Source organism: Notolabrus celidotus, chromosome 17 (genome assembly GCF_009762535.1).
Source record: "Notolabrus celidotus isolate fNotCel1 chromosome 17, fNotCel1.pri, whole genome shotgun sequence".
NCBI classification, from domain to species: Eukaryota; Metazoa; Chordata; class Actinopteri; order Labriformes; family Labridae; genus Notolabrus; species Notolabrus celidotus.
Window position 1 is genome coordinate 17,846,621 of NC_048288.1, and position 119,997 is coordinate 17,966,617.

Below are 119,997 nucleotides of genomic sequence, written 5' to 3' on the forward strand. Positions count from 1 at the left end.
TTTAAAACATCACAGGAAGGGCCAGAAACAGCTGTTAAATTGCTTCCTTCAAAGCCAGCAGACTCCCCTAATAAAAACAGTAATTCTACTTTGCCAGACACAGTAGTGGCTAATACACTGCTGCCTTGATCTTTTGGTTTGTTGGTGGTAGTGTTGTATGAATTTTGTCTTTTTCAAGTGTCAGATGTAAGTAACTGAGTTAAGAATATCTATTATTCCATGTGATCATAGACTGTATAATGAAAAATATGATATATACTGCTACTGAACTGATGTTTATATCACGACTACCAACAGCAGCTTTAATGTCTGTATTCACAAATTGCGGACTCAAAATGTACTTTAATTTCTGTAACTATTGTTGGGACAAGTCCCAGCTCGGTTACTATAACATAACCACAACATATATCAATATTTAAGTGACTTTGAAGTGGGCTGCATGAGCTGCCCTTAAAACACAACTGTATAACTGACCAGTGCTTACTCTGTTCCTGTTCAGAGATGAAACAAGCTTCCAGTTTATCCTTTTCCACACAACATACAGCCGAGGAGGTTTATTGAAACAGCTAGCCACCCTGAGGTGCAAGTGGGAGAAGTTACACATATCCAAAAAAAACCTTTTGCATTTTGATTTTCTTTTTAAATGAACCCAAAATGACTGAAAGAAAAGTTGTAGCGGTAGAAAAACAACTCCCATATTTTCCAAGGTGAAATGACAATTTTTTGTCACTGGAGTCTGGTGTGTGTGGAGAGCTAATTAATGTTTGTGGTCATGAAAATCTTCAAGAAAAAGGTCATTCTCTGTAGGGACTGTTACTGTAATATCAGACATGGTTAATCACAAATTAACTGTCTGATTTTGCCCCTGTTAACTTCAAAGCTACATTGTTAAATTCAGGCTTCTACAGAGAGTTATTTCAGCTATCAGCTGCTACATCAAATATGTCACTTCATCCCAGTGCTTCCCCCACCCTCCCATAAATTACTTAAAGCCGTTTTAGCCTGTTTCATTCTCATCACCAAAGCAATAAAGCAATTCTAGAATTTAAACTTATTGGTCAGACCCAAAATGATCAGAAACTTGGTCCATAGTCAAAAATAATTAACAAAACAGTAGATTATTTTTTGAATTGATTGACTAGCACAAGCAGCATGATCCACTTGAATACAAATAGATGCTTGGGCTTGTTCAATATGTCATTAAGATTTGCATATTTCTTCTCTGCCAGTGTGGGGATTATAACAGAGGTAGGATTATATGGTGTAACCTGGGCTAGGGGTTAGGTCATGTAGAGCTCTACAAATGGATAAGAGTGTTGGCGGTTGCCCAGAAGTGAGAAAGGAGATTAAAGCAATCTGCTTAACTATTCACAAGGTCTGGATTCTCGCTGTGTTTGCAACAACAAGGCATGTCTGTGGGATATGTGGTGTTATGCTTCATTTATTGAACGTCAATATACACTCCAAGTCTTCCTTTGAGGTAAGTGATTTGTTGTGCTTCACTATAGCATGTATTGAGATCAGAAAAAGTGACATGTTTATTATGGCAGCTATCAAATGGCACAACAGTTTGTACAGGGCTGGATTTAAGTACGTGTTTTTTCCCAGAGTTTCATGTGTGGTATTTAGTTCCTTTACATTGCGTTCGCCATAATAGTAAAGAGAGTGAAAAGACTGGAAAATTCTGATGATTGCGCTGACCATGTGAAGTGTCTTGAGCTCAGTAAGCTTGTTACAGGACTAATGCTAACCTTAGTCACCACTTGCGGGGTGAATGAATGGACACCTTTATCCTGAAGCTACACAGGATTTTATTCACAAAATGTAGCTTTCTAATTGCAAAGTGTTTTAAGTCATCAATACATAGTTTCTAAAATGTAATGTGGCTTCATTAAGCTAATTAAGAGCATTTTTTACTGGTTGGATACAGGTTTGCCGACTGGTGCCAGCCCCTGCGGGGGTGAAGAGGAGGAGTCATGGGGGCAGGAAGACAGGTCAAACTCCTATTATGGAAAAACTGGACCATACGCAGGAGGCAGAGGGTAAAAAAATCATGCATCAATAGCACACAACATGCATCTTGTTTAGAGTGGCCGTTTGCAAAGAATGACACTTAATGGTATTTTAGCAGACGACACTGTCATTAATTGTATTTTGTTTGTGCACTGATATGACCAATGGTTATAACTTCTATGTTACTTTTTAAAGACTTTTTTTTAATGTCCCTTAACTAAAAAAGTTAGAAATTGACACAAGCAATGGCTGATTTTGACCATGAACATATCTTACAGACATGCAGAATATTCTGGTTAGAATTACATTTTTCACAACATTTTGAAAGGCGATCATTAATGTCAGATTGTGTCTATATCTGTCTGCAAGGTTATCGTCTCATTTGTGCATGTTGTTGAGTATTTTGACACTAGAAATATTTAGATCGATGGAACAAACACTTAAAATACTCTCTGCTTCTATTGAGTCAACATCATGGACATTGAAGCTTGTTATCCCAAGCAGTTGTAACAAAAACTGTTTGCACCAAAGAAATGTTTTCTGTTATTCCTGAGTTGGACTAATGTGGAGTTAAAACTGCACCAAACTTATCATGTGTGATTAAAAATAGCCTTTCTGAAAACATCTGAATGAAAAAAATCAGTCTTTGTTACAGCACTGCCTATTGATATGTTTAATATGTTTATTTGGTTGTTGTAGAATTTGAACTGTGTGCTCTCTCCTCATGTTGGGTCCAAAACACAAGACAACTCAGATCCATTTTGACTGCTTTGGGTTTGAAAAAGACCCAATGACTGCAGCACAGTCTCAGCCACTCCTCACCTAACTTGCACCACACCCTAACATGCACCAGACCCCTGCTTTTTCTACACAGTGATATGCACAAAGGTGCAAGGGCCCGCAAAGTGCTGCTTGCATCCCTAGTTTTGTCTTAGTGTATCAAGTTTCTTACTTGAAAGTGCTCTGAAGTTTTCCATTTCTGTTCACTAATTGAAAGAAAAAACAAATCTCTATGGAGATTTCTCAATGAATGAAGTTTTGGTTGTTATCTGTGACTAGGTGCGTTTTTTCATGGAGATCATGTGGCCTGTGATACTCTTCATGGGACTAGTGTGGCTTAGAAGAGTGAATCCATTGTACCGCCAACATGAATGTAAGTTAACAACACTGTACATGAAAATATCAGAAATATTAATTTCCAAAGAAAGTGGAATTTGATGTCCTGCGTGATCTGTGGCGTCCTTACTCTCAGTGTTCGTAATCACCCTCAGGTCACTTCCCCAACAAGGCCATGCCCTCTGCAGGGATCTTACCATGGATCCAAGGGATCTTCTGTAACGCCAACAACCCTTGTTTTCAGTACCCCACAAGAGGTGAATCGCCAGGTCTGGTGTCCAACTACAACAACTCCATGTAAGCATCACCTGTTGAGTTGGAAAGGGGAAGATAAATCCTCTGGGGATATATTTGATCTGAAGTTAAAGGATAGAGTTATGTAACTAAGTGAATAGAGAATATATTTTCATATTTCTGTATTCTGTTTTTTTCTATTCTTGTGCACACAACCATTTATGAATATATAGGCTGATTAGTTGCACAATTTCTGTTTCATCTTTCCTGTAGTTTCGCTCAGTTCTACTCAGATGCTCAGGAGCTTCTATTCAACGACCCAGCCTTTCGGCAGCTTGGTTGCTACTGGAAAGAGCTGAACGCCATGACTAACTTTGTGGACTCCCTACGAACCCATCCTGAACGTTTCTCAGGTCAGTGCTCTCGTCATCAATCAACACATTGCAGCAAGTGTGCAGAAGGCAAGGGTTAACTCTGGGTTAACAGCACAAGATTGAAAGTTCACATACTGAAGGGGCCATAAGAACGTATGCTGCTCTTTAGCAGGTCATGTTCCAAATGAAGGATTACAATTACAGTACCTCTCTCTTTTCACTCAGGTCTCTTGATCCCTTAGTGTTTTTTTTTCGCTGATGACTTTTTGTTCTTCTTCTTCCTGATATTACCTTAAGATTTATTTTGCTGCTTTTTTGTACCTTTTTTAGTAGAGATAAGATAGTGGATAGGGTCAGGGAGAGAGAGTGGGAAATTACATGTGGGGAAAGAGAGTACGAGTTGAATTGGAAGCCAGGTCATCTGCATCGAGGTTAACAGCCTCTATACATGGCGCGCATGGACATAAAACACTGGGCAACCAGCACCCTGAGCTAACTTAGCTGTTATTACTCACATTAAACTGAACGTTTCCACTGATGGTGAAGGAAGACAGAAGTGAACAGGACTGAGTTTTTCTGCCTCATCACTGTCAGAGTCTGTGACATTTCCTTTTCCATCAGTCAGTCCTTAAACACAGCTGTATCCTGTACTGTGTTCTTTTAAGTGTTTGCTTTTCTGTTAAGTTTGTAGCGTTCTCTGTTATAGCACATAGATTTTTTTCTTTTCACCTCTCCAGTGTTGTCTCCGCTGTTTCCATATCTTTCCTTTTCCCGCACCATAAACAAACCAATGTCAAATTTAGCCACACTTATTTTCATAGGGTAATATAATCACAATGAATCCTCCAGGGTCAGTGATTAGAGCAATTGTAAGAGCTGCGTCCTGTTCTTCAACATTCTGCCATTCATGACTCACCGACCAATGCAATGCAGAACTATTTCACCAGAATTTAGTTTTTAACACAGTTGGGTGCTAAAATTATGTAATGGAATACACATTATTATAATCAGATCTAATGATACCCTATGATAAGGCAGTGATTATACTACACATTCACATAGTTGGTCATTTATGCCAGCTATCCAGTTGCTTAAATCTGGATTATGTTTGACTTCTTTATATTTTTCTAATGTTACAGTTTGTCCTGAGTTTTTAGTATATGCTGCTCTCATGCCGTTAGACTTGTCGATGTCAATGACTGCAGAAATGCTGCAAATTTACTGTTGACTTTCTATTTTTTTTTTTTACCCTTTCATTTTTATTAAAAATGTATGACAAAACAAAATAACAGACAAAGACAATAAAGGAACAGGTAAAGGTTGGTGTGAGCCTCTTTAGAAACAGAGTAGGGAGTTTGGATTACACAGGTGAAAGGGCACATCCCAAATAGCTTAAAGTCTTTTTTTTCCAGGAAGTTTTCAAGGTTGCAGTCTGATGGAATTTGACGTTTCTTCCATGCGATGTATTTATTTGACAACAGCAATCCAGACAATCCTTTGATGGTGGGCTTGCATGCAGCCACTTTCGAGTGATGGCTTTTTTGCTAGCAACCAAGAGCACTTAATAAAAGTACTGATAACAGATGGGTAATTTCATGAGAAGAAAAACAATGCTATGACAATGACATGAGCATGAGCATGGCCATTGTCTGAGAATGGCAAAGTCCATATGTTAACAGCTCTTCTCAAACACCTTCAAGGGAAAGTAAACCAAATGCATACACGGATATGACAAGTTTAACCTGCACTGCAAGGAGCACACCTTAACTTGAGAAAGGTCAACAGTATACAGGTCAGAATGTGTTGTTAGCATCACGTGTAGCTTCAGCTTTAAAGTTCAACTTCATTGTCAAAGTAATATTTCTTTCCAGAGTCACTTCGGTATGCTGCACATGGTGAAAATGCATACAGAATTGAAAAGGATACATGGATACAGAGCTTATCCATTCATTTCCTCCAACATGTAGTCAGAACTGCCTGCAACTTGCAGTCAGAAAGTATTTTTACGTATGCTTCCAGCAGAATTCACAGAGGGATCTTGAATTGGTAGTCTTGGCCTGACTTTCCCAGATATCGCTCCAGTCATCCTCAGATCTCCCCCGGCCTGATTCCCCTCTCCTGTTTCTGTTTGATTTGGACAGTTAAGTAATTACAGTCGACTTTCTGACTCATGAGTTTTGAGGGTGGAGTGAGCGCAGAGAGCGACTGCTTTTGTTAGGTGTTTTTGAAGCGGCATGGTGTGTTGAATCTGTTTGGGCTGCAGGTCACAGGTTTGTTATGTTACTGTGGTTGGATGTACCAGATGTAAGGGGCAGAATGAAATAATAGGTTTGAGTGGCGAGTTTAGTTATTGTTTGACAAATAGCACTAAGCATAAAGGTTAGGCAAGGCACACATTGAATCTTTTCTGTGTCGAGTCGCAGCCTGAAGCTGGCTCAGACCTCTTGACTCCCCCGCAGGGTGCCCATATGCCCAACATTTAATTGTAGATCCAATATCAGGCTCATTCCATAACGCCATACCTTGTCAGAAAATACCCAATTTAAAATATGACATTAAACAAACATAAGCATGGAAATATAAAATATTTTAAAATATAAGATCAAGAAAGAAAGAAAGAAAGAAAGTAAATTTAGTTACAAAACTTAGTTAAAACTCAGTTTGTTCAGAGAAATTAAACAGATATACAGAAATAAAAAATAAAGGTTAAGAAGAATGGTTTATTCACAGTTTTACAGACCCATTATTTTTTGCCATCATATTTTGTTATTTCAACCTCATGCAAGACTTTTGAAGAACATGTAGTGGTTGCTCTGAAATATTTTAATTAATGACAGTTATGAATGATAAGTAAAAGTTATCAATAATACATTTGATCTTACATTTCAAACTTTGACCGTGGTCTGGTGTGAACCCATGTCTCAGTCTGTATCACCCCTCACTCCTCCATCAGTCCGTCTGTGTTGTACACAGTGTAACAGGATTACATGACAGGGGTTTAAGAAGGCCCGTAAGTTAATCTGCTTACTTTCACCACCACTGTGTTGTTTATTTTGTGGGAAAGCAATTCACGTGTTCCTTGTCCATACTGGGCACTCCATAAGGGACACACAGAGGAACACTGATCCCATCTCTGGAGAGTCCACGCAAACATTTCTCTGTTAATATATACGTTGCATGTTCATGCACGGTGTATATATAGCATGTTTCCCTGCTGGTAAAATAAACCTCTGTGATGGGAGAGGGATGAGGCTGAAAGCATTCCAGCCTGGGAGCGATTACGTCTGGTTGCTCTCTGTGCTGCCGCTCTCATGGAGAACGATGTCGACGGACAAACAGAGCTCACAGAGATACAGATCCACATTCCACTAAAGTTCCCATGAGCCCCCCGGGGGAGAAAATTGAATCATGTTGAGAAGTGAGTTATGTAACTGATGAAACTGACTCATCACGAGTGGTCTCATTAATCAGGAAATGTTTGAGTGGAGATTTCATGTACAAGGCCTTTGATTATGAACAGGTTTGTGTTTGTGTGTGTGTGTGTGTGTGTGTGTGTGTGTGTGTGTGTGTGTGTGAGTGTAGTACTTGTGTATATATACCCCATAATTACACACCCTAATGAAGGCTTGCTGGCAGGTGAAGGCAACTAAACTGGTCAGACTAAACTTCACACATGAATTCAAAAATATAAACATGTGTAAATATTAACACATATACACGTCTAACAGAAAACCAACCCAGTGTGTGTTTGTTTCAAAAAGATTTTAAGTAAACTTCTTCCTTCTTCCCCACCCCCCCTTTTCTCCCTTTGCCTCTTTTTTGTGTCCTGCTCTCTCTGCTTTTGGTTCTTCTTCTTCTTCTTAATCTCCATTTGCTTCTTTTGTAAAATCTTCTTCTGCCTTTTTTTATTCTCCCTTTCCTTCTTTATTCTCTATAAATTCTTCCTCATTTCTTTTTTACACTTTCTTCATCTGCCCTTTCTGCTTCTGTTCCTTAGTTTTTCTAGTCACATCCTCTTCCTTCCTGTGCTTTTCCTGTTCTATTTTTACTCCTTCTTCTCTTGCCAATCTTCATTTTCTTCCTTTTTTTGTTTCTAATTCCTATACCATTGTCTTACATTTTTCGTCTTCTACTCCTCTCTCTTCTGTCTCCCTCATCTTAACTTTCTATCTTCTCTTCTCTCTCTCTCTCTCTCTCTCTCTCTCTCTCTCTCTCTCTCTCACTCTTTACTCTTCACCTTCAACTTCTCCTTCTCTGTCTTTTGCTTCTTCTATCCTCTCTTTCTTCTCCTGCTTCTTCCCGTTCCTCTAAAACCAATAGTTCCAGCCCCTCCCTCTCATCCTTTGGGTTTTGTGGTTTCTGTATGCTTTCTTGTGGGTGTATGAGAACTTCATCAATCTAGCAGAGTACGTTTAGGGTTGAACCAGGATTTAAGCCACAGCAGCACTTTGTTTGTCAGACAAAAACTGGTTCAGGCTCAGACAGGCTGCTGGGATGATGAGACTATAAGGTGTTTCTTCATCCTAAATTCCTCTCCTTGTAATGGATTTGTTACAGCTTGCCCAGAATGTGTACCGATAGGTTAATCCTGATTTGATCATTGTTTCCAGTATCTACTGCCTTACTCAATCAAATACATCATTGATCTTTTGGGATCTCATGGAAAGCATCATTGTAAATACAACACATAACTGGTCAGACTGAAACAAGTAGAAAAGAAATCACACAAGTCAGCTTAATAACAGTTTAAAAGCCAATTATCAAGAGACAGGTAGACTCAAAATGTCCAGAAATAAAAGATTTGCCTTGGTAGACAGCACAAAGTCGTTTAACACAGAGAAACATAGACATATTGTTTTTTTGTTTTTTTTGGAGCAGTGAAGAAAACAGTTTTTTGGTATGTTATCATATTATGGTGCTCCCTTGTCATTCTTGGTCACCTAAGCTGTCTCTCCCTCTCTCCCTCTCTCCCTTCCTGTCTCTGTCTCTCTTTGTCTCTCTGTAGGTCGAGGAATAAAGGTGGAGTCGATCCTAAAAGATGATGAGATGTTGACAGCGTTCCTGCTGAGAGACATTCCTCTGACAGCTCCTGTGGTGAATCAACTCATCAATGCCCAAATAAGGCCTGAGCAGGTACAAACAAACATGAACGGCTTTTTAACAAAGGCAGTGTGTCCCCATTCAAATTAAATCAATTGGTATTTCTTAAACGTTGCCATTATACTCATTTGTATAACACCATACATACTTCTTAAGTGTCTTAAATAATACATTATTCTGATTTCAAGAAACTTCAGTACATTTTTACTTGTTGCTGAATGATACTTCAGGACATTGTATAATTAGAAATGATCCAGACTCTGCTTCAGCTGGGAATAACGACAGATTATTAGGGCCACATTTTGGAAGAAGAAAGCCAGCTACCTGCACTTAAAAGAGAAACGTTGAGTATCTTGAGAAGTAATACTCAAGTCTAGGTTTCATAAATAACTCAATCTTTTAGCATATTAGTCCCACATTGTCTTAAGTATCAGGACTCTGTAAAGATTATCCAAAGAGAGCAGGCCAACAGGCGACTTGTGCAACCTCTGTCCTTAAACGAATAACAACAACAACACAAGATAATCACTGTTTCTCATTTAAGTGAAGTTTGGAGTGCTTCTAATTCTAAAAACAGATTTACTGTAGTGTGGCAGTACAACTTTATTCTCATACATTTTAACTTAATACTGTTAAATTTGCAACTTTGTTCTTGTACATTTATACCTTTTACCATATCATTTTTAATATTACAGTTTTATTCATGTAGTATTAGGAGACTTTAATCTTGTAAATTTAAGATATTTTAACATTATGACCTTAGTCTCATAATATTACGACTTTGTTCTCAAAATTGTGTGACTTTATTCTCATACTATTAACGTTTTTTTCTATTATAAGTACATTTTTAAAGCTCTATTTTGCAATATTCTTTATTCTGGTAAACGTACAACTTTTTTGCTTTCAACTTCTTTCTTGTAATATTAAAACTTCAGTCTGGAAAAATTACAAGACTGTATTTTGATTTCTAAATTTACGTCTTTCTTCCTAACAACTATTCTCTTAATTTTATGGCTTTGTTCTCATAATATTGCAACTTAACCCTCCTGTAATGTTAATTTCTCTGGAACAGCAATGATGGTCCTGGGTCAATTTGACCCGGGACATATTCAATAATCCAAAAGTGTCAGTACCCCAAAAAATCCCAATACATGATTTTTTTAACCTTATTTTTAACTCCATTACTAATCATTTAAATCAAGATTTAGCCCATTGGTGTTCTTCAATTCTCATAGATCATGGTTCAATGAGGACAACTCACTCATTTTTCATTAAAATTAATGTTAAAACTTTTTTTAATGTACATTGGAAAGACCTAAATATAAATACAATAGTTGTGATGTTGATAAATTAACACGACACCTCTTCTGTCACATGCTGCCCAGATTTGTATGCTGCATTTAGCTGGTTTGGAAGGCATATATTACCTAAAATAGACTTTAAAAAGAGTCAAATTGACCCGTAACATATCAGGAGGGTTCATGTGGCCCTAATCCTCTGTAATAATATCAACACAAATTTTCAGGTGCTGTGTCTGGGACACAACCAATGCAGAGAGAAAGTTGTTATCATGCGCCAGACACAATCAAGCCGTTGTCTTTCCCATTAGGTATAGATGTTCACAACAATTCTTCTGTTAGAGAATAGGATGTATTCAACAAGCAGAGACATGTTTGTCCTCTGTTGTGTCTCTGGGAACTTCTTTTCGTGTGTGACGTGTTGACTTCAGGTATGTTGGATAAATCTGCTGCACTGGTGTCAGTATGAGCAGTTGAACCAGGCTGGAAAACAGATGTAATAAATCTCCCTTTGGCAGTTAACACACTGTAAACACACACATAAATCCATGCATGCCAAGTTATCCAGACACAAGTGGCTCCCTAACAGGCCCTCCCCTCTCTGCTGTAGTTTCGAGTGTGCACTGAATCATTGATGCACCTGTGTGTCTAGCCAGCAGGCAGGTCAAATGTTTAAGCACAGTTACTGCAGGGTTAGATGAGGTCTCTGGGGATGGGCTTCATGTTTGAGTTTCTCTCCTCCATGTAAGTCTTTGTAGGACCTTTAAGTACCAGTGAGTCATCAACTTTGAGAGCGCTTCTCGTGACATACAACAAACACTGCTGATTCGCAATTTTTTTTTATCAGGGGAACTTTCATTATGTCTACATTTAGTCCATTCATCACGCTACCATGGTCTCTTTTCATCCCTAATGACTACTGCTTCAAAGTTCAAGTACATCAACGCTACTCTAACAAGACATCTACCTGACAAGCTTGTTAAATTTGACAAAAAATAAACATAACTTATTGAACTACCATGTGATTTTGATGTAGTTCAACTAGATTTTCAAGTACCAGGTAAATTCCATGTTTTTCAGCTCTCTCTCCAACACTTTGACTCTTTATCTCCATCAACATTTTAGAAATATTAAACCCTAAAAAACAACAGCTTTGAATTCACATAAAAATCGTCCAATTCTTGAGTTCCTTTCGATGGCACGCTGACTTGTGAGAGGAAAATTTGTCCTCCTTTCCTTCGGCCTACTGTTGCTAAAGAGATGGAGAAGGTTTTCCTAATTAGAAGATCTGCGGTCCGATCATTAGCTCCTCCAGTCCGCACGTCAAGTTGTTCTTTGCCAAGATACTGATCCCAAAATTGCCCTGAAGCTAGGTCACCAGGTGTGAGTGTGTGTGAATTAGATTAGGTCCCAAAGAGATCCTAAAGAGTAGGATCTGTTCCAATGCAGTCTAATCTATGAATGTGTGTTTGGATGGGTGCAGAGTGATTAGAATAGTCAAAAAACTAGTAAGTGTAATCAATTAAGCATTTCATCCCCTCATGGTGCCCTAAATGCCTGTGTTTGCTCTTCGTATTTTTCTCTTGAGATGCAGCATTGTGCAACATTTTTGCAGAAAGCCCTGACGTGTTGAACTAAATCTGTCGTCATATTGGACTTGCTCCCTCCCTTGGGTAAAGTGTCTTTGCTACATGTTGCACTTCGCTGTGTTTTTTAACTTTGGATCGCTTACTATGGTCTGCCATGATTTTCTTCTCACAACTTTGTTGACGCACTGCATCATTCATAAATGATGTTGATATTACATCAGCAGAACATGTCCTGACAGATAAGCACAACTTCTGTGGACTGAAAAATTCTCACTGACAGATATATGTTGCTGTTAGGAACCAAAAAGGCCTAATTGAATCCATGAAATTTAGAAATGGTATTATGCTGGTGTTATTCCTTGGTACCCAATCCTACCCACAACCCAAGCATGAAGATAGATGGAGATAGATGGGCAGCGTGAGCCAGTACCTCACTGGGGTTATTGAGTGGGCACAACCTTTCTTTGGTGTTTTATCAAGTTAGGCCGAGGACACCTCCAGGAGGCTCATCAGATAGCTCCGGTGTCCCCTCTATGCTCGCACTCTCCCTCCACCATACTCTAAAATCACAATAGACAAGAAAAGAGAAAAAAACAGAAGGGTCTGGAGAGAGATGTTCTATAAACTACGGAGTTGATCATGCTACAAACTGTTTACATTCTACTTCTGCTAGACAAAGCCTAACTTTCCATCCTTGCTGCTCAGCTGCTAAGTCTGCATATCCAAGTTTTTTCCTTTTATACACCTGCTCCACTGAGTTCTCCCGGGGCACTGTCAGTTCTATGAAATGAACCTCTCGCTGTTTTGTTGATCATAAAGCTACCAAGCCTTAAGTTGGTGCAGACTGTCGCCTGTGGGACAACATGTTTTTATCACAAATCTAACTGTATCTTCCAAAAGTTTGTGCCTATTAGAAGGCCTGAATAGTGACTGCTTAAAAATCTGTCCTCTGCTATTTGAAGTGCTTGGGATAATCTTTCAATGTTTAAACAGAGAGCAAAAATACTGACAGGTCAACAGAAGGTATCACAGTGCAATGATACCAGGATATATCTTAAGACCTATACACTCTTCCTTTTTTCCCCCCAGTTTGCCTTTGGGGTCCCGGACCTGCATTTAAAGGATATCGCCTGCAGCCTGACCCTGCTGGAGCGATTCCTCATCTTCCCAAGCCGCCGGGGGCTCTACGCTGTTCGCAATGCCATGTGCATCCTCCCTGCTCAACGGCTGCAGATCATTGAGGACAAGTTCTACGCCAATGTCGACTTCTTCAAGCTCTTCCGGCTGGTCAGTTTTGGCTGGGATTAAGAGCACTTACACGGATGTTGGTTTTATAGGATTAGGAAGCTGTTTTTGTCAAAGATACAAGTGTAAATAACAACAAAGGTAAACATAGCAACTATCTTAACTAAATACAACCTTCAATCGCCATCCCCTGTAGGGTGTGGAAGAGGTCCTTGACGTAATGCTTTAACCTACACGCGAACTAGTTTCCGTATTCAAAGGGGAACTCTTTAACCTTCCTCTTAACCTTCCTTGTTCTTTCTTATTTTGGGGTCTAGATGACTGAAAGGTCAATTATTTTTACATTTGATCCACTAGTTTGCCTTAGCTGACAGCGGTGCAGTGTTGTAGTAGCTGCAACGTAATGGTCAATGTGCTTAATCTTAAATCTGCCACTGAAGCTGCTCATTTAGTCACTGACAGGCTCAGACTGTTATTCTAAGTGTCTGATAACATTACAGAGAGGAGCCCTACTGAGACGGACCTTTTTGTTAAAGAAGAAGAAGAGACTGTCTCTCTGTATCCACCAGGCCTCATTGAAAAAAGGTTTAATTTTACATCATAGAACAGAGGAGTTTTTGGTTTTCTGCTGCATAAGTTTGTCAGTTTGTTTGTGTTATTGTGTGACTTTAATCTTTTACAGATAAGAATAATATTTGTGTGGAGCAGCATAATGACTGTTTTTGGTTCAAATCAGCGTCCTGTTCATTAACCCTCCTGTTATGTTAGTTTCTCTGGAACAGCAATGATATTCCTGGGTCAATTTGACCCGGGGCATATTCAATTATCCAAAAGTGTCAGAACCCCAAAAAATCCCAATACACATTTTATTAAATCTAATTTTTAACTCCATTACTAAATCAAGATTTAGTCCATTGGTGTTCTTTAATTCTCAGATCATGGCTCAATGAGGATAACTCACTCGTTTTTTAAGATACATTGGAAAGCCCCAAATATGAATACAATAGTTTTACGTGACATAGATTTTTGTTCATTTTATTTTAATTTTTTGATTAAAGAAAATAAAAAATTATGAAGTGATGTTGATAAATTAACACGACACCTCTTCTGTCACATGCTGCCCAGATTTTTATGCTGCAATTGGCTGGTTTGGAAGGCATATATTGCCCAGGTTCAATTTGGCCGGCAACATAATAGGAGGGTTAATGAAAAAACCTCTCTGAAATATATCCAGACTCTAAGGAAAAAATCTGAGCTTCTCAGTGTCAAAAACAACAACTTTTGTAGGAAAAACTTTGGTTGGGTGCATTTTCCTTCAAAAGCCATTACAGCCTGTTCACTGCTGCCAGCTCAAGAAGTCTACCAGAACACCTAGATGTCATTAAGACCTTAAAATTTAAAATGTGGTTATTAAATGCTCTCTCATTCTCCATTGAGCTATTATTTCATCCTCCACATTAACCCTCTGCTAAGGTAGATACAGTTAGACTTTTCTCTGCCACCATTGTGGAAAATGCTTCTAGAAACATCATATTTGAGAATGAGCTGCTTTTTTTTTTTCATAATTTGGTAGGGTCCTAATTTATTTGATGAATAAGAGAGGACAGTATGGAGCTGTGGTTGGATTAGTACCATTTGGGACTTTGCCAACTTAATTATCTTATCTACAAAGAACTTCAATGGCTGTGCACAGAAGGCTGAGCCAACAGCTGGCAGAAGGTCTTTAGGTTAAGCTTGCATTAGACACAATAGTATTTGGCAGGATATTACTATTGTAAGACAGTAATAATCACAGTAGGACACTGATAAATGCATTAGAGTGATCTATCAGTGAATTTATTCAGATATTTGAATCGTTACAGTGTGTTTTATTGGAAAGTGAAGCCACCTGTTAGTGCTTTTAAATGGTAACATTTATTAGTCCACCATTTACTGTTGGGTTATTATACTTTCCTTCAGCAGCTCATGTCTGACTTCACATTAGCCGTTTGTTCTCAGGTCACATCTGGATCAAAACTGAACAAGCTCACACAGGTCTGTCACTCAGCAGGTTTACAGCCAGGAGAAACAGATGAACAGATGTTCGTATTTTCATAAGAGCTCTGACTCATCGTGAAGGACGGATGTTTCACAGGGACATGCAAGTGTCGTTCAACCTGAATCAAGTCAGAATCAAACTGCCAAAACGACTAAATCATTCACTGTGATTGTTGAGGAGCAGATGAACCACAGATGAACCTGCCGGCCGAGGTTTAAAAATATTCATCAAAAATAAAGAATACTTAGTTATCAGAAGGTGGAAATTATATCTGAACAGCAAACATCTCTGAATGATTTTGACACACAGTTAAGAGCCAGACACAGGGTAGAGAGAGTGGGCCAAGGTTGGCAGTTGTTCCCGGCTGCTGCTCGGAGGAATGTAGCATCTGTAAGGGATGTATGATTTCACCACTGATCTAAATCAGCGCCCCAGTCTGGACTGATTTCACCACCAGTTGATAGGTTTGTAAAGATACACATATCACACCAAACCTTTTCGGTGCAGCGATTTCAGTTCGGTGCAGATGTGTACTGCAGAATTAAAGGTAATTCAAATCCAAGGTCCCAACACAAACCAGAAAACTGTTGTGAATCACACATAGGCTATTGAGACATTCATTTCAGTATGTCTGTGAAGGTTCTCAGTCATTCAGGTCATGGAAATCCAAAGCTTAATCTGTAAGGCAACTGGACTGGTAGAAATTCTTGAAGACATTTCACCTCTCCTCCAAAAGGCTTCTTCAGTTTTGACCAGACTGGGGAAGAGCTAGAAAATATAAGCCTCTAACAGTCGTGGGTGTGTCCAGGAGTCACAAAAGGGTCCTAAGTAGGGTCATTAGTCTAGTTCCTGGCAGTTGTTCTCCTATCACCTGACAGTCGTTCAATACCTCCTACGTTAGAGTGATGGGTCAGCTGTGAAATATTCATTTCAGTACAGAGACTTTCTGAACAAATAACCTCAAAATAGTTAAAATTATTTTTTACCCGTCAGTTACTCGTCCTTTTGGGAATCAGACATCCAGAGAGGTAACACACTGCAACAATAGTCCACTTTTGCCTCATCCTCCTCCAGGCACAGTGAGATAGACTGATCTGAATGTAATGTCAGTGGAAACTCTCTGTTTGAGCTATAAAAGCTCAGATAACATGGCTTTCATTGTCATTCCCTGTGGTCTGTCGGTCCATGCTTCCTTTTTTATATAAATGACATTTTGGTCGCCTGGCTGTCTTTTATCACCACAGACACTGACATGGCTTAGAATATTATATATCTTATTTTTACTAGGTTAAGAAAGTTGTGGATACGACTGTTGTAAGCTCTTTCTTCATTCTTTGCTGAATGAAGCTAGTGGAAGCTGAGAAAAGACATTCCTCTGATGGCTTATGGCTCATCGGGATGTGCTAAATGTTGTTTTAACTGTAAAAATACTGCAAACAGTTCTAAAGAAAACGTGTGATGCAGTTTTGGCTTTTCACCCAGGAGGGGTTTTCTATCTTCACTAACTGATCTGTGATATGCTGAATCCATATATCTGAAGAGGAAGGATGTCTTCTCTGGAAGTTCTTGGCCTTGGCCTCGTGTGCTTCCTGAACCTTTAGCCTATTGTGTGGTGAGCTGCCTGGAGGATCTCTGTGCACAACAGCAGATCCCTCAGAGACAACAATACCAGCAGATTCTAAGGAAAGATATTACTCATGAATGATGAACCCAGTTCTCTGAAAATGTTAGTCAGTGCTTCGTATTGACTGAAACCATAAGGAGAAGGGGAACTTACTAAGATGATGCTAAGGTGTATGTCATTTCATTTATATTGTTAGTGTTGGTAAAAATTAGATGTTAGTTTTTTTCTTTTATTTAACAGCACAAAGAAATTTTGTTTGTATCTCACAGTAACAACTCTCCTTCAACTACTGTGGCAATGAAGAGCAAAACAAATTTACAAAAGATGAAACACTTTTACAAAGTCGGAGAAACATTGACATTCTGTAAAGCAGGGGTTGCTGGTTCAATTCCTGGCCAGTTGACCATCTCCTGCATGTCTTCCCCCATGGCTGTTTTTTAAAATGTAAAAATGTTTTCCAAAATGTAAATTTGTCTCCAACTTTGTAAAAGTGTTTCATCTTTTGTAAATTTGTTCGGTCCTGCAGGGCCACCGTATTCAACACTATATGACATAACAGTTTGATATGATGTGACATACAACATAATTAAACACAATAGGATACAGCATGATATCATATGCTGTGATTCCATAAGATATAATGTAATTCGATATAATGTGATACTATCTGACGCAGTGCGATATAGTACGATGTGTGATTTGCAACCAAAATAATACCATATGAAAGGATATAGCATAATATACATGCAGAACAATACAATATAACATGATGCAATATGACATGTGATACAATTTCATATAAAATAATTTCAAATGATAAAGTATGTTTTCATTATGTTTCATATGATTTTGTGCAATACAATACAACATAGTTTAGAATAGTGTATTTTAATACAAGGTATATATGTCATAATATATGATATGATATGATTTGATATCATACAATAAGGTGTGTTACAGTACAATACAATAAGGTACGATATGGCATGGTACATAAGGAAAGGATATGACGTGATACAATATGATTTATGTCACAATATAATAAAATCATGATATCACGAAGCAAACAGTATAATGTGAACCAAATGAAATACTGCATGATGACAGATCTGGAAAGTTTGCACCAAGCCAAAGTTATAAAAATATGCGTTTTCATTTTGAGATGATGTATTTGTGTTTCTTTCCAGCTTCCTCTCGGGCAGGACAAACAGTCTGAGGGCATCGACATCCGCATGTTGGTCCAGGTCGTCTCTGCAGCCTCAGAAAAACTGAGAGAGGTAAGGCTCATGGCTGAGCTTAGCTTCGGTCCAGTTCCATTCAAAAGTTCACTGCCTGCTAATTTTAGTCACCAGGAAACAGTTGCTTCCTCTTGCCTGAGGTTCTACGCAAACACAGACAGTGGGGGATATCATGTAGTGCGTATGAGGAAGGCTAAATCCAGAACAGACCTTGTTAGCCTCAAAAACAGATACATCATCATTATGGGAGAATCCCAATGAAAACAAAACACTGAGGCTGCAGGAACAGGTGAAGCCTGGAGACATGGAAAAGGTGGTGACTGAATGATCTGTTTGTGGTGGCAGTTTTAACCTCGTCATAGCCAGATAGGTTATATGCAATACCTAAGGTTGAGTCTATTTATGTCTAACTTATGTAACAGTGCAGTGTCAGATTTGTGATTGTGAAACTGTATCCTAGTAATTTGTGGTCTACCTATGCTTGAAACATCAAGTGTACGTGGGTGCCGGATATTACTCTTTAATGTGTTTGTTGTGGATGTTTCCATGGGACATTTGGAGTAGCTGACAGTCTGGCATCCTGTTGGCAAGACTCTTGTCTCTTTGTCTACAATGGACAGTCTGATGTGGAGACAGACGACAGGAAGATACTCATTCAGTAATTTGCCTTTCATATCAAAGGAGGAGGATTTCAAAGAAAACCAAACAAATTGAAAAACTGTCAACAAACAGTTGCAGGTAGAACAAAAATAAATCTCTTGGAAGCTGAAAACCACATATCTTAATCATGTCATCTCAAAAGTTAAAGGTGCATTCTAGTTTTTTTTGGCCTAGGCAAGATGCTAAAAATGGATACAATTTAAAGAATAGTACGTTTTGTTTACTACATATTTTTGTGAAAGTAACTTTTTTATCATAATGAACTACAGTTACAATTTTAGACACAGGCTGCCAGATTACAGTTCTTAAACAGTCAACACAGACAAATCAGAAGTCATGCTCATAGGTCCACTCCACACTCATCACAGATTCTCTCCTCACTTCAGCTTGGTTTTCCTGTCACCCCCCACTGCAAGAATCTTGGCATCACCTTTGATAAAAACCTTAACTTCAACCAACATATCAAAACCACAGTCCAGTCTTGTTTCTATCAGCTGCGCAAAATCTCTGAGATCAGGCCCTTCCTTTCACACCATAACCTAGAAATTGTCATCCATGCATTCATTACTTCCCGATTAGATTATTGTAACTCACTCTACACCTACCTAAGCAAACACAACCTCTCAAAACTCCAGTTAGTCCAAAACGCTGCTGCCAGACTCCTCACACACACCATGAAAAGGGAACACATCACACCAATTTTAGCCTCTCTTCCCTGGTTGCCTGTGAGTTTTAGAATTGATTTTAAGATTTTAACTCTCACTTTTAAAGCCTTAAATGGACTGGCCCCTGAGTACCTAAGTGAATGCCTTAAAATGTTTATCCCCAACTGCTGCCTGAGATCTTCCGGCAGGTCCCACTTGAAACTTTAGCAGTTTCTGTCTAGAAACATAAAGCATCATCTACTCGTAGACTTTAAAATGTGGACGTAGTCTGAAAAAGTTTCTGAAGAGGTGTTATGGAGCCCAATGATGGCTGTCTACATTTTGGAAACAATGAATCAACCTGAGTTTCGATCCGCCTAGAAAAAGGCGACAAGGTGGACCCGTCCATCAACTCAGCCATGCCCCTGATTATGCAGATGTATGTATAACTTGTAGCCTTTATTTTATCTTAACAGACATGCAATTTTTGGTGGTGAGGCTAAGATAATATAGTTATTATCAGCCCCTTTTTGACTTCTTAACTGTTTCAGATATTACGTTTCATAGTTTTCACCGGACAAGGACAGTGTTTCTTCTCTAAACAGACATATTTTCCCATCAATGTTCTTGCACATTTGTTCCTGCTTATTGTTTTAAACAACAAACAGGAAGAGATTCCTGCCCATCTAACCTCTGTGCTCTAACTTTCAGACGTCAGTATATGATTTTTATGTCAAGAAGCCAAGACACCAAATGCAACTCTATGAATCACCATCACTCATGTTGCTTCTTATCCTTAACATGAAACAGTCATAATGTCAGATCTTAAAGCTCCCCTCCCCTCATCACAGTTGTACCAGAGGAACAGCTCCAGGGAGCTTCTTCAGGTGGTGACTCCACTCCTCCAGAACAATCTGGCCTTCAAGCAGGTAATGGCTGCTGCCTCTAGCCTCATGTGTGGATACTCTGAGGGTGCTTTCTCCAGAGTCACCTCCTTTAACTGGTACGAGGACAATAACTACAAAGCGTTCCTTGGCATCAGCGGTGGGAGGACACAGGACCAGTACACCTACGACAACAGCACCAGTGAGTTGATGTTCTAGAGATTCTATAATATTAATTCCAGTCTGACGTTTTCGCCTGCATGTGGTATGAGGACTACCTTTCCCTGCAGCTCCATTCTGCAATGATCTGATGAGAGAGCTGGAGTCAAACCCTGCCACCAGGATCGTGTGGAACTCGGTGAAACCCATGCTGATGGGACAGATCCTCTACGCCCCTGATTCACCGGCTGCGAGGCAGATCATAATAAATGTAAGCAGCATTTATGCAAGCATGATGTGCTTCTGTGGTTTATTACATCAAAGACAGTGGAAACTTTTTACCCTTTTATCACTGTTACAGTGAACCATACGATCCTGCACAGATGCAACTTTTAAGCCTTTAAATTATAATTTTTCTACTTTGTTGCAGATTTTTTTTTGGTGCTATTCCAAGTTTTTTGTAGACAAGATTTGATGAATTCTCCTTTTATTCAATCATCTCTAATAAATAGCGGGAAAGCTGTGAAGTTTTCCTGGATCATTGAATAAAGAGAAATTTAGCATCTACAGCAACATTTTGGTCGACAGAGTAAGCAATGATTAAAAATGAATTAAAAAAAACATCTTTAGAGGATTTCTAAGACTCAAGGTCAATCACTTTTTTTATTTCTTTGGCACAAGTTCTGCAAGGAACAAAACACTTCAGCTAAAGAGAGGATCAGCTTTCCTGGCGACATGTCCAGCCCTTTGTGAGTAGACGTAGATACGTGCTGGTCAAAGCCCCTCAGGGTGGGGGGCAGCAGTCATGGATGGTTTGGTAGCAATGGAGGAACACATGCTGATCGGCTGTGGTGACTACCACACAGTCTACTGGCGCCATGGCTTTCTCAGTGTTATGTAAGCAGTAGGATTCGGTCCTTTAAGATGTACGAACACACAAAGACACACACACACACACACACACACACACACACACACACACACACACACACACACACACACACACACACACACACACAGACACTGGTGCTTCCTGGTTCTTGACCTTTAATGCCCTCTTTGTTTTCCTCTTCCTCAGATTGGGATCTTAATTGCACTAAGAGCGTAATGACCAAGGGGTTAATCTGTTACTTTAAAAGACCAAAAACATGACCTCCTCAGCCTCTTTGTTTTCTCCTCCTTCCCTCTGTCATGCATCACTTTGTTTTTGGAGGAGACATGTTATACTCCTGTACAGATATTACCTGCATCCTGCCATCAAAACGTTATCCTTGATATTTCTTTATGTACAGTTTAAAATATTAAACATTTTCTATGTGGTTGCATGGGTCCATGTGGTGCAATGGGAAAGCTCACAGTAAAGGGGGAATTCAGTATTTCAAACCTGGGCCCTCATTCTTTATTTCACAATTTTTGGGGACTAAATGACTAAAGTGTACAATAAGTTTTTTTTCCAGCTAACAGCTGAGAAACAGGCTTTAATGACTGACATGGATACTTGCCCAAAGTGTAACCACCCAAAGCTGCTGTGTTTCGCCCCTGACAGATTCAGGTTTTTATTCTAAGAGTCAAAACGGACAAACTTTGATGTCAAAGAATAAGATCCTTTTTTCAATCCATGTAACAGTCTGCAACACTCTCTTCAAGCTCAAACTCAACATTGACCAAAACAGAAATTTAAACTTTTCAAACAAAGTCAAAAACTGCTACATTATATATATTTTAAAATTGATTCTGGTACATTCAAATAAAGGAATGTAAACTCTGTTTCTTAATTCAAAAATAGGACCATACATTGACAAAAATGCATATTTATATTTTGATACTTTTACTGATGTTCTTGGAAACTTCGTTAGCTTTGACTTGACAACAGATATGAGAAGTTAAATATTGGTGATACTGGTGAACCTTTCAGCAAGCTACATTCATTTTTTTTTACCCAACTGCAAAGAAGCAACAATTGTACTTATGAATAAGGTCATGAGTGACCTCTGTGTTGCAAAATTTGTAGGTAGATGCTGAGATAGGCACAAAATACACAAGGTCAGCAAGGGCCCTCAACTGACCCCTGCAAGAATTCTCCTTATAGAATCCCCCCTCCCTCCACCTCCTCCTCCTCCACCTCCTCCTGCCTGCTGTTTTAAACTGCCCTGGGGAATGAGGAAGCGCTCACTTGTGGGAACCTGACTGGGATTCACTGGGCCGGCCGAATGCATTCGGCCAGTTGTCACCAACGGCCCCCATTGTCACCCCGGCTCCATTGTCCCCATTGTCGCCCGAAATCAGACACACACAAGAGGAAGGCGTTTAATTGGGTGTACTCTTGAGGGCTTTCATCCCCCACTGCACATGACTGATTACTGAAATAGCCAGCCTTTGGTATTTGCCACACAAAGCACTGTACCCCCACACAACCAGGCTTTTTAACGATAAGCGTGCGGTAAATATTTGACAAATTTGGCACTGGGAGCATTTGTTACACAGTTTCTGATTATCTGACTGAGCCTGCGGGAATTCTGTGTGCGAGAATGTGTGTGTTGTCTTTGCAAAGCCTGTTTTCACAGAGAGTTTGATGTGGGAATGGTATGTAGCAGGAGATTAGGGGATCTGTGACAGTGTGTGAATTTCACTGTCTGAATGTTGTGTAAACATGTGCACGTGTACACAGAGTACAGTTTCCCCTGCCCTCTCTTGCACACATTTTTAATTGCATGTTTGCCAATATTGTCCCCCATGTTTCTGATCTTGTTTGTTTCTGGGTGTAGTTATGTGTCATTTACAGGGATTTACACTCTCATAGCAACCAGAGTAAAGACACCAAGACAAACACTGAGCAAGCAAACACAGAGGCGCATAACAACTACACATGAAAATATGCAGAGTTAAAAAACTTGTAAAAACCTCAACATAAGTACATGTTATAGCATAAATAGATGAACAAATGTAGACAAGCACATAGGCAGCTTCTTGTATGAGTGTAGATTGTTGTTTCATTCCTGCCCATCAACAAATGTATTTATGTCAATCAAGTCAACTGTGCCTCTCATTGGAAGACTCGTAATCTCAATATCTTCGAAATTGCCACTTTATAAAAAAAATTCACCCCCCTCACAGTGAGAGCCGATCGAGAAATGAGCTATCCAGACTACACTTGTCTTTTGTACCAGGCTGTGAACATGTTTATTTCTGCTGTAAAGATCGTCTTTTTCCCATTCATGTGTATGTGACTTCCGGTACTTCCAGCCTCAAGCAGATCCTTGATGAACTGCAGTTTTTAGCATTTCCGCATTGGACTCATATTTTCAGACCAGAGGTTGCCGCTTGGTTTGAACACAAACAGCCAAAGTTTCACTCCATCTTTCTCTGAAATTTTCCCACTAGCCTTCTGGTTAAACTTCAGAAAGAAGTCAGGCTAAGCTGATGTAAGAATGCAGCAGGAAATGTTCTGAAAAATGCATGTTAGTTATATCGTATCCCTGATGCATGACCAGTGTGATCTTCATGCTCGTAATGAGGCTTCATCATCCTCCTTTCTGCTTCCCAGAATGCTCTTCTCTGTCATCATGGAGTCGTACTCTACTTTGCCCGCCATCTTTAATACATAGTATACATTACAAAGTGACTACCACAGCGTCCTTTTCTGTCGTGTCCTGCTTCACGGTACTCCCCCTCCTGTCCAACAGGGAATACTTCACGCTGTGAGGGACATGTCAATAAGAAACTTCAGAACATTTCAGTGGCAGGCTGTCCTAGAATTTATATTCTGGAGTATGTATGTCAGAGCTCTACACATATGTTCATCTCTCCTTCAGGCAAACACCACCTTTGAAGAGCTGGAGCGTCTGAGGACGATGGGGAAGGCCTGGGAGGAGGTGGCCCCTCAAATCTGGTCTTTTTTCCAAGATGGAGTTCAAGTCAAGATGATCCGGGTATGACAACAATATGATCTGTCAATGATAGAAAATTGAAACCACAAGCCATTTGAAATAAGTCCACAAAATTCCTCTAAGATATAATGAAATATTGCAAGAGTAAATGTATAAAGCACAAACAGCATTCAAGATCACTCCAGTCACATTTATGGATGGCATGGTTAAGATTTACTGCTACATTGTTATTCATCTTACATGTAATGCCAAATATCTGCCTACTTCCTGTATCTATGGAATTTTGGTCTGAAGAGTTAGTGGATTTTACTACAGTTGTCTCAGTATAATATTAACCAGTGAAAACAGAAGTTACATAAAGTCTGTTTCCCTGCTTCCTTCTGTTTCAGGACACAATCCGCAACCCATCAGTGATGGATTTTATCGACCGGACCCTGAAAGATGCTCCATTCTCCTCCAAACACATCCTTAACTTCCTGCATAATGGCTCACCAGAGGACCGTCCTCCTGATCTTCCTGATTTTGACTGGAGAGACCTCTTCAACCTCACAAACCGGGTCGTTCGGATGCTGAACCAGTACGGGGACGTGAGTGCGACTTTACTCTTTTATCCTATTCTGCATCTTGAAATTACTCGCCTTTATAATACAACTGGGTTTGAGAAATGTTGATGAGTGTGGAATTATACTGACTAGACAAAGGAGGCTCCAGATTTTTCAGATGACAATTAAGTGTCAGGATTGTTTTTACCAACTTTTCTACCTTTTCTCCCTGTGGACAGAAAGAATGTGGACAAGAATCGCTTTACCTGGGGGGTCAAGTTCTCGGACAGGCCTATTCATTATATAATCCAATTTATCACTGGCCTTGTCACATGTTGATTTCAGGTTGCCAAAATAATCTGCGTCTAGATAAGCTCTCCCCGGTCTCTGCAATTTGTCCCCCCCCTCTCAGAGACACAGCGATCTGCCCAGGTGGGCGAGAGCCAGAGCAACAAACAAGCTGTCAAGCCTCTTTTGTCTTCTGCTGATGGAGTGGAGGGTAAAAAGAAAACCCCTAAAAAACATCACAAACCTTCTCCTGTGAGGGCGGTGCACATTTAGAAGAGCAATGCAGTAGAGACAAAGTTAAAATCACGCCTTTTCTCTGTGGAGGCTAATCAGGATGAGAGGGCTGTCGCTCTGGGGGGTGACACGGGGGGCACCTCGGGGCACGGCTGGGTGGATGGTTGGTGCTCTTTGTTTTTGTGCGAGTTGAAGCTTACAGCACTTGAGTGTGACAGAGAGAGTGGGAAGGACTGAGGCCGATTAGATACAGCTGTCACTCCATCCTCCGTCCTTTATACAGCAGAGACAATGACCGTGGGCTTGATGGCTGGTTGGCTGCACGTTGGTGGCATGCATGAGTATCCCTCCTCACAGCGGGGCTGTGGTGTTTGTAGGTGAATTCTTGGGTGAATTAAGGGGGGGTGGGAGTCTTTGAGATTTGAATAATTTGTTAGGCATGTTAAGTGTACATTGTGTCTGTAAATGCATATATGCATGTATTCAGTACTATAAACATGGTGTGTATGTGTGTTTTGGGTTTGTTGAGATGCCTATGCAAAGAATCTTGGAGGGTACACTGTTGTTTTGGATTGTTTCCCTTTGGATTGAGGCCCTCCCTATTTGCATTAGTCTACAGTGAATGGCTATGTCAGACACGCTTTGCAGGGAAGAGACATCACGATGTGGATCACAGTGACTGGAGCCAACATGCACAACTCTGGGAGATTCAACTTGTATAGGAATTCCAGTCTTTTTTTTTTAGGTTTTTGTCCACTTTTATTCAGACTGAAATGTGTCAACAACAGAGTGCTTGTCATTTTGTGCAAACATTCACATACCCAAAGGATGAATCCATGATGGTTTTGATGATCCCCGGATTTTTTTCCAGCATTACCAGCAGATCAGATTGTGCATTAATCTAGGAAAACATTTCAACATTTACTGTGAGGACAGAGGAAAAAGCTTCTTCAGAATCAACAGATTTGCATTGTTCATTGAGGGTTCATTCTTCTTATTTCTGTTATCCTCTATCTGGAAACTTGGCACCGATTTATATACAATATAAGTTCCCTGAACTGTAATCACTTTGATGATCTGTATGGTTTTCCATAAGAATACATGCAAAACCACTGTACTCTCCAACAACCTGAGCTGCACTATGAGTAAAGTGCTCATAAGTAAATGTTGGCATAGTTAATATGCCAGAAAAAGATAGTGATATAGCACAAATGATCTGTTTAATGAAATCCCCCAAAATGTTTGAGGTAATACTCTCATGGACAGACAGCCCTGTGCCGGTGTTTCTGCGGCTCTGCTCATACTCAGGTGGGCTGCACTAACACCTGTCCGTCTCTCTCGTTGTTTTTAGTGTGTGAACCTGAATAAGTTTGTGCCTCTGCCTGATGAGGACACCGTCAATCTTCGGGCCTTAGACCTGCTGAAAGACTCAAAGTTCTTGGCAGGCCTCATCTTTGTAAACATGTACCCCTGGACCGCCACGGTTCCACCTCATGTGAAGTTCAAGATCAGGATGGATATTGATGCTGTGGAGCGGACCAATAAGGTCAAAGACAGGTCAGACTCAGATTGAAGCTGAAAAAAAAAAAAAGGTTCAGTGTAATAATGGAAAACGTAGACACTAAATATATGTGTGTATTTCTCAGGTATTGGGACCCCGGCCCCAGAGCTGATACGATGGATGATCTCCGCTATGTTTGGGGCGGTTTTGCTTACCTGCAGGACATCATAGAGCACGGCATCATCAAGACTCACACTGGGAAGGAGTGGCCACTGGGGGTATACCTGCAGCAGATGCCCTACCCTTGTTATGTGGATGATCTGTGAGTAGAAAACATGATTTAACGTAAAAAGTTCATTCACATTTCACAGAAGGTTCGACTGTTCAGTCTTTTCACTTTTGATTTTCAAACACAGTCATGACTTTACATCAAACTACTTAGTTTTGAATTCAGATGCATGATTCTGTAAGACAACTTTAATCATCTCCATCTTCCTCCCCTGCTCTGCCCAGATTCATGCTGACGTTGAATCGCTGTTTCCCCATCTTCATGGTGCTGGCCTGGGTCTACTCTGTGTCCATGATCGTAAAGAGTATCGTCCTGGAGAAGGAGCTTCGCCTGAAGGAGACCATGAAGGCCATCGGGGTCACAAACGGTGTCATCTGGTCCACCTGGTTCATTGACAGCTTCCTGATGATGGGCACCAGCACGGCTCTCCTCACTGCTATCATCATGGTGAGAAAGGATTTACTAAAGTAATACAAAGTATCATTAATTTGCCTCTGGTTTGATATAGTTCTTGAGAAGACTGAAACTTTCTATACCTTGGTCCTACTTCTATATATTTCTGAGATCTTATTGACTTGTATGAACAATCAGTTTTGGAATTGCTCCTGTCGATTGGTTGTCATCAGCTACAAAACAGGCTGTAATGGCTGACAACATTACAAAAAAGGTTCCTACAGAGACAAACCTTTTTGTTCAAGAGGAAGATCATTATTTATTTTTTTTGAACACTTTATTTTTCACATTTTCACATTTTCTTTTATGACAAAAACAGCAGTATTGCCAACAACTGGCATTAAACAAGTGGTCACGACTTAAATAAAATTACACAGGACAAAAAATAACCAAAATTAAATAGATTTGACATAAAGTAAATGTGTATTGATATCTAGATTTGTATATAGAAGATTATTTTTTAACCAGACACAATGTTCTTTTGTTATTTTGAAAACCACCAGACTCCATTGACAAAAATTGTATTTTGAACTTGCCAGAGTTTCTGGTGTGCTGCTGTCTGAATCTGTCAGTTTTTTGTTATTGTGTGGCTTTGGTGTTTCCTAAGGTTAGTTCAGATCAAACTGAGTATTTTTAACACAAAAATGCACACAAACCACCTGAGCTAATGGTAGACCAAACAATGTTTGTGTTTTGCCACAAAAAATGTTGTGGTTTTGTCCATGGAGTTCGGTGGCTTTGGAAAAAAAGATGTTTCTACTTAAAAGAAAAACACTCATGAAAAAGGTCTACCTGACTTTTAAAATGTAACACACCTAGAAAAACTGTCCAAGTCTGAGTCTTAAGTCTGAGTCTGTGTTTTGCAAAAAAAAACCCACTTAAAGTAGGCAAGCTTAGATCTGGCACAGTACGCCCTTGATGCTGCTATTACAGCCCGTTTCACTGCTGTTGGCTGACACCACCTCATGAAGTTATTTCAAAGAGTCTCTATCTGTGAATCATTCAGACCCCATATGAACAAGAAACAGGACACAGTTTAAGAGATAGTAGAATCATCCTTTTATTTTACATTTCTCACTACTCTTGGAATACAAAATGTGGATTACAAAAGACACTTGCTCCCCCTGTGAAATCTCTTTAATGATTAATCCAGTGTACCATCATGTCCAATGTGTAAATGCAAAGATACTTCACAGTTTTACAGTCAATCATTACCAAATCTCTCTCCTTGAATAATGAATTGATAATAGCCTCAACTGATTATGTTCTGATAAATGATTAATGAGTAAACTGTGAACACATGACATCATGGGAATTATGTCAACTGCTCTGCAGGAATGATGCCATCAATGATTAACTGCTGCACCTCATAAAGTCTCAACTCATCACCTGTGTTCAGCAGACATTCAAAAAATGGACTGGCCTGACATCTAGTGGACCAATAATGTAAAGAAATGTTTCATACCAAGATTACAGAAATATTAACCAGATTTTTCACATGTAATGTTCATATAGTGTACTTTTCTTTATGTCACATGACAAGTGGACTACTTATGAAATTATTTTAAGCATCCCTAAGTATTTTTTACATACTTTAAAAAGGTTATAGAAAATAAGTTTGAATGTCATTTCAAATAAAAGTAGAAGAAAACATTTTTTGGACAGAAATAGGTATATATGTTAAAAACATTTTTAGAAAAGTTTATTTCATTTGTTTGACTCAAAGGAATCCTAGAATATTTTAAGCATTTGTCTGATTGTCTTCGATGTCACCATGCAGTATATTTTGGTTCATAATAATAATAACAATAATAATAATAATACTAATAATAATTATTATTATAATTTTATTTGTAGTGTACTTTTCAAAAACCAGGTTACAAAGTGCTTTGCATGGGCAGCAGAATAAAACAGGCAGATCATAAAAACACCTAAGATAAAGAAATAAAACACATTTTGAAAGACATAAAATTCCCCTAAAAGAACTCGGAATAAAATGATATCACAATATATTTCTTATATTATCTTATATCCATGAAACAGTCATATTAGCTCAGCTGATCCTGGAGAAACTCTGCAACATCCAGCAGATCAGAACAAGCTATATGAACAAGTAATAACTATACAATTTATGTTACCTAAAAACATGGATTCTCGTTTTTTGTGGGATTGTTAGGATAATTAAGATAATATTAAAATCAATTTGAAAAGACAACATATTTTCACTTTGTTCCATCAGAAAACTTCTGTTTAAGTGACATGATGTGTATGCAGATTTAATGTACGCAGTTAAAACATGATCCCTTTTGTTTCTGTCTCTGTCCTGCAGGGTGGAAGAGTCCTGAACTACAGCAACCCTGTCATCCTCTTCCTCTTTCTGCTGACCTTCACTACAGCTACCATCATGCAATGCTTCCTCTTCAGCGTCTTCTTCAACCAGACCAACCTAGCAGCCGCGTGCTGCGGCATTGTTTACTTCACCCTCTACCTGCCGCACATCTTCTGCTTCGCCTGGCAGGAACACATCACCAAAGACACGAAGATCCTGGTGGTGGGTGTCACATCTCATCTCAACTCTGCCTGCCCTCTAACTTCATGACTGCTAACTAGATAACTGTGGGGCTGACCATAAAAGCTGGATGTGTTTTTTTTTTAATCGTGTGCCTTGTTCAGAGGTTAAGTCAATGTCTGTATAAAACATAGAAGTAGTCTCAGTGTCGTCCCCCATTGGTTTGTGAAGAGCCGCTATAGGGTCCTAACAATAGTGGGTCTTTGGAAATGCTCATTCAACAACATTTTCCATCAACCTAGACACAAGTAGAGAGGTGAGCTGAGGGGGAGCTTGTTTTCAACTTTCAAATTTTGAAGCTTTTGCAAAAAATGTGCAGCAGTGAAACTCTACACTTCTGACGATAGATGGGTTTTTCCATAGGCCCACAAAGTAAACTTTTCCTGTTCTTTTCCCCTCAGAGTCTGCTGTCCCAGGTGGCTTTTGGTTTTGGGACAGAGTACCTGTCCAGGTATGAGGAGCAGGGTCTGGGTCTGCAGTGGGACAACATTCAGACGAGTCCTCTGGAAGGGGACGAGTTCTCCTTCCTCACCTCCATCTGTATGATGGGGCTGGACACTGTGCTGTATGCGGTGCTGGCCTGGTACCTGGACAATGTCTTCCCTGGTCAGTGCATTAGAGAAAAAATAGAAGTTTTGATTAGGTAAACTAGAGTTCATGTTTTAAATTTGCACTTGTTTCAATCTCAGGACAATACGGAATCGGTCGACCATTTTACTTCCCCTTGCTTCCATGTTATTGGATCAACACTGTGGCTCCAATTAAAGGTACACTCATATTTCTTTCTTCTTACACAATGCACAAAAAGAAAAGATAAGTGCAGACTAATATATGTGATTATTTCTGAAATAAAGAAGAGTTCTCAGCCCTAAGTCAGTCTCTAAATGATTTGATTATTTTTTTATAGACTTTGATAACCTGCCAAACAAAGAGAAAGAGGAGCAGCTGAAAAAGGAAGAAAATAAGCAAAAGAAAATCCAAGATCAGGAGAAAGACAAGGAAAAAAAACAAGAAGAGATCACAGACCAGGACCAAAATGAGGAGGAAAAACAAGACCAGGAACAAGACCAAGACCAAGACCAGGAGGAGAAACAAGAGATTGAGGAGGAGCAGGAGAAACTCAGGAATCTGGAAAAGAACACCTCATGTGAACACCTGAAGCAGCGTAAGAGGATGGAGAGGGAGAACCAGGCTGAAGAGGAGCAGGAGAAAGACGGTACTAGTTGTCCTTTTATTTGTTTCTGGTTTCTGGTCATTCAGTTTTGAGGGTGCACAGTTGTAAATCTGTTGTTGCACATAGTTATAATCGTCAGCAGAGATTGCACATCATAAAATGTTTCGGCTGCATTTGTCTGTCCATATACATCTCTTCTCTGATTTCTAGTTAGCAGGATAATTCCGCCCATCATTAGTTACATATCTCATTTAACAATTATCCAAGCAAATACTTGTTCTCCTCCCAGGTTCTCTCTGTTTGCTCTCACTTTCTCTCTCCGTCTATCACAATCATTGTGTGTGAACTCAGAGTCCTTGTGTTTGTGTTTGCTCTTTGACATGTGAACACACACTCTGTGAGCTTCAGTTTCACACTGAGTTAATAAGTGATGGAAATGGTTTTCTTCACACACTAGGAAATTCCAATCCCCTGAAATCATATGTCTCTAACTCCTTTCATTTACATCGAAGGCATTAACCAAGATTTTGGCACTTTCTAGATGAACCAAGAGAAAGGAAGTGACATGTTGTAAGAACCTGAACCAAACTGATATATAGGATAAAGAGCTTTGTCTCATGTTCGGTGCAAGATAATGACCTTTGTACTCTTTTGTAAAGCCTCTTACAAAATTATTTAGGGTTTACTGTGTATGTAGCTCAGCTGAAACATGTTGTTAGAGTTACACTTTTTTTAATTTAAATTTTTTTTTTTTGCAAAATCATTCCAGTACAGTCAATACAGTATAATAGTTACAAATATTTTTCTGTTTTTAAACAAACACACACATCTGCCCTCCCAACACCTCACTCCCTCAAGCTCCAGCCCAAGTTAGGAAAATAAAGAATTAAAATAAAATAAAATACAATACAATACAATGAAGTGATAGGTGGGAAATAAATAAATAAATAAATAAATAAATAAATACAAAATGTCGATCGCAAGAAGTTTTGGCCTTAGTTTTGCTCACTGCCCGCATCCCAGTCAGAAACAGTTTAAATCAGCCAGCATTGCCCATATGTCCCACGTCGCCTACAGGTGCCCATTTTTTATTGGGCAAAGGTTTCCAGTGGGGGGGCCGCAACCAGGGACGAGTGGCACATAAGTAAAAAGTAAAATGGGGGGCTAAATTGGGGCCGTCGCCTATTGGGCCAGCTTCTTGGGAGGGAGGCGGTCTACATAATCAAGTAAAGGCCTCCAGTGGGTCTAAAATGTATCTGATGAGCTCCTGATCATGAATTTTATTTTTTTCCAATTTTAGCAGAATTAAAACATTGTTTAGCCAAACTCTAAATAAAGGTGGTTGAGAAGACTTCCAAAGCAAGAGGATTCTTTTCCCGGCAACCAGGGACACAAAGACTATCACATTGTTTTCCGTTTTTGTAGTAACCAAATCAAGCGAGGCTCTGCCAAAGATGGCTATATGAGGGGATGGCTGAGTCTTTAGGCCCAGGATGTCAGAAATTGCTGAAAAGAAAGCTTTCCAATACTCATATAGTTTGGGACATGACCAAAAGATGTGGGTATGGTTGCAAGGAGATTGGGAGCATCTACTGCACCCTTCATCTCGTTAAAGTTATATTTGAGTGATATCTTTTTTTTATGTTTGCAGGTCAGCAGTTCTTTGAAGCAGAGCCAGTTGATCTCGTTAAAGGTGTCTGTATCCAAGACCTAGTCAAAGTGTTCAGCGGCAGCCCAACACCTGCTGTGGATGGCCTCAGCCTCAGCTTTTATGAGAGTCAGATTACTGCTTTCCTGGGCCACAATGGAGCTGGGAAGACCACCACCATGTATGTACAGATTATCTTCACGCTAACACACAAAAGCAACCATGTGTAAAGCGGTGAATATTTTGAAAAAGCCTATTCAGTTTGGATATGTAGCAAAACTCTAATTACTCTCTTCCTCCCAGGTCCATCCTTACAGGTATGTTCCCTCCCAGCTCTGGAACAGCCACCATCTACGGATACGACATCCGCACGGATATGGACACCATCCGTCTATCTCTGGGAATGTGTCCTCAACATAACATCCTTTTCCAGCAGTGTGTATCTTTCCACACACTCAGAACTAAATATCTAAATTGTGATCCAATAAAAAAATACATCTTAAGTGCCCCCTTTTTTTTCTCACATTCTGTATTTTCTCTACTTCAGTATGACTGTAGCGGAGCACATCCTCTTCTACTCGCTGCTGAAAGGCCGTCCGCTAGCAGAGGCAGAGGAGGAGGTGGAGAACATGCTGCAGGATCTGGGTCTGCCTCACAAGAGAGATGAACTGACCCAGAATCTCTCAGGTCTATATGGCTGAACCCTCATCCAAATAAGTCATTATATTCTTTTTGTATGTGTTACATGGATGTATAAAATGCTCTCTCACACTCTGAGTTGTGCACCAGCAGTACTTTATGATGTTTTATTCCAGGGGGCATGCAGAGGAAGTTATCAGTAGCCTTGGCGTTTGTTGGAGGGGCTAAAGTGGTGATCCTAGATGAGCCAACTTCAGGTGTGGACCCCTACTCCAGACGCTCCATTTGGGACCTGCTGCTCAAATACCGTGCAGGTATGCTGACCTCTGGTGGCTAGAGGAGGGAAAAAGCCCTAACTGCATGAACGTAATAAAACCATGCTTATATGTTAATGTTATGTAAATGTGATTATGTAATAATTTAATAAATTCCAATATAATAAATATGAAAAAATATTATTATAATTCAAACTGGGTCCCAAAACATTGAGTCATATGTGTGACAATTGACAACAGGTCTGACAGTTTATCTAGAAACCCTGGTACCTAAAAAAACTAGGAAACCTCCTGAAATAAAGAAGTTATGTGTAAGAAAAGTAGACTAGTATTTCTGGTTTCAACTAGCGAAGGTAACAACGTTTAATCATGTAGTTGACTTAGTGCGCCCACCCCTACAATTAATCCTGTCTAATCCCTCTCTCTGTCTCATGTTGCAGGACGCACAGTAATCATGTCCACGCACCACATGGACGAGGCCGATCTGCTGAGCGACCGGGTGGCCATCATCTCCCAGGGCCGTCTCCACTGCTGCGGCTCCCCCATCTTCCTCAAAAACTGCTTCGGAGCTGGCTTTTACCTCACCCTCGTACGGCGGATAAAACATGAGGCTCCAAAGGCACGTGTCATCATTAAAAAATTATCATGACTTACAAGTTAATTCTTCAACTAAAACTCTGACTTCAAATCATAGTTTATCACACTAAGTGGTTGTGAAAACAGATGGAACAACATCTATTTTTTTGTGACATAAACTTGAATTAATACCAACACAATGACGTCACATATCTGAGTCCCTGTTAGATGGTGAGAAAAAATGCACTCAGGAAATGCTCTAGAAAAGGAGTTGACCATGTTTGTGTACACGTTTCATCCTGCAGGTCAGCTGTGACTGCACAAAGGATTGTTCCTGTAAATGTTCCAGATGTTCAAAGTTTAAAGCCAATCAGGAGAAGAAGGTGGACAGACAGCTGGATGGTGAGGCCAACGTTGGTTAGAGTCTAGTGAATCCACAGATCAGTATGTTTTGCAAAGTTCATAATGAATCCCCTTGAATTTGTTTTTGGTCCCTGCAACATGTTAACTGCAAAAGAGCTACATGTCTTTAAAGCTCCAAGGAGGAGTTTTTATCTGGTTATGAAACTGAACTGACTGAAATGAATACTGATGCATCTATTGGACCACTTGGCGTTGATTTGCTACGGCCACCATGATCACTTGAAGTTTTGCTAATACCTGTTGTATCTTTAGGTAATTTAACCCTCCTGTTATGTTTGTTTCTTAGGGACAGCAATAATGTTTGTGGGTCAACTTGACCCGGGGCATGTTTAATTATCCAGAAGTGTCAGAACTCAAAAAAATCCCAATAAACCTTTTTTTAATCTCATTATTAACTCCATTACTAACCATTTAAATCAATATTTAGTGCAATGGTTTTTCTTTAATCCTCAAAGACCATGGTTCAATGAGGATAACACACTCGTTTTTTATGAAAATTCATGTTAAGACCTAAATATAAATACAACAGTTTTAGAATAAGGGTTAGGGTTATGATTAGGGTTAGGATTCTGATAAGGGTTAGGGTTAGGGTTATGATTAGGGTAAGGGTTATGATTAGGGTTAGGGTTAGGGTTAGGATTATGATTGGGGTTAGGGTTTAGGGTTTTAGGGTTAGGGTTAGGATTAGGGTTAGGGTTAGGATTAGGGTTAGGGTTAGGGTTGTGATTAGGGTTAGGGTTATAATTAGGGTTAGGGTTATGATTAGGGTTAAGTTTATGATCAGGGTTAGGATTAGGTTTAGGGTTATGATTAGGGTTAGGGTTAGGGTTAGGGTTATGATTAGGGTTAGGGTTATGCTTAGGGTTAGGGTCAGGGTTAGGGTTATGATTAGGGTTAAGTTTATGATCAGGGTTAGGATTAGGGTTATGATTAGGGTTAGGGTTAGGGTTATGATTAGGGTTAGGGTTAGGGTTAGGGTTATGATTAGGGTTAGGGTTATGATTAGGGTTATGATTAGGGTTATGATTAGGGTTGGGGTCAGGGTTAGGGTGATGATTAGGGTTAGGGTTATGATTAGGGTTAGGGTTATGATTAGGGTTAGGGTTATGATTAGGGTTAGGGTTATGATTAGGGTTAGGATTAGAGTTAGGATCAGGGTTATGATTAGGGTTATGATTAGGGTTAGGATCAGGTTTATGATTAGGGTTATGATCAGGGTCAGGGTTAGGATTAGGGTTATGATTAGGGTTAGGGTTATGATTAGGGTTAGGGTTATGATTAGGGTTAGGGTTATGATTAGGGTTAGGATTAGAGTTAGGATCAGGGTTATGATTAGGGTTATGATTAGGGTTAGGATCAGGGTTATGATCAGGGTTAGGGTTATGATTAGGGTTATGATTAGGGTTATGATTAGAGTAAGGGTTAGGGTTATGATTAGGGTTAGGGTTCTGGTTAGAAAAAACACTTTTAACATTTTTTTTATTTATTTTTTAACTTTGAAAAGGGTCAATCTGACCTTGAACATAACAGGTGGGTTAAACACATAGAAATATGGTTTAAAAAGTGAAGTAGATATTAGTTTTTTCCTCCAACAACTTACTTTCCCCTTAGATTAATTAATACACAAACCTAAACATATACGTGTTATGGATGTTTAAACAAGGCAAAATCCCCCCTGCCTTTTTATATTTAGGTAACGTAGAGACCATCACAGCCCTGATCCATCATCACGTGCCGCAGGGTCGTCTCATCGAGGAGATCGGCCAAGAGCTGACCTACCTGTTGCCTAACAGAAACTTCCAGCCCCGAGCGTACGCCAGCCTGTTCAGGGAGCTGGAGGAAACTCTGGTGGACATTGGCCTCAGCAGCTTTGGTGTGTCCGACACGTCTCTGGAGGAGGTGTGTGGAAATGATAACAGCAGAAATAGTTGAAGATGAAGCAAACAAGGGTCACAAAAAGTGATTCATATTTACAAATTCACATAAAAGTCCATGAAATTGAAATAATACGACAATACATCAAACACATCTGAATGAGACAGTTTCTTATTTTTGACAGTGTAAATGATATTTTCATTCCTAGCTCTGAAAAGCAGTTTAATAACAGGTACAAAAGAAAGTAATGAGAATTGTATTGAAGCAATCCGTCACACAGTTGCTGCCTGACATTCACCTTCACAGTCATTAGGTTCTGTTTCATGAGCTTTTCTAATCAAGAGCATCTGTTCATCTTTGTTCCTCTTAATGAAATACAATCATGTTTCCTTGTAGATCTTCCTAAAGGTCACTGCTGATGGAAATGCAACCAACAGGAAATGTATACAAGGTAAACAAAAGACGCAGATCTATTCTTTAATGTATTGTTCTCATCCTGTTGATTAACTGCATGTCTGAATGTGTGGCTGTACCCTTTATATTTTTTATATTTTTACCCAACCCTCTCAGACAATAACTAGCAGCTGATCTCCTGAACATCAGTATTTTTACTAAACTGACATGAAATGGTATTGGTCTTTATGTAGCTCTGGGTGATGAGCAGGTTTAATAAAGATACTTAATTTAGATATCATTCTTTTTCTGAAAACAAAATGTAACAAAAATGTGCTTTCCCAACACCAGTGTAATCCAGGGCTCATCAGCTTCAGCATTTAGACTACAGACTTTTTGATAATTTAGCCATGAATTGATGCAGAGCTTTTACTCTGATAAACTCCATCCTTGAGGCAGGTAGAGGTCTGCTGGTTATGCTTTTGGATGGCTGTTCATAGAAAGCATTTGGCTTGCTGCATGGCCTCTTTGATCTAGAAAAATGACACTCTGAATTTTGACCATGAGACTTGACCTGAGCTCTCCACTACAGAGACAGATGGGCTCATGCAAACCAATGGCCAGGGTCCATGTGATGTCCCAGGAGGCACTGATGGAAGGGGGTCATATCAGGTCAAAGGTCTTCATCTGACCATCAAACAGTTCCTTGCTCTGCTGATAAAGAGGATGCATCATGCCACTCGCTCTTACAAAGACTTCTTCGCTCAGGTAACCTTTCTTGGTTAATTCTCTAATTGGATTATTCATAGTTAAGTGCAACACTCAGAAAACTAAACCGCATTTTTGCGCATGTTTTTCTGCTTGATATGTTTTGCATTCACTTTTAAAACCAGTCACATTCATATTTTATCAAACACACCCTTCAACAAACAGTTCTCTAAAAGAGCAGCATCTCAGAAAATGACATATTTCCCAAACACAATAACCTTTCAAAAATGGAGACAAACTATCTCAAAACAAAACACTTCAACAGATCAAACACCACAATACATTTCAGAGAACATCACATCTCACAAAACCTTACAACAAAGTATAATGATTAGACTACTTTCAAGCTTACAAGTTGAATCGAGCAACACTTTTCTCCCACACTGCTCCTCTTAACTCAGAGTTACTCGGATCAGCTGTTCTGAAACTGAAAACTCGGGACAAAACACAACATTCCACAAAACACAACAACCTTCCGTCATATGATACTAGCTCCAGTGCTAAATAATGGTTTACAGTCATGTCTCTTTTCTTTGGTAGATTGTGCTTCCAGCCAGTTTTGTTTTCCTGGCTCTCACATTCACTCTGATTGTCCCACCTTTCGGGGAGTATCCAAGTCTGACTCTCAGTCCTTGGATGTATGGGAGACAGTACACCTTCTTCAGGTGGGCATAATGGATACAAGATCGCTTCTTCTGCATACTGGCAGACAATGCAGGGACTTTAAGAGCGGTACAATGTGGACTCTCTTTCTGGTCTTTATCAGCATTCTTGCTGTTGAATTTGGGGCAGCTGCAACAGAAAAATGTTTCGTTTTCAGAAGTACACAAAGAAGAGGATTGCAGTAGTTGATTCAACAAGTGATAACGGCATGAATTTGGGTCCCTGCATTGGAATTTGTCACACTGACAATGTTTTTTAATGTGGATCAAAACTGAGGTCACACAGATTCTTTACCCTCTGAGTTATAAGCCAGAGCTTGAATAGTTCCATAATTAACGATCTACAAAAAGTATTGTACATCTCTCTCAAATTAAAAGCCTTATTTACTGATATTGGCATATAAACATGTTTTAATTATATATTTTTCCATTGCAGTAATGAGCGTCCTTTGGATGCTCAGATGAGGTACTTTGCTGAGGTGTTGTTGGACAAACCCGGCTTTGGGACTCGCTGCATGGCAGAGGAACCACTGGAGTGAGTCACCTTTCACGCATTCCAATTATTTGTTCAGAGGAGGATTGAATGACTGAACTTGATTTTTTTTTTCTCCGACAAGAGATTTTCCCTGTAACAACATCACCACAGAATGGGAGATGGGGTTGGTTAACCCTGTCCTGATTGAAATGCTGGCTGGTCAAGAGTGGAACTGTCTCAGACCGTCTCCAGACTGTCAGTGCAGCACATCCAAGAAACTCACCATGCTCCCTGTGTGTCCTGAGGGGGCTGGAGGTCTGCCACCTCCACAGGTAGGGCACTGCCACTGAAAATATGACAGCCATAGCACAGTATTTTGTGAATTAATTAATAAAAATAATAATAATAACAATATCACCTGGGGTTTTAGAAAGGTAACATAGGGTGTCATTAGCATAGCAGCAAAACTTTACCGATCAGTATCTGAAATTAAATGTAAACTTTGTATTATTTTGCCTACCAGAGGATCCAGTCTACAGGAGATGTTCTCATGGACCTTACAGGCAGAAACATCTCAGATTACCTAGTGAAGACCTATCCCAGCCTCATCAGAACCAGGTATAAGATTCTTGCACTAGTTTGGAAAAGCATAACAAAAAAAGAATACACTCTGACATGCCCGGGCGTTTTGAGAGAAACCTTGTATGTTAAAGGTTGTTTTTTAATCTCTTTCCAGCTTGAAGAGCAAATATTGGGTGAATGAACAAAGGTAATTTCAAGTGTTTTACCCTATTACATTATCGTCAGATCATAGTTAGAACTGTGTAATAAGTAGAAGGAGCCACAGTGAGTTAACCTATTAGTTTAAGGATTACTGTTACATGTCTTGAGTTTGGCATTTTGGCTGTCATCATTTTCTATTTTCTTTAATGGTAACCATATTTGGAGCAGATGGTTAGTATGCATCACTACACCTTCAGTGATGAGATGTTACCTTTCTATCAACTCGTCAATTACAATGTAGCCCCGCCTTAAAGCATACCCTTTCAAGTAAGCCTTGAAATTAGAGATCGAGAGCATGAACTCATTAGGTTAACTGAGGGAATAAATCAGCTGAGAAGTAGAAGCATCTTCTCACAGACTTCTCTACAATTGACACTGTGGTTCTCCTTTCAGTGGTTGAACTGGTAGGAGTGGCTGGAGTTAAAGTAAAGTAATGATAGATGTCATAAGGGTTTTCTCTGTGGTGTTCAGGTATGGAGGTATATCAGTTGGAGGACAACTTCCTATTTTAAACCTGCAACCAAAAACCATCCGGGATCTGGCTGCACAGCTGGGTCGACTGCTCAACATTACTGGGGTATTCCTTTAACATCCAGAATCTGTGATGGCTTATATTAAAGTGTAGTATTGTCTTTGTTTCTGTTGGTTTTTTTTCTACCTGTCACTTCATTGGCCTCTGTTTAATGAGGCATGACATTTCTCACTGCAGGGCCAAAACTCCAGAAAAACTCTCAAGGACATCGGCCTGTTTCTCAGATACATGGAGACTCAAAACAATGTCAAGGTTAGTCCAAAAAGGGCACACCGGCCTGATGAGACACACTACACTAAAACCTGTTGTCACAACCCAATACATGCTGTATGTTATAGGTCATACTGTTACAAATACTTAGTACACGGTTCACTGTCTTCTCTCAGGTTTGGTACAACAATAAAGGCTGGCATGCCATGGTTTCTTTCATGAACGTTGCAAACAACGCCATCCTCCGTTCTAACCTCCCCAAAGATGCTAACCTGAACGAATATGGAATCACTGCCATCAACCATCCTCTGAACCTCACCAAAGAACAGCTGTCTGAGATCACTGTGTAAGCCATCAAAATTTTAACTTTTATTAAATAAAGTATAATATTTTGTGACTCTTCTAGGCTTCTGCAAGGTAAAGGAGAGAGTTTGAAAGAAGTAGGACCAGGGTGTGATACCCTGAAGTGGTGTCAAATCCACACTTACAGTTGTCCTTCAGAATAATGAATGGGCGCTAAAGGAAGTAATGAACCAAGACATGACTTTGTTTGTTTGTAGCTTTATCTCAAGGGGTGAATTTCGCTTCACTTTTGATCCGAACACAAGGACACTGCTTGAGTTCTTAGTCTGTTGTTGACCGCTGATCTCACCAGAAATACAGAGAAGCTCCCCGTCTTTACAAATGGATACGTACAGTATATCATCAGACTCTAGCCGATGGGTTCCAAGATTAGTCCTCCAGTGAATCTTCTTCTCTAGATCTGCTGACATTTCCTCCTGGTTCTTTTGCTGATAATGCGCCTCTGCTCTTTTTTTCCAGCCTCACCACCTCACTGGATGCCGTGGTGGCCATCTGCGTCATATTTGCTATGTCCTTCATCCCAGCAAGCTTCGTCCTGTATTTAATCCAGGAGAGGGTCACCCAGGCCAAACACCTTCAGTTTGTTAGTGGTGTCAGTCCACTGGTCTACTGGCTTGCCAATTTTTTCTGGGACATGGTACGACAACTCTAATACCCACTGACATGTGCATTCAGATCTATTGACTAACTTAAATAATACTACAGGACATTTTATGGGGATGTCTGTAATAAGGTTCACGTCAAAACACATGAATTTTGAGAGGTTATTCAACCTTTTGCTCATGGAAGCTGCTCCGTAGACACTGATACATGCTGTGACTGTTCTTGCTGCAGTTGAATTACTCCCTGAGTGCAGCCATGGTGGTGGAAATCTTCATCTTCTTTGATAAGAAGTGCTACACATCCCGACGCAACCTCCAACCACTCATTTCCCTGCTCATGCTTTATGGGTAGGTTTTGCCTTTTCTTAAGCTCTAGATGTATTTGTCTTTATGTTTATTTCAACAGGGGAGGTAAATTCTTTAAACCTTTTTGTACCTTCTTTTGAGTTTTGAGTTTACAGAGCAGAAAATGTGTTTTTTGTATTTAGCTGCAGTCCTCCTTTTAGGTTAACATCCACATGCCTGTGTTGGTTACACATTACTCTGGTCGAGTGGTTATATGCCAGTTTAACGAGACACAACCTACATACAACTTAATCTCCATTTTCTAGATCAAAATAATGACACACCATGCTTCGTTATGATATTACATCTGCCATCTGTGCTTGTTTAAATCCAGTTAGTAGAGTATTATAGCAGGAGACATTAACCTGAGCTAAAGCCCCAACTAGTGGGATGCAGCATTGACACAACATTTGGCTCGTTTCCACCAAGCGGTCTGGTATGGATCTGTACAGTTTGGTACGGGTCAGATCGGTGACGCCTGATCCTGTTTGCGAGATGCCGATAGCCGCGTCAGCTACGTAATAGGGTGACGTCATGGCAGCGCGACACAGTGCACCTCGCTAATAAATGCAATGAAGAAGAAAAACGCGAGGAAGGTCTCTTTCTCTCTCAACCATGGAACGCTGTTTCTTGACGCCATTTTCCAAACAAAAAAAAGTTATCTTCCAGAAGTCCACTGGAGATTTAAACATGGCGGGGTTATGTGTTGTTCTTTATTACCGCTGTCGCACGTGAAGTGACGATTCTTTCGACCAACCAACGGACTGCAGTGTTTCTAGCTCCACCTTCTGGGGTTGGATCGGTATGTCTGGCACCCCAACAGAAGGGTACCAAAAAATGGGACGGTACAGCTCGGTAATTTGGGGACCTGTCCCGGTTTTAGTCAATGGAAACTCCACAAAATGCGGGCCGTACCGAGACGAACCGAACTGAACCGCTTGGTGGAAACGGGGCTATTGACTGACATTAGGGATCCTGTCTGTAATGTTGTCAGACACTTAGAATAACAATCCGAGCCTATCAAGGGTTAAAATAATACATTTTAGCAAACAAACTTTGAACAGGGACATTTACCCAAATCTATGAGACCTCAATGTATGTAAAATATAAGACCTAGTCTTAAAATATACCAGAAATTCCCTTTAAGAGTCACCCTATAAACTCCAGCAGCTCCTCTTTTAGCATTAACAGGCTTGTATTGTTATGAATTAGTGGTTAAACTAATGGTAAGATATCTCTGTGTCAGAGGGAAATAAAAACCCAACAGTTGTATAGATTTAACAACAACTGGCTGGTTTTAAATAGGGTCATAAGGTTGTCTCTATTACTCCAAAGATTGATTTTGTGTCAGTATCCATCATTTTTGTGTTTTTCCTGACACAACATTTTGAAATGCTTTTTCAGTAAATATATTTCACCATCCACCTTAAAGAGAAGCCTTTATCCTTACCAGAATATCATTGCACTTCACATTTGGCATGCAGAATAATCAATCATGCATATATCACAGTATTTGACCGCTGTGTTTTCATGGTAATGATTTGTAATATGTGTTCCCTCCTATTTTCATTTCAAATCTTTATTGCTGCCCTTTCAAACATATTTCTGTCTGGGATTCGATTGTGACATCCATCATGCTGTTTATGCTGTCTCTCTTTCTCACACAGCTGGTCTGTGACTCCCATGATGTACCCCATGTCCTTCATATTCAGCGTTCCCAGCACAGCTTACGTCTCTCTCTCGTGTATCAACCTCTTCATTGGCATCAACAGCAGCGCCATCACCTTCATCCTGGACCTGTTTGAGGGCACCACTGTAAGACCATAAGGCTTGTGTTCTCTAAGTTTGACCCTTCCTGTATCCCCTATATCATCTTTATTTGTGTGCGTTGGTTTTCTCTTCAGACTCTGTACAAGCTCAACCAGCTGTTAAAAACTGTGCTGCTCATCTTCCCCCACTACTGCCTGGGCAGAGGTCTTATTGACATGGCTATGAACCAGGCCATGACTGATGTCTACGCTCGCTTTGGTGAGTATAAAACATGAACAAATGAGTTATATCCATCGCAGCAGTTAAGCCAGAATAAACTTATAACTAAACACTTTGAATACATGTATGGTCATTGGCTTGATCAGGATTTTTCAGTATTTTGCTCAAACTTGACTGAAAGTACAAATAACTTTGATGCAGGTTTTTTCTCTGGGGGACAGAAATCAGGCTTACGTGAGGAAAACCAGGCTGTGTTAATGTATGATAGCTTTATTGACAAGTGTTAACCTTATACCTTCAGGTGAGGACTACAATCCGGACCCCTATGACTGGGACTTCATTGGGAAGAACCTTTTCTGCATGACTGTGCAGGGATTTGTCTATTTCATTCTGAACCTCCTCCTCCAGTATCGATTCTTCCTGGATCACTGGTGAGTAACAATGGCTGGATGTATTTAAGTACTTTTTCTTTAGTGGTACTAAAGACAAAGGCATGCTGTGTCATTTTTGCCCTGTTAACAAAATCTAAAAGATCATGTTACTTGAGAAGTTGTGTCTGAGTATTGTATTCTCCTTTGGCAGGATCTCAGAGTGCCCACAGTCTTTGATTTTAGATGAAGATTTAGACGTGGCTCAGGAGAGAGAGCGGATCTATGAGAGTGGAAAATCAAATGACATTTTACGCATACGTGACCTGACTAAGGTGAGACAATTCTCTCATTAAGATATGATGAATCATTAAGGATTGGAGTGTTAGAAATGTGCTTAACTTTGTCAAACTCAAAGAGTTTACATCTGTATGCCTCCTTATTTTTGTTTTCATCATGACTTTCCAGACGTACCCGCGGATGATCATCCCCGCTGTGGACCAGATCTGTGTGGGAGTCTCAGCTGGAGAGGTTTGTGTTTAGTGGTTTAACAGCAGTAACTAAACTGGTTGTTTTCTTATTTTCTCATCATATTTTATATCCTGACTCTCTGCAGTGCTTCGGTCTTCTGGGGGTAAACGGAGCAGGAAAAACCACAACCTTTAAGATGCTGACTGGCGACATAGACGTGACCTCAGGAGAGGCCTCGGTGGCTGGTCACAGGTCAGTAAAAACAGAAAATATGGATTTAAAATACATTTTTAGACTTGAAATCAGCATTCTTGTTATTTAATAGTTTTTACCTTCTCTCCAGCATTTTGACCAGCATCCTGGACGTCCATCAGAATATGGGGTACTGTCCCCAGTTTGATGCCATCGATGAGCTGCTGACAGGAAGAGAACATCTGCATCTCTATGCACGACTCAGAGGAGTCCCAGAGTACGAGATCACCAGGGTGAGATTTGACAATTTCTTAAAGCAAATCTGGTCTCTGTAAGCACTGAAAACAAAAACTGACAATTTGATAAAAACTGGAACTTCAGGGAGGGATAATGTATTGTGAATAGGTGCTTATAAAAATAAGAATCCCTTCAGGGTGAATAGCTCCCTCACCAGGTCCATCAAGAGTCTATGAATGTTGTTCTTACATAAAGTATGCAGCTTCTTCTTTCCTTAAGTTTGCCTGAATGGTTATCCACCTTGTCCTTCTTGTGCATAGGTTGCAGAGTGGGCCATCAAGAAACTGGGTCTGTCTGAGTACGCAGGTCAGAGTGCTGGGACGTACAGCGGAGGAAACAAGAGGAAACTGTCCACAGCCATCGCCATGATCGGCTGTCCCGCTCTGGTGCTGCTGGTGAGGGAAACACTGAGAGGATCAGAGTTGAGTTTGGTGTTCTGTGTGGATGCTAATGTGCTTGTTTTTCTTATAACTGTGTTTAAGGATGAGCCAACCACAGGGATGGACCCTCTGTCCAGACGCTTCCTATGGAACTCCATAATGAGTGTCATCCAGGACAGACGGGCTGTGGTCCTCACCTCACACAGGTACACTCTCTGCTGTTTCTGTACATGCTTTCATTTCATGCATGAGCTCTAACTTTATCATCTATGTTTACAGTATGGAGGAATGTGAGGCGCTGTGTACCCGTTTAGCTATCATGGTGAACGGATCCTTTAAATGTTTGGGGACCATTCAGCATCTCAAATACAAGTCAGTCATGTTACTTTAATTCCATAGCTTAAATAGAAGATTCACATTTTTTAGAGCTATGAAAACAAAAAACAAAAGCTTCACTAATTTCTTTATTTTTTCTACTTGAATGTAGGTTTGGTGACGGCTACGTCGTGACCATGAAGATCAGGTCGGCCAAACCCGGTTTCCCCCCAGACCTGAACCCCACAGAGGCGTTCATGGAGAGCACGTTCCCCGGCTGCATCCAGAGAGAGAAACACTACAACACGCTGCAGTACAAGATCTCCTCCTCCTCTCTGGCTAAGATCTTTCAGATGGTCCTGGCTAACAAAGACAAGCTCAAAATAGAGGACTACTCTGTGTCACAGACCACTTTAGACCAGGTCAGTGATGTTAGGGATCAGAATTTCTCCCTTTACTTTTCTGTAAAAAGACCAGGGGGGTCTTGCTTTTACTGTGCCCAAGTTTCCCCACTGCCTCCCCTTTCCACTAAAGTCTAGTTTATTTTTTATTTAAACCTATTTAACTTTATATTTACATAGGACACTGATTAGTTATCACCAGAGTAACAGCTGTTCCTCCCGGGGTCTTTAAAACTTAACTGTAGTGAAATAAGCAAACAAAGCCACAGACCATTTGGCTGTTCTCCATGACAGTTAAACATTGGGAATTATAATCAGACTGGTTGCAAATGTGGTGATTTTTATTTCCAGGGAGAGCATCACCTTTTACAAATTCACTAATTACCTAAATAAATGCTGACAGTACCAATTGAGAAGAATTTAGACACTTATTTCAAGTCCAATCAGCTGTTTAAGCTCAGAGGTCAACTTCTTGATTCTAATGTTTCTGTCTTTGCAGGTTTTTGTGAATTTCGCCAAGCAACAGTCAAGAGAGGATGATACCATTGTGCTGCATCCAAAAGCTGCTGGAGCTCAGCGACATGTTGAACACATTCCACTTAAATCTGTGGAGAAGTGAACGTTACTGAAGAGCACTTTATGGGAAAGACCGCATGTGGTTTCTGCAGATTTCAAAGACTGCCACCTGCTGTCATGTGCATACGTCAGGACTGAAGCGTGGTGGCAAAACTTGAATCACAGAATAAGACAGAGCAGAAGTAACTCGAGCTGTTCTGGGACATTAAAAACACAAAGATGATCTACAGAAGAAGACTATGCAGCCCTTTCTGATCAGTTTTGTGGTGCTTTGCCTTGACAGTCCATGAAGGAGGCAGCCGCTTTGAGACTGTTATTTGTCATGCGGCAGTACGGCACATACTCTGCTGTTCTTTTCAAGTAAGCTGTGTTTGAGGGCTTTTAATGGAAAGATTGTGAAGTAATAATGTGCCTTTTATTTTCTATGTTCTGCTCACCTTGTAGGCCTTACGTAAAAATGAAACTAAGCATAGGAGTTAAGACTTTATGAAAAGTTTGTTATAATAACGCAAAGACGCGATAGGTCCTGTGTATTTTTGCTTCAGATGCCAAGCAAGATAAATTTCATTGCCTTTTTTTTTAGATATTTGAAGAGAAGCAGTCTTAGCACTTTATTGATGTCATTAATGCATGTGAGTTTTATTAAGATCGAACAAAAAAATCTGCTAGTGCAATACAGTAATTCTTTTTTCTTTTTAAACTTTGCTGCTGCAATGTCATTTGATATTTTCATGCCAACGTCTTGTTCCATCTTTGCTTTTTATCATTTTCATGTGTGACTTGTTTTCATCTCACCAGCATCTGGTGTCAGTAGAGGATGTTGGCACACTGTCACTGAGATTCTGAGAGCATCATGTTGATTAAAGTCACATTTATCTTCAAGATGTTGATCTTTTTTTGTTTCCAGACACACTTATCGTTACTCCGTTAGATTTACATTCATCTAAAGCACTTTGATAACACCTGAGATTGGACAGTGAAACCACAGGAGTTATCATTTATCAGGCCCCTCGCCTTTGGAATCCTCTACCAGTCAGGGTGCGGCAGGCAGACACCTCTCTGCTTTTAAGATAAGGCTTAAGGCCTCTTTCTTACCCCAAGGCAGATGGCTGTCTAACATGAGCCTGGCCCTGCTCGAGGTTTCAACCTGTTAAAAGGAAGTTTTTCCTTACTGCTGTAACTAGCTAAATACTGCAAGGTGCAATGCCCATGGATGATTAAGATGAGATAGGATCGAGTCCTGTCAGTGAGAGTAGACTGGATCATATCCTGTCTTAATATTGGGTCTTTGTTAATAATTTGACAGAGTGTGGTTTAGACCTGCCATGTTTGTAAAAGCATCTTGAGATAGCGTTTGTTGTGATTTGGTGCTTTACAAATAAAGATTGATTGATTGATCACTTACAAATTCATGTCACACCAGACTGTTTCAATTTCTCCAAACAATCTGTGAAACAGTAAAGAAGCTCTGTATTACTCTGGTCATATTCAGGAGTACCACTGTAACCAACAAAAAAAAACTACTCGCAAGTGAGGAGGTAAAAGTTTTCCACACAGAGAACGGTGCTCGAGGGAACACAGATGCATTTCGGTCCTCTCAAACAAAGTTTTCCTCACAGGCTGCAATATTGTACATGCGAGCAAAGAGATGTGCTGTGTCCTGTGTGAGTGTTGTGAAAGCACTTGCAAAAAAAGAAAAATCTGTATGCATAGCTGTTTGATTGTGTGTAAGGCACTTCCATTTCTTTGAGGAAGTGTCTCATTTGCTCTCGCAGGATTTGGCATCATAACGTATATCAGCACGCTTAAGTGACTCCTGTATATACATTCTTTCTGAAAGCGGTATGTCTCAAACAGATGCCATGAAATTCTAATTTTGTTCACAACATTTTTTCCACAAGTGCTATTTTGTAAAGAGCTAGATTATTTATCAATCTAACTTATCTGAAAACTGAGTGCTAAATAAAAGCAATTTATATCCACAAAAGTAGCACAGTCTGTAAGGCCACCATGATGCTACCTGTCAAAATAATAATAATGATAATAATAATACATTTAATAATACATTTTATTTATATAGTACCTTTTAAAAACATGTTTACAAAGTGCTTTACAGAGTGCAAGACATAGCGAGTGAAAACACTAAAGCACAGCTAGAATGAGATAAGTAAAAACAATAATAAAAACCATGCAGAAATTAAAAAGTCAGTGATGAGTTAAGAAGTGCAACCACATTTTAAAAAGTGTGTATTTAAAAGAGATTTAAAAGAGGACAAGGATGTGGCTTGCCTGATCCCCTCCGGGGTCATTCCAGAGTGACAGGGCCCTGACTGCAAAGGCCCGTTGCCTCTGGTTTTTAACTTCGCCCTTGGGAGTTCCAAGATGACCTAAGACTCTAAATAACACGTAGCTGTAATCTGCAAATAGACTGTCCAGCAGGGGGCAACTACAATGGTTGAAAAAAGCAGTCTGATTGTATAGAAGTATATGAGAAAATGGTCCAACTTCTCAGTTGATTTATTCCCTGTTTACATTTACCCTCTGAATTTATGTTCTCAGTCTCTAGTTTTGCATCATCCTCGATATAGATGAAAGATGCCATGGTGGCCATGTCTACTTTTTATAAACAACTGAACATCTAGTGATAAAAATAATTATTCATAAAAAATAATGAAAAGCCTTTTTGAACTGCAGCATAGAGAGGAGAATAATACAGCAATAGAGATGTATTTACTTTTATTATAAACTTTATAACTCAGTCATTATAAAATCAATCTCATCATTAGTGTATCACAGACAAACATGTTAAATACCCCGGTTTATTGCTTCAATATTATTGCTTCTGTTTCCACTCTGAGTACACCATTGCCATAAAAACTTGCATAGTTCTGGAAATGTCTTTGTTGAGTGTAAAAAACCTTCTGAGAGTGAACCTAGTCTCCTCGTGTGCGTTGAATAGTTCATGTATTTTTCCCTGTCAGAGTATCAGAGGGATGATGGCCGTCCGGTGGTTGGGATAGTCCCTGAACTCTCTGCTGTAAGCTCTGTGCTTTCCTTTGGCCCAAATGGTCATCTGAATGAAGCCCAATAATGTGTACAAGGCCACTGCAACAGAAAGAAATATTAAATATTTTAGCTTATCTTAGTGTTTTATGTGTGTGGATTTATGTTTGTAAAATAAAACTGTACACACCTGGAAGACACTGAGTCATAATAGAAAAGCTCACCCAGGCTCCAACCTGTAATATGTACAGAATACAAAGCCAAACAGAAGTAAATACTAAAGTGAGCTGACAGTGCTGTGATAAATCACTCTACATCCTTTGTTTTACCTCATATGTGTAGTTTGGACAGGACACAAAGTAAAACAGCCACGTGAAGGGGTTTTTAGTTGGCACAGGAAACCTTCGGCCTCTGGATCCTGATGAAGATTGAATATTTTTATAAAGTAGTTTGATGAAATACACGCTACACCCCAACATCATTTGAGCTTGTATCAAAGATAATATTATAATTCTACTTAATGATAAATTGACTAAGATAATTGTTCATCCCACTAAATCAAAAAAGGGTCATACAATGTCTTAAACACGAGGTATTCTACTTCTTTGAAGATGCAGAGTGTAGGATTTAGTGACATCCAGTTGTGATCTTGTGGAATGCAAGAAAACATATTATTCCTACCCTCACCTTTCCCTTCCACAACTGACCGACAGAGGGCACTACACTCACAAAAAGAAAACCATCAAAAAGCCCTCTCTGGAGCCAGTTTTCTGGTTTGACTGTTCTGGGCTACTGTTACAGCAAAACAGAGTAATGTATGTAATTTCCTACACTGTCAGATGATCTACACTGCACACATGAAGAGCTCATTCTAAGAAGACTACTAACATTTATTATTTTCAGATGCCGCCACACTGATTCAAATGTGCCTTTATATTCCCTTTCTGCTGATAGATCCCTCTAAACCTTTCACACTGGATCACTGATTCTAAAAAACATTAACAGAAAAAGCTCAACAACTCACCATCTCCTCTGAGAGCATTCAGAGTCAGGTGAATGGAGAAGTTTCCCAGTTCGCACATCTGCAACAGAAATATTCATTTCACTCTATTTGAATTGTGCATGTGAACTGATTAGACTGTATGTCTACATAATGTATACCTACCACAAATATGACTAATGCCCAGTTGACCTGAAGTTCTCCATATGCTGTGGAGGGCGATAGATGATTGAGTTAAAGGGACAGTTAGTTTTTTTTTAAGAGTGGTTCTATGAGGTGGTGTACTGCAGGCCAAGGAACATGTATGTGACGTATCCGTGGAGCAGTGAAAAAAACAAAGTGGCTTTCTGACGGCAAAGTTTAGCGCTGAAAATGTCTAAATGGAGCGTACAGTAAAGGCTGATTTATACCTATGAGTCAAATCGACGGCGGAGCCTACGCCGGGGTTCTATGTAGCTCCCGTTCCTATGCAGAGGCCTACGCATGTAGCTGACGTGCACCTCCTCCAAAATGTTACTACGGGTCTAATCAACGCGGACCGCAAGCCCTGTGATTGGTCCGCTTGGCGGCTTGTATTTCCCACATTTACAACACTTCTGGGATCCCGGACATCTGCTGCACATCGGCCGTGTATTTCATCTCCTCCTCTCTATTCTTCATGTAATCAAGTCTGTATGATAAACAGTAACATGTATCAGCTGTAGATTAACATAACACGCTCTGAATCGCTGTGGAAAAGTAAACAGAGATCGTAGCGGGGCCGGAAGCAGGCGACCGGCTATCAGAGAGACCACACTGCCCACACACATCGACGCACAAGTATGTGGTGCTAATGTCTGCGTCAGCCCCTGCTGCGTAGGGGCGACGCAGAAGTATAAATCAGCCTTAACACTGACATTAGTGTTTGAATTGTGCTGACGCTGTCTGAAGCAGTGATAGTCTAGCCTCTGTTCCGGTTCTCTGGTCAGTTTCTCAACAAAGGGTCCGCGCTGACTGGGTTCCCCTGGGGCTAATACACTTAGTATAATCAAGTAACTTATACAGCCACACTTAAAAAATACATTTTTTCTCTTCAATAGGAAAAAGAGAAGTAAGTAGAGAAAAAGAACAAAGTTTCACTGTGTGTGTGTGTGTGTGTGTGTGTGTGTGTGTGTGTGTGTGTGTGTGTGTGTGTGTCTGTGTGTGTGTTTGTGTCTCACATGGAGGTGTATAAAGAGGGTGGTTGATGTAGTAGGCCAGCCAAGCTGAGAAACCCCAGTAATAGGCACAATTCTAAGAGAAAAAAGAAGAACAATGAAGATGTATCAGTACACATATGGAAATTTACATTGTAGTGGATGTAGTCTAAACCCTCTCTTCAGCTTGCGGTCTCTCTAAAGGCCAGCAGAGGGCGACTCCACTGGCTACAAACGTTGCAACAAGAGAATTGAGTGTATAAGAGTCTAGGAGAAATAAGCTTCTTTTGGTTTTCTATGTAAAGATGTTCCTGGTCTTTATCTCTAGGTTCAAGTCTTCTTGAATACAGCATGGTGTTCACTTTGGAAATGATAGTCCCATTTAGAGTCGGAGAGAGCATAAGTTTTAGTTTTAGGATGTGACTGATGAATTCCTGCCATGGTGACCTGAAAAGTGTCTTAGTCAGTGTTTGGTTGACAGACATGGAGGAGTTTGCTTTTCCTTTTCAGTAAGTGGGGTTTGTTTAAGGCTTTTTTTTGCCAGTCAGATGATAACTCAGTGTTGCCTAACTCATCACTGCTCTCCAGCTCGTCTCTCTGGTCCAAATATGACATTCTTAGCTCCAAAATGGTGATGTCCAAAATCAAACTGCTGGCCTCCCAAACTGAAATCCACAAACTGATCAGTTGTGTCGCATTGGCTATGTCCATTTCTTCAATTTAGCCTCTGATGAAATCCATAGAAATACATGCATCCTTTCATGCAGGACAAATTGGACGATTCCATTTTGAGATATTGTTTCCCCTTTGATAAGATGTCTAAGCCTAGATACAGAAACAGAGGACCAAACCAGCTAGCCCTCCTCATCATCACATTATCCTGTTAGACTGTTGTGGCAGTGTTTTAGCCTGAGGACTCCTTCTGATACAGAAACCTGCTTACAACAGCTGGTGAGGGATGGGGGAAAAGAGGCCACACCTTTTAAAGAGGTGAGCAGGCTGTTAGAGGTTCTTCCATTCAAGGGTACGTCCTCACCCTGATTATGGTCCTGAGAGGCATGGTCCCAGGAGAGAAACGATGCACGAAGATAGTCTCTATCAACCTCTTCACATAGTGGAAGGTATGACAGGCACAGGCGAGCCTGACAGACACAGAGGAGGGAAATATGAACATTACACTGAGGCTCTAATATTATTTTTTATGGTATGCAAGTGTATCAGTAGGTTATCTAAAAAATGGAGCACTGCAGCAACATCTGCGGTTCTACAACACTGTGTGTTTGAATAGTTGAGAAGTTATGGTGTATTTTAGTACATATCAGATCTAAAAACAAACAAAAACAGACTCTGATAATCAAATAATCGATATGTAGGGTTTGAAAACCCCTAAATTCCAACAATGAAAGGATGACTTCCGAGAGAGAGATTATGAATCAATAAGCAGATTAACATTAATAAGAGGCTCCCTGAAATGTCCAGTCTTTCAAGCCTGAAATGCAGTCTATAGTCATTGTTGTTCTGATTTAATTTTACAGATTCTGACTTTAACTGCTTATTAGATAAAGTTCTGTATCAAGGACATCAAAGTACAAAGTGGGGATGATACAGTGAGCAGCAGACATTGATCACAACTCATAAATGATCAATGAAGAGTTCAACATTTTGAAAAGTACACCTGTTTCCTTTCAATTTAAGAAGATCAAACCCTCTAACTCTACTCTCATTTCTGTGACACACTTCACACCTGGTATGAAGACGGGGGCAGCCACAAATGCAACCAAGACACATCAAGATCCAACCAATTTTCAGCAACTGAAGTTCTTTGTCAGGGTTTGAAAAGATGGTGGTTTGGGTGAAGGTGCTGCTCTTTACAAGGGTTTTGTTGATCTTTGTATGATCATGTAACTCTTCTTGAAGTTGAACATATCACAAACGCACAGTGTGTAAAATTCAGCAGCATTTATCAATCAGAAGAGACTTAGAAATGTCATATATTATTCATAAATATGTTTAAATTAGTGTATAATCACCTGAACATATTATTATTATTATTAATATTTTTTACTTAAATTAGATTAGATTCAATTTATTGTCATTGAGCATGTAATAGGTACAAACAAGCAATGAAATATGGATAGCATCTAACCAGAAGTGCTTAGCAGTAAGTTAAATAACATGAAAAATACAGAATATACAAATATGACTGATGAATAAATATGATAGAATATGTATCTACATGAATGACTAGACTATGTGTACAGTAGTGCAATAGGGATTAGAAGAGATTTACTTCACAGTTTTTACAGTTTACAGTTTGTGCGGAATGAATGAATGAATGAATGTACAGGATGGAAAGTGCAGTTAATGATGCAGGGGTGGTTCAGTCCTGAGGTGGTTGGTGGTTGGTAAGCATGTTTGTGTATATATGTGAGTTAAGGAGGGGGAGTACAGTTAGTGTCAACCTTTCTTATTTACATAAGGAGCAGGACCCCTTGCATGGAGGCCGCCATCATGCGCCGTCATACTACAGTAGTAAAGAATGGACAAACTATACTGTATTTTTTGTATTTAGCTGAGTTGTTGGATGAAGACGATGAAGAAGAAAGTGGTTGTTGTTGTGTGCAAAAATCTTTGTACTTATCTACGTTTTTGATAGTAAAAACTTGGCAAATGGAGGATCATACTTATCATGGATCATAGGAGCTTTTGTCCTCTACAGCCACGACTACTTCACAGACGAAAGGGTTAGCAAAAACACTTAACATTCGCGTCACTACGCATTGTAGCTACCTGTATGATAAACTTACTAGCTGCTAGTTGCAGTCTGTATGGTGTAGTACAACTTATTCTACAGTTCATGTTTACTCACATTACCACAGGTTGAGAACTGGAGGTATTAATGTGTGAATAAATGAATGGCAACCGGAAATAGAAGAGGAGGTAGGTGAGAAGAGCCCCGATGCTCTCTGCCAGAAACACCTGCAAACAAAAGAACAGGAGGAGGTAAGGATGGTGAGAAATACCTGGCTACACACCTCACCATATGTTTACCCTGTTATGAACATTATCACTAAACATTGTTTCAAACTTGGATCAGGCCATTATAAAGTAGTCACAAAACATTTGCACCCCAATATCGTAACACTCAGCCTTTTGACGTCTGTGTCAGTGATTTCTTTCTCCTACTCTCTCAGTATTGGATCATCTGCAATCTTCTCACCATAGTCCAGCCCAACTGTGGACCAAGATCTCTGAAGTAAAAGGTGGTCGAGGTCCCAACAGGTAGACTTTGTAAGATCTCATCATCTCTGAGTGATTTCTCCTCTGTAAAGGAAGAAGAAAAAGCTTTACACACAAAGTATGTCATCATAAAATCAGTCTAATGTGAAGCAGAGAACACGGTCATAGTTTGTTTTTAATATATTTTTAAAAAATTTAAGTTGTTTTGTTCAGAACATTGTGGCTTATCTCGCAGTTTTCTGAATTTGTATGTGATCAGATTTTCAGAACACGTCCTCTCAACCTGCAGCTCATGGGGCTACAGACACAGTTAATGTGTTGAACTAATTGGATGACATTTTTAGCCCATCCTCAGGGGGTACTGGCCCACATAGCTTTTCATCAGAGTTTCTGCTCTGATTTTTTAGCAACAAGACAGCCTTCACAAAGTTATTGATTTTATCATTTTATGTTCATTTTATGTTTCTATATAGCTACTTAAATATTGAACTCTTTTGTGACTGACTTTAAGGGCAGAACCAACAGTGGTTTCCACACGGACTGACGCTCTGTAAAGGTGAGAGTGACAATCATTTCCTTCTAAACTGAACACCAGTCGTTTCAGATTCTTGGTCGAACCGTGCAACTTCATTTTAAAGTAGACCACATAACTCCAGTTCTTAGATCTCTACACTGGCTTCCTGTCTGTCAGAGAATAGACTTTAAAATCCTGCTGATGGTTTATAAAGCACTGAATGGTTTAGGCCCAAAATACATTGCTGATCTGCTACTACTTTATGAACCACCTCGACCTCTGAGGTCTTCAGGTACTGGTCTGCTTTCAGTTCCTAGAGTCAGAAAGAAACACGGTGAAGCAGCGTTTAGTCATTATGCACCATATATCTGGAACACACTCCCTGAAAGCTGTAGGTCTGCTCCAACTCTCACCTCTTTTAAATCAAAGAATAAGACTTTTTTTTTTGCCACTGCCTTCCTATCTTAGATTATTTTAACCCACTTTAAATTAAAATTTTAATGTAATTTTTAATATATTTCTAATTTTCCTTTTCTTTTCTGTTTTATGTGTTATTTTATGCCTGTCTGAATGTCTCCAATGCTTTTAATGTTTTAATGTAAAGCACATTGAGTTGCCCTCGTGTATGAAATGCGCTATACAAATAAAGCTGCCTTGCCTTGCCTTGCCTAAAGCCATTCATTAGACTGCGTGTGTGGTTATAATTATTGATGGCTAACAAACTGACATTAGTCTGACTCAGATAGAGCTAGTATCTATAGAATGATTACACACAGGGCAGGAAGTAAAACTTATGCAGACACACAGCGTGCAAGAACTACAAAATAAAACAGGAAATGGGAAATAAGGAAAACATAAGGATAACTCATAAAAATATGGACGTAGTATCCCTGACGTCACCCATCTGTTCCTGAGCGCCGTTTTGAAGCCATTCGACGGAGGCAGCCATATTGGAAATGCGGAACTCAACTAGGCATAGTGTGACGTAAAGAGGAGGAGTTTGAGCCTCCTAGCCAACAGCTATGTGTTCCCGACCAGGAGTCAAGTCAGTCATGTCCTCATTTGGGCAAAAAATCGTAATCTTAATATCTTCTGAACCATCACGTTAGAAAAAAACTCACCCCTCGTACAGTGTGTGCCGTTAAAGAAATCAGCTACGTAGAGCCAAGCCGTTTTTTGGACCAGGCTGTAAACATGTTTATTAATGCTGCAAAGATCGTCTTTTTTGAATTGGTGTGTTTGTGGTTTCCAGTGTTTCAGCAGTCAGCCTCTAGTGGACACTCGATGAATTGCAGTTTATAACAATTCTGCATGGGCTTCATAGTTTGGGACCGGAGGTTGCCGCTTGCTCATAACTAATACAAATTACAGACAGGGAGGAAACAAGACACGAAACATGAGGTAAATCTACAAAATAAAACAGGAAATCAAAGACAGTTTACAAAAAGAAAATACAAAACTTAACAAAAGCAACTCCTGACATGCAGCCTGGATTTAATTCTAACCTGCAGCACCCAGTTGCATATCATTCCAACTTACCCGCTGCTCTCTCCGCTCTCATGTCTCTAAATAAAGGCACCAAAAGCCCCAAAAATAATCTTAAAGAAATATACATATTTCTTTTAGGTCACGTGGAGCCACATTTCCTTCTGCACAAAAACATGGCAACTGTGTAACATGCATACACAGAAGATAATCCAAACATGGCTACTTACTAGGGTCAAGCTTCAGGGCCTGTCTCGCTGGATACCAGTGAGGATCTGAGGATCACAAACACACAGGGTTAGACAAGACCGGTATACATACAGATTTTAGCTCTCTGATAATATTTGATCACAATGGAGCAACTTTGAGCTCTGCAGCTCTGAAGGAAGCTGATGGCGTACAAACATTGGAGAAACATACAAATGAGAATAACTGGAGAGGGAACAATAAGTGTAAGAATGATATGATTTAACTACTGTAAGATAATATAATCAAACTGCAGTGAGTTAAAGCTGTTGTTGGTTGGAATGGTGTAAAAAAACGTTGCTTTTTCTCTGCTGGGTTTGGAGAAAAGGTCATAATGCCCATCTGTACTCATCAGTAAGTGGAGTAATTTGAGACTATTGCGAAATCTCTGCGTTTTCCAATGCCTTTGTATCAAGCAATGTTAGTATTCCCCTCGTTCCCTTTATGATGGACCAAGCAAAGCTAATCTCCAATCCTCTGTCCTGATTGGTTAAGGGGTGGCCCGTACTATGTCCTCTGATTGTTTATGAGTCCAGCACTATCATGACTGCACACGTTGATCTGTGTTGGAGGGCTAAGAGGAAATCTGGTTGGGAGGGACAGTGTTGACATTCGAAGTCCCCCTCTCTGTACAGATGTTTTCTCTGTGACTACCAACAGCAGCTTTAACTATATATACTGTATATTTTATTCAAGAGCAAACAAAGTCATGTTTAAGTTTATTGCAAATAAAGATACCAAAAGAACCAGAAAAAATGTTTGATATTTACTGAAATTGACAAGAAGATCATACGAGGAGTGCTTCTTCAATATCAGGGAACAAGATAAGTATAACGTAACAAAAAAAAAATGTTGCACCATTTATAACGAAAGCAATGAAGACAAGATGCTTTCATTGATGTAAAACTGCAGTCATACACTCACATGATTTGTGGAAAAGGCTCTTGATGTCTCCGATGGTTGAGTGTGGCTCCACCTGAGTCAAATACAAACATGCAGGATGTCAACATGATGTTGTCGTGGTGGAGAAGCTGAACATTTTTGAAGCAGTAAAAATCAGACTGTGAAGCCAGAAACTGTTAAATCCTAGAGATGGTTTTAACCTTTAGAGTACCAAACCAGATAATTTAAAAAAATGTTTCCCAGTTAGCATACCTTTACTAAAAAACAGAGCTGCTCTTTGGTCTTGGCGTCTAGGATCTTCACCTTATGAAAACACAAAGAGCAGGTGTATTAGTTTAACAAGCACATCATTTAATCTTTCTATTGAAGCGACTGGAAGAGATTTGATTCATGCCTCAAATTCATTCACAAATGAATTGACACTTTGCCTCTATGCAGCCTCAGCTATAAAACCAATCTTAGTAAAAGCTGGATCTCTCTCCAAACTTAGTCAGCAAGCTGTTAAAATGTTGTTTATTCAGAGCTGGAAGGCTGGAAGTGTAGTTCAAATCTACAAATTTGAGAACACTAATGAAGACTTGGCCTGCCCTAAAATGCAAAAATGGTGCAAAGCATTTATAAAGCTTTCTTATCTGTCATAAATGAACATGTTCATTCCAAAGAACAATCTTAATTCACTTCAATTCAAACAGCTTTACTAGGTGATTGGTTCAAAGTAGTTTGTACATAAAAGACATAAACACAACAACGTATGGACAACAAAAAAAAATTTGGAGCAGCTAAAAAATTATCAAAACAGACACTGACATTGAAGCATACCAAAAATAAATGCATAGAAAATGCATAAACAATAAAAGGATGTGTCCTGATTGAAGGATTTGAAGGCTAACCGTAATAATGTTTGTGTTTTAGCATTTTTAGAGGACTTTAAAGGGTCTTAATTCTCTTTAACTGATACTTATCATTAACTTAATCAATTATAAGGATGTTAATTTACTTTTTTTTTTAGTGTGCATTACCTTTTTAATATTGAACTACAACTCCCATCATGCTGTGCTTGCTTTTGCAGGAAAGATAAGACACAAGAGCAGAAAATAATGCTGTTCAGATCATACATAGAATTTGGTTTAAATACTGGACAATTATTGGACATTGCTTGCTCGTGTCCTTCTAGCAAGAACAAGCAAAGCATTTTGGGAAATGTAGTTCCATAATTAAAAGTGTAAAACCAGATCACAGCTTATTTGAATGACATTTGGACTAGCTTTAATAATGGTGCTCTTTGATTTAAAAAAGGTATAATATAATTAAATATATGATAGTTATCAAACAAGAAAAGATATGTGTTATATGTGAGGTAGACAGGTATTACTAAAACCAAATCAGCACTCAGCTAAAAGATTACATAGCATCAGGGTGAAAAGATTTATTTCTAAGCCTGTTTGAGAAAAGTTTGCAGCTTAATTTCCAATCGGGCCATTCCAATGTATGATTATGAACAGATGAATATGAAATTAAATATCCTTACTAGGTGCAGCTGATATTTTCCTCAGTGATATTGTATGTTCTGTTCTCCTGATTGAGTCCAGTAATCTCAGTCAGAGTAATGAGTCTGGTTTAGTCTCAAAGGAAGGAAGCAGTCCTGTTGTTGTCCTCCTGCTCTCCCGCTCTCATCTTCTTCATTTTAATTAGACCATGTCAGCGGTGATGTACGGCATATGCACGCAGGACGGTGGGTGGTGGCCCACAATTTGCCCTGAAAGCACTCCGTACTGTGCTGCTCAGCAGAGCTGTCCTTGCTAAATTGGTTCCCTTACTGGACAGTGTAATAACCCGCTAATGGATACCCAAAGATCTGCTGAGTGCACATGCAGAGAGAGAGAGAGAGAGAGAGAGAGAGAGAGAGAGAGAGATGGAGCTCTATGCATGTGCCATCTGCTGTTTGTATTGCAGAAACACACATTTGCAAAGTTATTTGATCTTGTTGAAAATAAGATTAAATTTTGTCTTTGAGTCAGCAGCACCTTCACCTTCACGATAAACCACATCTACAACAGAAAACACTTTCCTTTCTTTTTTGTTCTTTACACATGTGTACGGTGGCAAGTCATCTGCAACAACCCCAACTGTCTTCATAAGGAGAAATGTACAGCAAATTCAAGAATGATGCCAATTCAAAAACACTACCTGCATGTTGCGATGAAACGAGCTCTTGCTTTCACTACTTTGTTAGCTCGGCGCCTGATCCTGTTTGACTGGAAACTAGCTTGCCCCCCATCATATGATCGCTGGATCAGAGAAGTCCTCTGCAACCTTAAGCTTGAAAAACTCAGATTCTCCTTGAGAAACTCCTCTATAACATTTCAAAATATAAGGAATCCTTTTCTGACATTTGCAAAATCCCTTACTCTAATTCCTATTGCATTTGATTTGTATGAAATTTGCTATATAAATAAATCTTGATTGATTGATTGATGTTGATGAAGAGTAGTTCACCTTACTCCTCTTTCCACTCTTCTCATTCAACTGCTGCATCTTCTGCTTGCTTGTAAATCGTTTTTTTATGCACCCTGTTGTGTACCTGTGTGTGTAGTGTGTGTCCACCAGCCTCCGTACAGTTTGGACCTGAACTGGGTGGGTGGGGGGGAGTTTAAGTCATTGCTGTATTCCTATACCTTATTATTCAAAGCAACTTGATATTGTCTGTTAAAATGTTCAAAAGATTTAAAAAAAAAAACACTACCTGCAGAAAAATGCAACAAAAGACAAAAAAAAGTTTTAGAAAGCCAAACAACGCACTGCAAGTACAACAATGCAAATCCAAAAACACCAAACTACAAAATGATCTGCAAAAGAAAAAAGCTAAAGCAGATAGCTTGAGCTGTTGCAGAATTGTTGTCCTAATGGTCATTGCACAATTGTCTGCTTTTTATCAGCACTCTTCTGAAGCAAAGAGTGAGATTTTCAAAGTAAAAGAGCTTTGAAATACACTTAAGAGTCCCTGATGTAAGGTAGGAAGGAGTATTTCATGTTGTGTCTTTGTGCAGGTTCTGTTCATGCTCGGCAGAATACGAGCCCTATGCCTGCTGACGTCTCGGTGAAGTGCATCCTGGGAGATTGGTTTGTTTTGCCTTCCATCTGCTAACCTCCCCAGCTGTATTCTCGGGGCACATGTTGATGCATCTGCATGTTCACAGAGAGCATCGCAGGCGTCATTAGGGCCGTGTGTTGTAAAACGGTGCACACTCGGATGTGCTGTGCCCTTGTAAATCTGATTATCAGACACTGTGGTCCTCCCAGGGGAATACCGGGCTTTGCTGACAGCACAGGTCAGAAAGAACATGTGCCTGTGCTTGAGAGAGCTGCAGAGAGCTTTGTGTGTAAGTGTGTGGTTTACCAATGAATAATTCTTCTCTTGTTGTAAGATGTTTTTTTCTTTAACTCTGAGTTTGATATCAAAGTTTTTTTTACATCACACCTGCCTTTAATATCCAAAGTAATGGATACTAACTGAGGAGGTTTCTAGACTGTAATGACTCCTCTTGCTGTGAGAGCTGATGAGTGTAATGGCTGATCCTGAACCTCAAGATCATTAGTTCGAACATTGAGCATGATGTTGAAGCTGATTAGCTAAATGCGGCTGCCAGGCTTCAGTTGTTGTCCTTTCTGCTCTACGGTGACACAAACTTGTCTGAGATTACTTTCCCTCCCTGCACATCCTAAAATAACATTAGAGAAACATCTTCCTAATGGTTACAGGTCATAAAATGTCAGCTCTTAACTTCATTTTGCCTTAATGTAGAATTTAAAACAATGACTTAGATTATCAGCACTGTGGGAGCTTGGCAAGTGGAATAACCATCACCTTGCTTGAGGCTGAATGCTCTGTAATGTTCGATGAAAAGCTACTCTTAACAGTACTTTGACTGTGATTCCTCAAAAGTGAACTTCGAGAGAAGAGGGAACTATTTCACTCCCCTCAACTTTCTCACAGATCAGCTGACTTCTGTATCTAATTCTCAAAGAGCTCGGGGGAAATGCAGACTGTAATGGAAAGCAGGGATCGTTTACTTTTTTTAAAAAAAAGAAAAGATCCATAACCTACTTTTGGCGGTAACATACCTTCAGACCTCGGACGTGAGAAGGATAGGCCACACGGGGAAAGGTTGGTCTTACCTGAATTTAAATTGCAAAGATTTGAGTCAAGCTCTCTAGTTTTTGTTTGTGACTCTGCAGAGGAGCTGTGCTGTGATTTTTTTTTTGCACTAGCAGAGCCTATTTTCAACACAATAGTAATGTAGTTCAGTATCCTAAAAACAAATCACTCTCGCCATTATTTGTTCCTTTTTTGCAGAGTGTCAGCATTCTCTGTTAACCCTCCTGTTATGTTCGTTTCTCAGGAACAGCAATATTGTTCCTGGGTCAATTTCAACGCGGGGCATATTTAATTATCCAAAAGTGTCAGAACCCCAAAAAATCCCAATAAACATTTTTTTAATCTCATTATTAAGTCCATTACTAACCACTTGAATCAGTATTTAGTGCAATGGTGTTCTTTAATTTTCACAGATCATGGTATAATGAGGATATCTCAGTTGTCTTTAATGAAAATTCATGTTAAAAGGGTGTGTGTGTGTGAGAGAGCATGTGTGTGTATGAGTGGGTTGAAATATGTCACACAGTTGCAAAGAAACAATTAGTATTTGACACTTCTGACCCCTTTTAGCCTCCACTTTGACTGCCGGGTCAAATTGACCCAAAAACAGTATATCTATAAACATGCAGGTGGGGTTGCAAATATGTTAAATTAACCATTTTCATTTTATATGTTGGTTTCACCTATTAAGCCAAGCAGATGAAGTTTCATACCGAAAAAATATTTTTAACCATTTTTTTTTAATTTTTGAACTTTAAAAAGGGTCAATTTGACCTGCAACATAACAGTAGGGTTAAAAGTAGTTATACTAAACACTGCTTCACATTTCTAAGTCACCGATCAAAATCAAGAAGGGGTGGGACTTCCAATATCAACTTTGTCAAAAACAAAGACAATCTCAAATCAGACCCTTTGAGTCTGAAACGAGGCTCATCCGCACGCCACTCTTTAACCAGACTAGGGATGCACCGATCCGATCGTGGTATCGGATATCGGCTAGATCGGACTCAAAAAGCTAGATTGAATATCGGTGACAAGGGGCCGATATATAGTGCTGATTCATATGGCAGATCTATTCATCTCAGTCCTATGCTTTTCTGTGTTTACAACAGCCACGTGCGTCTCCTACGTCATCAGCGCCAGCTGGTCTGTGCATTTTTGCCTGGTGGAGCATGATGGAGGATAACTACAGAGGCTCTGCAGTTTAGGGGCATGTCACGCTTCTTTTGCTAACAACTTCACTGGAAACTTGCAACATCTGCAGCGCTAATGTTTCGACGGATGGCGGTCTCGCTGAAAAATATTATGGAAGCCCAAAGGAGGAAGTGTACGTCAGCTGTAGCTGACTGCAAAGAAGCAAGAAACCTTCTATTAATGGATTCAAAGTGTGAAAAAACGGACAGGTTTTTGGATTTAATTGTTCTGACAAGGTCAGAAGACCTTGAAGTTGCCAAAACATGATTCCCCACATTAAGGAATACAGATTTTTAAATCAATACCAGGATCGGATTGGCTAGTATCGGTATTGGCAGATACCAAAGCCCAGGTATCAAGATCGGTATCGGGACCTAAAAAGTGGGATCGGTGCATCCCTAAACCAGACAATGATACTCTCCCAGTCTTTTACTCGCTTCAAGGTTCAGTTTCTCAGGTGCAGAGCTACTCCGAACGCCAGAACACAAATACTTCATTTTTTTTCTAAAGTTTTCTTAAAAGCAATATGAAGCAGAGCAATTTCAAACTGACTTCACTACCAAGAAAAGTGCTGCAAGACAACCTAATGCCAGGAAGTGGTGGTGAGAAGCGCTCTAACTTTGAGATCTGAATACAGCCAGCACAGAAGAAACGCTGTTAGTAGACACAGGTCATAAAAGTGAACAAAGTGCTAATCCTGCTGTAGTGCTGGAGGGGAAATGCTGAGGCAGTACTTCGATATTTACAGCAAATATGTAGGCTGTTCTCTATAAGATTAAAGATTAAAAGTTTATAGGGTGCATGTAAGAGAGTCAGATAAAGGAGTATACTTTCTAAGCAGGTCTAATTGGCTTTGCTGGTGTCCACACAGTTACCAGCATTTTGTTAGCAGGTTGTTTCCCATTGTAACAAGCTGTTGGCTGTAGCTTCATATTTAGCATTTGGACATCTAACAGTCAATTTTACATATTTAAACTTCCAAATGTGAAGAACTGTACTTTTCTCATTAACCATCTAAATATTTGCTCTCTGCCTGCAGCCGTTCTGTAACAGATATAGTGAAAGCATGGCTCAGGTCCCAGAGCATGCTGTAAATTATCCTGAGTTCATAGGCCTGCTGCACTTACAGAGAATTACTCGTCTGCCTCTTCATTAGAGCTCATCAGGCCTGTGTGACGAGGCTGAGGGCAAAGAGGAAAATCATGAAAGGGCTCCGGAGCAGTTTGGTTTTTATTCTGAGGCTGAAACTTGGACTTTATAATCCCTGCTGACACTTCAGAGGAACTTCTGCAGTCTTTTAAAAGTCAGGAAGCCATAATGTTGAGTTTTAATGAGGCTGCTGAGAAAATCACCCCAACATCAGACTGACAGTAATTTCAAAACGGCATAGATGTAGTTCTTTAGATTTCCTGGTAAAAATGTCCTGATTATTTGATTTTTAAACATTCATTCACTTTCATGCTTTCGAAATACTATTTTTATTTTCACAAAGGATGATCTGAGCAGACATAGGGTTTGCAGTTTTTCCAAAATAAGTTCCTGAAGATGTTTGTAAGAGTCAAAACCATTAAAACAACAAAGAAGAAATGTTTGACTCAGACTGAACAATGTATTAAATAATGCTAGAAGTTGGTCTCTCACTCAAGAGAGGCCTTGTGAAACAAAGAAATCCAAAACATTCAGCTCGTCATCATTAAATAACAATGATTCATTGAAATCCTGAAGCTTGATACTGCACACGAGACTTACCTCAAAGAAGGTGGTCCGGCTCATGGTGGTGGGTTATCACTGAGTCCTCTGGGTCAAATCCAGTAACCTTAAACATCAGGGAAAGTCAACAAAACACACACACTCATCCCTTTTTCTTATACGCTCACACATAAAGGAGCAGTTCCTCTCCTTTCCAGGACGCTCCCTGGACTGACCCTTTATTCCTCCCAGCCTCCTTCTCTCTCTCTCTCTCTCCCTCTCTCTCTCCTCACAGAGACAGTGCTGGGACACAGAGTCACTCAAAGGCTCTCCACAAACCCTTCACACTCCCTCCCTCCTGCCTTTCCTTCCTCCTTCTTCTCACGTCGTCTCTTTTCTTTCAGTATCTTTGGAGAGGAGCACTTGGCAGAGTCTGACTTGCCTCAGGTAAGCACATTCCCACCTGAGAGTGAGGCAGCTGGAAAGAACAAGGATGAAGGAGAATATAGGAAAAAAGTAAAACACATAGGATGACATATATAACTTTTCAAATCCCTTCTAGAAAATTTTACTCAGAAATTGTGAAAACAGGGGTTTAATGGAGTAGTCCCTGTAAGTATTCAACACTTCATAAAGACACAATTCATTTTCAAGACTGAAACAGGGTTAATTAGATCGTGAATATATTCAAAACGTTGGCCAACCCTCCATGTGAGAGGGCAAAGAGGACGTAAGGGAGTAATTTGAAAAGTGAATGTCATCCCTCATGTCCTATTAAGTTAACTTCTGATTGCAACAACGGCAATGCTAAAAGTTTCTTGTTTGATAATCTCTCCTAATTACTGATACTGGAGTTTTCATATTTTCAGCAAGTGCATTGTCGGGAGTGGTTTGAGAAAGGTCTGTAGGGAGTTAACGTGAAGGAAACTCTGTGACAGTCTGAGGAAGGGGGCATGCATGAAGACACTGCTTTGCCCCCAGTGTGTCTCAGACTTGGTATATGAAGCCTAGAATTTGGTGTTTGGGTGCTGCCATGTTGTTTTCTACTGCCAGAAGTGACTTTTCATGGAGAAAAGGAGGAGATTGGCTTCTTGCAGCTGTTTTCTTTAAAAAAAAAAAGCCAAAAGTGAATGGAGAACGCTTTTTATAACTCAGGTTTGATAAGAAACATTCTCTTTTATTCCAGAAATCTGCTCCTGTGCTAGTTTTATTTCTGTTGTGTGTTCTTGTGCAGAGGATTGCTGTTTACTTTGTGAGCATGCATTCACAGTTGGATTGTTTACAGCAGCTCTGACGATGCTTAACACTAGCAGTATGTGGTTTCTTTACAGAGTTTACTTTCAGCTTTTTTGCAATGTATATCCTTTACTTTTTAAGTTGTTATGCTTTCACTGAAAAAAAAAATTGTGATGTACTTTTGAAAGTTACATTTCTGGAGCTGTTTTGCATGTGTAGAAAATATTGAATCTACAGTAAACCTCCAGGTAGGTTGACTCGATACAGCAAGGTAAAACCAGAAAGGTCAAAAGTTCAGGGTTAGGTTAAAGCAACATGATTGATTACAAGAGAAAGAAACAAGTTAAGAATATAAAGTAAGCTGCATTATGCTGCATTGACTTATTGACATTGTTGTAAGTGCAAGTTAAGTGTTAAAACTAAAGCTGCACTTCTGCTTAGTTTGCTGCACAGTCCTTGAAGGATGGTTGCCTCTGTAGGGACACAGGTGACTGGGATGGTTTGTAGAGGACAGTTAATGACCAACAAACAGGTGTGTGGTGGTTCTGGTGCTGATAGAGCAGAACCTGCAGCTGGGTGGAAGCTTTCTGAAGAGCAATGAGCTGCTTTCTGGCTCTGGCATCCTACAGAGTACTCAAATGAATGGCCTGTTAGCTACATTACTATTAGCACCATGTGAAGCAAATTCTACCCTACAGATATATCTGCAAAATAAACAGTCATTTCTTGGTTCATTACATACCCCAGAGGAACGCTCAGTCATCTGTTTGTGGTGGGTCTCAGTTTCACTGTAAATATTAAGTTTCACAGAGGCCTCTGTCTGACTTACTTCAGTGGCATGAACCTGACAAAGAAATAAACAAGTCTTAAGTTTGCTGAAATAACAACATCATGGTGAAAATGAGTAAAAACGAAAAGTCAAGCTTTGTCAGTTCTGTCCTCAAGAGCAGGGGTTCCCAAACCTTTTCGGCCCGCGACCCCCAAAACATAAGGGCCAATGACTCGCAACCCCCAAAATACAGGAGCCACAGACTTGCGACCCCCACTGTTCCTCAAAGTGATTTAATGTGGCTTCATTTTGCTGGTCAGCAGAAAATTAACCTACCTATATGAGCATGTGTCTGTGTTTCATGTGCTGTTATGAATGAACCTACTGCTACTGATGCTTTTGATAATTAACTGTTCACTAACCCTAAACTTAGGAGTCATCTGGCAAAAAGAAAGGCAGAAAACTCATTACATATTTTTTTACTATAATGGGTAAAATTGACTATTTTTAGACAATTATAAAAAAATAAACATTCTGGAAGACAATCTCACGACCCCCCATTTGTATCTCACAACCCCCCAGGGTGCCCCAACCCACACTTTGGGAACCCCTGCTCAAGAGGACAAGAAGACAACTTTTAAAATGTTGCACAGACATGCTAATGTTATCCTGCAAGGGGGACTGAAGGCTGGTGGTGCTAGCTCTTCTAGTGTTAGCTTCACTTGGCAGACCAATTTGACGTCATTCACCAACTGCAATCCTCTGACTAGCCATGTTAAAGACATCATGCTAAACTCGTTGTTTGGTCGGAATTTTTATATCAATTTAAACAACTAAAAAAATGTGGTGCTTCAGAAAGGCCTTGGCTACAATAAGTAAATAAATAAATAAATAACTGAATGTTTGTGATTTAACAGAGGAGGAGCAGTTTGCTCTGTCACACTGAGAAATGTCTCTCAGTTACATTTTCTGTTTTCTTCCGTGTATTGAGTTTTCTTTTCTTTTAGCCTGTTTTGACCTCTTGTCTTTCAGACTTGCTTACTCAGCTGTGTTTTTTTCCCCACTCGTCCTCTTCAGGTTGAGCGTGCAGTCACTCTGCTGCCTGAAGGGATTCAATTTGTGGAGAACAGGGAGATACAGACCCTGAAGGCCTCGGGCGAATGTAAACCAGCGGATCTCGGAGAGGAATGAGACAGAGAGAGACGAGAGGGGACATGTTTGGTTCAATGTAAACACTTCAGCATATGTACAGTCTTTTATGCACAGTCAGGATATAGACAAGAGCTCCCTGGATACCTCAGTGTTGACATTTTGATGTTAAAACAAAGGCATAAATATTTCAATCCCTGTATGCAGCCTTACCCTAAAACTGAGTTTCAAAAGGCAGAAATACTTTCCCAAAAAATAGCCGTCAGCAGTAAATAACTTCTCTCTGGAGTTATTCTGCAGAGTTTGAGAATCATTCCGAATGTGTAACCTAAAAATAGTCATGTTTCTTCACATTAGAGTAATAGCAGGAAAGATTTTCTCCTACAAGAGGTCAAAAGACACATTTGCAGTGCTCTAATGATGGAAAGTGCTAAAATATATCAGAGTTTGAGTAGCAATCTGAATCCTTTAATGCACACGTTCATATTTTATATTGTCAGTCAACCTCTCCTGGTATTAAAGATCAGGGAATTATTATTTTAAAAGTTAATATCAATCGGTAAAAGAATCACACATTTCTTTATTTGATAGGTATGCTTTAAATGTAACTGTTTAATAATTTACAGTGTTTTGTTGACTGCAGCAGCTTTCTGTGGATTTGGAGGATCAATTCAGTTATTTGGACTGACTTAAAACTGTTAAGATTCCTCTATAATGTTCCTATTAGAAATGTGTGTATGATATATGTATTACTAATATGTCCTACAAAGATTTCTGTGCTAACTCTTGTTTAATTAATCGAAATATGTCTTCAGGAGTCCAGGATTCAGCACACACACAAAATCCTGCAGCCTCTTTGGCTTCCTCCATACGAGATGACACTGTCCTCTGCTGGTCAGTCCGGTCAGTAACACTGGTTATCACACACTGCTGTACAACACACATCCAAACCTCAAACACAGAGCTAATAAAGAAGTACAAGTTAATTTAGGTTAGCTTCTGCAAAAACTAAAATCTAAAGAGTGTGACAAAATGTTTTTGACCATCAGGGAAAATAAGGAAAATAAAAAGGTCACGTTTTATATTTGACCCAGATATTAGAATTGTGTGCTCTCTTAATATTTAGAATGTTGGTAAAGTGAGGATTTGAAAATTGTAATTAGCTGAAGTTTGAAGCCCAGTGCCTCCAGTATCTGCCCATGATCTAAAGTTTGAGTCTGAATCAGAGCTGCTGTGTTGTCTGCTAGTTTGCAGTGTCATTATTGATTTTTCAGTCAGTCTGCAGCCCTCACCCTCGATGGTGTCTGCAGGAATTTGTAGTTTGGGAGCATTTTTTGTTGTTGTCGGTCCTCTTAATGAGAAACCCTCACAGGCTGGTGTTGTGAGATGGAGTTTGGATGGACAGGAGTTAAAGACGGTGGCTGAATGTGTAGTCACACTGCAGGGTGTCTGTGTCTGTCAATTTGCATTTGTACATGTGTGAGTGTGTCCTTCTACACTCCCTGCAAAGATCTAAAGCTCTCTGTGAACATGCTGTTTGTTGTTTAGGCACTTCACACATGACGTGACAGTGTGTGGTCCTCAGTGTTTTCATTTATCACCCAGAAACGTCAATGAAGAACTTTTCTAATACCCCCGAGTAGTAATAGGAAACAACTGCAGCTGGGTTTACTTCCATCATAAAACATTTGGATGTGATATGATCATAGCTTGTATAAAACATGGATGAAGTCGCTGTGATGTCACTTATTGGTTTCTGTAGACACTTGTTGAAGTCCAATGATGGCTGGCACCATGCTGGAAATGCTGACTCATCCTAACTTTTAATCAGACGTGTAAATAATGGACGTAGTATCCGTGACGTCACCCATCTGTTCCTGAGCGCTGTTTTGAAGCCAATCGACGGTGGCAGCCATATTGGAAATGTAGCTCAACCAGGCATAGTGTGACGTAAAGAGGCGGAGTTTGAGCCTCCTTGCCAACAGCTATGTGTTCCTGTCTGGGTGTAACGTCAGTCATGTCCTTATTTGGGCAAAAACTCCTAAACCTAATATCTTCTGAACTGTCGCGTTAGAAAAAAATTCACCCCTCGTACAGTGTGTGCCGTTAGAGAAATTAGCTACATAGAGCCGTTTTTTGAACCAGGCTGTAAACATGTTTATTAATGCTGTAAAGATTGTCCTTTTGAATTGGTGTCTATGTGGTTTCCGGTGTTTCTGCAGCCAGCCTCTAGTGGACACTCGATGAATTGCAGTTTATAACACTTCTGCATGGGCTTCATAGTTTGAGACCGGAGGTTGACGCTTGGTCACAAGCAGAGAAGTGGCGCTGAGGCGGGAATTTAGCCACTTGGCAAACAGCTACAGTGTGTCCACCTGTCAGTCAAACCACCTACGTTCCTAATTATGCAAATGTGTTTGCCTCTCACTCTATATATTCCCCTAATAGACGCATTATAAAAAAAATCCATACTGTGTCAATAAATGAGCTATATATATATAAACATGGGCTGTTTAATATTGGACCTAACAGGGATTCCTTGGCTTTTGGAGACAGCTTCAGCTACAGTTTTTTTAACCTCTGCATCAGCTTCATTTTTCAACACTGCCGGTTGTTGCATGGATATGATTCTATTGTTGCAGTACGACCTGGCTCAGTTCAAACCTTAAATATGAAAGAATACCTACAGGTCGGTTTTAATACAAAGCTACAAGTGAGTTGTCAAGTTAAGTCAGCTTTATTTATGTAGCGCATTTAAAAACAACCAGGGTTCTCCAAAGTGCTTTACAGAGTTAAAAAGGTAGAACAAGAAAACAACAGTACACCATGCATCATAATAACAAAGGTACAAACAGTTTGGATAATGTTTTCATCTTTATGGGAGGGCATGCTTGAGTCTTAAAAAGCAATTTAAAATGTTTAAGAGTGGGGTGGATCTTATAAGAAGTGTTCAGCTGTTTCACAGGGGAGTGGAGGATGGGTTCTATGGCCCCTCATTTAAGCAGCAACCTTTGGTGTTGAAAAATGAAGCCAATGTGAAATGTGAAATAGCTCCTTTCTTTATTCATACACTCTGTACAAGGGATTTTTTTTAACAACTCAATTGTTTCAAAGACTAGAAGTTATGCACAGATTTGCATCATTAGAAGTGTTGCTGGTTTGACTGACAGGTTGGTGCATTGTAGCTGTTTTCATTTTTGGTGGGGCTAAAGTTAGGTGAAGTCAGCATTTTCCAATGAGGGCAGCGATTACATGATGTTTTTTAATTCAGAATTAAAGTATTCTCCTTCGCGTTTACATGGAAATAGTAATTCCGATTTGAGGTTGACATGGAAAACAAGATTAATTGTCTTTATTCAATTCCGCTTAAGGTCTGGGGGTTGGGAAGGGTTCTGATTGGACAGGGGCGCTAGTGATGTATTTACGTCTACCGGAAGAAAACAGACTCAAGTTATTTCCTGCTTCTTTTATTTTCGGTTACAACATGGAAGACCACACAAGTGACAAGTGCCTCAATTAACTTGGACGCTACAGCTTTAAAAAGGTCCACATTTTTATGCTTCCGTCCATCAACTCTTTTCATGATATCCATTTCTTCTAAGGCTCCTATGAAATAAATAGTCTTGGCTCGAGTCCAATGCTTGCTTCAGGCGGCCATCCTGGAATATGTGCCCACCAGCATGGAATATGTGCGCCATCACGACAGGACAAGGGAATGACCATGCGCAGAATGACAGGAATTAATATAAAGCGGAATGAACGTATACATGATCGAGGAATTATTCAATTCGGATTTAAAATCAGAATAAACCACACACTTACTTGGGATTTAAGTTTAATTCGGAATGGTCATTTTCATTCGGAATTAGGTGTTTACAAGGTCATTTTTAATCTTTTTAAAGAGGATTTAATTTTTATTCTGAATTAAAGAGGAATTAAAAGTCTCATATAAATGTAGCCACTGTTCTGCTTCATATCTCCTGGATGAAGTCACTGAAACTATGTCCATGTTTTATAGTCTGTGGTTTCAAGTCCTAGTGTCAGCCCCACTTAGAAGCTGATTGGTTGACCTCAGTGCTCTAGCTGGAGTATGAATGTGGAGAAGTTTGGTCAGGTAGTGCCAATCCGTCAAGAGCTTTAAAAGCCAACAACAACAACAACAACAGACTTTTAGAATGGATCCTGTCACAGACAGGCAGCAGCTGCAGGGAGGGCAGCACAGGTGGGATGTGTTCCCTCGATTCAGTCAAGAGAGGAGCAGAAGCATTTGAACTAGCTGGACTGAATCTCACCCAGCGTCCATTTATGTTTGCTCGACGTTTCTCTTTGGCTCTATAAACTGCAACACAACATACCAAAATGATCGTGTTAAATAGGTTAAAGTTGTTGTAATCACGTGTCTCATTTTTGAGCTGGTATGTGCATCCTAACTGTATGAACACTGGCAGAAAACCCTGACACAATGAAGACAGTGCTGAATGAATTATTTACCACTATCATAAGGCTGCAAAAGAAGCTGGAATAAAATATACATTTCACTTGATTAAAGACTTTTCTCTGCCTTGCCCTGCTGCCTCTTAATAATTCTCAAACAGTCCCCTGGGATGATATTTTCTCTCACCCACATCTAAACTGAAGCTCTGTCCACTCATCTTGTGACGTGGAGGGTTGGAGGCCCTGCAGTCGCTCTCCCATCTGGTCCCCATGTGAGCCTCTCATGTCGGCGCTTGAAAGGTGACGAAGACGTGCACCGGAATACAAATGAGTCTGGTGTATAAGAAGTCTGCTGTGCATTAAAACTTGGGCACGCTTTACATCAATTATTTATTAATTTTATAGTCCAACAGTTACACAGCTCAGCCTCTCGGTGCAGAGTGCTGGCTGCAAATTACAATCTGTAAACTAATCTACAGACTTTATATTAGTCCAGTATGGTCTGCTGCACACTGTGTGATCATATGCACTCATACATGTTGTGTTTGTCCAGTAGGGGGAGATGATGAGCCAGAACTGGATTGACCAGGTGTCTCTTAAATGTGTTTCTCTCTCTGTGTTTCTCTTTGATCGTCTTTCACATGTTCAGGTTTGTGTTGAAGTGTGTGGCTCAGGAGGGAGGCTGACCTTTTATTTTTGCTTTATGTTTACATGGAGCACAGTGAATTGAAAGTAAAGCACATGCAGTGTAAGTATTCCTGCAGCAGGTAACACTTCAACTAATCAGGTAATAATGCTGTGCAGTTGATCACCTCTCCAGATGCATTTCCTCGTAAGCTGTTATATCAAGTTTAAAGAAGATAAATGACACTTGAATAGTCAAAGTTTATTTTCATATTATTATTTATTTTCCGGCCCCCTTATCTTTGATAGTATTTATAAGTATTATCATTCTGTATGCATGAGAAGGTTGTAAGTCGAATTGCTGGAGTGTTGCGTGCAGCTCAGCCCCTCCCTCTCCTGCACACCATTTTTGTTTGTTACCTCCAAACCTTTCTGTTCCTCTCCAAGCTGCTTTTTTTCCTTACAGGTTTGAGATAGTTGGATTTTGTTTTTTTAGTTTCTTGTTTAAATTTGGGCTAAAGAATTTGGTTCTTAGTTCAGGAGGGACGGTCAAAGTTTGCCGGCCTTCCATTCTTTGGTTATTTTGGCTGAGGTCTCCAGTCCCTTTGGTTTTCCTTGTTTTGTTTATTGTTTTTGAACATTTTGTGGTTTAATTTCTTTAAATAAAGCTTGTGGGTTAAATGGACTGTATTTTATATGGAAATGGATGGCACTTTATCTTGTCTCCTGAACCCTCAAATCTCATTCACACCCATAGACTGTAAATAAAATGGACAACGTCGGTCCGCCTTTTCCCATTGAACGGTTTTGAAGCCAAAAAACCCTGTCCCTGAACGCTGCCATCTTGTAAATTTTTCTGCAGCCAGAGCCTCTACGGCAGCTGTCAATCAAAGCAAACCCGGAAGTAAAACACCGTTTTTTTAACCTCTGATAAGTAACATAAAAGAAACTTTCGTTAGGTCTTGAACACAAAACAGTCCAATAATAACTACATATCACCACAGCATATGGATGTGAAAAACATTCGTACGACGTGTATTTATTTTTTAAAATTTGACTGCAGCCCCATTCAAATGAATGGGGGAGACACAGTTTTTGACCTATACTGCAGCCTGCCACCAGGGGGAGGAGTTTTTGTGGAAGCTTTGCTTCCAGCCGAGCGAGCTGCACCCCATTTCACGTCACATTCAAACACCAATGGCAGATGCTGTTATGTAAAGCTCCCATCAGTATCAACTGATCCCATTCACACACCGCTGGCACAGCTTTGGGTTTACGTGTCTTTCCAAGGTCCCTTCAGTATGTGGAAAGCAGATCTTGGATCAAGCCTCCAACCTTTCGAATGAGACACAACAGACTCCACTACTTAGCCACATCCACACCTTTATCTTTTCCTCCTGTGTAGCTCCCTTTCACATGTTTTGGTCTTTACTTTTGAGCCTAGGGTTTTTGTAAGGGCTATAACATGCAGTGTACTGATTTCAATGCTTTTGTTTGCATTTCTTTTCCCTCCAATTCCTCAGTAAAGAGACATATACAGTAGGCGGCTCCCACAAAAGATATGTTCCACCAATGTACATGCCAAGGCAAAAGAGGCTTTCATTTAAATTTTGTCAAAGTAAACATGTCTTTTAAAAGAGAGTAATTACAATTTGGTGAAATGACCTTAATCAAAATCCCTTTGCTGCCAAACTGACAGAATAAGTCTTCAAGCTAAGTGATGAGCAGATGAAGTCTCATGAAGTTTTCCTATTTGTTGTATAAGCTTCCTTTTTTGTGCTGAAAAAGAGTCAAAGCTTTGAAGCTTCAGACAGCAACATCTGGGGGATTTTTAAAACATATAGTTATGTTTTTTGGCATTTTTTCCTTTATTGATAAGACATGAAGAGAGACAGGACATGTGTGGGGCAGAGAGCGGGGGGACATCATGGAGCAAAGGGTCTTAGCTGTGAGTGAAAACCAGCAAACGCTGTGACGAGAACTACAGGCTCTGTGTGTGCACCACAGACTGTATAAAATATGGACATAGTATCCGTGACGTCACCCATCTGTTCCTGAGCGCTGTTTTCAAGCCAATCGATGGCGGCAGCAATATCGGAAATGCGGAACTCACCAGGCAGAGTGTGACGTAAAGAGGCAGGGTTTGAGACTCCTAGCCAACAGCTATGTGTTCCTGTCCGGGAGTCAAGTCAGTCATGTCCTGATTTGGGCAAAAACTCGTAATCTTAATATCTTCTGAACCATCGAGTTAGAAAAAAATTCACCCCCGTACAGTGTGAGAGATTAGCTTCGTAGAGCCAAGACGTTTTTTGAACCAGGCTGTAAAAACATGTTTATTAATGCTGCAAAGATCGTCTTTTTTTAATTGGTGTGTTTGTGGTTTCTGGTGTTTCTGCAGCCAGCCTCAAGCGGATTCTCGATGAATTTCAGTTTATAACACTTCCACATGGGCTTCATCTATTGAGACTGGAGGTTGCTGCTTGGTGTGCACGCTTAGTCCAACTGGTGCCCCTGTAATAATTATCTTATCCACCATTATGCTCTGCTGACACTAATATGTAAGAAATAAAAGTCTAAAGAGCAAGAGCTATATGAAGTAACATAATCTGCATAGATTTGTTTGGATAAACTTAATATTTATACTTTTTGTAAGAGGTTTCAGTTAGATAACTTATTAATTCATCTTCTTAGGGTGGTGTGAGTAACATTAGGGGAACAAATCTTTGACTTCCATGGTTGATATTTACATGATTGTTAGGATTTATAATGTTACTACATTGTATTAGGTGAAGATTGAGTCCTTTTTTTCTAATGTACATTGATTTATTTCTCAGCTCATCTATTCTTATCTCAAAAATGCCTGGATCACAGAGTTAAACTGTGAAACTTCATAAACTGTAAAGCTCATTGACTGTATGTTATTATGCACAATGTGCTTCCAACTCCTCCTATTTTTATTTTTATTTATTTATTTATTTTTAAGTTATATTTTTGGGGCTTTTTGACTTTATGATAGGACAGCTGAAGAGAAGACAGGAAGTGTGGGGAGGGAAGACATGCAGTGCATAGTAGTGGTCGGGAGTCGAACTGGCAATCTCTGTGACGAGGACTATAGCCTCTGTATGTGGGGCACTTAGAACGCTAGGCCACCAGCGCCCCAACACCTCCTCCTATTATGAGAAGTGAATCCAACATGAACCTAATGGGCGCTGATATGTTGCGCTGCTGGAGCCAAGGCAAGCACAAAAGCTGTCTGGCTGGTGGAGCTACAAGACTGACATCACAACCTTCCTCTAACCACAAACACACGTTGCCAATAAAGCTCAGTCAGGTGGGTCCGGTCCACAGTAGAACAGATTCTTGTGTGGGTTTGAAGCAGACACTCACGGTTATGGAACGTTCAATGACTTTTGTGCTAGTGTTAGTTAAGTTTCTTCTCACCGTTCCTCTTCTGCTCTGATAATCTGGTGCAAATTTGAGTGCCTGTATTAAAAGATAGATAGAAGAGTTTTCTTATTCTTTTTTTATAACGTATTATTAACGGTTGGATTTTACTGGAAGCACATGAACAAAATAGAAACATTGCCCTTTAAAATTCACAAAACCATCAGCTGCTTCTGTCTGTAGGAGTTGAATTAACGTTGGTTGCTAACAACACTGAAATATGCATCACAACAACCATGAAGCAAATGTTTCAGTACATTAACTGCAGATATGAGCCTATGAGTCAACACTACAGAGACACTTAACTTATTAGCATCACTGAAGAGTCTCTTAAACCTCTCATGATTGTCTTCATTCCTCTGAATAGAGATGAACATTAGCAGGGTAGAAGGATGGATGACACCATTTTTTTTTCTTAAGTTCAATTTTTTTTTGTTGTTGTGTGTTTATGTATTATTGTTATTTATTTTTACTAATGTTTTTTCTTGCTTCTCCTTTTGCTTACTGCTTCAAGTATATGTTCAATGTTGAAAAAAAAAATTATCTCATCACAACACATGTATGTCTGGCATTTTTGCAGTCTTGGATTGACCACACATGAGATCAAATATGCAAGATCTAGGCCGTAGGGTTGAAGGGAGGGTTGGAGTGGGGTATGGGAGGGGAATGGCGACCTTAAATACTGTAACCAAGATACTGCAGCAGCTGTTCTATGTTTTTGTATTAGTTTACCTGCAATGTGTGCTGCAAACAAGATGTATTATGGTGAAGTTTATGGAAAACTCAATAAAAAATGTTAAAAGAGATGATCATCTTCATTAGTTTAACTCCCTTCTAACGTCAGTATCACAGTCCAGGCAGATGCTGCGCCTGCTCTGACAGGTGATATATAAGTTTAAAGAGGCCTTGAAACAAATTGCAGCCTGACCCCCAAACTGAAATCCTACAATCCTACAAGAAAATCCATCTGTATCCTTTGGAATCAGATTTTTTAGGATCAAATGGTCTGGTGTCTGTGGTGTGTGTCTCTGCTCAGTGCACAAACAACTTTCGCTACCAAGTGTTGCTTTGAAGAATACTTTTACCAGGCTGACATGAAATTTTCAGGGCTGATACATATCTTAGAGGGGGAGATCACAGTTATGGCAGTGGATATGGTGATTTGTTTTAAAGCTGTAATGAAAGTTCACTTTATCTCTGCGGATTTTGAACCAAAACATTCTGAAAAGTTCTGAATCTAATTTCAAATAACTTCAGTACAGAAAATGTAACATTATATTTTTCAAACCAGTTATAGTTTAACAACATGGCTGTGATGCTTTGCTACATGTGCTACAGATAGTGCTGAGGGGATGTTAACTTTGTAATCAGTGTCCTCTGCTGGACTAAAATATATAATGACATCATTTCTGAGTCTCCCAAGAATTGTTTTCTGCATTCCATGTTCTGTACAACAAGTTTTATACCTATCAGAGAACACAAACACTGATGCTGATCTGTCTTTGATAGCTGAATATTGGGCTTAAATACAACTCTGATGTATTTTTCAGTGCTTCTTTTTACCAAAACTATATAAAAAAGCAATTACAAATGGTTATATATATATATTTAATATATATATGTTTTTACAATCAAATCAAACCATGCTTCTTTTGTTAGTAAAAGTCAGACAGAAGGCAACAAAAAAAGACATAACTGATAAAAGGAAAATCGAGCACTGAGGTGTTTTAAGCCTATTTTTCTCATCCTGTATGTGAGCTGAAGTCCATTGTGTGACTGTATCAGAGGAATAGTTCCATATCAGCTGCTACAGCAGCATCATCTGCACTGCTTCACAAATTAAACACCCAAATTCCCAAAGCCCATTTCAGAAGAGGGGACCATAAAACATCTGTGTGTGGGTGATAGAGCCGTCGATCAGTAACAGTAACTCAGCGACAGTCAGGCTCAGAGCAGGAACAATGACTTTAAACGTCACTCCCTGACCTGTCCTCTGATTTTAGGATTGAAAAAAAAACTGCCCACACTTGAGCTTTTACAATTTTTTCAACTGCTGAATAATGGCACTTCACAGGGCTGTAGTGCAGCGTTGGCATATTAAACCTCCAAAGCTTCAAAGCTCAATTTGAAAAAAATAAAAGAGGTGGGCACAGTGACCAAAAATGAAACTCTGTTAAACATTAATCCATGAACAAAGATGTTTCTTCCATAAAAGATAGTTTGATAACTGTGTTCAAAATGAAATCTTCAAATTTAGTAAGTGTATTACCCACAGGGAATGCCAGTCAGCTCGGCCCCTTTGTTGAGACTGGCCAGCCCCTGCAGATGTGTTCCTCTGCCTGCAGTGCACTGATCAGCTGTTCAGGTCTGCAGGCTTTAAAAGAGACAGAATGCAACCAAACTAAAAAATGAGTGGTTCTGACAGGGATGATGACATGCTGTATACTATGGACACAAGAGAACACCTTTATCAAACAGTGTACAGAGGGAGAACGAATCAATGGACCAAAGGAGAGAGGGGAGAAACTTCTGTGCTTACTGGAGAGCGGGAGAGATCCTCAGTTACCTGGTGCTGCAGGTGTGTAAACAGTGAGCCCATGAACCCAGCGAACTCCTGTTGTTAAGACTGGAACAATAGTACTTCAGGACTTTTCTGAATGAGAGGATTTCAGCAGCTCACATATACGGCTGCAGTCTGTATCACTCACCATCCAAGTTCCCTGTCTCACTGAACCCCTCTGTTTTACTCACTTTCTTCAATTTTCAGAAGTTAAATTCCCAAACCAGAAAAGCGGAATGAAAGTGCATCTTTAAAATAAGTTTTCGGCTCTCAACGTTTTCTTTACATTTTTTTATGGCATACAGCACCGCTAAGTGCTTTCAAAATAAATGCACATTTGTTATCAAAATAGGAATAAAGTAGTCCTGGTGTGAGCAAGCGGCAACCTCCGATCTCAAACCATGAAGCCCATGCAGAAGTGTTATAAACTGCAATTCATCGAGAATCCACTTGAGGCTGGCTGCAGAAACACCGGAAACCACATAGACACCAATTCAAAAAAGACGATCTTTGCAGCATTAATAAACATGTTTATAGCCTGGTTCAAAAAACGGCTTGGCTCTACGTAGCTAATCTCTCTATCGGCACACACTGTACGGGGGGTGAATTTTTTCACATAGCTGTTGGCTAGGAGGTTCAAACTCTGCCTCTTTACGTCACACTATGCCTGGTTGAGTTCTGCATTTCCAATATGGCTGCCGCCGTTGATTTGTTTCAAAACAGAGTTCAGGAATAGATGGGTGACGTCACGGATACTACGTCCATATAGTCTATGGGTGTGAGGCAATAAAATGCAAAAATAAAAGCATCACAGAAAACAGTTTGATGAGTCCCTCTCTTCTCTAAAGCTCAATCATAATCTGGGTTACTGACACCCTTAAAAATTTCGGGAAAAAATGTGTTGTAAACCCAGTGACAAAAATCATTTTCATGCTTTTTGAGTGGATTTTTGATTTGAGTTTATTGTTACATCTCATGCAATCAGTGACTGATTCTTTAACTAGTACAATGAATCAATGGTTCCCTCAATAGAAAAGTAACAAGCTTGTGATGATGACTGGCACATTTTAAATTACTGTATTATCCCTGCATTCAAAAACTTCAGTGTAAGTAAAAAAGTCTCAACAGTGTAGTCATTACTCATTCATACCGTTATACCACCAGAGCATGTTCTTACAGTTACTTACAGAAGCCTCTTTCAAAAAGCTGCAGATTCCTCAGACGGACTCTAGGATAAAATGAAATCAATGGCCTTGACCTATGGGCTCACTGTGCATGTCAGCAGGTGATTTGATTTTCTCTCCACTGACTGCCTGTTAACTAAGAGCCACTTGGGAGAAAATCTGAGTGTTAAACTGCAAAAAAAAAAAAGGACCCTCCAGTCAAAATGAGGAAATAGAAATGACCTTCTGGGCAGTAAGCAGCAGTTTGTGCTAAAGGTCAGACTCAGAGGAACAAAATGGAACAGCTGAGACCGACATAGAGGAATAAAAGCTGCTGGCACAGGATGTTCAGAGCAGGCAGAAAACTGAAAAACCAGGAGTGACATAAAGTGAAGAGGTACCAGACAGCTGAGAGAAAATGACGAGCCAGCCATTGAAGGAGATTTGGAAAAAGTGAAGAGCGCGTGAAGGCAGCGAGGGAGAAGCGACATCAGATAAGAAGCAGAAAAACAAGAGCACCTTAATGGAGAACTTCAGGATTCTATTAGAGGAGAAACACTGCGACGCTGAAGGGATAAGAAACAGGAAAAGGACAGTGAAAATGAAGGAAATAACTGATAAAAAAGATAATTGTGCACAGATGAGACTAAAGTTTGGAGAAGAAAAGCAAATGGGCAACAAAATTGGAGAAGAATTCAGAAGTGCTAGAAAGACATGTTCCCTCCTCATTTCTAAATGTAGTTTCACACTTTACAAGATTTTTGCATTACTGCCTCATGATGAGTATTTCAGCAAAGCCTCCAAGAAACACAATCAGCTACTTGAATTCAAAAAGGAAGGAGAGTTTTTAAGATGTGGTGCAAATTGGGTTTATATTGTAGAGCGTACAATCTTATTCAAGTATGATTGTTATAGAACTTCAGTGTGTTTGGTGATGGACTTGTGATGTGGAGAAAACTAACAAAAAATCCCGTAGTGAGATATTGTCAGAAAGCTGCTGCTTGTGTGTCCTGGTTGTTCAGCATTTGGGGGAAAATGACCGGGTCTGTTCCATGTAGAGCTGAGCGATATTGAAAAAAAATTCAAATCGGTGAATATCGATAATTATCACTATAAATATCAAATCATTATTTCATTTAAATTTAAAGGCAGATTTTTGCCCCTGAAAGTTAAAGAAACCAAATGGTTTGTTGGCTTGTATCTGCTTCTTGAATCCCTCATTTTTGACAGTGCTAACAGGAAGCAGGTCTTTTGTGTAAGATGAAATTTAAGTGAAGTTTGTTTGTAGATTCTAATATTTCTTTAATGTTGGGTTGCAACCATAGACTGAATAAAATATGGACATAGTATCCGTGATGTCACCCATGTGTTTCTGAAGAGCTGTTTGAGGCCAGTTGGCGGTGGCAGCCATATTGCTTCTGTCGAGCCAGGGTGACGTAATGAGGCGGAGTTTGAGCCTCCTAGCCAACAGCTACAGTGTTCTCACAGGCAGCTGTGCCTCTCATTGGAAGACACATAATCTCAATATCTTCAAAATTGCCACGTTAGAAAAAAATTCACAAATTCACAGTGTGCGCCGATCAAGAAATGAGCTATCCAGACTACACTCGTCTTTTGTACCAGGCTGTAAACATGTTTATTTCTGCTGTAAAGATCGTCTTTTTCCCATTCATGGGTTTGTGGTTTCCGGTACTTCCAGAGCCAGCCTCAAGCGGATTCTCAATGAACTGCAGTTTTTAGCACTTCCGCATTGGACTCATATTTTTAGACTGGCAACTAATGTTTAAGGCACATTTGCCCACCCTCCCTTTCCAGTAGTAGGTGGGTGTAATTACAGGTTTAAATATTTAAAATTTTTATCAAACATTTGATATATTTATATTGAGAAAAATTATATCATGATAATTATCGTTATTGAATTATCGCCCAGCCCTAGATCCCTAGCTGCTCTTTATTCAGCTGTGACCTGCTGCTGCCGTGATAAATGTACCTGTAGCATGTGTCTTTACTGTAGCATCAACGTTTAGAAAAACAGAGTGCTATGTTTGGGTCAGGTCATATCGACCATGTGAAACATGGACGCAGACTCAGTGACATCACCCATTGAATTTTCATAGATATTTACACGTGGACGCCATCTTCAGGCTTCTGAGATGGTTCTCCACTGCCGTCATCTTGGAAAAGGTTTCTAGACAATATAAATGCACATTACTGTGCAGCTTTCGCATGTATTGATGGAATTAATGTCAAAACTAGGCAACAGGGAATAATGTATTATGATTATATCAACATATAATAATAATAATAATAATAATAATAATAATAATAATTATCATTATTATTATTTCCACAGTTCAACTGACATTTTTCAATCATAATACACTATAACTTAATCAAATATGACTGCACTTTTACAGTTTATTATTAATTATTCTGTGGTATGGTTATTTACTTTAATTTTAAGGTATCTGGCAACTTTGCTTTTTACCGTACTTTAGTTTTGTCTTTTACACTCTGCAGATACCTTGTGTGTTTGAATACTTTCCTGCACTTTGTTAGCATGTCCTTATAGTTACACGATACTCCCTTTGAATGATGTCTCTGTAGGAGCTAAATTTTTGTTATCCCTTACTTTGAATACCTGAAGGCTGTTTATCAGTCTCTCCCTGAACTTCACATCCACACACAGCTTTTGGAAATTCTTCAACAGGATATTTCAGATCAGGCTGGAGGGGATAAAATGTTGAGAACTAGGTTAAAGTGAGTTTTCTTTCCTAATGCTGAAGAAAGGAAATCCTCTTCTGGATCTATAGAATTTGATATTGGGCAGACATTTTGCAGGTTGGTCCTACACTCTCTCCCGACAATGGATTTAGAATGTTTCAGCACCGTCCGGTCAAAGTGATTGTTTAAATGTTTCTTTTATTTATACTGTGGATCATTTCTCCAGGCAATAAAAATGAACTGCTGAGCAATGCTTTAATGGAAATGTCATCTGACCTTAATACTGTGTTGAGCAGCTTCCACTTATAACAGGTCAGCCTGTCTGAAAAAATATATCACACCTGTATCTATGCATGTTTGACTCATGAACTACAAATTGTATCTACCTTGCATGGCCGTCAGCTGATTTCTGGAGTATCCTTCAGTTTCATGGATGGATTTCTTTGTGCTGGGCAGAAATTAGTTCTAGTTATCTTCAGAATCAAAACAGTTTGCTGCTGATAACTAACATAGATAAATGCCTTTCTTTCAGAGTGAACTTATGGAAGTTTAATAATGCAGTTTTGAACTTAGAGCTTGTGGGAAGAAAAAGAAACCGTCCTAAGAGTTGGCTACTGTGCTGCAACCTTAACTGCAACCACTATTCTGCTCCTTTCAGTTAAATTTTGCTTCAACAGCTTAATTTTCTGAGTTGTTTGCACCAATTCTATTGAACCTTACTTTGTATGCTCAATATTTGCTGTTGTTTTGGGAAATCTTACAAAAAATATGTAAAATAATGGAAAGAAATTGTGTCCTGGCGTTGACAGCAAATCTAGATCTGGGATTTGTGCCAGTTTTTCTTCTGCCATTGTTTTTGAAAAGGAGGCCTGCCCCTTCTTGGTTTTCACTGGCCATTGAGGGAGAAGTAACATTGATTGACAAAGCAGTGTTAAGATGAATTGTTTTCAAAAAACGTCTGATGTTGAGGCCGTTTTAGCGCTTAGAAGGCGGAGAGCTACAAAGGTTAGTTCTGTTAAGGAAAAAGGCCAAAAATGCAGTCAATGGACACATGCCCTACTTCAGAGGTTTCCAACAGATCCCCCATTATACGCCATTATACTTTTTTCTGCCAATGATTTATGGTTGTCACTTTGTTCTTGGCATTTAATGTCAGTTAACATGTTGGGATACAGCAGCTTCAGGTACCTTGGATGGGCTAGAATCATCCCACGGTAGGATCGGCCTCATCTTTCAGTCTAGTTTCATAGTTTTTTTTCCCCTCACAAAAAAACAGATAATTCAGCTTTTATAACTTTGTCTGAGAAAAACAGTCAACACTGTATGTACTCTCTACTCCTAGCAGCATAATAGTTTCAATAGTTATATCTTTCAGTACTTTACGCAGGTTATCAAGGACAATTGTGTGATGTAACTTTCAATGAAATACCCTGCACAGTGTGTGCCTCCCTGCTATACAAAACTCACTTAAGTACATTTTTTAATGTTGTTTAACCAACAAATAAACATAAACAATCCTGTGCCAAAACTAAAGCCAGTGCTAGGTGAAAGGAGTTCCACTTGTTTTCTATAAGTTTCACTTTCTGAACTCTTCAAACTTTTCTTTTTCTTTCCATATTTTTTCAGCTCAGAGAAACCAGCACACCCCTCCGTTCTCTCTTGAGGACCAACTATTGCTGGTTGGTGGATTCCGCTTGTGTTTTTTGTACAGAGATTTTGCCTTGACACCCAGTTCATATTTCCAAAGAGTGCGACAGTACTGTGTGCAGAGTGGGTTTTGATAGGAAAGTTGGTTTTGGTTGAAAACCTGTGGAACTTTTTGTGAAGAGTTGGTCTCTTTTCTATGACGGAGCCTCCCGGATGTTCCTACCTGAGTCCTGAAGTGACACTAAAAATGTTTTAATAAACTATAACTGCTCTGTCTGTCGCTTACTTCTTCACTGTTTTAATTTGTTTGTTTCTCATTTGATCATATCACTGTATTAAAAGCATCTCCCTGGTGCCCTCCTTATGAACTTCAAAAATACATCTGATTGAAAAAGCAGATGAATTATCCTCAGCAGTTTGTGATTATGCATTAAACTGCTTTTAATATTTCACTGGATTTCATCAGACTTTCTCCAAAAAGTCAACATGCAATTAAGACACTGTTTTATCTTGGGGATATCCAAAAATGTAGCTTTGAGGGATCTTGCTCTGCAGTGAAGGTAAAATGTTTCAAGGGAGCTGACCATCAGGAGGACATCTGAAGTTCTCCTGAGCTTGAGAAAACTCCAAATGGAGTATTTGAAGTGAGTCTTGAGCAAACAGAGATGATCATCGTTAGCCCAGCTGACACTAGTAACACAGCCTAACCTTATCGTCTGAATCAGGTTGTGTGAGCTCCTGTCAGCTTTGCGTGTCCTCTGGGTCTGACAGTGAGAGCTTGCCTTACTTTAGCCCGAGGCTGCTCCTTGCCAGGGGGGATTCATGTATCGCTGCCGTCCCGAGCCACGACACTAAAAATGTCCGCACATTTAGACTCATAATGTTTATTCAGCTCCCAGCAGAGGTTCACTGTGGATGAAAGGAGGGTGATGTCTCTGTGGGGTGGGGAGGGGTTCATCAGAGTGCTTTGACGCTCTGTCAAAGTGTTTTACACTCGACGTCTGGTCAGGATGCGGGTATGAATATTAAACCTGCAGAGCAGTGCAGGATCAGCTTTTAGAGAGGGCAACATGTGCATCAGTAACAGCTTTGCTTCAAAGTTGGCTGGTTTTAAAAGTACTTACTGAGACGTGTTTTTTATCAAAGTTCTGTGTAAACTATCAAACACGTCACTACTGGTCTTTATAAAGGAGTCAAACCCATGGTGAATGATCAACTGTCCCTTCAGTTCCTATCAAGTCCACTTTTTTTCTTTAACCTGTTGTCAAATGGAGTTTGTAACCATAGACTGCATAATGAGTGGACGTTGTATCCGTGACGTCACCCATCTGTTCCTGAGTGCTGTTTTGAAGCCAATCGACGGCGGCAGCCATATTGGAAATACGGAACTCAACCAGGCATAGTGTGACGTAAAGAGGCGGAGTTTGAGCCTCCTAGCCAACAGCTATGTGTTCCTGTCCGGGAGTCAAGTCAGTCATGTCCTTATTTGGGCAAAAACTTCTAATCTTAATATCTTCTGAACCATCGCGTTAGAAAAAATCCTCCCCCAGTACAGTGTGTGCCGATAGAGAAATTAACTACGTAGAGCCAAGCTGTTTTTTGAACCAGGTGAAGCAAAGATCGTCTTTTTTGAATTGGTGTCTATGTGGTTTCCGGTGTTTCTGCAGCCAGCCTCAAGCGGATTCTCGATGAACTGCAGTTTATAACACTTCCGCGTGGGCTTCATAGTTTGAGACCGGAGGTTGCCGCTTGGTTTTGAAGCCAATTGCGGAAGGAGCCATATTAGAAATGCTGAACTCGCCCTGACTTCTGTCTAGCCAGTGTGAGGTAAAGAGGAGGGTTTTGAGCCTCCTGGCTAAAACTACAGTGTTCCAGCCTGTCAGTCAAGTCAGCTGTGCCTCTAATTTGCAAAACTCGTAACAGCAAAGACCTCCCAGAGTATAACAGGGCTAGCATCAGTGACAATAAATATATGTCTTTGGTAAAATCAGACACAGCATAAAAGGGAGGAGCTGGGTTGCAAATAAAGCTACAAGCTGATAAAGGCTGGCGTTAAGAGCAGCTGATGTTCTTTTTTTGAAATTGACTACGTGGACTACCTGAACTATCGCTATGCTCAATTTGACACAAAAATTGTAGAAAAAGCATCAAAGGTTCACGCGTAGGATTTCAAAATCAGACAACAATGATTGTACTTTATGTACTTTAAAGACAGCTCAGGCCCCGCCTTCTTTGAGGAGCCACAAATATGATGAAGTCATGGAGAAGTATTGCTGAAGTACTTGGAAATCAGCTGATTGCACAGGTTTGAGTCTTGTCCCTTTAGCTACAGACTCACCCATGAATGTGTCATTAACTTCATTCACAACTCAAAAGTCATGATGATTCAAACGCCTTAGCTAATACATAAACTAGTGAAATTTGCCATCATGAAGTCAGGCATGAGATACCATTAATACATGTAAATTACTGATAGCTAATCAGGCATGGAATGAATGAATTCATGCTTTTTCATGCATGATACATGACAATTCATGTTCCCTTACTTTAATTCTGAATTCGCCACCCCATTTGAAACTCCTGGAATTTTTCCCTCTTTGTACATCACTGCTTGTAAAATCCTGAGTCTGGATTTCTTCAACGGCATTGCTTAAATTCGTCTTTGAGTTTTTTTTCTTTGAATAATAGCAGACCTGTAGGGGGCGTTAAAAATGCAAGCACCATTGCTCTAACAATCTTCAGACCCCCTAAAACAGCTCTTCTTTTCGGAGGAGATTTTTAGATGTGCTCTGAAGTTTTAGATGATTCTGAAGGACTTCAATAATTTAATGTCTTAGTGCTTTAATGTCTCATCAGACCAAACTCTCTGGACATTATTCCAGCAGTAAAGAGACTCTGACAGTAAAGGTGACCTGAAGGCTATTGTTCTCCCGCTGTAGGCAGATTAAAGCTTTATGTATATGGGACAGGGGTGACCTCGCCTGGGGCTAAATGATCTGTGTGCGTCCCTAAAGTGATTGTTACCCAGCTGAGAGAGGAACCTGCGCTTGAACCATCATTCCACCTGAATTTTCAAACAGAGCCTCTGAACAGGGCTGCAGCTGACATAGGACCTTCAAATGAACGCTGTCCCTGGTGCTTAAGCATAAAATCCTGCATTACTATGTGCAGCTAATGAGAAAAGGTGAAGCAAGATGAAACTACCACCACACCAATCTGCCATTCTTCTCTGCTGACGGGGAGCCGAGCAGCCTGAATCTCTAATGATCCGTCTCTCTGTTGTGGCATGCCTTTAAAACTGCGTCCTGTTTCATGTTTCATGGCAAACAGAGCTAGCCTGCTGTTCCTGCACAGCTGCTGTATGGAAGTGTCTGTGAGTGAGGCTGTAAGAAGAGCAGTGAGCTATAAGTTCAATCACTCGCTCACTTTCTGCACAGCGCCCCCTGAGGATCGTCAGAAGCTGGAAAGCAGGAGGCAAAGACAAAGCATAGCCTAAAGGCAGAGCCCAGCCGCCTCAGAAAGGAGCGGTGGAAACAGCGCTTCCTTGCATGTGTTTTCCTCATGCTGCTAGCTTGGTGCCATATAATGTGGATGGTACAGGCATGGTGTGATTTATTAGCTCTGAAGACAAGAGGCAGGTTCTTTGAAGCCTGTAAGTGTGTGATGTAGCTCCCGAGGCCTCAGATGAATAAATCTACAAACCTCGATGTGTTGATGTGTCTGAAATTAAAAGGTGTGTCTTCTCTGACCAATATCCCAAAACTTTGATGCACATTTTTCAGCCTTTCATTTGAATAATCTCTTCAGCACTAAATTGACTTGATCCACTGATAGCACTTCAAAAATTTGACACGGTTTCTGCAGTTGGATTCATTTCTTTTCCATCCAAATGTATCACTGCTTTCAGATTTATCTCTCCATTCTGGCAGCGTCTAAGTTCTCAGTTTGAGTGTGTAATTTACATTAACAGGAGGACAGATGAGATGAAATTCAAGTTGCAGCCCCGACACCTGACATGCATAAAAACACAGGAATATTCCTTCCTCCACTCTCTGCATATGTTTCCGTCTCTCTCCTCCTCAGCTGTTGGAGCGTGATAAGGAGGCGTGAACCAGAAGAGTAATGATTTCCCTCCATCTCTCATGTTCTTGTCTTTTATAGTTGACCCTTAAAAATGTCACTGCAGCTCCAGGAATCTCTCCATCATTCCCATCGACAGTTTATGGATTATTTTATGGAGAGGAGTGTTTCTTCCTCGTTGTGCTGCGTGGTGGTGAGGGTGAGGTGGAGAGTCATCGGGAGAAAGCGGGTGGCTCTTTCAGATAACGACTCGAATGACTCTTCGATTTAACCCTGAGTCCTCACACCCTCCAGCCTCCTTCTGCTCAGTCATCAGAGCTGTAGTGAATTCCTCTAAAATATATGTTGGTGCTTTGTCTGCTTCTTAAAATGTAACATAAAATTAACCATGACATTGAAGTTTGCTCTCCTAGAGGCGAAACTGCATGCTCTGACTTCAGACTGAGCTGATGCTGAAATGAGCAGAGTTAAAAATAAAGAGCCATATTGTATGCTGACTTGCACAATGTCTTGATTAATGACATGGATTGGTGTGTGCAGGTTCACCTGCTTACATCACTCTTCTTTATTTGTGCTAGTAACCCCTTCTCTCCCTTCCTGCAGGTACAGCTTCTGTCCTGCACTCTTAAATGTCAGTGTAAATGAAATCCTGGTCTGACTGGTGTCCTGGTTTATTCAAGGAGCAGGGAGAGACAGCAAGGCTCAGTCAACACTTCATATGAAATACTAAAGCATTAACTGACAGCAAACCACAGATATGAAGTCAAGGCTGTCACTGGCTGCACCATGACATGCAATATAAATGCAAAGATATAAATAGTTATGAAATAGTTGAACTGACCGACAAAACATCTTTCAACATGGCTGCTTTCAGAAGTGGAAACAACAAAATTGGGAGCAAAACAGACAAACATCTGCTGAGATTAAGGGCAGTTAGACCCGACAGAGATCCCTATAGAGTGACAAAAACACAGGGACTGTGGACAAAATTTCCAAATTGGATCACACAGTCCAAAGCGCATGGTGCAACATGAACCAGGGCGTGTCAGATCACATTGTTCTTGTTAAGCGCCGCACAATTTGGGCAGTAAAGGAAGCGCAGGATGCAAAGTGGGTGGTTACCATAGACTGTATAAAATATGGATGTAGTATCCGTGACGTCACCCATCTGTTTCTGAAGAGCTGTTTTGAGGCCAATCGTCAGCGGCAGCCATATTGCTTCTGTCGAGCCAGTGTGACGTAAAGAGGTGGAGTTTGAGCCTCCTGGCCAACAGCTAGTGTTCCCGCAGTCAGCTGTGCCTCTCACTGGAAGATTTGTAATCTCAATATCTTCGAAATTGCTGTGTTAGAAAAAAACTCACCCTCCTCACAGTGAGAGCCGATGGAGAAATGAGCTATCCAGACTACACTCGTCTTTTGTACCAGGCTGTAAACATGTTTATTTCTGCTGTGAAGATCGGCTTTTTTTGAATTGGTGTGTATGTGGTTTCCGCTACTTTCGGAGCCAGCCTCCAGCTGATCCTCGATGAACTGCAGTTTTTAACACTTCTGCATTGGACTCATTTGTAGACCGGAGGTTGCTGCTTGATTAGGACTCAATATGGAGAAGTAAGTAATAAGTTAAAGGTTGATTTTTAGTTAAAGAGACACATTTTTACTCCACCTGCTTGGTGTACCCAGGCCGGTAAAACTATGACATGAAATTATTGCATAATTGTGATAGTTAGCGATCCAAAAACACAAAATCAATATCATCCTGATAGGCACAGTTTGCTCTCTGGATGCAGTTTTCTGGCTTATTTAGGCCAGAACGGCCAAAATGTGCCCTTATTGTTTTCAAACAATTAAGGAGTCAATACAGACGTTAGAGATGTAATGACATCCAAAAAGGGAAGTCAGTTAATGGCAGAGATATTCATCTTTCATCTTGCTGGTTTGAATGGTCCCTTATGGGCATTGATTTTTCAACAGTTTCACAACTCCAGTGTTTGTTGGGAAATAAAGAGTCTGGAAAACAAACAAACCAGAGAAAAACACTGTGACAAAGCATCACTCCTCTTTGTTTCTATCAAAAAACATCAAGGTTTCTTCACTGCAGCTGCATACAGCTTAAGCATCAGTAAGGGAAAAAAACAACCCAGCCAAGTTCCCAAAACACAATATTTTTTAAACCTTTACAATCAATGCTGAGCATTTCCTCCATGGACAGGTCAAAATAAAGTGCTGATTAATGCAGGGACTACTACAGGGACTGGTGCTTCAATAGAAAAAATGACATCCTCCGCAGTACATATCTCCTGCTTTGTGCATTCAAACAAAAATACATTTTTCTTTCATCCCACTTGGATGGAACTGGTACTTGTCCATTCCTTTATGAAGAAACAAAGCAGCTCTGATCTTGAACGATGCGTGGGATTTTGTTGATCCCGGCACTGTAATTTCATGTGAAAAACGAAATACTCTACCAGCTTTTTTTGAACAAATGAGTCCGAGCATATATGGCCTTTTTCTCTCTTCACTCTCACTTTTTCTCACTACAAACAAATATTTTCCATCTCTCTCCGTCACAGAAAATAATTTGAGAGAACATTGAGAATCAGGAGCTGAAATGGAAGTACACCAGGCAGGTGGAGTAAAAATGTGGCTGCAGAGGAAAGTAAATTACAACACTTTATCACAAAGTAAGTTCTGGACACACACCAGTGATACCAGATTGGTGATGTGGTGCGAGGAGAGGTGTTTTTTCTTAAAGCACAATCTGTGATGATATTACCGGGCCCACCTGTCTTTGATTACCCTCACACAAAGGCTGCAGTCCATCAGACAGTCTATGATCCAAAGATGCTGTTAGAGGATGCGAGTGGTGGATATTTTGTACTATACAGAACACTTTTCACCTTAATAGTAAGAGGTCAAAGTTTTTCAATACCAAAGCTAGCTGTGAGGTACAGAGTGATGGCTGTGTCATATCAGTGCAGGACAGAGACAGGGAGAGACATGGAGTTAATAACTGTGGGTCATGTTGAGCCTGTTGAGTTTATAGAGTGGTGGTTTTCACTGTTTTACAGAACGCAGCCCCTTTGAAATGTATTTCAACCCATTACCACCTCACCAACCCAAAGTATACTTTATATAAATTCTTTATAAAGAGGTGAGTTAAAGCTCCTTCCAATGGAAAGATAGCAACTGGCAAACAAAACCCATGAAGGGTGGCGGTCGTGCAGCTGTTGTCCACATTTTTGACATCCAAAAAATGCACCAAGTCTGGACAGGGTGAAAAAGGTAATACAGTTTTATCTAGAGGTGGAAATCGAAAACCGGATCCACCTTAGAACTAGTTCAAATTGATCAATTCCATCGGAATTGTACACCTCAAATGTTATCGATTCTTTTTAACGACTCCTTTCCCATTGCGTCGCGTTACATCACTCACTCTGCGACACAGAACTCCTTCAAACACGAGGAGTATTTTCCTCCAAGCTCCAGGAGCTACGTCCGGACTCACGCGGCCGACAATGAGGCACCGAGAGCGATAAAAATACCTCCGCGATGACCCCCAGAGGAAAAGTGTTTTTCCTCTCCAAATTCAAAGTCTTCCAGTCATCCAGGCTCGAGGGGCCAAGTCCGGACTCACACGGCCGAGAATGAGGTCAACCTATTGTTCAGTATGTTCAAGTTGAATGTGTTCATGTTCAGCCTTGTGCAGACATAATTTTGGAAAAAATAAAATGGTTCATTTTGGTGAGGAAGACTGCATAGAACTACCTTTTTTCCCCCTCAGAAAAATACTTAGGAATCGTTAGGAGAATTGATAAGGAATTGGATTGATAAGCACGATCGACAATGGCATTGACAGTGATAAAATCGCATCAATTCCCATCCCTAGTTTTATCCATTAAAAACTAAAAAAGTTGCTTTCATTTACTTATTAACAAGCCTACACATTCTGACACAGTAGGAGGCGGTGTGCTGGAAAGAGTAAAAATAGTGTCACCGGTGTGGATGTCTTTCACTGTTTCAGAAGATTATCCCACGACTGCAATTTGCTGCAAAATATTCAGAGTGGAATAAAAAGTCCTCAAGTTTGAACACAACAAATCTTTGAAGTCACCTGAAAAGTCGTCATTGCATCAAAGCTGTACTGAAGAAACAGGAAGCAGCAGTAGCCGCAGCTAGCATTTCAACGACTAGACCAGTGAGTGCTGCAGGGCTGTTGCAACAGACGTTTGATGCTGCAGAAAGTTTAGCAGAGCTGAAGAGTCAGAAGTGTTCTTTGTTTTTTCTGTGATTTCAGTTAAAAATGGTAAATATAGAAAAATAATACATATGCATCTTATGAAAATGATTCCCCCATGGCTTTTCACATGACCCACATTCCCCCACAGCGGAGTGATTAGGGTAAGTGACCTTGCCTGGCAGGTCAGTGTGGAGCTCCTGATTAGTCTATTGATTGTGTCACCACAAATAGTGCTAAATCTTACTGCGTGATGTTTTTTATTTTGAATTGATAGTGATGTGTTTTGATTTCCCTCTTTGAAATATCTTCAGTATTTGGTGATTGAGCTTTGTTTCAGTGGGATTTTTACCCCAGGGTTTTTACCTCCCAATGGTTTATTCCAATCAGGGTGGGGCCAAAAAAAGAGCAGCCAGACATTAACTGGGGGGAACAGTTGCTGGTAATAGTCTGCTGTGAACAACAAAAAATAATAATGTGCCATTATGCTGTTGAGACATTTTTCACTTAACCACTGCAGTGAAAGAAAGTAAGGATATCAAATTAAAAAAGCATTTCCATCAACATTTTTATCTCAGTTATTTCACAAATAATGCACAGACTGTTTTGTGAAAGCTAACTCTCAATCCCCAGCTCTGTGGCGTTATGTCTGTGTCTCACTCCTGCATGATCGATGGGCAATCTTCAGCACAAAAGCTTAGCTTGCACGAACTTCAAATTATGTTTCTGTATAGAAGTTATAAAAAAAAGAAAGATATAACTGAGGAAACAAAACTTCACAATGTGCTCAGTGACTTTACATTATACTTTGCCATATCCATATGAGCGTTAACAACCCCCTTCCTCGGTTCTCCTTCTGTGCTCTCTCACAAAATCTGTCTCAGTGCGCTGGCAGGCCTCTGCCTGATCGCTCACATTCTTACTCTCTCTTGCTCCCTCTGTCTCTCTTCTCACTACATGCACGCTCAACTATCCCTGTGCGCTTGCTCAACATGGCACAGGGTTATATCTGTGTCACAGGATCAACAGAACAGTCTGGATGCACAGAGGGAATGTGAAGGCAGATGTCAGGACTACTGAGCTGTCCCGGTCAGTCTGCCCCAAGAACCAAAACCACACAGTGACCCAATATGTCCTCTTTTTCTGTGTCCAACAGACAGCAGCTTCCTCTAGTTTCACATCCTCTCACACCTGTCTGTCTCCACCACAGAGCCAGCACACTGGAGAGGGAAACCTGTGATTTGATTGGTCGTGCTTGATGCAAGGTGAAAATGTCTGCAGGTGTAAAAAATTCCTGCAGAAAAGAGTCAATGTTTTCAGCTGTACTGAAGTTGTATCGCTCCCCTCCAGCAGAGAGCCTGTGCAGTGCCCCGTACTGCACTTTGCTCTGTGAACTATTGATTGATGAAGTGGATAGAAATAAAACCTGAATGAAGAAAATGGATGAAAATGATCTCCAGAAAATTTAAGAAACAAGATAAGGTCTGAGCATCAGTGACTCTACAGAGACAGTTGTCAAAAATGTATTCTATAAGAAAAGCCAGAGCTGACTCCATCAGGTCTGCTGGAGCAGCAGCATCACGGCTCAACTAACAGAGGAAGCTCAGGAAGCTAGCTCTGTCCTGGACTGTCCTCTTGACCCTGTAGAGGGTTGGGGGACAGGAAGATGATGGCAAAGCTATCTTCCCTCATGAAAAATGCCCCTCTCTACGGTGGACCTGAAGGACAAAATAAATGTACAAAATATGGAACACTTTTACCATTTCTGAAACAAATTAACATTTCATTTTTACAGAAAGGGAATGTACCAAATACCGGAAGTGATAGAGTGAGGGGTCATTTAGTTTGTTTTAATGGAGAGAAACCAAACTGAGATGGACATGGTTTACATATTAGGACATCCTCAGGTCTCAGAGAGAGGTGTCAGACCTCAGATCAAAAAGCATCATGTCTCTGGAAAAGCTCCATCATATCTCCGCAAAACCTTCATCATGTGTCAGAATCCAGATGAAACGGCCTCAGACCACATAGCCTCAGACTAGGAGTCAGGCTAAAAGGAGTCAGACTTAACAGTAAAAGTGTTCCGTTGTTTGTAAAATTGTCTCCAGCTTTGTAAAAGTGTTTCATCTTTTGTATATCTGTTTTCTTAAATGTAAATTCTCTCCTCCTCTGCTGCAGAAACACTCATCCATGCCTTCATAACCTCCCGACTTGACTATTGCAACAGCATTCTCTATGGCCTCCCCTTCACCGATCTCAAAAAACTTCAATATGTCCAGAATTCAGCTGCCCAGTTACTCACCCACTCCCGCTCCACAGCCCACATTACACCCATCCTTCAGCACCTCCACTGGCTCCCCATTCAGCAGCGATCCACTCCAAGATCCAGCTCATCATCTACAAAGCCCTCAATAAACTCGCCCCCTCTTACCTGACCGACCTCCTCAAATGTCACTCCCCATCTCGCCGCCTCAGATCATCAGATGCCAATCTCCTGTCCCCTATCACCAAGTCCAAGCACCACACCTTGGGGGACAGAGCCTTTGCCATCACTGCCCCAAATCTCTGGAACTCTCTCCCTCCACACATCCACAACTCTGACTCACTTCAATCATTGAAAAACCACCTCAAGACCTACCTGTTCAAAAAAGCATACAACACATGACCACTACCCCCGCCCCACCTCTGTCACTGTTTTGTTTTATTTATGTTTTATTTTGATTTTTACCTTATGCAAAGCGACTTTGAGTACTTAGAAAAGAGCTATATTAATTTATATGAATTATTATTATTATTACTATTATTATTATTATTATTATTATTATTAAATTTGTTTTTTGGCTTGGTGAGAGTTTTTTGCTGATGTAATTTTGTTTTATAAAATGTAAAAATGTTTTCCAAAATGTAAATTCGTCTCCAAATTGTAAAAGTGTTTCATCTTTTGTAAATTTGTTTTGTCCTTCAGGGCCACCGTACCTTTCCCTGCATGGAACAGTAGTACCAGGTCTGGGAAGCTCCCTCTGCCACAGACCGCTTTATTCGCAGTGTGTGAAAGAGAGATACCCCCCCCCCAAAAAAAATCCTCCCTGCTGAAGTCAGATTGTTTGATCAAGCATGCTCCCAATAAAACATGAGAGCACTCACCACAGCTGATAATAATTTACCTGGTTCCACATTCTTCAAATATGGAGAATCAACAACGTGTGAGCTTATCATACTGCTATCAAATTGCACAAAGACGAATCTGGTGTTCAGGTGTTCGTGAGGATGGTTGAACGTGTGAATAGGTCTAAAGTTTGCTAAATGCAATACCTTCAAGTGTCTTCAGGTTGAACAAAACTCCGTCATCTGCTGCTGCTGTGGGGAAGTCATACTCCTCTTCATCACAAAGCCTCCTCGGCATCTCACCCAAACATTGTAGAAAGTCCCCAAAATGAAAAATAGTAATCAAGCCTTGAAATCCGTGTTAAAGGTTAAAATCCACAGGACATGAAGCTAGAAAGCTAACTCAACCAGGTGATAGGGCTACATTAGGGTATGTTCAATGTCTAGTCGGACAAATGACTATTAGGCGAAGTTGAATAAAACGCCATCATGATGTGTTCAAATGTCACTTATTTTTCATTCTTTTTTCAAAGGAGATTTTTGTTTTACCAGCAATATAAAATAGATATTACCTATCAAATTAGAATTGGTTTAACTCCCTAACATTAACTCTAATGAGCTTGAAACACAGAATCAAAACTGCTGATTGAAAGGTTTACAAAAGAAATATTCAAATTGAAATAAAAAAGCAAGCATGTCCACTCCTATTTTGACAAAAGTATTAAAAAACTTGAAAAATATCCCTTTAAGGTACATTTAAAAGAACTAAAAAATGGGTCATTAATTTGCAATTAATCGCAAGTTTACAAGGGACAATCATGCGATAAATTGCAATAAAAAATATAATCGTTTGACAGCTCCATATTAAACTCACTTCCCCTACTGACAACTACTGTGTGCAATGAAACGTTAATACTGCCTGGTCATTTTTGCACTGCGTGCATTGTGTGGTGCTTTGGAGCTTCCTAGCTGCCGTTAACAGAAAATTAAATCATGGTGAAATAGATAAATGTTCATCCTATCTGTCGATCTAACACATTTTTACCATCAGAAAGTCTAAAAATTATTTTACAAACAACAACCACTCTCTTCTTTTTTTCCAAGCACTGCATGTTGGGCACTAAATACAAAAAAGTCTATGTTACTAGTTATTTGTCATGTATCACTGTAGAAACATGGCGGTACAGGAAAGCAGTGCCCGTGGATCCTGTGCTTATATTTAGATATAAAAGGCTCATATAAGTCTTTTCTGATGAATGCAGCTAAATAGTACACACTGTACCCTTAAGGAACAAAATTCCTTTTGTTTATTTCAGGTTTCTCTCAGCAGTTTTTTTATTTTTTTTATTTTAAGTTCTGTTTTTGCCTTTATTTGATAGGACAGCTGAAGAGAGACAGGAAATGTGGGGAGTAGAGGGCGGGGAAGAAATGCAGTTGATGGTCGCAGCCGGGAGTTGAACCGGTGACCTCTGCAACGAGGACTATAAACTCTGTATGTTGGACACTTGGACCGCTAGGCCACTCAGCAGTTTTAAGGTGTGTGAAGGCAGGAGAGGCTGTGAGCTCAACTGCAGCTAACATGAAAAGTTGGGCTAAAGTTTCTTTAGTGATAATCATTCACAAAGTTTTGGAAGCAGAATTATCCAAAGTGGTGTCATCCTCTCCAAAACAAATGGACCCTGCAATTTAAATAAATAATTGTAACAGCCAGTAAAGTAGCTTAATTGCTGCAGTTTTCACAAGCTGCACATTAGTGTCTTCCACTTAAGATCTAGAAATTATTGTAAGTTAAAATGATCTGGGGCTCAAAAGTGCTGTCTAAATTACCTGAAACAGAAAGAAAAAAAACCCTGATGTTAAATTCAAGAGCTCTGTTGTGGTCCACACCTGTATAATTTGTGATCTGCAAAGTGAAAGTTAAATCAAACATGTAAGTGTGTGTCCCAAAAGAGACCTTTGTTCATTCAGAACACATTTTCTGTCAAATCCAGGATCTGCTTGGTGTGAAGTACTAATAAGTTTACATCTTGTATTAATAACACTGTTCACTGCCTTTAAAAAAAAGATAAAGATGTTCTTTCCAAAAACTACTTGCGGCCCTGCATGCTGAGGATATTGTGTTGCAGGTATAACACTGTACTAATTTCCTCCTGACAGTGAGCCTGCAGGTGGAGCCTGTGGCCCGAACCAGGTGGAGAGAAGTTCCTCTCCAGCATGTCCTTGTGTTCTCATTTCCTTGTTGAGCCTGTTCTTTGCTGCTCTGTATTCCTCTCTATTTTTCTGCTCCCTAGCCTGAGCTCTTTGGTAAACCACGGCTTGTTTCTGCAGCACACATGAATGCAAATCAGCTCTCTGAAACCACAAGAGTTTCTAACCTCACTTTATTTTTCATACTGCAATGAATTATACAACTCAATGCGGGTTGTTGTATATGCCACTATACAATAAACAGACTATTTGTCACACACTGAGCTCTGTCATTCAAAGTTCCAGTTTCAGTACCTGTAGGACCAGTGTCCATTAAAGCTGGGCATGCAGACGTAACTCTAAACATGAAAAACTCAAAACAATGCATGTGATGATTACAATGATATATAAAATCCAAACAGTGTCAAGCTTAAATTTGAAATCAGTTATTCTTTGTCTACATATATTAACAGGAGTCGTTCATTAACACTGCAGCTTTGAAGATATTAAAAGGTACTGGTGCAAATAATCAGGCAGCCATCCTCAGCACAAAATCTAAGCCCTGTGTAGTAGAACAGGCTCTCTTGCAGCTCTATCAGTGCACAGAGACCCTGATTGTCACAACATTTACTGTGGTCAGAGCTATCACCTCAGAGGTCAGAGGATTTGTGGTTTTGGAAGAAGGCTGCCTAAAACAAATTTGCAGTCAGAGTTTAGCCCTGGAACAGAATAAGTGGATTTTAGAAGTTTGCTTGTCTCTGTGTGTGGGAGGAGCAGGAGGACTGCAGGCTGGAGGGTGACTGCAGCACCAAAGGGACACATGAATTAAGGGATTTATGCTGTGGAACCCAGAATGTAGAATGTAAAAGTCACAAAAGTAAAACATACCATGAGGGAATGTAATTACTGCTGTACTGCAGCTTTTTTTGGTCAAACTTTTAAGTTTTAATCTCATTAACATAAAATCAAAGCATGTTTCTGAAACATTTTATTTTTTTGTTACATCCATTCTATGTGTTTAGAGCTTGCTTCTCAGTGATATTTATATACTGCTGCCAATCTAAGAACCGACAGAGCCGACTTTTCAATTGTAGCCAGCAGGTTGATGATAAACAACTTCCAGCCCACACTTCTTTTCAGTGCCCTGCATTGTTTACAGTCCAATTAACAGCTCGAGAAGCGACAGTTTGTTCAGATAAAACAAGAAGCAAAATTCGACCCTCCAGATATATCTGCAAAATAAACACCATCATTTCTTGGTTCATTACATCCCCAAGAGGAGCCCGTTCATCTGTTTGTGGTGAGTCTCAGTTTCACTGTAAGCAGTAAGTTACACAGAGGCTTCACTCTGGCTTACTTTAGTGGTATGAACCTGGCAAAGAAACTGATTTTTCTAGTGATTTTATTGTATTTAAGGGGTCTCAAGTTTGCTCTCTGCTCTCAGATTTGTATCTGGTGACAGATATGACACCCATCACTGTGTCCTGTATGAGAAGGTTGGTTGGCCCTCTCTTGAACAAAGGAGGAACAAACACTGGCTTTTGGAAAGCTCCCCACCAACATCACAGACTTGTTGGAATGGAATTATGTATCCTATGGGACTCGCTCTTCTGATTGGCTCATTTTGAAAGTCCCTCGAGTTAATACTGAGCTGGGTTGATCAGCATTTTCCATTGACGTCCCTAAATCATGAAAAACCCTCCAACAGACTTTAAAGCTGACATCCATTCCCTCTTCTGCAGAATTTAAGACTTTGTTTTAATTAATATATTATTTTGTGAATTTTTGTGTGTTTGTTTGCTGTTTCTAATGTGCCTGTGATCTCCACGACATTGGAAATGAGGGAAACCTCAATGTCTTTTGGAGAATAAATAAAGGTTTTGAATTGCATTGAAGTTTGCTGAAATAACAAAAATATGATGCAGATTAGTAAAAAGTAAAAAGTCAAACTTCGTGAGGTCTGTCCTCAAGAGGAGAACAAAACAACTTTTAAAAACTTTTTTGTTTGATAAATCGATGCATTCCAGGAAGTCGGGAAATCTAAATGCTGACTGTCTTTAGTGACACAGCATCAAGCAGATTTGTGTCTCAGTGTAAATGTTTCATCTAGAACAGATTTTAAGCTGCTCTTGCATGCAGGTATCTGTTTAGAAAGAGAGTACAGTGGATTGTGCTCGGCCTGTTTTTGCTCTCCACACAGACTGTTTTTCCTGCAGACACCAAAGCCTGCTGATACCTGATTGTTCAGTTCTATAGGTCACCAAATTTGGACTGGATGTTCAAAAACATTTGTTTGTTACAATGAAGCAAAATGTGCATCATTACCACTGCCAGTCTTTTGAATTCACACACTTAAACACACATTTTGTGGGGGTGACAACTGAAAAGGGAAGACGAATTTGAAGTATTAAAATCTTCCATTTCAAGGAAGGAAACCAATCAACAAACCAATCACAGTTAATAAAGACTAAATCAGCTTCTAGAGCTTTGAGTGTATTGATTAGTGTGTTGTCTGATGGAACATGCTGCTCTCTGATCTAAACTATGGCTTGTATGTGTCATTGTTCAGTGTCATTGAAACACCTTTTGGTTGTTAGTCACAGGGTCTGTCTATCTAAATTGTCATTACCATGGTCTGACTGATGCTCTGAGCTGGCAGACTGCATTGATAGAGTTCTGGATCAAGAGGCTTCACTGGCCTGCAGCTCAGTCGTGTTCTGAATGCTAACCACTGTTATTTATCATCGACAGCGGATGAGAAGTACAAGAACAACTAAGATAGCCTTTATATGCACTGTGTTCGACTTGTTCAGATGGAAACTGTGAGCAGGAGCTTTCTGTGTGAGAGAGAGAAGACAGAGTGTTTCCTTACACATTCTTGACAGCTTATAGAGCCGCTGCAGAAAAGTATCTTCAACAGGCCCTTCAGGTGACTGACACATTTTGGCTGCAAGTCAAAGCATTTAAGGATTCTGGGGGATTTAAAGAATTATCACAGGATGCTATCAGGCCAAACTGTCTGTGTTCAACACTGGCAAATAAAGAGAGAGGTTACAACCTCTGACATAAAAGCTTAAAGACCTTTTCTACACTAATAGACGTGAGCTGCTGCCTGATCTGGACTGACTTCAAAGCAGCAGAGTATGAGACTTTCTGACTGATTCTGGGGCAGCACAGTCAATCAACATATTGAGCAACAAAGATAGTGTTGACTTCACTTTGTCTTCTTCTCAGCTGATGCATATGGAAACGTTAAAACGTGTCCTTTTATCAAAGTGCAAAAAGCCAGCCTTCAAAAACAAGAAAAGAATATACAAAAATTGGGGGTATATTGCTTACACTAAGCAAAATTATCTGCCATCAGACGAAGAAAATTTGTCTTGTCAAGACTTTCCAAAACAAGTTAAAATATCTAACCTCAATGAACCCAAAAATACCTTTAAATTAGTGTATTTTCACTGATAACAAGTGCATTTTTCTTGATAGAAATACAAAAATATGAGACTTATTTTCTCAATATGTTGAAAAATATTCTTAAATCAAGTAAATGCCAATGGCATTATTTTTTTGTTTTATTTTTATTGGGCTTTTTCACTTTTTATTTGTAGAGGAGAGGACAGTGGATAGTGCAGGAAAGTGGGAGAGAGTGAGGGAATGACATGTGGGAAAGAGGCCACAGGCTGGATTTGATCCTGGCAAATTTCTTGAAACCAGCAAAGTTATACTAAAAACTAATCTAGTTTTCTTGGATGGAAAGACAAAAGTTAAGAATATATTTCTCATTATGTGGGATCATAATTGTAATTTAGAAGAACTTATCTGAATGTAATTATTTCTGTTTGAAACTATTTGAAATGCTAAATAATTAAATATTAAGTGTCAGTTTACAGTACTGTGCCAACTGTACTAATATATAGCAGTACATATTTTCTATTGTTTCATTGAAAATAAAAGAGTGCATTACATTTGGCTGTCATTCGTTTTAATTAAGTGAAGACATACAATTGTGTCAAAGTAATAATTTCTTATTTAATGCTTGAAATAAGAAATTATTACTTTATAAAAGCAGTTTTATACGTGTGAGTGTTGATGAAACAGCTTTGTAACAGTTGATATTCTAGTTTCAAGCATGTATCACCCAATCTTACTGAGATAATTTAGGACCAAAACACTCAAAACAAGTGAAACACTCTAAGATTAAAATTGATTAGTGAGAAAAACTATCTTATCAGGCAAAAAATAAGCAAATTTCACCCTTATCTGCATTATTCAATCTCACTTAGATTTCAGTTTTTGCCGTGCAGGCAGTCAAAGCTTGACTTTAGAAGCTTGTATATGTTTTCTTTCTGCAGGAACCTATAGCTGTGGCTGTGAGAGCAGCAAGGATGATATATTTTTAAAAGCTAACCAGATGGTATCCTTTTCCTGGTTTATCTTGTTTACAGACTTCTACTGGCTCTGATTGCTCCCTAATTTTAGACAATCCGTCTTCAAATCGAGTTCAGAAACAGTTTAATTTGTGGAACAGTCTCTGTGCAGCTTCACTACATAATTATTTCTTCTCAGACATTGCTGATCTCAGAATACCAAATAATCGTCACTTCTTTTTGGGTTCTCCTTCACTCTCTGAATGACTCCTGAGGGCAGTCCCTGCCTCTGACTGAGAAATTGGCCCCAGCCTGTTTAAATTTGGCTCCAATTACACACAGATTGCCGACGTAAATTGAGTGTATGTAAATCTTGTGCTAAATATTAATTAGAGGCCTGTAAAATAATAGAATGTATTCTGAAGCATCCGAACTGGAGAGGGGGCCTAGTCTGGTATCAGCCAGTTTCAAAGTGTGAAGGATGTTTTTTATGTACTCCAGTTCTGCCTCCTGGCTTCTATCAAGAGCGGGAAGAATGGGACACCTCCCTCTAATTAAGAAAGAAATGAGTCAGGATACGGCTTTTCTCAGGCAAATACAACAGTATTTGCATTTCAACTGCCCATATTTGCATTTATAGTGTTTCAGTCAGCTTGTTACGTCGTGTGTTTAATTATCAGGGTTATTTATGTAAAAGGAGAGGCTCATTAGACTGTTGAAAAGTCTTGTATCAATACAGAGAAAAACTTCAAGACTCAAAGTTTTGACGAGGTAAAGTTCAGATACCCAAACTGAAGAGTCTCCTGAATTAGTGAGATTTATGACAATAATTTGGCTGACACAACTGTGGACACACTGGATGTAAATAACAGCTGGAATGATTAATTTACTCCAAAAAGTGACACAGGGAGCTGAGCGTGTGCAGTGTGACAAGCAGGGCGACGAATATATCGAGTCAGATTTCATTATGAATGGAATTACTCTCTCCTCTGTTATTACAAGTGCGATAAAGAGCAGCCATGGGGTTGCTGAACTCATCCACTGCTCCTCTGCACTGCCAGTCTTTGTAATCAGATGGCCAAATTATATTAGAGTGGGCAATCACACTGTGTAAAGATGAATAAAAAATGTTGTAAATATAAGCACATGATGAGGTTTTAGAGATATAAGCTGCGGAATGTAAAATTTGTTTGACATGGTTGAATTTTTAGATTGCATTGAGTAATACATTTTACAAAGTTCATGGGGTTTATGTGCTGAGGCTTTTTAGTGTTTAATGCTCAGTCCTGTCAGAGTTTTTACATGCAGTTAATTAAGCACTTGATAAAATAGGCTGTGTTAATTAATGGCATCCACTAGAGCAAAATATTCCTCTTCTTCAAAGCTGCAGCTGTGCATTCATGCTGCAGTTAAGTGGTCCAACTACCATTAATATCAACACTGTTAATAATTAGATAAGATAATCAGATATATTGTGCCCATAGCTTTAAATTTGATTCCACTTTTTTTATGCATGCATTCATTGGGTATGCAAATTAGCTTGTAACATAGAGGTTATTCATAGGTTGATATTTTATCAGTGTGTTATTCTAAATGTGAAAGCAACATCCCTTCTCCTCCAACAACTTTCAGTCTAAGTTCATACTTTCGCATTGCAACTCCTGACACTTATTGTCCCAGTTTGCAGGATACTTTCTCACACTTTCATTCTCAGAGACTTATATCATCACTGTTTCACTGCAGAAGAATGCACATCGCACAGCTTTTTCAAATGCATCTGTCTTCCACTGAAACAAGACTGGAAAATAATTTGATTCCCCTCTCCCTTTTTTATTTCTAACTTTTCACGTTAAACTCTCCCTGTTTAGACATCCATCACTTATTAAAAGTAGAAATTGAAATCTCACCAGTATTTTTTTCCTTACATATTTGATTTCAAAGGCAGTGGTGCACAGTAACATAGTAAATTTACTTAAGTGATGTACTTAAGTACATATTTTGAGTATCTGTACTTTACTTTTTTTTTTTTAGGGAACTTATTACTTTTACTCCACTACATTCAGAAAACAACTATTGTACTTTTTACTCCACTACATTTCTATCAATGCTCTAGTTACTCACTACTTGTGCTTTGAAGTCAGCTCATGAATTTCCTTCTCTTTTCTGAAATCTGATCCCTAAGACAATAAAATGAGTTTGTGTAGTTCTGTTTGTCTAAGTGGTTTAGTCGTACCTGTATATCGTGCGTCTCCACGGATGAACGTGGAGCAAACACAGAGCAGATTTCACTTAGATCAGATAGTTAATTTAGAGGTGGTAATGATGGCTATAATTCTCCATCTGAGCACCCATGTCCATATCTTCAGCCCGTGTTCAAGGTTTTTGAAATGAAGAATGATATGTATCATTTAAAATGTTCTCCCTGTTTCCCACTCTGCCCAAACATACAAACATTCACAGTCTAACCTGAGAAAGCGTGCTGAGCCACGTAACATTTGTTTAATTCCAGATGAACATTTCAAACTTAGTTGTCTGTGCTTGGAGTAACTTAGTTTCTGTTTTTATTTCATGGTATAGTTTTTAGAGATTTCAAATAATGGTTTCTAAATAAACAGAATGTAACAGAATCTACTCCTATGTATCATGACTGCCATCATGTATTGTGAAAATACAAAGTTTTGAGATATTTTAAAAAGTACTTTGAATCCTCAAGTATCTTTAAAAGCAAGTACTTCAGTACTTTAACTCAAGTAATGATTTGACTAAACAACTTTCACTTGTATTGGAGTAATATTTGACCTGGAGGATCTATACTTTGACTTAAGTAATGAAGCTGTCTACTTTGTCCACCACTGTTTAAAGGACCTGTGAGCAATAAAAAATGTGAGAGCTGAAAGCTTACTTTGAAAAAGCATTACCATTCAGATTTTCTGTTTTTTTTAAATAACTTTTTTAGATTCAACCTCTGAAATTTGAAGAAAGTGGATAAAACAGCAGCATTCAGTCAGACAGGGAAATATTGACTAGTCCCTCATATAACTCCACTTCAAATAATATAGAAACATACCTTTAATTGGAGATGTAAGATGGGCTGTGCATGTAGCAGTCCCTTGTTTGATACATTTTCACTGTTATTTCAAAATGTCTTAACTGTAAGCCCCATGTTCAGTGTCTGTCATACTATGCAACTTTTACATATAAGCAAGGTTTAATTAAAGTCTTAGTTTACACAGTGAATTTATCATTGGTCCAAAGAATAATTATGTCAGATACTGCATCATTCAGACACCAGACTGAGACCAGGCTCAGTCAGACAGCATTAATTTCTCCAGGGTTTTAGGATAAATTTTAATTAGCATTGTTGTAATAATTATTTAGCTGTTCATTATAAATCCCCTCCCAACAAACTGTGTTGGTTATTTTTCCTGCTCATCTCTGGTTTTAATTTCAGCCCTGATTCCCTGCTGTTTCCATGTGCCCTTGAAGGGGGTCCAATAACCTGAGACCTGTCCTCATAGACTCCTCTGGGTTTCATTTCATTTGCACATGATTTGGGTGTCAATCACACGGCAGCGTTTCCAGACTGCTAAAGCATCTCATCTGAGAGACTGAAGACAGGCTGACACTAACGCTTCAGAACAGTCACTTTCTAATTTAACTGCGCAGATACCATCTCCTGCTTTGCACCCTGGGACTAAGCCTGACATCACCACACCAATTCAGAAATGGGAATTAGTTTGGAAACTCTAATTCTTATTTCCAAGGGGTCTTATCAATGGACACAGATTAAAACGCTTCTGAACAAAAGACTGTGTTTAAGATGTTCCTACTTCCCTCAGTAAATGGTCTCCTGATGAGTTTATGGTCTCAATCTCTAGTTTCAACTCCAATACAGCATGATGGGTCCCACAAACCAAGATGACGATGAGTATATTTCCAGAATTCAAGCCTTTAAAATCTTAGCCCAAACACCCGTGGTTGTCATTCATAGATAGTAAAAATAGACAAATCCTCAGTGATGTTATCCCATTGGTCTCTGAAGAGAGACCAATGGGATAACGGCAGTCACCATATTGAAAATGCTGATTCAACCTAACTTTTGGTCAAACAAGAAAAGGTTTTCTTCCTGACAAAAAGCTACATCACATCCACCAGTACATTACACCTCTCTTGTCTTGGCTTCTAGACAAGCTGGAAGAGTATGACTTTAAGTGGGGGCAGTATCACTCATTTTTATTATCTGACTGAAGACGTTTCCAACTCAAAAAAGAGGAAAATGATTTAATCTGAACTACAATAATGATGTGAACAATTGTGGGAATACTGTGGTAGAACTCAACAAGAAACGTTGTCAAAATTTAAGCTGACTGTGCCTCTATTTATTTATTTTTTTGTGTGAGTGTATTGGTTGTTATTATTTATTATTCTTTTTTTATATATATATATATATATGTATGTAATTGTATTGTGTTTATTTTAGTTTTTTATGTGGTCCTTGCCATTTAGGGTGCCAATGCTTGTTTATGCGTGTTCACTGTGAAAATAACAATAAAACTATGAATCATAAAATATATATATATATAAAAAAACTCAGCTACACCCCTTATTATGCAAGTCCTAGTATTTTCAAAACTTGAGTTAGATAACAAATCAGTTGGATACAATGATCCAACACAGGGCAGGGGAAAAAGAGAAACTACATACACAGAGTAAAAACACAGGTGTGGAGCACAGGTCACAGGTGAAAATCAGGTTAATCAAAAAGGGAGGGAAACAAGCCAGGACAGGAAGTAAAACTAAACTGGACACACAGGGACAAAGAACTAAAAAAACAGGTAATACAAAAGACTAGACTAAGAAACACAATAAAATACAACAAGAGACATGGATCACAAGACACAAGGGAGACAAAGGATAACTAATACAGAATAAACACAGAACCAAGGCATGAAACACAAGGGAGAAACTAAACTGAACACCAATACATGACAGTTGCAGTATTTTACACCTTTGCAATGGCTTATCTTTTTAACACCTAAGGTTGCTGCTTGGGGACATCACACTGGATACACCTATGATTAAATACAATTGATTATATTATCTATTCATATAAATAATTAAATCAGATCTATCATAGCAACTTATGAAGTAATGCAGTGGGCTGCAGTGCTAGACAGCTGTCTCATCAGTCTTAGCCATAAATGTCAGTGGCTTCCTCACAAATGTTAACATAGCATGATTAAGTGGCCAGCATGTACCATTTTTTTGTAAAGTTGACCAGAGTTAAATATCCCTGATAGTGGAGTCAAAAGTTTCAAGTCAGCAGTAACCAACTTTACATTCAGGGCAACTGTGGGGGCAAGGAAAACCAACCAACATGTTTGCTGTACGAACTTGTGCCTCCTTCATTGATTTTTACCTAAATCAAGAAGAGAGTACAGGAACTTAAAATCTTTAGTACCAGGAACTGTCCTTGCTGTCCGTTAGAAAGGTCAGAGCTGAGATGGTGGATGTTTAACTGCTGCTTGAGCAATTACAATTTTTTTTGTTTATTCGTCCTTTAGAGCCCAATATTAAGATGTGTGTTAAGTCAACTACAAGGTTAAAGGTAGTCACCCTCACTAACCAGAAACAAAATTACTAGTCAGTTAAACACATCATTAATACTTTTATTGAAAGCCTGAAATAACGGTCATATGTTGTGTTTAAGTCTTAACTCAGCCAACCACAACTAGCAAGGGCTGTAGCTCAGGTTAATGGCTGATGGCATCATACTATAAAGCTTTACTACTTGGATGTACACAAGCACAGATGACAGATAGCATCTTGTAGGGCATCATGGTTTGTCAGTGAATCTAGAAAATGGAGATAAAGTTGTATGTTGGCTGTGTCTTGTTAAACTAGCATACAACCGCTCGCCCGGAGCAATGTGTAACCATTACAAGCATGTGGACATTAACCTGCAAGGAGGACTGAAGACTGGTGGTGCTATCTTTGCTAACGTTGGCAACAGTCAGCAAACCTATTTGTCATAATTTAGTCTCAGACTCTGTGATCCAATGTTTGACAAATTGTGCTAAATTTTGACAATTTTCCAAGAGTTTTCTTACCTTTATAGTAGTCATCTAGAATTCAAATGTCCAACAATAAGAGTATGAAATAAATTACTTCAGAACACCCCTACCCCAATATATATTAAAAAAAGGAGAGTGGTTGAGAACCCGGTTTTAAGTTGTTCACACTTATTAAAAAGAGATGATGAAACGTCTGGTATTAGCAGGATAAGCCTCTGCCCTGGTTTCAGTAGTAACTAACAAGATGTTTACCTCCTCAGCTATTGAGCTTTCTCAGTAATTCAATTTTGCCTGTTGTAATTTGATTTCCCAGTGTTCAATGCTAAAGCACATGGAAAGGCTCCTGACACACAACTTATGAGCACTGATTTGATCTGAAGGTTAACGTCGAGTCCCTGAACTTGACATTTTACCTACATTAATCCTGAAATGGGGTAATGAATAAAGTACAACCTTCTGTCAGTGTCTTGACACACAGAGACAGAAAACTCACACTGTCGAATAATACTCTAAAGTCCTCCATGGCCTGTATTTGGCTGTAATTCTGTCTGCCAGTGGGTCTTCAGATAAAGTTTCAACCCAGTGACAGACAAAGTTAAGCTACAGTAAGTGAGAGTGACATTGACTGCAGGCTTACCCTCCATAAATCCAATAGAAATGGATGTTAGGAAAGCAGCGCTGCAGCTGAGACAGCAAAGGAAGAAGAAATCCAATGAGGATGTCTCTATACCAAGCATATTGATGCGCTCTAGTTAATCTCTCAGCGTGCCATAAAAAAGCAGCAGCACTGAAACAAATGCACACCTGTGGGAATAAATCAATGCCGCCTGTCACAGATGCTCATTTTTTATGGGATTGAATTGTAGAAAAATAATACTATGAGTGTAGAATCCCTAGATACATGTCATTAAGCACTATCTTCTTTCAAATGTCTTTAATCTGAGTCCTAAATGATTCAGCAAACCTCCAAGTACAGCTTTGTGTACTCACTGATTCACTCTTCAGTCCGTACAGATTACTTTGATTCACACTTAAATCATCAATACGATGCTGAAACAGAACAGAAAGAAGATGAAAGGATGAAGCAATCAAAGGAGACTGTGAAGTAAATAAAGCTGGGCATGTTTCTCAGAAAATAAAAGACATGCTGGTGTAAAAGCATCAGTAAATCTCTGTGCTGCTTGTTTTTTTTTTCTTTGATTTGTGTCCATGCAGTTTTTTGTTAATTAATTAACTCCCCTCTACACTGGTGTGAAGTCCATCCCATCAGCAGCTCTATGTCTTCCTGTGATATGAAGGCCATTTATCACCGGACCTTGTTGTTCTAAAGGTTTGACCAGAATCAGAATTACTCACTTTTGAAACTCAATTTTAGCAATGCTGGATCAAGTAAAACAGCTAACTTTTTCCCTGGATATTCAAAGACGAACCCAATTTGGATCAACATTATCCAGATATAGACATCAAAAGCTCAAATATAATGAAACTGGTTTTTCCTTTCCTACATGTACTTTATTCAAATAATGGATTCTGTCCTTTTAAATCAATCCATCAAATAACTTCAATATCATATATTTTATATTTTTTAAAACAACTGTGAGGATTTTTCAGTTTGTGGATTTTGGCACCCCATGTGGACAATGTATATAGTCCTTTATAGTACCGCCTCTGCGCTAAATACTTGATTCTGATTGGTCAAACTCCTATAACAATGATGATTAAGTCTCAGCAACAACAATGCCAGGAGGAACTAGATTGTTGGTAGCCATGGTGTTTTTTGTTGGTAGTCAGGTAATAAACAGGATAATGCAAAGTGAATAGGTGGCTATGTGGATTAGAAACCCCCAAAGATTGAATTTGCATATCCACCTGCTCACTTTACATTATCCCTTATTCAGAGCACGGGTTATCTGAATTCAATACTCTTTAAAAGTCTGTACCTGGATCAGTACTGTCTTTGAGAACAATAAAAAACAGAGCATCAAGTAAAATGGATTATGTGATCCTAGACAGTAAAAAAGTGGATCCCAAATCTGAATCATTTTTATCCAGATAAAAATCTTTTGAACAGCAACAGTTGAAGTTGCAGCAGCTAAAACAACAAATATTTCATAGATAAGGAAGGCAACACTGACAGAAAACAGAGGAGTTACGGACTCTTTTCATCACCTCGGACAGTCACATCAGTATTTGTCGATCTGTATTCTACAGGGAAACACCAGCGAGCAGAGATTGAACAAGTGATGCAACTAAGGTGAAACACGAGGAGTTGCTCTGATGAATTCATAAATTAAGAAGTGAACACTTGTTTTTATTCTGGGATTAAAGACAAACTTCTCTTCATAATTGATAGCAACACCATAAAAAATTCATCATCCTGGTATGATCCATCATCTCTGATCAATAGCAGCTCAGCATGATGCTCAGTGTGGCGCCTTGTTGCTGTTTTTGAGGCACTTTAGATATTGCTTAGAGGTTTAGATGTGTTGCCTCCTGGTGAAGAATCATTCATCTTTTAAATCTGGGTTTAATTAATGTGAATAAAAGGAATTTATCTTGTCCTGGTAATGGTTGAGGGAGCACTTTCCTGTGGTATTACAGTTACCTTTCTTTCAGATGTGTTTTGCTCACTGTTTCTTCAGAGGAATGAAAGGAGAATGATTGACACAAGAACTGAGTTTTCACATTCATCTGTGGAGTAATAAATGTTCTCACGGCTCACCTTAAATCTGAGTTTATGACGTCAAAGCATGAGTAGGACTTCAGTTCTTACCTGGTTGGTATATTATTTGTCATCTAGTATGCAAGTGGGATGTGAAAGCTTGAAGTAGAACCAAGTTTTTACTCAGGAGGTATTTAGTGTACTTTCCAGATATGAAAGTTGCTTTTCTTGCTTATAACCCGAGTACCAATGTAACACAAAGAATTGATACAAATGATGATTTTAATAATTTGATAACACTGATTTTTTTTAAGCAGCTAAACAAATAGTCCCTCTGATTCCATGGCTGGTAACGCTTCCATGGCAAAGGATTCTTAACATCCTCCTTGCAAGGAATTGACATTAAACTGAGCTTTTTGATCAATAATAACAATGATACTTTTTTTTACAGGTAACAAAGTGCTTCACAATGGGCAATAAAAACAAGAAGAAATGCAAAGCAAAATGGAGCAATAAAAAATAAAATGAAATAAAAACTAAAAAGCATGTAAGCTTATTAAACAGACCCTTAAAACCAGAGCTAAAATTAAATAAAATCACACAATAAAAGCTTTCCTGTAAAAATGTGTCTTGAGTAATGACATAACACACGGGACTGACTCTGCAGGTCTGATCTCCTCTGGCAGGCTGTTCCAGAGTGTAGGAGCCCTGACTGAAAAAGACCTGTCCCCTTTAGTTTTCAGTCAGGTCCTTGGAACAGCTAACAGAACACTGCCAGAGGATCTCAGACTGTGTCCAGGTTTGTAGGGGGATAAAAGCTCAGAGATATATAGAGGGGCAAGTCCATGTTGTGCTTTAAAAGTCAGTAAAATAATCTTAAAATCAATCCTAAAATCAACAGGCAGCCAGTGATTAGCTAAATGGGGGTGATGTGGGCAATTTTTTTAGTTCCTGTTAAAAGACGAGCTGCTGCGTTTTGAACTAATTGGAGACGGTGGATTGATTTCTGAATAAGACATGAGTACAAGGAATTACAATAATCGAGACGGGAGGATATAAAAGCATGAATGAGTTTCTGTAGATTTTAAGCTGACATTAAGAACTTGACTTTAGATATATTTCTGAGCTGATAAAAACAAGACTGGACCACTTTTTTCACCTGGGGATCAAAACACAAATTTTGGTCAAAAATTACACAGAGGTTTTTGGTTTAACATTGTTTTTCAGTTCACCTAAATTTGGCAGGATTTGATCCCTCTTTGCCAGGGGGCCGAACACAATTACTTCTGATTTGGAGTTGTTCAGTTTTAAGAAGTTGTCCGACATCCAAGATTAGATTTCTAACAGACAGTTGTGGAGATGAGTGATTTCTGATTGGTCAATATGTTTTATTGGGATGTAAATTAAGGGTCAAGTTTAAACATGGTTCTGTTTATTTGTTCTAATTCACTTTGAAGTAAACATTTCCATGAAAGGTAACATTGGACAAGAAGAACCAGACTTCTGCAAGACCAGCCTGATATGGACACTAACGTTTTGTTCTGTTCCTAAGAATTAATCACTGTTTGGACCAATCAGGATCAAGTATGTAACACAGCTGGGTAATTATTTATGTTAAATGTCCACATCACGCCATTGACAAACCTGGAAGTTGTGATAGTTTTGCATTGGTCAAACTGATGAATGTGATGTTAACTAAAAAATTAAAAACTTGTCAGCCTATTTTGAAAGTGGGGAGAAACTTTTTTTCCCACCCAAATATCATGAATTGATGTTTGAAGTTATATTCATGTTAAACTACAACAATAAAAGCAGAAGTACTGCACCAGCTGATATCAGCTGACATGTCAAATCCACTCAGTGACTATACAGGAACACAGTGTGTACCTGCCGAATACCCATCTGTACTGTATCTGCTGTAACCGGCATGTAAGCAGAGTGACCAGAAGGGTGTTTCTGACCGCTGTCTGTTCTGAATAAAAGCAGCCTTTGTTCCTGTTGTGTGATGTAATCCTGTGTTACAGCGGTGGTGTTTACAAACGTCAGGCTGGCAGACGTTCTTTTGTTTCCTGTCTGCAGAGGTGATAAGGAGCCAGGTAAACACATGCTGGGCTTGAGGATGTGTTGGTGTGGACTGAATTGAAAAACACAAACAACCAGCACTCCCATCATTTCTGCATAATTGCAAACATGATAACAAAATGGCCAACTTTTCTCTGTAAGACGAATGTTAAGATAACTGTTTTCGGACCGGGCATCAATATCTATTTCTATGTGAATTGACAGTGAGTGGTTTCATTTCAGTTTCTTTTCTCCTCACTTTCTTTTTATTTGCCCACAACATAATAATTCGTTTACACCCCATAAGTAATTCAAAGAGAAGCCAGCCTTGGTTTTCAAAGCCTTATTAAAAACCAGTGTCTATGACAGTGATCAGACGCTAAGGGAACACATGTCTCACAGCAGTTTCTACCAGAGCTGTTTTGATAAATGTTTTCCTCTCTTTAGCAGTACCAGAGTACATCACCTGTGGATTTCTGGTATTTTAACGATGCATTCCTTGTATTTCAGGGTCTACTTGACTAATACATACTGACAGTTTCGGGAATCTTCCCATAGACTGTCAGAAAACAGCTGTGAAACAGACTGTAATGGCTGCAATATTATCTTTTGGGGCAAGTACACCTGTTCAAGGTGTGTCAACTAAAAGTCCTAGTTTTTGTCCCTGACATGCTCAGATTGTTCTTCTACACACAGCTTTCTTACTTATTACCAGGTTGTGTGAAATACTGATTGGTCAAAGCCCAGTAACATTGATCGATTAGCACTGTGACTAATTCTCATTAATACAAGCAATCCAGGCAACGGAAGCAGAGCTGGTAAGAGCATCTCTAAGCCTTTGCTCTCTACAATGTAACTTCAACCATTAGCTGTAGTGATAATATAAACACTATTCAAAGTTGTGACCTTTGTTTCATTCATGTTTCAAAGTTGTGTCAATGGCAAAGCCCTGAAAAGAAGGAGAGCTGTATGAAGACAGAAATGTCAATCTAAATAATCCAGTAGAAGTCCAGTTCAGCTTGTCTAACGTTACCTTCAATAACAAATAAGCAGGCAAATGTTTGATCTTGACTCTTGATTGAAATGTTAATTTGAATGTGAATGCAGGCCACAAGGAGGCTGAGTAGACTGTGTTGCCTTGGAAGAGTTACGAACAGTGGAATCAGAGGGCTGTATAAGTAAATCATCATTTTTAGATCAATATTTTGTGTCACCTTGTTTGTAGTCTTACGTTAGTAACCGGGTAATAGGAAGGATACTGTATCGTAAACAGGTGGTTATGATAGTTCGAATCCCTTCAGGGTTATACCTCCAAAGTTACAAAGTAACACAAACAAACTAACTGGTATCAGACGAGTAGAACAACAACTCCTGTGAGCCAATATTAATATTGTTATCATTGAACTCTAGTTGCTCTGAAGAGAGCGATGCAACAGCTGTATCATGTTCAAAAAACCCTGTTTTCACATTTAAACACAAAGGTCCTCCTCTTTAGGGATCCTTTCTTTATGCTGTCAGACTCTAAAAATAACAATTTGATCCCGTCAGTGGCAGCTTTGATCCGACGTTTTTACCCCTCAGCTTAGGCAATCCGGCAGAGCAATTCCCAAACCTTTAGAAACCATCAGTCAATTGTAAAAAAATAAAAATAAATCCCATTTAAATAAATGTTGTAATTCCCCTTTATGGTTCACGGTATTATCCAAGAATAATACGGGTGACAGTCCCCACTGCTGGAAAGGCCAAACACAGAAGCAAAATAACAAAGCTTGTCTGTGATTTATATGGAAATCAGCACAAGACTGGACTCAGTGACATGAGATGAAAACAGAACCTCGGTGCTGATTCGAGGGTTCCATTACTTTCGTTTTGGTAAGCTGAGGATGAGTAGCACATGGAAACCTTCTCTCATCACAGAACAGAAAAGATGAAAGTAAAAAATGTCCTACCTTGTTGCTTTTCTCTTCAGCTGTGTTTCTCACACTGAAAAGAATCCGTCATTACCTTCACAGTAATGGTCACTGATCTTATTGATTTCACTCTGAAGACATTTTTTCATCTGTAGAGAACATGAAGATCATAATACTAAGTGTTGTTGCCTTTATTAATGTTGCACTGAATGCACTTTTTAATGTGACGCTTGGCATTCAAAACCAAATGTGCCTAAATTAAATGACTCTCAGCTGAACTTGGCTGGTGAGGGAGCAAAACAAACTTGTCTTTTTAATCTTCAGAGTAAGAGATTATGGAATCCTCTTGCTGCTCTTTCAAGGCCAGCATGAACCCTGATGTGTCCTTAAAGACATGACGCATTACACCCAAAGGACCCCAACTGTAAGATCATAAAAGGATTTTTGATCAGTGTTCTCTATGAGGAATATTTTCATGAAAACTGGATTGTGCGTAAAAGCATTTGTCCCTTCCAAGGGTATGAGATTATATTTTTTCATGTCTTCTCAACAAAAAACTCCTGCAAAGTAATGTTATGAACAGAATAATACAAATGGAAAATTCAAACACAAAAAGTAATACTAAACACAATGACTCTGGGGAGTGGCTGAAAACTGGAGGATCTATGCTTGGAGCTAAAGAAAGAGATACTTAAAGGTCTTATTTACATTGTAAGTTAATAAGAAACTGTGTTTTCAGATAAGAAAGAACAGAAATTCAGTGAGAATGACAGTGAGAATGAAAACTTTTTACAGGGGACAAGCAGCTTCAGCCTTAGTCTTTAAGCACATAAATTAACAAAATGAGTTTGACACTTAGACACAGAGCATATTCAAGTTGTGGCTATCTAAGATGGCGAACATTTTATAGCACTCCATTAACTTTTAACTGAGTAAATGCTACTCCTCGAGAGATTTATTTGCTTGTGAACAACAGAAAAAAGTCCTAAAAGTTGCTGCATACAAAAGGAAAATGATTTACACAGACAGTGTGTTCGGGAGAAAGTACAGAGTTTAAAAATTAATCTAATTTAACAGCTTTTTTGCCTTCATACTGCAGCATCCTGTGGTAGACACTTTCCGGCAATCAGTCTATTAATAGCTGCAGGGTCAAACTAAATGTAAAATGATCATTTGTTTTTCCACTCACCCTCTCGCCCTCTTTGAGCAATGGATAATTTTCTCACTCTATCACGAGGCATGTCAAAGAACATCTCATTAAAAGACACATTACTACTACACTTACTGAGGTGACATGATAATTATCTACACAGGGACTGACAACACTGAGAGGTCATTACTGCTGTGGAGGGTAATTTCCCAGCCGCTCTCATGACGATGAAACTCACAACAGTGAGACAGAAAAAGAGCAGAGATATCTCCATCCAGCAGAGAAAAATTAGCATTTGATTTGTGGCTCCTAAACCCTCACCGTGCAGAAGAGGCTGAGGATAACTCTCATAAAACATATATTGCATTAGGGCTTTGGGGAGATGAGGAGGGGGATTTCACAATTCAATTAGAATTTATCACAGAAAGCTTAGTCTCCTCTGTTGATGCGTCAGCCAGGATGGAAGTTGTGTTTCTTAACGTCAAAGTAAACCAGGTCTGGCAGGTGATTCCTGACTCTTCTCTTAACTTCAAGAAAATTACTGTCTGAGAAAAGAGAGGGTTTTTCTCACTGTTTTTCTCCAAGCTTCTGGGGGAATTGGCATACAGCACAAAGCCCTGAGCAATCAAATCTTAGCAGGTGACAGAAAACAGGATAATGCATAAAACCGGTGCTGCGTCTCTGGAAGCCCTTCATGGTAAAAGTTTTGTTTGGAATTTGAGGAAGAACTTTGGTTTACGAGGGCGCCTGGTCTTATTCCAGGATGAGGTGAATTTGAAATCAATTATAGGCTCGGCAGGATTATTGACGCCGACCACCCAGTCATTACAGCAGGTGAACAAAATGACTTTTCTGGGGAACTTTCATTAATTTAGCTGAAATGGAACAGAGCAGCAGCTCTGCAAGGCCACCATTGGATCAATGAAAAGGAACCGCAGAAAAATACCAACTGATCCTCTCTGATAACACACAGCAGACGGTGGTCTTATGGTGCAAAATGTTTTCCATCAGGATCCCATTAATCTTACAAACCAATACCTTGAAAAGCACAGAACATGGGATGAACATGACTGCAATGCTGGAAGTCTGAACTGCATTTAATGAGTCAGTGCGATTCTGAAAATGTGGGAGTAATTTACGCTGAAGGATTTGACATTGTGTAGTTATCTTCTGTAACTTTTAGGTTTTATATTTGCTGCATGTGCGTTGAGTGGGATTAATGGGAGTTGTGACAGGTCCTTGTGATCATAAGAGCCCTTCATAAACCTCTCTACCCTCTCTAAATTAATGGGAATTTCAAATAGAGATCATTGAGAAACATCCATCAATGTTAGGCCTTTTCAAAACAGGATACCTGAGGTGGAATTAGACCAACTGCAAATTTGGTCAAAGCTCTTCAGATTGGCCCTCCAACACACTACCAAACATACAGGAAAAAATTGACCACATAAGTATCTGTGAGGTTACTCAAATGATTCTGTTTATCAGCTCAGAGTAGGAGCTTTGTAAGAGAATCATAAGATAGCATGGAACCAGAGAAACAGACTGACAGAGCAGTCATTTATTGCTATTTTCATGCCTTTAAAAATCACTTAATGGTTGTTTCATTTCTTGAATAAGTTACTGTGATTTTTCTTTGTTGAAGTGATTAGAGGTAACATTTTTTTCCAAATGTTGCAGCAGATCAAGTCCGAAAGCCAAGACAGTATAATTAGTGTGTTTGGAATGTGTTTTAAATGAAAATAAATTGAAAGTATATTAACCCTAACCCTCCAGCGCTTCTTTGATATAAAAATATGGAACCATCCATTACTGTCCTTGTTTTTGTGTATTTTTTAGGACTTGTCTCCAAAAGAGTCAGAGCAATCCCAATACAAAATTCACAACAGGTGAGTCTGACGGCTTACAGCCAAATGCAGAGCTGCTCTGATACAGTCTGCTACAGGAACCACTGGAGTGTATCCATCCTGTGTGTGTACGAATGTGAATGTGTATCCTGTGACAGACACTGAGCACAGATAAAGACGTGTGTGGCCGAACATTCTCCGTTTGATCTGAGGCTTATATCTCTATGAATAGGAAAGCAGCCCTCCAGTGACATGCAATGTTCAGGGGAGGATACATGTCAATCAAGCTCCTTCTGCAGGAGATAAGATTTAAATTAAAACAGACCAGTTGATGGGGAGTTTGTGGTCTTTTTCAGTTGTTGTTAGAGGAGAAGTTTGGGATGCTTGTGCTATTTTAGAGTCTTAGCTTAAACGCAAGATGGAAATCGATGAAAGAGGGAGGATAGCGGAGGGAGCTTTGACAACACCTATCCGATTGTAAGGTAATGATGTTTGACCTATAGACTTTAAGTTATTCATAGAACGTCAAATATACCCTTGTTCTCACCACCTGCAGATGTTTGTCTCCTCACAGTCAGAGGTTAAAAGGTGTACTTTCAAGCAGAGAAAGCTAATTACAAAGCCTTGTTCATGTTGCTCTGTGATAGATTACCTCCCCTCTCTTGACGTGTTTTTAAATGTCTTATTTAATTAGATGTTCACTAACAAAAGCAGCGAGTTAACTAACTTTCTGGTTCAGTTAAATTAAAAGCTGCGTGTCAGAGGCCTGTCAGATACGTTATGATCACTGATGGAGGTTGATGAAATTAACAGATTACAGCTCACCTCCAGCCGCGTGTCACTGTTTGTTTATGAGTCTGAATGCAAATGTTCTCTGCCTCAGGCGTGTTTCATTATTTGTGGATGAATTTGTGACTGTTTGCCCATAAAAAAGACAGACCTCGCTGTGACAGATTCACAGCTCAACATCAGGTACCATAAAGCAAACATCTCTCGAAGACACGGACGCGACGGCACAGAGGAAATTACAGTGAACGCTGTGAATCATCTCTGCAGCTCCTCGCCACTTCTGTCTGATTGAAACAGCAAAGACTGATTCTCAGCACATCCCTGGGTTTCATACTGAGCATGGAAATCCCTTCATTTTTGAGAGATACTGCCACAATCATCAGCTGCCAATATCTATTTATATAAAGAAGGATATGGTGTTTATGCACAAATTACTCTAATGCCGTTATTTCTGTGTTTAAGGAC

At 39.6% G+C, this 119,997-nt stretch overlaps 2 protein-coding genes across 6 annotated transcripts; one reads left to right on the plus strand and one right to left on the minus strand.

The window, feature by feature from the left end:
- The first annotated feature begins 1,415 nt into the window (after window positions 1-1,415).
- abca4a (ATP-binding cassette, sub-family A (ABC1), member 4a) lies at window positions 1,416-47,593 on the plus strand. Its single transcript, XM_034705807.1, has 50 exons — window positions 1,416-1,480; window positions 1,931-2,042; window positions 3,073-3,166; window positions 3,285-3,426; window positions 3,637-3,776; window positions 8,743-8,870; window positions 12,814-13,011; window positions 17,819-17,908; window positions 20,025-20,259; window positions 20,348-20,487; window positions 24,029-24,145; window positions 24,493-24,690; window positions 26,519-26,724; window positions 26,814-26,990; window positions 27,182-27,404; window positions 29,740-29,961; window positions 30,381-30,585; window positions 30,669-30,746; window positions 30,974-31,195; window positions 32,805-32,982; window positions 33,105-33,236; window positions 33,349-33,488; window positions 33,617-33,754; window positions 34,156-34,334; window positions 34,597-34,693; window positions 36,408-36,613; window positions 36,986-37,040; window positions 37,575-37,750; window positions 38,291-38,415; window positions 38,849-38,947; window positions 39,030-39,219; window positions 39,411-39,505; window positions 39,624-39,656; window positions 40,142-40,247; window positions 40,380-40,454; window positions 40,589-40,758; window positions 41,235-41,412; window positions 41,610-41,725; window positions 43,390-43,537; window positions 43,627-43,750; window positions 44,013-44,142; window positions 44,294-44,414; window positions 44,548-44,610; window positions 44,696-44,802; window positions 44,894-45,035; window positions 45,300-45,434; window positions 45,522-45,625; window positions 45,699-45,791; window positions 45,907-46,156; window positions 46,635-47,593. Exons 2-50 carry the CDS (start codon window positions 1,977-1,979, stop codon window positions 46,752-46,754), a joined length of 6,906 nt encoding a protein of 2,301 aa, XP_034561698.1. The 5' UTR covers window positions 1,416-1,480; window positions 1,931-1,976; the 3' UTR covers window positions 46,755-47,593.
- Window positions 47,594-48,997: 1,404 nt separating this feature from the next.
- Window positions 48,998-96,920, minus strand: LOC117828694 (very-long-chain enoyl-CoA reductase). Of its 5 annotated transcripts, none has more exons than XM_034705902.1 (16): window positions 96,693-96,920; window positions 67,295-67,396; window positions 65,553-65,794; window positions 65,377-65,443; window positions 58,530-58,580; window positions 58,299-58,350; window positions 57,359-57,403; window positions 55,110-55,213; window positions 54,759-54,868; window positions 52,926-53,031; window positions 51,914-51,986; window positions 50,880-50,923; window positions 50,739-50,796; window positions 50,044-50,132; window positions 49,905-49,950; window positions 48,998-49,816 (listed from the first exon to the last, which is right to left on the minus strand). In XM_034705902.1, exons 4-16 carry the CDS (start codon window positions 65,398-65,400, stop codon window positions 49,689-49,691), a joined length of 930 nt encoding a protein of 309 aa, XP_034561793.1. In that variant the 5' UTR covers window positions 65,401-65,443; window positions 65,553-65,794; window positions 67,295-67,396; window positions 96,693-96,920; the 3' UTR covers window positions 48,998-49,688. The 5 variants fall into 5 exon arrangements, with proteins under 5 accessions (XP_034561793.1, XP_034561792.1, XP_034561794.1 ...); XM_034705901.1 differs by adding an exon at window positions 68,364-68,497 and having other exon boundaries at window positions 65,377-65,794; XM_034705903.1 differs by lacking the exon at window positions 65,553-65,794.
- Window positions 96,921-119,997: the final 23,077 nt, after the last annotated feature.

What these genes read in the sequence shown, in the direction of transcription:
- abca4a (XM_034705807.1), top strand. Translation starts at nt 1,977, where the DNA reads ATGGGGGCAGGAAGACAGGTCAAACTCCTATTATGGAAAAACTGGACC. An exon ending in CCCAGCCTCATCAGAACCAG is followed by an intron (nt 39,506 to 39,623) that starts GTATAAGATTCT and finishes ATCTCTTTCCAG; the next exon opens with CTTGAAGAGCAAATATTGGG. An exon ending in TGGGAGTCTCAGCTGGAGAG is followed by an intron (nt 44,611 to 44,695) that starts GTTTGTGTTTAG and finishes GACTCTCTGCAG; the next exon opens with TGCTTCGGTCTTCTGGGGGT.
- LOC117828694 (XM_034705904.1), bottom strand. Translation starts at nt 65,400, where the DNA reads ATGAGCCGGACCACCTTCTTTGAG. An exon ending in AGCTCTGTTTTTTAGTAAAG is followed by an intron (nt 58,351 to 58,529) that starts GTATGCTAACTG and finishes TATTTGACTCAG; the next exon opens with GTGGAGCCACACTCAACCAT. An exon ending in CACAGTTGGGCTGGACTATG is followed by an intron (nt 54,869 to 55,109) that starts GTGAGAAGATTG and finishes TTTTGTTTGCAG; the next exon opens with GTGTTTCTGGCAGAGAGCAT.